Consider the following 102,049-nt stretch of genomic DNA (forward strand, 5'->3'; position numbering starts at 1 on the left):
AAGTAAACAAAAGGTAAAAAGAGTTTACCTGCATTTTCATATAATAAGTTCTAGATCTATAAAAATTTCCTGGTTTGTACACAAAGGCCAATGTTTGACCCTCATTGATCCATTTCTATGTAGTTAAAAAAATACAGTATCAAATCTTTCTCCCTCCCCCCAAAAAACTAGAATATTTTAAGTCGTGAGTATGTGAATGACACTATGCATATCGTCAAGTGTACAAAACACACAAACATCACTTTACTTGGAAAATTATTTTCATCATACTGTAAACATCTCTTCCCCTACATCTGGACATTTCAAAATAGTCTTTGGTATTATTAGTTATTGTGCTTTGAAATGGAAACAAGGGATTTCTGTAGCAATGCTACATAGATATTGTAAGATATAAATAAGAAAAATGCACTTGGAATAAGTTACAATTAGCTGCTTTTGCATAATTTTCAAAAATTACAGTGTATGCCTAGTCACAGTTTTATGAGAAGAAAATCTCCTTTTTCAACTCCTTAATTTTAAGGAACACTTAATCAGTTTGGCTAAAAATCCATTTTTGGAGTAGATCTGATGGATTGCATGACACTAAGCTTGGATGCTCTCCATTTGCTGAAAGGCACATTTTAAAGAATGGATTATATAGAAGTTGATCCTAGAATAAAAGGAAACACAACAGACATTAAGTTTCAAGACTCATAGTTAACTGATAAATACAAAAACTACTTTATGGTCTCATAGAAGCTAAAGGGAGACCTGCACACCAAAACGGCATCATTCTTAACTTGTGATCTTTCTAAGATCAACTATGTCTGATAAAATCTTGTCGGTTTCTGGTATAAACAACACTATTTATGCCACTACAGAAGGTATTAAATAAATGAACACAGGTATACAGAGCAAGATCTCAATCAAGTTTTCAAACAAGAAACATTCCGTTAACATATCCATAAGTGACAAAATCTTTAAACAAATTGTCAGCCATAGAGTGTTCTTGTATTGCACAAAAGAACTTTCAGGTAAGAATTACTAGGGTCCAGCTAAGCCCTAAAACATACTTCTAAACAGAAAACACCTTTCATGTGTTATCTCAGTTCTAGATTCACACACACACACACACACACACACACACAAATTACTAAAGTAGGGAAGGAAAGAATTAAGCACTTTAGGTAAGAAAAAAATAGTGATTTTCTTTTCTCTCTGCCAGGAAAAAAGTATGCCTATTACAGAAGCATTATAAGAAACTTTAAAAAGATAAATATGGACAACTATTATTAATAATTCACAGAAGTGCTGATCTGCATAAACCATGTTGTAAGTAAGCAATTTACAATTAATTTGTTCCTAAGAATATTTAATTCATAGTATATTATCTTTTATCACATAGGGAGACAAATATAACAAAGCTAACAAAGGCTAAGAACTTCACATGGATAACATTAATACAATATGCTTCACACATTTTCCCAAATAAGCAATCAGAGCTATTGAAAATAGTAATTACATAAAGGGGTGAATTAAGTGCACTGAGGTACCTTATGAATCTCCCATATTTGTTCTCCAGTGGCAACTGTCTTGTGACCTTTGTAGGTACACGCCTTCAGCTGAACGAGACCTTGAGCAGCATGGAGGCACAATTCCTTCTGGATGTTATGCCGAATTTCATGTTGAGCAGAGTATTCAAAGTACTGTGAAATAAAGAATGTTACTGACAAAAGCACCCTATATGCTTAGTTGCAAAATAACAGCCCAATTAAAAAAAAAAAAAAAAAGAGCAACTTAATGAACAATGAAGTCATGTCTACTTCAACAAAATAATACAGTAAAAATATGTATCAGAACATAAAGTGAGTTTTTATGATAGAAGATACTATAACTTTTCTCCAGCCTACTACTAGCAGGTAACTACTTAATTAAGAAGTTATTATATTCTTCCCCATATTAGAAATTGGAAGTTATCAGGTAGGATGGAGGCTCGGACAGGTACTCCATAAAAAAGGGCCTGGAAAGCTCTAGCAAGCACATTAACTGTCCTCTTCCTCTCCACAAATGTTCCTTCTCTCTTATTCATCTCAATTACTGGCATTTTCATTTAATTCAAACTAGGAACATTTAAAAGGGGTTTATCTCCATATCTCAGTTTCATTGCCTGTAAGATGGGTAACTGGTAAGTTAATAGCTCCTACCCCATAGTACATGCAAACCACAACAGTAACTGGTACATGGTAGGTATCCAATACATTTTAGCTATTGTTACTACGATTGATGTTTCTCCCCACATTTCTGATTAACTATTCCCTTACTCCTACTGAATTTTCTTTAAATTTTTTTACCATCCCCACTCATCCTTACTTCCATATCCTCACTTCTCTTGTTCAGGCACTCAAAATCTCCACTGCAACACCTCCAGTGATCTCCAATTTCTGCTGCTGTACTTCAATTCACTCTACTGCCTGAGTAATTGGAAACTCACTCTGCTTAAACTCACTGCTAGACTTTTATAACATGTATTTGACCTCCTACCTCCCTTGCTTAAGTGCGTCACTACTGTAGTGAAGATAAAGCCCATACTCCTTAAATGGTACATGAAATCTTCCCTGGTCAATCTTTTATCCACCATTGCCCCAATTATATAGTATGCTCCTTTCACACAATTCTACCCACACAGAACATGTATATCCATAATTCTTTGCTGTGCTCTGCCTGGAATATCTTTCATCTCTGCTTAGTTAACTCCTTTTCATCCTTCAAAGGCCAATTCACATATTACCTTCCTTTTTTAGTTCTCCCTGAATTTTTCCTACTGCACAAAATGACACCCTTTTCCAGGTTCCCATAGTCCACTGGAGATCTTTCACTGCATGCTATTGGAAGTGGGTGTGTAGCTCTCTGGCTGCACCAGAGACCAAAGGTACAGTGTATCTAGTAATAACATTCATTACAAATCAAGTATTTCATAATGTTGACATACCAAAGATAAAATAAGTGAACATAATTGATTTTCAATAAATAAATAATTAGTCTTAACACTAATATTTATTGAGACCCTGTTATGTGCTAGGCAGAGACTGTTCTATACCCTTTCTATGTATTACAGTAGACACTCTACAAACATTTGCTGAATTAATCCTGCGCTCCCCTGGTCTCAGTCTCATGCGTAATTTACTTCCTTCCACAAATATCATGTCGGTCATTTTTATAACTGATAGTTCTACAAGATAGGACTTTGAAAGAAAATGGGTTTAGAGCATGAAAACAGCACTCTGGCTATACTTCTTTAAGAAAAATAAACCTTAGGATCTCAAAGATGGTAAGAAAGGCTGCCCAGTATTTTATTTTACTCATATTATTATTTTTTTAAATCATTAAAAGGGACATGATAAGGAACGGACGATAGTTGAAGATACTTAGGCAACAAATAGCTGAGGATATTGGAGAAACGTGTAACTCAGAACCAGGACAAATAATCCGAAGGGAAAGTGGAAGAAGCAAAGCATTGTGTTAAAAAGCCATAATGACAGCCTGCATTGCACCAGTTTACCATCAATTTTGTCACATTATCAAAATACTTATTTTTACTTGGTTTACAAATACTGTCACAATGGAGTTTTATGTTCTGAAAATATCGTTATCTGTCAAAACAGTTAAAAGGAGTGTGAGGAAATGATCAAGTTAGCTACTATCTCAAAAACGTTTAGCACTCAAGGAACTAAAATCTGCAAAGTGGTTTAAGCGCAATGCTTGATTGAAAATAAAATTTAAAGGCAATAGACCAAAATAAAATGGAGGGACCTTGTCTTTTTCACTACAAGAGTGCAAGTCGCATGGCTGTGCTAGGGTGATAGAAGCCAGAGTTCTCTTCTTAAATATAAATTGGAAAATATTATTCTCTTGCCCTAAACCGTCAGATGGCTTCTGTCATATTCAAAATGAAACCCAAGTGCCTTAACGAGGCCTGCAAAGTCTATGTGACCTGCCACTAACCTGTGTCTCTGACCTCATTTCCCACTCTTCCCTTCCTAGACCACTCTGCTCGAGTCACACTGGCTTTCTGCGTGTTCCAGGTACCTGCCACGGGGCTCTGGCCTCACCTGCCCTGTGCCAGGATGCTCTCCTGCTGGAACATCCTTCCTCTCCCAACTCCTTCAGGTCTCCTCTCTAAGGGCACCTTCCCAAAGAGGGCTTCCTGAAACTTGGAAACACCTCCCACCCCCCAACACACACACGCACACCATACCCCTATCCAGTTTTATTTTTCTTCATACCCAAAATTACATGTCTATTTTTTTCCCGTCCTTCTAGAACACTAGCTCCAGAAGATCAGGGACTTTATCCTTTTCCCTACTATTAACAGTGCACGTTGCATTACAGGCTCTAAACAAATATTTGTTGAAAGGATATATTAATTCTTTCTTCACCCCCACATTTCTGAAAGACAGCTATAGTCTACTTATAACTTAAAAATTATATTAGAGACAAAACTATAAGAAACATCTTTAGGCAACGATAAGAGAAAAACAGATAAAATAATGTATAAAACATATCTTCAACTTTTATGATAAAACAAATGTAATGCTAGAGAAATCCTGAAAGAAATGTATAAGCATTTACATCTAGTGATAAGTGATATTACAAATAAGTAAATATTTCTCATTGCTCGAAATCTTAATTTTTACTTTTACTTTTTACTTAATTTTTACTGTTTCCAAAAGAACACAATTATTTATATATTTTTTTCTTCTAATATATAGAGGGAAAGGAAATGTTAAAAAATATGTATATACCATGTTTCCCCGAAAATAAGACCTAGCCGGACTATCAGTTCTAATGTGTCTTTTGGAGCAAAAGTTAATATAAGACCCAGTATTATATATTATATTATATTATTATATTACATTATATTATATTATATTATACCCGGTCTTATATTAAAATAAGACCAGGTCTTATATTAATTTTTGCCCCAAAAGACGCATTAGAGCTGATGGTCTGGCTAGGTCTTATTTTAGGGGAAACACGATATATGTACACACATGAGCGTGCATGCATGCATGCATGTATATGTGTGTGTGTGTGTGTATGTGTGTGTGTATGTGTGTGTGTATCTTCATCCCATTTCAGAATCACACCTTAACCATTCAGTGATGAATCCTGTTCAGTAGCTGTGGCTTCTGGGCACTTTTGCAATCTGCCCCAGTGAATTGGTTGATTTGAGTGAGTAAGGATTGGAATTAGATTAAACTGAGGTTAATGAGTAGGAAAAAACATAGAAGATGATGGACCAGGAGATAAGCTGACCCTTTCTTCTTAAAACAAACATCATCAAAGGGACAGCCCGGTGGCTCAGGCGGTTGGAGCTCAGTGCTCCTAACTCCGAAGGCTGCCGGTTCAATTCCCACATGGGCCAGTGGGCTCTCAACTACAAGGTTGTCAGTTCAGTTCCTCGAGTCCCGCAAGGGATGGTGGGCAGTGCCCCCTGCAACTAGCAATGGCAACTGGACCTGGAGCTGAGCTGCACCCTCTACAACTAAGACTGAAAGGACAACAACTTGAAGCTGAATGGCACCCCCCACAACTAAGATTGAAAGGACAACAACATGACTTGGAAAAAAGTCCTGGAAGTACACATTGTTCCCCAATAAAGTCCTGTTCCCCCTTCCCAATAAAATCTTTTAAAAAATAAATAAATAAAAAACAAGGAAAAAACAACAACCCTAACATCATCAATGTCCCATCCAGTTAAAATAAGACATGAGGAATATTTAATATTGTGAAAATCCTCCATATACATCTTGGACTCTGTACCCAAATACCTACAATTCCACCAAAAAAAGACATACCAGCTCCTCTCATCAGTACACCTTTCATCACACTCTTCTCATTCCAGTCTCATTCCCAGTAGTCACCTTACTAATTCAAACATGTTTTGAAATGTCATCTTTCCCAGAAAAATGTATGGGTACCTCGTCTAATTCATATTCCCTTCTCTACACCCCCAGAGCACTCTGAATGCCTTATCCCAGACCTTTTCATCCTGACTGTAACTGCTGGTTTTGAAATACAGATTTCCTGAAGGAGTTAGAATATAAGTGCTTGAACCCAGCAGAGTATCTGGCATGCAGGGGTCACTCAGTGAATTTGCTGAATGAATAAATGAGAGAAAGAGTCTTTTCATTCTTGGAATTAACTTGCAAAAGGCAAGGCAAGGAATCTAAAAACTAGAAACAATATTTTAATATGTTCTCTACCCATAGTAGGACAAATAGTAGTGACATTTGAATCTTAATTGGTAAAACAAAGAGGCATGATAAGCAGAGACATCATCAATCAAGGAGAATCAAGATCATACCTTTTTTTTTTTTTTTTTAGAACATTTACTGTGGACTACAAAAACAACTTATAATGCAGGGCAGCCAGATGGCTCAGTTGGTTAGAGTGCAAGCTCTGAGCAACAGCATTGCTGGTTCAATTCCCACATGGGCCAATGAGCTGCGCCCTCCACAACTGGATTGAAGGAAAATGACTTGGAGTTGATGGGCCCTGGAAAAACACACTGTTCCCTAATATTCCCCAATAAATTAAAAAACAGCAACAACAACAAAAAACATATAATGCTGCTCTTTTGGTGTTAACAACTGTAATTTGCTATAGAATCCAGTTAAATATACCCTTTATGTATAATTTTGCAAAATCACCATGCCAATATTGACACACATCAAAATCCGCAAAAAAGATCCCATTTTTATTTCAGATGGCATTATTCTAATATTTTCTCATTTGCCTTTCTAATGAATGGGTAAACAACTTCAAATTATTTGCAGAGCCACAGTGAAAGCAAAATAAAGTACTCTGTAACTTCAATATAAATTGCCAAACTTAATCTAAAAACATTCACACACCAGTTTACCTGACTATAACACTGATTTAGGACTTCTGAAAAACATACAACTTACTTGCATTTGTAAGTGCTAATGAGAAGGGAGGATTTCTAATGCAGTGCTTACCTGGTTTCCCCCAAGTCCATGGCACGTATACAAAATTAATGGCTTCCCTCCTTGATTATTTTCTCCAACATCCAGACATAAAGGCTGACCAAAACTTTTAATCTAAAGGAAAATTTTCAAATTACAAACTTTAAAAAAAAATAAATCTATGTGGTTTATATATTTCTTCAATCAATTTCAAGAAATAGTGTAAATAATAATAAAGTAAAATCTCAAAAGCAATAAACCAGAAAGTATTTCAGCCATTTCCCCTGAACCACATAAATGCTGGTGGCAAGGAGTATACCAAGTAAAAAGGAACAGGAAAATACTCACATATCCAGATATAACAGGATTAAGGTCTGGCACATATACTTCTGGATAAATATTGTTCAGATACCACGTAAAATTTTTACATTGAAGGCGGTGCTTTATTTCAAATCTTTTTGAAAGATCACCAAATGATTTCTGGAGAAAGATGAGAAGGAAAGGGAAGCCTTAATCAAAACAGCACTGATAAAATACTTCAAATGATACTATTTGTACTTATCTTTAGGCATTAAAAATTTTTTTCCTCAGGGAAATGCAAGGTGAAATTTAACCGCATTCACCATTCATCAAGCAACAAGTATACCTACCTGCTCATTTCTGGCTTCAAAGAGAGTCAAGTACCACTGTGGTGCTGACCTAGTGTTATTTTATCCTTCCTTTGTGCCACAAACCTGCCCCATGGGACAAAGTTCTCTAGCAAAATGGAATGGGCAAAGAAGTGGTAGTTGGGAGCATTCAAAATTGGTCCCAATTTTATACCCCAAAATGATCGGTAAAATGAGGTGTGAGAAAGAAGGTATAGAGAAACAGTGCCAACACATAATGGAATTTATATCTCTTCTTTAGTCAAGACTGCAAAAAAACAACACAGTTGGGAATAATTTTTTCTAGTCTTAGGGGTGTTGCTTACTCTAATGGTATCTTAACAATAACAATGTATTGGTAGAAAAAGGCAAGTTTTTAATGAATTGCATTTTGTTTTCCTTTATTTTAAGGGACTAAGGAAACCATTTTTTAAAAAAAGCATTATTAAACTGGAAAAGTATTTAGTCTGTAGGCAAAATGTTAAAGACAAATTATATTTGGTACCGAAATATATGAAAAGATACACACTCAAGCTTGTTAGTTCAACTGCAGAAAATATTTTCTCTGCAAACTTCAGTCTCAAACCCACGTGTCAGCAAAAAATATGCAACCTAACGGACTTCTGGTTACCTTATGCATTTTACAATATAGATCCCTTTGCCCTAGGGTAAAAATGGGGTTTGTTGGCTGACTTGCCCCCTGTGGTTGACAGGAGAGCATAAACTGTATTTAGAGATCATTTGCCGGCTTAGCCCAGTACCCTTGGGCAGCACACAATCTGCTTAATTTGTCTTGGTGGCCTTAGGCAAAAAAGATAACCTAACCCAGTAGTGCTTTGACTTTGCATCCTACTTACATGGAGACCAAAGAAAGGTGAAAAGAGGTAACCAGATCTTTATGCCAGTCAACATATTGATGTCCTTTAAATCCAATATATGCCCACTCCCCACAAATCAGCACTGTTTCTTATAAAAAGAGTTGGGTGCCATACACTGAAGCATGTTCTTAAAACTGTCGAGTTTATTTACCACATCTAATATTAAAACTATAGGAAGCCAATTCTCATGTATTAAGCATCACGATTCTGCAGAGCTTTTATCTATGACAGGTCAGTAATAACAACAGTACCAAACATTTGTTAGCACTTATTTCCTTATTTCACAGCTATTCTGGGAGATAGGCAAGTATTTGCTCTCTCTTGAGACAGCAAAGAAAGAGACTTGGTTGAGCACACGTTTCATGTCCAGTCAACATCTCAACCACCTCATGAAGCGCCATCCCTGACTGACAGTCTCAAAGGGGCTTTGCCAAAGTAGCCCTTCCAAGTGAGTAGTAGAGCCAGAACTAGGAAAAGAAAGAAAGAAGGAAGGAAGGGAGACAGGGAGGGGTGGGGGAGGGATGGGAAGGGAAAAAGGAAGAAAGGAAAGAAAAGCCTTGATACTCCTGGCTCAGTTTCCTGCTACATTCTGACATTTTATCTATCTCCAGTTCAAAAAGCCGCATAGCACCATTCTTTAGGTATTAAACACATCACGTAAGACCAGTTAAAAATGGTTCCACTTAATCTTATTGTTTTGAGAAAAATACTGAACCAAAGCAGTTACAAAAACTAAATGACTTGCATATTAAAAAAGGACAAGTAGAATGCCTAAATTTTTAAAAAGTTTAGTCAATTTTTCTTAAAAAAAAAAAAGCTGGCATCAATAAGTTATGTATTTTATGAGTTAGAAAACTCAGTTTCAAAAATAGCTTCATACTTGAGTTGACTCAAATAAGTAAAAGAACTTGTGAACTTGGCATGGGTTTTTACTGTAATTGAATTAGTTAGCTCTAACTTACTTGTTTAACAATTTTTGCTGCATCTGTGTTTCTCCTATAAAATATTTCCTTATAGTCATCCATCCAGACTTCTGCAAGGCGAACCTGGTTGCGAGCAATCACCTGAGTGCCTTTTGGAAAGGTATGAGGGCTTTTGCTGCGAAAAACATGTCCAACAACAGAGCAAGGCATAATCTCCAACTGCCCACCACATTGCCACACCTGATAATTAATGATATTTGTTTAAATTTACAGTATTTTAAAAAAATCAAAGTGTTGCTTTTAAGTTCACCTTTAAGATATTAATAAGAGCAAACTATAGAAAAGAGGTTTATCACAACTTCACAAATACTCTCTGTCCCCTGCCAGCTCAACTTAAGTTCTTAAATATAAAAACTAATTTTATTAAATGGTATAAACACGAAAGTCAACAAAAGTATATGTTCAGAAATTTAATAAAATAGTGATTCCAGATCTTTCATAAAAATGAATCCCCAAATTTCGTTTTGCAAACAATTATGCAAGCCCTCTAATATACACAGAAAACCAAAGGCTGTTCTGCATTTGACTTCCATTTTGTTACACAACTTACATGATTATTCCACTTGAACAGTCTCTTTCCCGTGGCATGAACTAGCAGTCTTGGAGTAAGTGGACCCACACTCCATTTACCCCTTTCATATTCAATATTTTAGTCAAGAAAACAATTCCAGATAGTCATTAATGCCAAAGTAAAATCTATTACATTTGTAAAGTAGTTGATCATCATAAAAAAGAAAAAAGAAAAAAAAGAACTCATACCTAGAGAGTCAAAAAAACTTACTAGCATTAACTCTAAATAAAATGGCAAATCATTACATCAATACCTACTCACTTAAATAGCTTGACAATCAGTTCGGCCATAAATAATCACTAAGCAAAAAATCTACAATTAAGTCATGTATAATACTATATGCTAGTATTAGGGCAAGTGATCATATTCTCTCTCTCTCTTCTTCTTTTTTAAACAAATGAGAAAACTGAGTAATATGTCCAATTTAACAAACTGTGCTTGAGGTCTAACATGTGCTAGGGGTTCGGGATACAGAAATGAATAAAATAAGACCCCTGCCCTTAAGCAGTTCAAACTTGGCTAAGATCATCACTGCCATTATATGTTGGAGCCAAGGCCAAAAATTTAAATCTTCTAACTCCTACTTCAGTTATTTTTCTACTGCATTCCAGCCTAAGGGATGAAAAAATGAATGACAAAGTCATTGCAGAAAATGAATTCATACAGTCAAATAAGTAAATGTGGAGACCATCCAAACCCTTTATTTCGTTTCTCATATTAACTTTTAATATGTATATGGGGAAAAAAACTCTCTTTTAATCCAAAGAGTTAAGTTCAATATCCTTTAAAATTATACATAAATGTTTTTCCATTCTGACTCCCTTGACAATGAACTTATTTCCTGAAGCACTAGATTTAATTATATTTATCTTGGCTGGAATTCAGTAGCTACAAGTGCATTAATTGGTGTTATTGCCTGGACACAGGCGTTTAACTGATTCCTCGTTACATTGGCAGCAATAAACAAATATATTAAGTTACATTTTAAAAGGAAATGTCCTTATTCCAAAATTTCTAGCAATTAAATTTTAGAAAGCACAAAAATTAAAGATTGCACACATCCTGGTAATCTGTATCAGCCAATTAGAACAAAAAATGTATTTCATTGTTTAATATGTACGCTATATTTATGAACTTACTCTGAAAGACATTTCTATATTTTCACCTCCCCAGATTTCCATTTCTTCATCGTAAGTTCCAATATATTCAAAATAGTCTTTTGATATGGAAAAAAGGCCTCCTGCAAAAGTGGGTGTCCTGAAAAATAATCCATTGTCAAACTTTTGTTAGAAAAACCAAATAAGAAAACACATATTTAAAGAGCAACTCAATCAAATTCACAAACATTAAAGAGAGATCACAATTTCAAAGGTTTTATAGAGATTAATAAAAACTGAAAATGCTATCTTCAAAGTCAAGTTGTGGGGTGAGTACTTTAAGCATCCCTTCCCCACAAAGCAAAATTATTAAGTGTCTTCTAACCAAGCTTAAAGATTCTTAAATAATGATTATGAAGACATAAGAGCTCACCTATTTCTACTTCTTAACTCAGTAACATCCTGTGTAAGTACATAAATAAATGACATCTCTACTCCCTACATATAGAATGTTTGTGTTCTTTATTTTGTTAGGGTGAATTATCTTGGAGGCAATTACCATAAAAAGCAAAGCCTGCATACATATTCAAATAATTGTACTATGTATAAGACTTTGAGAGCAATCATCTTACTTAATTGGGTAGGTTTCATCTTTCCTTCTTTGCCTCTCATGATCGGGAAGTGATTCCCAGCCAAACGAAAGGCTCCAGTCAAAATTTCCACGGTTATGGTTACTTCCGTAAGGAGAAGGTTTGTTGAATTCAAATGTGTTCATGTCTATAGATGCAATATCTGGACTCACAACGGCAGTGTAGTTCTCAGCTATTCTGGCCAACAAAGGTTCTAACCAACCATAGAAACACTCACCTGGAAGGAACACAATTTTTATTAAGTCTATGAAAACATTGAGGGTTTCTTCCATTTGTTTCTTGGAAGTGGGTTTACAGAGAAATGAGAAGAACAGTCATTTGTATTGTGAACATTTATATAGGGGAGATTTCTTAAAGGTTTCTTGTGATGAGATAAGGGTAGGATGAAAAATGTAAAGCAAGATTCAGCATTGTCAGGAAAATTTCCCTATAGATGATGGGAAATCTATCTTTTTTTGTTTGTTTTGTTTTGTTTTACCTTAGAAGGGAAGCAAAATGATACTGGTGTATTTAAGTTTTAGATGATGTGTTTTTCTTTATGGGTCATGAATCAAAGATGACGTTTTGTTGATCCATACCACCTAGCCCCCAAAGTGTTCTGATTTACTTAAACTCGGCTACCAGAGTAAGTGTAGTAATCAAAGTCTTCACTTCTCTGACTGGATCTTTGGAGAAAATAAGGAGTCAGAATATTCTGGAATGGAGAAGGACCATTCAAACCTGACCCAGTTATACTGGCAAGTGGGGCAAAGGAATGCCACTAAAGTTCGGGGCCCTGGTCACAGGCCAAGCTGTCTCACGTAACACACAGAATTCCGGAGATTCCAGTGTGTGTAGTCCTACTCAGGGCTCCCCATCAAGAGGAGTTTGGCAGTCATGGCACAGGAGGAACATCAAACACATTCGCTTAAAGGGAAAGAATGCCAAGTCCGGTAGTACTGTAATTTTGGACCACGAGAGGGAATACTGGAAAACAGATCACTTCCTTTTAAAATCACTTCTTTTGGATTACCTTCAGATCTCTCTTCAGTTTTTAAGTGCCTGATATTAACAGAATACTAGATGTGTTAGCTCTAAAAAGATTCTGACAAACCCAAAAGCCCTTCTGTGACAATTAAGGTACGCGGGTAACCATTTGCTGGGTCATACATAACCAAGGGTTGGCCAATTCAAATTAAACACTCATACAAAAAGTAAAATTTACTAAACTTAGAGCTAAAGGGACTAAGTGGCATTTTAGTAATACCTAACGTGTGTATTAAACATTGACTCTAAAAATACCTTCCAGATACTTTATTTGAAATCATTGGCATTGAAAAATAACATTAAAATACAAAAGGAAAAAACCCAGCAGAAACAAAAACTGACAGTGTTCATGGGAGAGATACCAGAAAAAGTTAGGAGGGGGAACCCCTAACTTGGCACAAGAAGGAGTGTGCGAATCTTTGAGAAAAAAGAAAAAGAAATGAAATACACAACTTAAAAGTGTCAGTACAGGGACAAAGTTTAATGATAGGGTTGATCAAATTTAAACAAACAAAACTTTCACTCATTTAAAAATGTTTTTCTTTTTGACAGAACAAGCAGCTGAAAAAAATCTCAGGCAAGGATAACTCACAGGGAAAGCTGGTCTCTGAAAGACATTAAAGCCGAGGAGCCTTAATCATAGAGTAGGTAAGAAATCTGCATAAGTGAAAGGAAGTTCCTAGCAGAAGTGTAATCTGCTTGGCCTATAATCACCAGCTGAAAATGATGTTAAAGAAAATGCAATTAGGCATTCAGAAAAGGCTTCCTTACCTTTTAAATCAGGGGGTAGGGGAAGAAAAATGTTACAACTATATCTATACATATATACTTACAGTGAGCATCTAAAAATGTGAGCGTTTCAGCTGTTGCTACTGTTGCTCCTAGCAACCGCGCAGTGATCAGACCTTTTCTTTCTCTTTGTCTGACTATTTTTACTATAGAAAATTGTTTTATATATTCCTCTAGTTTATCATGTAGGTACTCTGTAAGAAAAAAATCAGGATTAACTCAAGTTTATTTTCATGTATTTCATATAAAAGCTAATAATGAAACCACAGGGCAATAATACCTTCATATTCATAATCTCAGCAGTTACACACATTCTTTCATTAAGATCAAAATTATATCTTTAACTCATTATTGAAAAAAAAAGCTATACATGCAAATATTAACTTCTGAAATATTGTAACATATAACATCATAACACATACTTAGCCTGTACATGCCATATCAATAAATGTGACTGATTTGGGGGGAAATGAGAAATTTCAAATGGAGTGGACCCCAGGAGTTAAGATTCATTTAGAGGTCTGACAAAATTAAGGGAGTAAAAGAAACTAAATTTGGCCAAAAAGATTTGATGATTTTTAAAATTGATATTTAATTTGGAAATTTAAAGAAAACTGCTGAGTATCAAAAGGATTCTCTGTTACTTAGGCAGTGGTCAAAATAATTTGAGACCAAAATGTTGAGAAAAAAGCAAATAAGAAAGTCCAGGGCTATAGCAGTTTGGGTATATTTCTATAAAGACTCAGCAGAAAATTTTCGAAAGCTTTGGAGTCTCCTGACACAGAATTTTTTCCAATAAAAATATGAAAGAAGAAAGGAGCATATAAATCAGGAATGAAGCTAAAAACAGGCAAATTTTTAGTAATAGATGTATAATTTAAGATATTCAATATTCCATTTTGGATGAGATACATTATAAGCAAGAGTTAAGACAGTAAGTAAAAGGAAACACATTAATCAAGTCAGTCAAGTGTTGTTCACATTTTTAAACAATATCTTAATCCTACTTTTTCACCATTAAATTTTTTACTTCTTATTGAGTATATAATACAGTTCCTCCAGTGGGCTTCTTGGACCCATAACACAGCCTCAGTAAGATTTGGGAAGATGTTTGCCAGATTTCAGAAGCAAATGCAGATGGCTTTATCTGTGAATGTATGTTTTTAAAATTCTCCAGTAGTGCACATGAGAGACTTGCTTATTCAAAACCTAAATATTCATATAGGAAGTGACAGCCCAGGAAAAACTTCTGTGGAAAAACAAATCTAAACATTGTTGTCTCTGAGTAATAGGTTAACTTTTTCAAACATCTTCTATGTACCTCAGAATTAATTATCTGAAAGACAAGCAGGATTGTAATTTGTCTTAAAAATATAATTATGGATATTTCTGCTTTAATCATAGACTTGTAAAATAGAAACTTACGAAATAAAAACATTTCAAAGGTCTTAATGGGGATTTTTTTTTAATGGAGTCACTAGATCCCGTCAATAAATTGTTCCATTGTTTGAATTTAAGAAATTGTTTCCTTTACCCATACCTGAACTTCCTATAAATTCTTATCTGCCTCCTAAATTTAGTCCCCATCCACACCCCAATTTTTGTAAGGTTAAGAGCACAAAGCTATAAAATCAGACCTGGTGGGTTCAACTTATAGCACCATTATTTTTAGCTGTGTGACTTTGGGAAAGTTATTTCACCTTTTTGTAACTCAGTTTATCTATAAGATGGGGATGACAGACTTTACCCTCACAGGGAATTGTTGGGAGGATAAAATGAGAGATTACTGCACAAAGGAAGCATTTAACACAGTACCAAGCACAAGGCCTGTGCTCTGAAAATGTTGGTTACCTTTTGTTTTGGGATTTCACTATGTCTTTCTTACTTGATTATCCACATATTTATGCTGCTTTTCCCTAAGCCAGTTGAAATCAGGGACTATGGTTTTTACTTCACAAGTTATTCACAGAACTAGGGACACATTTTCCATACTGGGTATTTACTAAACAGCTTTTTACCTGACTCAATAAGGCATATTACACTCGTATGCAAAGATACCCCTCACCAAGAAAGCTGTTTCAAATCTATTGTAAATAGCTATAAAGAACTATACAAATATTCATACCCTTTGATCAAGCTGTCCTACTTCTAACTTATCCAAATTTTTAACTCAAAAGAAGGAAAATAACATATAAGCACAAGGACATTCATTGCAGTGCAATGTATAGTAACAATATGAGGTGAATAAAGGTGAATGGTTAAGTAAAATACATCTAGTCCATAATTATCATTAAAAATTAAGTTTTGAAGGTAAAAGAAATGGGGTACTCATATTTCATGAAAATGTCAGATCTTAAAACTGGATTTCTGACATGGATATATAAATTAGGTAAACATTCTATATTTATTAAGGCAGTAATTTAAAAAGCAAAAGATTAAAATGATTGAAACAGAAAGATTATGAATTGATATTTTTCATTCTGATTTCCTTTAATTTTATTAATTTTGTGCAATTAAAAAATAGAAGTTTCTTAACTGAAGGCTTACTAGAAGTAATGGTTTATTTTATAGTAGATGTTGCTTTAAATTTGATGAAAGAGTATTAACTCCATTTTACAGAGGTGTAAAAAGCTCATTAGTGCTAGAGCTGGATTTTGACCTTAAGGAGTCTGGCTCCAAACTTGGGCTCATTCAGGAATAAATTTTGTAATCACTGAAAATACCTGTTTGGTATTTAAAATGCTTGTAATGTTTGAAAATTTAGCAAATTAGAGTATTTGTCAGATTAGACTTGTGATTTCAAGGTAAAATATGTAATTTACTGACTATTGACTTATAATTTTAAGTGGCAATTAATTAAAGAATTTGGCTAACTTTGTAAACAATATTGGAAAATTTAAAAGAGCCAAATTAAAATAAGATGTGGTGACTTATTAGTGATTTTGAATGCCTCATTTATATTATTAATTAATTGTATGTCATTTACATTAACTCACTTAATCTTCAAAACAACCCTGAGAATCATGTACTATTTATGTATCTCCTCAATTCCAAGCTGCACAATTGGATACATCTTATAATCAATGGCATCTTAGTTTAATTGGCGTGAGGGTTTTATATTCTAGTGGTATATAAACTAATGACATATCATATAATAAATTTGATGAAATATGGCATTTTTCCCTTTTTACAGATAAAGAAACTGAAGCATAGGGGGTTACATAACCTGCCCCAGTTGCATAGCTGGTTAGAACCAGACCTGGGATTTAAACCAAGGCAGCCTGACTCAAGGCTCAAGTCTGTGCTCTTAACCACTAGGCCTTACAACAAAAGTCACACATGGAGGACTACAGTGTTACGAATAACAGTGTTTCATACATTTCTAAGATGTAAAATATTTGAACATAGACCCTCTTGGAATCTACTGCTATCCACTATCTATACCATCCAAGCTCTGAGATGGCATACAGAGAATACAACATAACCAAATAGACTTTGGATAACACCACAGGGATTTACCTGGGAAACAATCTAATTTGCATGTGTTTTCTTACCATCTACACTAGCATCGTCCACCAAAATGATTTCCTTCAGCAGTATGGCAGGTGAAGAATAGAGCACACTGTGGACAGTTCTAAGCAGTGTGGACCACGCTTCATTATGAAAAACTATTATGACACTGGTGGTAGGCAGAGGAGGACAGCGCTTAAATTTTTGTTCAATACATCTAGAGAAAGTCAAAGTAGAAGAACAATTAAGAATTTTATTGCTTTATGTCATGGCTGTACCATTACTAAAACTATTAATATTTATTTAACTTTTATCAATACAGAAATGTTAGTGAAGTTTTTTACTATGTAAGATGGTCTTAACACTATGTAACTATAAGTAAACCGAAACAGAATTTTTTACGAGCAGACCACTCACCTACAGATCATGTCCACTAATATGGATTACATGTCAAGGATTAAAATATGCTATTGTAAACTTTTTCAACAATATAATTTTAAATACAAATAACATTTGAAATAAGGAAAATAACCTCCAAGTGAGACAAATGCCTGTAAAAATGGCAAATACTTGCAATTGCTCAAATAAAAACTGAGTTTTTCTCCTTCCTTGTAGAAATCATACGTTTTTCTTATTTTGTACAATTTTTAAAACTACAATTTTATTAAGTGAATATTCATCTTTGTACAGATTATCTTAAATTAGATATTTTACTAAGTATGTAATATTTTCCAAGTTTATTTAACTAATTTACTTAGTCTATATTCAAACCAAAAGGGAAAACATAGTTTACTATATATAATCTTTTTTCTCACAATGTTGATCATTCAGCAAAACTTAAGTTCCTACCATATACCATATGCCATGTTGTGTTACAGAGTTTGCTCCAATAATTCAATCTATTGTTTAATTGAGATCTAGCATTTTAAATATTTCTTTTAAAAAAAATGTATTTAGAAATTACAAGTCCTATATCCCTATTAAAAGTCCCGTGTTCCTGTTGCTACATGAAACACTAATAGACACAATGAGACAGTGAGTAGTTTTTGACTGATTAGCGGTACTACCCATCAGCTATAAACATTAGTTATAAATTGATCCTGAATTCATTTTTATATGAAGTGCTGGGGTGTGGGTGGACCTGTATAGCCTCCAGCCTTTGAGACTGGAGCTGGTCACAGTCCCTTGGCCTACTGAGTTGAGGTGAGAATCAAATTAAATAACATGTAGGAGAGGGTTTCAAAACATTGTAAAACCAAACAGAGTGACCTGGAACATAAAACATGTGTGGTTTATGGTAAAGATAAATAAACAAAATAACTGTATCTTTAAGTTCACTTAAAAACCATAAATAGTTGTACAATTCTAGACAACAAAATTCTCCCACACAGTCTAAAAGCACTATAAATATAGTGCTGTTCTAACACAGATAAGGAAGCGAATCATTCACTCATTGAGATGAGAGCCCAGAACACTTCAGTTACTCTACCAGGGCCAATGGAAAACCAGAGCCTCCGGTCTGGGACTAGAGACCTGGGGCTGCCAATCCTACAAACTCTCCTAATTACTCTTATAGCCAGACCTCAATACAAATTTGTTTTAGATTCTTTTCTGAGAGGAGGTCTTCAGGGTGGAATACCTATTTGTAATGGTGGAAAAGAAGTTACATTGGGAATAAAGTATTGAGAGGATGTCAACACAACTGAGCAGGAAAAGGAGAAGGTTCTGAGTAAAAGGGATTTTGCTCTCTAGTGCCTTCAGGATTTCAAAGTGTAATATACCTGCGTAGTCAAAGCCAAATAATCACATTCACCCTCACTATTAGATGAAAGCAAATTATTTATTTTAAATTGAATTTTGGATGAACTACCAATTAAAAATAATGTCCAAACACAAACTACCTATTCATATGTGCTCTTAACTCATAATTACATAGAAACAAATGTCTAAATATAAACTTGAATTTTTAAGACAGAAAGTTTTATAAACCAACATAAACTATAAGCAAAGATTATGAAAAACTCCATATTATAATATTTTGTTTTTTAACAATAACAACAACAAAAAACTCCTTACGATTTGCTGTCTTGTAAGTATTCTGGGGAGGGAGTTTGAGGATTTAAAAGAAAATTTCTTTCCCTACATTTATTTGCCATGTGACTAACTAGTATAATATTAATCAAGAATCACAAAAAGGTTTTTTAAGATTTAAACTATCAAACTTCACAAATATTCACTCCAATAAAATATTATTTTAATCTTGCTATTCATTCCTTTGGTTTAAGGTAGGGTTTATTTGCTTGATTGATAACCACTAATATCAAGTATAAGTGTCATGTTATGTCATTAATGCAAGTGGTAATAAAATTTCATACTATGATTTCATAACCCCCCTTTTTTTAATAATGATTTTATTTATTTATTTATTTATTTTTTAAGGAGGGCGCAGCTCACAGTGGCCCATGAAGGAATTGAACCGGCAACCTTGGTGCTATTAGAACCACACTCTAACCAACTGAGCTAACCAGCCACCCCATACCCCCCTTTATTTTTAAACAATTAGCATGTCAAACTTGTGCTTTAAAAACTGTTTCACATGCATTTAAAGCAGTGAAATTAACATAACTTATCAAAGTCACTGCATATTCCCAATCAAACCATTTGAAAAATTTGGAATGTAGAAATGTGCTTAAATTAATCAGTCACATGACCATTTAGCTTTGGGAGAAACTGGATCTCTATTTCTAATGAGCATGGAAAAGATTAACAAGTCTTCAGAAAATGTTTTCCTTCTGATATAGGCTACACTTAAAAGAAAGTATTTAAAAATTAAAAACATAATAAAGAAAATATTCAATCTTCACCAACTCTTCACAGTTCTAGGTATCCATGCCTATACCAAAAAGGGTTCTTTATGTGCTTAGTTGTTTTTTGCTTAATGAATATTAACATTACTGAATATTAATGCAGCTTCTCAATGCTATATTGGGGCTGGGGGGAAGCTTATCTTCAGCTGACATTGATTGTCATGTCAAAGAATAAAAGTCTTGATTTGTGAGGTGGATTGCTTTCTGGTGAAGACCTCTTCCCAAATCAGTAAAATGCAACACTGTATTTTAACCTACTATTTTTCTATTGAAAAAAAAAAAAAGCTGTACCACGTTATTAACAGCTAGAATATTTTATAGACATTCATTTGTTTCTTCACATATTCATTTTAAAATCGATGAGCAACTTAACCCTAAATCACACAGATTAGAATAGAAAAACAGAAATCTAATCTATACAACTTTAATGCAGAGGGACTCACAGTTGGAGCAGGTATTTATGACCAGATCATAAATCTAGAAAAATATGAGTGAAACAACAGAACAAAATCTACAAAAGTCCTTTTCTTCAGGTTAATTTCTAAATATAATTATAATCAGAAAGTAAAATATGTAGTCATTGTTTGCTTCCAGTTTGTCCACCTTGCACTTTCAGCAAATCTACAGATGGTTTGAAAGTACTGGAAATTCATTTTAGCTATTTCAATTCAAACAGAGCATTTGAACACTACCTCAACGGTAACAAAATGGTTAACTGAGGACAAACAGCATAGTAGAATCTGGGGGAAATCTGAATCAAAATACTGTACACTAGAAATAAACATGTGAATAAACTGACAATAAAAAGCAACGTTGGCCTGTCAGCAGCTAAAGGGAGAGAACATATTCAACAAAACTCTAGAGAAGGCATCATAGTTGAATTAGTAATTATAACAATCTTGTCCCTTAAAAGAAAGGTTACAGAACACAGGGCTTTCTGAAATATAATTACAGCACAGAGAGTAACCACCAAGTCTGTGACTTAATTCATAAAATATTGTTATCTAACAGCTCTAAAATCTAGGCGCCTTTTTTTTTTTTTTTTTTTTTTTTAACATTTCTATTCTATAGTAATACAAAGAGGAATGGAAACAACTCCTCCACCTCCCACATTTCCCATAAATACTGCCCCATATTTCCTCCTTAATACATGAGAAGGCTAAAGCATGTCAGAATAGTGGAATTTCCTCGTGGTTCTTTAAAGGTCAGACCTAGAATTCAGTTTCTAATTTCTAAGATAAAAGCTTTTCACATCAACAATGCCTCACTAAAATTATATTTGGACATCTCGCCTCAAAAATCATAAGCAAACAAATGATTAAAACAGATTAAAAAAATGGTATTTGCTGACATTTTGCCTCAGAGTGCTAAAGAACAAGCAGCTTCCTTAGGTAATAGCCCGCCCCTGCAAACCCGGACGATAAACAGTAGACAATGAATATTCTTCAACGTACTCGGGAGGTCGAGTGTCTGGTCCAAGATCTCGGTGTAAAGAAATCCTGTCACTTGCAAAAGCATTAAAACAGTGTTTTGCTTCTCCAAGTTCTTTTTCCTTCTGCTCTTCGATACTTAAATTGGTTGTCTTGAATGCTTTCCCAGAAGCACCAGGTGCATTAGAATCCTGAGGTGGGCGGTCAAGAACGGGTTTCAATTCTGCTGCTGTGTAATATCCTTGCAAACAGGGTTTCTCACCAGCATCAATGCTTTGTCTGACAGGTGCTCCTATTTGCATTTTTGGCATTGCATCTTTAATATTGTTTACTGCTTCCAGCATTAAATCAAACACCTTGTTTTTGTTTTTCATGTTCCTTTCCATTCTTGATTCCTCTTTGGAATATTGAACACTTACTTCTCGTTGCATTAAAATCAAAAACATTACAAAGAAAAAAATTACTGCACCAAGCTTCCAGAACTTTTTATGGTAATGTCTTTTAAGATGTAATTTTACTAGTCGCTTTAGGTGAGCCATTCTGACATTAAACGTTTGTCACTTGACAAATAACAGTTATAGTTTCCTCTTTTGCTTATATTTTTTATCATAGATTTGCTGGCAAGAAGATTTCGTTAAATGGTAATATACCTATAAACAGAAATGATAGATGGCGTTAGTAGCTATTCATTCCTTTTGGCATGGTTCAATTCATTCATTCAACCAACAACTGAACATGAGCTACAAAAAACATATTCTTATGGTTAACAAGAATACAAATATATCTTAACCTTCAAGAAAATCACACTTTTGGAAGGACACCATTGCATTAATTAACTACAATCTATTTGGGCTATAAAATATCAGGGCTTTCTCTCCAACAAACAAGACATTGTGAACTCTGGCTAATAGCCATTACACAATATGCATACATTATTTTTATAAATATATTTTGAGTCCAAAATACAGGTATCTTAACTTAATAATCAAGGAGCAAAGGACTACATTAAACTGATTACAAAGAAAGGCGGAATCCATAAGAAAGCAAAGGTATACAGCTATACATAAAAAATATTGCCTTTTATTTTATGAAGTCTGCCCACAACCTATGAACCTTTATTCTAACTAAACAAATTATGATTAAAAAGCAGCATCACCAACAAATAAGCTGGTATTCTATCAGATTTGCTCACCTGACAGTACTTGTGAATTCTGACAGAACCAATGAAGACCAGAAAATTAAGAGCACTGATGATTGCTATAAAATAGCCATTTAAAAAAACCCCACACAAATGCAAAATCTAACAGCAAAAAGAAAATTACATTAAGTGTTACTTGTACTGTCTCCAAAGAGCAACAGAGATTTTTGAGTTATTAAAGCAGTATTTGGTCTGATAAAATACTGCTTGCAGTTGACCCCCAAGGACAGAGCAGCATGTTTACTAAAACCTAATATAGGCCACCAGAAGCAAAAAAAAGGAAAGGAAAAAAAGATGACGGTGATGACAGCCTGAATCACAGTGAAGGTTGATTTTCTGCATAATGCTTAAAAAAAATAACGTGAATGGGTTTTAGTGCACAATTACATACCATGCACCATTATAATCATTCAAGTAATTTGCAAGGGTAAAGGGGAAGGCCTGTCCTCCCTAAATCCTACACATATTTTAAGGAAACTGTCATTTATAAAAGTGAAAACTAACATTGACACATTATTCAGCTTCTCTTCCAAAGTTATCACTAAATTTAAAATAAGAAAACCAAGTTCTATGGTGGAACCTCTGGCCTTTAGCAAGAAAGTTTAAGCTGAATAAACAAAATGGCAGAACTTAAATACTTAATTCTATATACCATTTCTAATTGGACTGCTCTATATTTTTTTCGGTATGGGATAAACACTTTGGCTCCAGAAGATACCTTAATTATGATGTATATTGCCCATAAAAATGAGAGTCCAATATTTCTGAGCTTTGGTTGCTTTAAGAACCTCATATAAGTATCAAAATGACCCCTTTAGCTTTTTACATTGTTTGAAGACATAATATAAGGAATTTGAAAACCATAGAACCATTGTGTAATTTCTTATGTTTCAACTGTTTTGCTAAGCTGTAGCTGCAAAATTAAGACACCTCTTACCTTCAAGGAGCAAGGGCTAGTATGAAATATGGCACGTCAACAAGCAACCACAAAGCAGTGTAACATGTGCTACGATGGGAGACTATGAAAGCAAAATGGAGGATAAGGAGAAATGTTAGGGAAAATTTCCCAGAGGTGACACCGCTGGGCAGAATCTTGAAAGATACTCATAAGCAAATTTTAGGCGGGTGGACAAGAGAGAGGAAAGAGAAGGAATGACGGATGTAAAGGTATAAAAGCAAGAAAAGCTGTGGTCAATCCTGAGTAAAGCAGAAGAGGGAGGCATACGTATGAAATGGCAGGACCTGAGGCTGGGAGGTCTCAAATTTACAAAGTGAATTTGGAATCTACCAATTTTTGTCCTGAATAGATTCAATGAAAAGAATTGGATGATTTTAAGGAAGGATCATAATCATATTTGTTTTAAAAAAAATCACAGGTTCCTCAGCACCCGTAAAAGTGATGCATACAAACAAACAAAGAGAGCAGGAAGCATGGAGGACTGATTCAAGAGTCAGGGAAGTGGCATCAAACAGGACTTGGTGAGAGAAAGGGAAGAATGGGGGGGTGGATGGGTAAAGTGACAACATTAACAAATTAGGGAATATAGGAAGAAGGATAGACTTGGGGTGGGGATTAGGGAGATAATTTGTTCAACTCTGCACACGAGAAATTGGAGATGCTGGTAGGACTTCCAAGGTGAGTTCGCTTAAGCACAAAAGACATGTGGGACTGAAAATTAGGGAGAAGCTCTGTGCTAGATATGAAAATTTGAGTCAGTCTCAGGGCACAGAAGAGTTCACCTATAGTATATAAAGTAGAGGTCAGAGAAATAGCTACATTTAAGAGGTGGGGGGGAGAGTAACTGGAAAGAAAGACCAGGGGAAATAAGAAAACCAAACAATGGAGAATCAAGTGAAAATAGATTGGCAAATAAAGTGGTCTTAGATTTTACAATCTGCATCTTATCTTTGAGAGAACTGTTTGACAGTTGGTTGATCTTTAAAAGTAAACTTCACTGGACCTGGTCCAACAAGCTTTAGTGCAAAACCAGAAATAAACCATGGCAGAGAATCCAACAGACTAGTTGTAGTCATGCCCCCAAGATCCAAGGGCTTAGTATCCAGGTACTTTTAGACTAACCAGGGCAATGACCTGATCGAAGAAGTTCCAGGGAGACAAGGATGAGCAAAATGTCGGGGTGTCAGAGGACAGTGGTCCCCAACCTATGAAATACAACCTGATCACCTTTCCCTAACCACAGCTTCGCAATAGATAAATAGGAATAAATCAACCTACGTTCACCCTCCTTTCTGTTCCTGGGACAACCACTAAAAATTCCTGTCCCTAGTGATGTCTTAGTGATCCTAGATTTCTTCAGTAGCCAGAGGTAGGCTAGATTAGAAATTTGAGGAGCAATGAGAGAGATAGTCTCTTTAGGATGTTTTAACACAATACAGAACAAGAAATAGTCCAGAGGAATCACAGAAGGAGACAATAGAACTAGATACTTCCACAGTAGTGATAGTTTTCCCAAAACATTTTATGTCAGGAATCATATTTGTGGCTATGGTGGAGAACTAGAAAGAAGGAGAGAATGAATGAGGCAGTTGGAAGAGAGCTCTTTTTTTCAGAATAAATTATAAACTATAAGAGTTCATCACTAGGGCAATAATCCCTTATTGTGTGTGTGTGTGTATCTAAGGGAGTCACCCAGTTAGTAGGTTTTAGTTTAGGATGTCTCTGATGGGGGAGTTAAGGAAAGCTCGTGAAGGACATGCATAGTGTCTCCCTTATTCAGGGTTGCTTTACTGGCCCTTACACATTGATAGTGGGCACCCAGTAAATGTCTGTAGACTGAAAAAGAGAAGGAGGACCAAGATTTCATTTACTATTATAAGAAATAAAAACAATAGTTGACTTTTGTTAAATATTAATTAGGTCCCTGATACTTTAACATTTACTACATAAATCCTCATTTAGTCTTCCAAGAATCTCGCAAAGCTTTTTATTCCCATTTCACTGACAAACACTGACAGTCCAATAGAATAAGTGGCTTGGCCAAGGTCATTCAGTTTAAGTGGAAGGGCAGCATTTCCCCAACTGTGTTCAAACGCAGGTCTGATGTAAAATCCTGATTTTTTAACTAAAGTTATCTGAAATAAGGTATATCAAGAGTCAAAAACTGATAACCTAAATATAAAAGCGATAAGGGGGTAACCCAGGAGGAAAAATCTGAGTAGCCTCATATTACCTCAGGTAAGGTTTTCAGGGCAAACAAGTTTAAACAAAAACTGTTTTCAGAGCATGTTTTTGGAAATAAAGATTGAAGATGAGATTGAGATCATGACAATGGAAGATTAAAAGACCGACACCTTTTATTGGCAGAGTCTAGGAAAGTAGGAACATGATGCTTTGCTCTTTTCAGATTATTTCTGAAGAGAATAGCCTTTTTTTATTGACCGCTGATCAGTTCAAATTCCAACATAGCTTCCCCAGGGTTTTTTTGTTTTGTTTTGTTTTGGTTTTTTTTAATGACTTTTCTGTCCTTTGCTGCTAATGTGCAACAATAAGCTCTCATTAATGAAAATTACACTCAACTTTAAGTATCCCCATCAATGGGCCTTAACTCTGGATACATATTAATGGAAAGGTCTTCAAAAATGCAGTGCCTTTGGCTTCACCTCTAGAGAGTTTGATTTAATTGTTCTAGTGGCAGGGCCTAAGCCCTGCTTTTGTTATTTTAGGCTCTCCAGATAATTCTAAAGAACAGCCAGGGTTAAGAATCACTGGTCTAGGTCACAAAGCTTTGGGCAAATCAAAACTACCACCAGATAAAGAAAGGGCTGTATCCATCCCAAAGCAACCATATTATGAATTCCTAATCCTCCAAAAACAGGTTTTTCAAAATAGATTCTTGATATAAATTGAGCAACAGCTATTTTGACATGAGAGAGAAGAAATCCAAAGCAAGAATGACTCAAAGTTTCCTGAAAAGGGTCAGGAATTCATGCTGATATAAAATGAGGCATTGAAGTTTTATTGCAAATTATGATGCTGTAAAATCATTTTTAAAATATTTTGTTCCTATCATACAGAAAAATTGAAACTCTGAACAATAAAACAAACAAATAATGCAAAAGGCACGTGATAAATTCATGAGCAAAACAAAACCAGGATCCTTAATTCTTATCCCTGGGAATAATGCTATCCATTTTCCTAGACCACGATACCTGCCAAATTTGAAGACCTATGTGAAAACAGCCAATGAAACAAAGCAAATCTCTCCTAGAATCAACTTCTAACTGGACTCAAAAGTTTGAGAATTGAAAAAACAACAACAAAGCAAAACAGCAAACTGAGCATATAAGCTATATTCATACATTAGAAATGATTAGCAGATGAAGGGTATGTTCTTCTCATATTATAAAACCTTTAAACACACCTACCCATAATGGTCATCTTCTAATGATAAAAGATCAGATTCACAGAAGAAGAGAGGAGGATACCATAAAATATTTAAGCTGGAAAAAAAATTAAATAAAATTCAAAGGTCTTCTAGTTTCTAAATCCTTATAAATTTCTAAAAATTAAAATTCAGTGGCCTTCTGGCCTTAAAAAATATTAATCTATGTCCTAGTATATATGTAGATATTACAAAAAGGCTTTAAGAATAAATAAATAAAAATCTACAAAATGATACTTTGGAAGGCTAAAACAATATGCACGATTCTAACAATCTATGAGACTGGGTTAAAATCAATAGATTATTCTCAGGGGTAAAAATATGCTTTTATCTCAACAGAAAAAAACTGAACTCTCACCAACTAAAATAACCTAACTATAAAGCTGTAGCTTCCAGTTATCGAGACTATAGCTTCTCAAACTTCAATGTGACAATACCTCTACTGGGGATGTCGTTTAAATGCAGATTCAGATGGGAAAATATCAAGATAAGGTAAGATCTACCTTTATAGTCATGGTTGTCCCTCCAAGGGGAAATTGCAAGAACTGTTAGTTTAATTTAAAAATTCCAACTGAAGCAATCTTCTAAAGCAGTGAAAAGCAGAACACTTCATAACTGCATGTGAAAGTAGCATTTAATAAAATAAGAGGATAGTGTGGTTTTTTCCATTTCTTGTTTCTGTATTTGTGACGATAAAACTTTACAGCTCCGGGGACTGAAGGTCTGGTTCCAGTTGACTTTAATTGGCACAAAGCCTAATTGGTGTAAGAAACGTGCTTGATGCTGAGTTAAGGCATGCTGTAAAGAGTTAAGGGTGATCACACAAAGCCAAGAATTACAAAATTACATCCCCAAACCCTAGCATAAGTTGTAGCTTTTAAAAAGTACGCTATTGTGAATGAATACTGATTGGATCTTTGCCACACATAATCACCTGGATTTACTAACTGAATTACAAAACAAGACAACACCAACAACAAACTTTCTCTGACAGTAAACCCTTACGTGCTTGGGCAGAAATTTTATTCAGTGCCCCTCATCTGCTGGTGAAAATGTTAGGGACTGGAGGAGTGGCAGGAGGTGATTTCTGCTTGCATTTATTGGTAGAATCAAATTTCATGGTGAATTGCTACTGCAGTTTATTAGTTCTGGTTATGTTTCGGTCCATGAACAGTCACATCCTTGCCAGCAATTGTTCTGAGCAGGAAGTGACTTGTGGATGTATGACAAACAACAAACACTGATGCAAAGCAAACTGCATTGAGTCAGCCACACAGCCATCTCGTAGGAGACAGCAGCAAATGTACCTCAAAGATCCCAGCTCAAGACAAGTAAAGTTGTTCTAGGTGGCTGGAAAATGCTGCCAGCTGACAACTAACTACATGTAATTGTCATAAAGTAGGATGACTTTTGTCATAAAGTAGGACAACTTTCTGAATAAAGGTTATCTGCAGGTTATGAGAAAAAAGCCTAGTGACAGAGTTTGACCTCCAGCAACTGTGAGGCACAGGGTTTAACAACAGAGGGTAGGGTCAGACATCCAAGTTCTCAGCTACACGTGGTCAGATAAACATCTCCATTAACATTATCTCTGAAGGTGAAAGGTTAGACAGGTTCTTGATTTGTGGACCAGCCAACTCTATCTTTGCAGTTTGGAGCAAACAAGTAATTATGGAGCTATACTACCCATGGCGGAGCGGTGAGAATGGGGCTCACATACTCTCTCCTGCCACATCTGCACCTATGAATGAATTTCACGTAACACATAAAAATATATATGTTGATTGTTTATGGCATACTAGAGAGTAGAGGAATTCTGAGGAGTGATTCGAGCGGTTCCACAGATTATCCACTTAACTGATATTTCCCCCATGCAGAATCATGGCATTTTAAAAGATTTGTCCATCTAACTAGTTACCTTGTAAGCACAGTTGATGGTTTTGGGATTTATAAAGACAAAGAAATTACATAGTGATTTGAAACAGGAAAGTTTAATCTATTATTAATAAAGGACTGGAGTAATGGGATTGGCTAATGAGAGTTAAAAAAAATTCTAAAGTACACAGGATATACGGGGCAACCTCTACCCCTAAGGCTGAGATGAGGGCCCAAAAAAGAGCCTTTCCCTCATCAGGGCTGAGATCCAGAGAGCTCTACAGAGAGGGCATAGCACTGACTGCCCGACGGTGGAAAACTCACAGAGGTACCTCACTGGTGAGACTTGCCAGAAATCTGCTCTCTGGAGTCCCAGGAGGAGTCATTCACAGGGAGGTGTGAAGTCCTGGAAATTGCTAGGCAGGTGCTGAGGAAAACTGGCTACTGCTGCAGCCTGGAGCTGAGAAGCTGCCTTCTGCAAAAGTCTAGTGCGCCTGCATGTACCTCCAAACCAATACAGCTCCAGGCTGGTGCCCGGCTCCCTAGGCACCCAGTCTTGTGAGATCCCCAATGTGCACATGTGTGGGGGTAAAGAGAGAGCGTGGGAGGAGTGACCTGGGCAGGGGAGCAGGTCCATGTTGTCTGTGGTTCCAGGGTACATCACTGCTGCCCTGGTCAAGCTTTGGAGAAAGTGCAGGGGCAGGAGATGCCAGCTCTACAGAAACCTGTGCTATGTGGTGACTAGCACTGGATAAAACCGTGTGGGGAAGCCGAGCAGTAGAGAAGTGTGCCAGCAAGAGCCTGGCCAGTGAGCCACTCTGAAACCAGGAAGAGAAACGGCTTCCCATCTTCACCTAAGAGGTCAAAGGCATCGTTTGAAGGAGAGGAGGCAATACAACAGGAGTTGTTATTATAATAAAGGAGTCTGAGTCACTTGCTCACACAACTTGCACTTTACAGGTCTGCCTAAGCTCTGTCCCATACGTACAATTTCCACTTGATGATAGACTGCTGCTATGCATGGCCGACCTTAGGGCTAGGTAGGTCAGACAACACCCAGTTAATGATGAGAAGCCTGGTCCACGTGGTAACCTGACACCCATGGTCCTGCATTCAGTATCTACCTAGTAACAAGCCAAAATTTGTTTATCAAAGAGTGAACAGTTTTCTGGAGGAGTCATAGATTTCCTGCAAAACCCCTGAGTTCTGCACTGTGATCCTGCTATTGGTTTTTACCAGAGGTTCTATGCAGCATCCGTATTTGCTAGATACTTTCAGAATCATTGGATCTGCTCGCTCAGTTATGAAGCTAAAATGGTAGCACAGCATGCACTGGTCGTGGCCTTGCTGCACAGCCTTCTCTTGCTCTGATCATCATTAAAAACTAGCAGCCTTATGGTTTACTCTGTAGATACCACGTTTCCCGAAAATAAGACCTAGCTGGACCATCAGCTCTAACGTGTTTTTTGGAGAAAAATTAATATAAAACCCGGTCTTATCCGGACCATCAGCTCTAACGCGTCTTTTGGAGCAAAAATTAGTATAAGAAATTAGTATAAGTAATCTTATACTAATTTTTGCTCCAAAAGACGCGTAAGAGCTGATGGTCCAGCTAGGTCTTATTTTCAGGGAAACACGGTAGCTCCAAGTAGCATATTAAAATGTAGTGTATGTTGCCTCCAGAATCCAAAAAGGTTTATTGAGCAAAGTGACCAATGAATGCCCATAAATGTTTGACCAGAGTGCCACTGAATTTTTGTTAGGTGGAATTTTTACCCTGTGGTTCTCATATGCTTGACTAAGACATCTAATGTACTTGCTTCTTTCTGTGCCTCAGATACAACCAACATAATAATATCATCAAGGCAGTGGACCAGTGTGCTGTTTTATGGAAGATTAAGATTTCTAAGACAGGAGAACAGACCTGGCCCTGAGGCAAGACTGTGAAAATATAGTGTCAGCAGTGCTAGAAAAAAGCAAATTGCTTTTGGTGGTCCTGGTAAATTGGTATGGAGAAAAGGCAATTAACCAAGTCAATAGCTGCATAGCAAATGTCAGGGTCTTGATTTGATCAAGCAAAGATACTATATCTGGGTCACCTATTACATATTTGAATCAGCAATGATTACGTTTACAACAGTCCAGTCATTTTCTAAGATCAATCGACTTCTGCACAGGCCAAATAAGGGAATTAACTAAAGATGTGATAGATATCACAAGTCTTATTTCAGATCTTTGACAGTGGTATTAATGTGAACAATTCCCTTAGGGATATAGTATTCTGATTTGCCTAGAAGGGAGAAGTTCCCAAGTCTTCCACTTAGCTCTCATATCACAATGGTCCTCAATCCATGATTTAGACAGACAATACAAGTATTCCACCAGTTATTCAATATGTCTATACCAATTATACATTAAAGAACCGGGGAAATAAGCATAGGGTGGAGCTACTGACCACCTGGGCACTCTGTGAGTCAGACTTGAACTAAGACTCCATCTATTACCTACCTGAACACTGCAACTTCCCATTTTGACTGGTGGGCCACAATGGTATTTGGGGTCTCCAGGAATTAGCATGAAAGGTCTGAGCAATCCCTTTTCCCCGAAGCACAGTCTCTCTACTAAACGGCTACTGGTCCCTTTGGGGAAGGCTTAGTGGAAGAGTTATGGTGCATGCTTGCGGTGATGGTGTAGCATTCTACCTCGAGGGGATTAGGGCTCCACTTCAAATAAAGAAATGTGGGCTTGTGAATTGTCTTATGATTCGAAACTGGGTGAGACGCTTTGACCCTCAACTGTGTTAACTAAAGTCAAATGCTTTTGCTATCAGACCTAGAGTCTTTTCTGTCGTATTCACAAAGTGATACTGTACTATGACCCACCTATTTCATTCATTAGAAGTCTACCAAAGAAAGACATTAGTTAGCTACCAAAAGCATTTGTGGACCAATGCTTTCTGATTATATCTATGCCTCTGCTTCTATACTGTCCCATTATTGTAAATATACCTACTTCTGTTCAAGTGCTGCCATTTGCCTTCTGCTACTGTGAGATCCCATCATCTCCAATGAAATCAGGGAGTCATTTTCAGTGGCCTACGAAAGAGAGTAACCACAGATTTTTTTTCATCAATGCAAGGGTTCCCCTCACTGTTTTTCTCAATACCTTAGTGAAGGGAATGTCTACTCAGTCTTGTCATAGAATAGAGTTGGAAGTGGGATGTGCAAGTTGCACAAAATAGATCTCGTCAAACATTTATGAAGGAGTCTAAAAACTCACAAGTAGTAAGACAATTTCTGTCCATTTATTCACGCTTTGAGGCCCCAGAATATTAAGGGACAGGGGAGTGGGGAAGTAAGACTCCTTACTCAATTGCTATCATTTTGCATTCACCTGTCTACAGGTTCATCCACAACTCATTTAGTAGATATTCATCTTTCACCTCTCAATTTCCATTCCCCTCTAGAAAAAGTGTCAGCAAACTTTCTGCAAAGGGCTAAATAGTAATTTTTTTCCACTTTGTGGGCTATATTGTCTCTATTGCAACTATTCAACTCTATTTTTGTGGTGCAAAAGCAGCCGTAGACAATACATAAATGAATGGACATAGCTGTTTATAAAACCAGGTGGGAGACTGAATTTGGCCCAAGGGCTGTAGTTTGCCAACACTACATTTAAAAAGACTTCAATGTCAACCTTTATATAGTTCCCTATACTTACCTATTCTCCGTTAGCTGCCATATCCCCAGATATAAAAGAACAAAATTAATTCGCCACAAACCCATAACATCAACTTTTAAAAATTATGCATAAAAGCAATGCCTGCCTTTAAGATTAGGCTATATATGTGAATAATTTGAAGCACACAATATCTCTCCATTTATCTGGTTACCATCTGAAATTCCTGCATTACCCACTCCTCATGGTAAAATAATAAAAAGACCTTTTTAATACATGTTTCAGTTGGAAATAAAACAGTGTCAGCCTAAACTTTAATTCTTCCTTCAAAAGCTGACCTCAAATAGGGTAATTTTCCTCAGGACCATACATAAACAATTACTACACAGTGAGGTCTATGAGACACATGCTGAATGCTAAGCTCCACATTAAAAAAGGGAGGAGTACCTATTTAGTGGGATTTGTACTTAATTCTTCAGGCAAAGGACAGAGGCCTTGATGGAGCTTACGCAGGGTGATGACCTACTTAGAACTAAAATTTAGAATGATTACTCTTGAAGCTGTGCTGAATATGGGTTTTTTGAGAGAGGAGGCTGGAGGCAGTTAGGAGACTATTAAGAATAATCCAAGCAAGAGATGAGTGGAAAGGGTGTGGAGGCTTGGGAAGAGATTTGGGAGGTAGAATTAGATGAACTCAGGAAATAAATCAATGGGAGGCTGGGCAGGTTGTTAAATTGTGAAGTATGCTAAGGATGGGTTTTTGACATGTTGAAAAACACCAGCTGATGGAGTGCTCTCTGTTCTGGGTTATTTGCGGAGATAGACCCAGAGCTAAAATAATGGGCAAGAGGCCATGAGCACTAAAGGAGGTAATGACAGAGGGCAAAGGGTATAAGAAGGTGAATGAAGCAACAATAAAAACAAGTCTTATCCAGTTCAAAAAGATGGACCATATCTGAAAAAACAAAGGTCATTGTCAAAAAGACCAAAGAAAACAATAATTTAAGCCTTCTCTGCACTATTAATTGTCCCCCAGAAGGGCTCACTCTGCCATTAGGTATTTACTACCCAGTGTCCTTTGTCCTTTTACCCTTATCCCATTTGACTAGGAATTACTAAATGGGCAAGGTCTCATGTTTCCATCAATGTATTAATCAAGTGAGAGAATAACTTCTAGAGATTTATCCCACAGATACACTAGTACACAGGTGAAATGACAACATGTCAATTTGCACATTAAAGCATTGTTTTAATATCAATTAACCAATTAATTAATCAATTAATACCAGTAGGGAGCTAGATAAATAAATTATGATAGAGTCATATGGTGGAATATTATGCCAAGTTAAAAACAAAGAAACTACTTTATATGCCTTAAGTTATATAAACAATAAATTAAAGGAAAAAAGCAAGATTCATTTGCTTTTTGAAAAGAGGGAAAATATATGCATATTGTTCTTATATTTAAAAAAGATAGCACTGGTTGCCTTCTAAGAAGAAATCTGGGTGTCAGCAGACAACAATGAAAGAAAGAACTATTATACACCCCTTCTTACTTTTTAAAAAACTTTGTACCATGCGAACAGAGTAACTACTAAAAAAAATAATAATCAATCAGAAAAGAAAATGTAAAGGTAGAATAAAGATTTTTCTGACAGGCAAGATCTCAAATTTCTTAATTCCATTCAGCATTTTTCAGGAAGCTACTGGGGTATGTGTTTTACCCAAATGAGTGAGTAAATAAATAACAAAAGTCACAGTATCTATGAAATAGAGACTCCATCAAAAATATTAGTCAAGAAAAATCCTGAACAACAGCTATGCAACGGGCCTAGAAAGCAATAGTCTAAATTGGAATAAGAAGACAGCTTCTGAAAGGGACCAATATACCTGATAGGTTTGATTATGCATAAAAATCATACTGAGAAGATGCTGGAATATGTAGAAATACAAATTAACAGACGGAAAAATGAAGCAAATGTTTTTTTTCTTAAATGAGTTAATTATTAACTTCAGTATAAAAAATATGTATCTATAAGTAAGGAATCATACTCATAATACACTTGCTTGACTCAGTAGTGAACAGCATTTACATAATACATAATACTAAAATGTAAACAAAAAATGTGAGAATTGTATTGGAAAGTCAAGGAAAGAAGAGCAGGGGCTATGTATGTGCAAGAACTAAATATTTATTTACCGTAATGGGAAGTTAGTAGATAATGTCAAATACCGATACAGTAAGAAGTAGCAATATAGGCATATTATTTCAAAAGGTAAATAGAAGAAACATCTCAAAGAGGTGAAAGTGGTTGTCTTTAGGCATCAGGACTGGGGGAGATGAACAAGGACTGGATTTTTGTTGCTGCGGCTGTTACATAAGTCTTCCAATAATCCTATTTAATTTTATTTATACATAAGTAGTACTTGGAATCAGACCACTTAGATGTGAATCGTGGCTCTGACATTTCACTAGCCTTATAACAGAGGCAAATTACTTAACCTCTCAATGTCCCTGTCTCTAAAACAGGGAGAATAGCATGTGCCTCGTAGGGTTGCTTTGAAGACTAAATGATTAATTCATGTAAGTTGCTTAAATACACCTGGCATATAATTGCTCAGTAGTAAATATGGAGAAATATTTATTCTGATAATAAATGTTAATTACTGTTACTTGATAAAAATATAAAGGCATTAATAACTACAATCTAATTTTTAAAATATGAGCCGCATATTAAAGTCTGCTCCCTTTGTGAATTTTAATTTTCTTAAAGTTAATACTCTCACATACTAAGTAGGGCTTTCTTTAGGCTACAATCTTCACGCTAACCCATAGTTAGGGGGGACGGAAAAAAGAAGACTAGTGAAATATTGCAGTTAAATTAAATGCTGAAAAGGGGGGGGGGACGCTCAAACTGGAATCTGAAAGATGAGTTTTAGCCAGACAGGCCAAAAGAGGAAGGAAAAGACACTTGCAAAACCCTAGAGGCAGGAAGTGTGCAGCAATAAAAAAAGACTAGTAGAGCCCGAGTAGAGAGTAAAGATGAGAGGAGTGCGTGCGGGGCAGGAGCTCAATTGTGCCAGGACTTTAGGTCGTTCTAAGGAATCTGACCTTAAACTAAGGCAATGGAGCGAGGGCTTTAAACAGGGGGAAAGAAGACCTGATGTTTTGAAAAGATCACAATGAGTGCAGTGTGGGGAACCAACTAGAAAGCATCCAAGGATTCAGACACATAGGAAGGCCATGGCAAAGGTCCAGGCAAGAGGTGATGATAGTAATATAAACAGAGAAAAGTACGTGGATCTGAGAAATATTTCTTTAAGAAGTAAAACTGACAGAACTTGGAGATGGAAGACTCCTAGGTACCTTCTGGACCCCCCCATTTTGGTCTAATCTAAACAAATTATATTCTTTATGTGAAAGCTGCCCACTGCCCAAACCTCTCACTATCAGTAATGCACTCAATTGTAAAATAGTTATAAACTAAAGCTTCAAGCCATTTTGATCACAAAATTAGCTTTTCACTTCTAAATGGCAAAACCCAGGTCTTGGAATAGAATCAAAAGGCACAAAAATAACATGGAATTGAAAGGAATGAGATGGAAATAACAGCAATCTAAATTAAATGGGCTAATTAAGTACAGTGAAACAAGTTTCCTACTCCTCAATTTCTGCAGTCGCTGCCATTAAAAAAGCACATATCTGCCTGCCCAGTGCCTCTCCTTTCCTGTGCCTCTTTTACATCAACGTTTTACTCCACAAGAGGCTTAGAGGAAAGAGAAATTTTACATACTTTGCAAATAATCTAAAAAGAGGGTGTGTGTGTGGTGGGGGGGCGAGTTGTGTGTATACAGACAGGTGCAAAAGCAGACTACAAGATATCACATATGTAAAGCACATAGTAGACGTATGCATAGGACATATCACCCAGCTCAGGTGTATGTGGATGTGTATAGAGGGTGCAGTTTCCTAAATGAGGCAAGATCTCAGTTGAGTCTTAAGAACCAGTAAGAGTTACAGAGCTAAAAATAAAGGGAAGGTACTCTCAGCAGTGGGGCATAACAAAACAATAGGACACAGGGAAACAAAACCAATGAAATCTGTTGCTGGAATATAAGATTTGGTTTACGGAGTATAGATCCATGGTTAAGCAAGGGTCAGATCCTGTGGGACTATTTTAAGGACCGTAGGTCCTATCCTGGAAGCTATGGAAAGCTTTTAAAAGATTTTAAGCAGAGTAAAGAGATGATCAGGTTTATACTTTTAAAGAGGTCATCAACTTAGGGTTTCTGCTAAGGGTGACAACACCATCCATTGAAGACATCAGGTAGCAGGTGGCTCTGGTACCCCAGTCAAGAGCTGATGAGACCCTGAACTAGGGCAGAAGTGGGAGAAGAATTTGTGGGGGAAAAAAAAGGTGGAAAACATTAAGTGCATTCAGTGATCTGACAGGTGTGAAGGCTATGAAAAAAAAGACTAAAAAATCACCTCTAGATTTCTGGTCTAACACCTGAGTGATGGATACTGGTACAGATCCATAACCCATTCTCCAAAATCCCTGGAGCCAAATGTGTTTCAAAATTCAGAATATTTTTGATGGTAGAAGGATGATAAAGTTTCCATACCCAATATAAGCGATTAACCCCCGCAGGGCCTGGGACGGTACCATGTACTCAAACACAGTAATATTTCTGCAGCAGCACACATCCCACCAAGCAGGACAGACCACAAATAGCTTCCTGACAGTTCCCTCAGGTTTTGCAGCAAATGAGTTCAAGTTTTGCTGACAAACATGTTATCAAAAAAAGTTTTTTGGTTTCAAGATATGTTTTGCTTTTGGAATTGTGAATAAGAGATGATAAATTGTACTGATACCTACAAGTAGAATACATACAGTGGAACAAGTTGTCTTTGTGTGGGTTTTTTTTGTTTTTTTTTTGTTTTTTTTTGCTTGTTTGTCCTGTTTTTTTATGGGAAGAAGGCTCTGGTTTACACATGCTATTTTCTCGGGTCATTGTGACATCCTGAAGATGTCCAGCAGACAATGGGATAGATGAACAAACTAGTCTGGACAGTTTGAAACTGAAACAATTACAGGGAAAATGTGTACTCAGGGAAATGTTCTCTATTTAGTACCAAAAATATGAGCCCAACTCAGAGAACGATTCAAGGAGATTTCATCTAATTGTCAATAGTCACCAATGACCTAGACTTCAGAGTCCTACTTGGCTTTGTTTCGCCCTAAGTTTGGTCTCTTGCCATGGTTGGCATTGATTCGAATTCAATGTTGCTATTGGCAGTACATTAACTGTGTTAAAATAATCCAAATAATGTAAAACTAATCATTCTGATACTAACTATATGCATAATTAGATAGGTGATTGAAAATATTTCCATCTGTTTATGGTAGTTACCAGAGGGAAAAGGGTGGGAGTGGAGGTAAAGGGGTAAAGGGGGTCAAATATATGATGACAGGAGATTTTACTTTGGGTGGCAAACACGCAATGCAATACACAGATGATGTGTTATAGAATTGTACACTTGAAAACTACATAATTTTATTAACCAATGTCACCCCAATAAGTTTAATAAAATTTAAAAAAATAACTTCAGGGGAAAAGAAAAGATATTTCCTTCTCAGATTTTATACCCACAGAAGATCTGTGATATCAAATGCATTTTTACACGTTATGGACCAGAGAACTGAATATGCCTGAAAACGATTTGGGCACTGATCATTTCCAAAATATTAACTACACAAATATTTCCTTTGGAAGAAAAATTCCTTCTACCAGGAATGTGAAGGCAGGTTAAAATTAAAAGCTTCTATGAAAGGTTTAATCATTTCATCCAAGCCTGCATCCCTACAGGCTACTGAGGGATCTAATGTAATCTTCTTGGAAGAAAGGAGTATGATACCTACAATTTTTCTCTCATATCTGTTTTATAGTAAAAAAAAAAAAAAAAAAAAAAGAAGACATCAATTAATAGACTACCAAACAAATAATAAACTGGCCTATGTTTACTCTAATTTTCTTCAGACTCCAACAAGCATTATAACTCAGCCATACAATTTAGAACTTAGAATTGAACTGGACAGAATTAATTTTGTATCTCAAATCTTCATGTGATAACTGTTACCATCAAAACCCCATCAGAGTAACACATTTAAAACACAATAATGTACAATGAAGTTTTATGCAGTTCCTAATGTTTGAGAGATTTAGTCTAGCACCAGGTCCCTAAGTCTCAAATCGTCCAATAAATGTTTAGTAAGGATTACAGTATAATTTTATATGTTTAAAGAGTACAGTTTTTGATTTTTTTTTTTCCCCTCTTGGGAGTGTGTGGGGCAGGGAGAGGGAGGAAGAGAGAAAGAGACAGAGACAGAGAGACAGAGATAGTAAACTGGTAGAAAAATAAGCTTTAAAAAATGTAAATTCAATAGGATGCCACTATTTTCATTGTAGGTTCCAGCCTATTTGTGATCATAAAATCAATCCAGTGTGTTGAGACCAGTATGTTTAAAATAAGAGAACATCCATGTTGTAAAGTATTGTTTTGTGACCCTTGTTTCATTTATATATACACATACTAGAGTGCACTGCATTTATATATACACACACTAGAGGCACAGAATGCATTTCTTACTGAGGATCGCAGTCCAAGAAAGTTTAAAAAACACTGGTGTTGACAAAGTAGGCTTGCCAACCAAAAATCTGAAGTGTTGCAAAAGGAGGGGGACCCTGGATTGTTGCCTCATAAAACATATTTTAAGCCAATACAATAAAAGATCAGAAGACTAAATTATGTTGTCTATGTTGACTCAAAAAATTAACTGTGGCTCTGAAATACCAAAGAAGGATTAAAAATCTCAATCCACATGGCATCTTCAAAACACCTGTGATTCACAGGGAAAGAAAAAGAATGATGGCCTCACTCAGTCTCCATGGAGTCAGGTATCATCTGGACAAGCAGAAATTAGGGTAAATCAGATCTGGACAAAGAACAATTGACAATTATGTCATTACAAAGTCCTTACAAACTATATGAAAGACAAAAGGATAAACATCTTATAAGTGAGAATGTGGGTGGCAAAAAGTGAGGATAAAATGAGCCTTGAGTCAAGCCACTGGAATCATAATGCCGTGTGTACCACTAACTTGCTGCGTGAACTTAAAAATTAGAATACCTCTCTCGGCACTGGTTTTTCACAAACTGGATGGGTTAACCGGATCTCCAAGTGACAAGGAGATCCAAGGAGAGGAGCTTCCTGATTTGCTTTACAGCTTCATTATCTGACTCCAAGGAAGTATTATGGTTACAACTTTACAGATAGTTTAACTAGGTACACTGTTACTGTAGCTAATGCAAACATGTTACATTTCTCCCTAGAGTTAAAAGATACTCTAACATCTGCCCCAATAATCAATGAGGATTATATTAACACTCTAAATTCAGGGAGCAACACCTAAAACTAATTTTTAAATAGTATGTAGCACATTTGTTTCTCTGTATGATGACAAGATTAAGAGGGCGGCAAGACTAAAGAAAAGCAGAAAGCACTGGTTGAAAACATCATTAATAATTATGTCCTGTTATGCTGTGGTTGACTTTTTAGCTTTAAACTGCTCCCTTTTAAAAAACAATGCATGCTGCCTAAGGCATTTTTGTTAAACATGCAATTTTAAATATATTTTAAAAAACTAGTAAAGATAAAACTAAAACAAATCTAGGCAGTGGAACTGCCATTAAATATTAGAAATTTCTACATAAAAATGCTTGTTAAAGCAATATAAAAAGATGCATAGTACTAAATTAATCAGAAAGTTTAAACTAATATGTATACTAAACTTCAGATATTGCAAGTTAAATTTAAAGAAATCTAATTGTAGGGTATGAATTTAACCTCATATATTAGGTTGGTGCAAAAGGAACTGTGGTTTAAAAGGTTAAAAATAATTGCAAAAACCGCAATTCCTTTTGCACCAACCTGATATTTTAGCCACAAACTCAAAGAAAAATTTATACAGTAAAAGAAGCAACAGATTTTCCCACAATTCGAAATTCTCAAATTAAAATACAGCAACTTTCTGATTTTTTTAACAATAGAATTTGAGTTTAATGTCTTTGTTATGAAATATAAGCGCTATAGAAAATTATGTTAGCTTAACGTTTTCTAATAATCAGAAAAATTGGTAACTCGATGGGGGTTCTAAAAACAGAAATAGTTATTTGATGAGTTTGAAGTGAACTGTTTTGATGAATTTTGAGAGAAGGAAGTGCTTTGATGAGTTTGAGAGAGAAGGAAATAAAAGTCTAACGTAAGCACCGGTTTCATCCTCAATTTTTAGGCTTCAGGAAAGCCTAATTAGGCAAGGAAAGGAATTTGGGTCCGGCACACCCAGGTTCAGACGTGGCAGGTCCTGAAACAAAGTGGTTTTTTTTGTTGTTGTTTGAACTTTTGAGTCATATGCCACAGCAAACCATAGCCGCGATATACAGGTCATTAAGTCAACAGGTTCTTTAACGAGATGGTGTGCGGTTGGTGAGTGGCAGTTGGGTTTCCTCCCGCCGCGAAGAAAATAACTCTTCTTGATCAAACCGGAAAGTGGGCGCAGCTCTGGCTTAGGGAGTGCACCCGGAAAAATGCAGAGAAGAAACAGAGAGAGAGAGAGAGAGGGATGTCCGTGTCCCGACCACAGAGCTCTTTCCAAACCACCCGGAAACCATTTAAATGACTCGGGCGGCCGCGGTTTCCAGGCCAGGGCTGTCTGGGGTCCGGCTGGGAAAGTTGCCTGGCAAAGTCATGCCCTTCTGCGTTGCAGGCTTGGCCTCCTCCGGCACAGGGGCGGGAGGAGACTGGCAACCTGTTAGCCCGAGTGGAAACTCGGCCGCCTCGCGCCTGGCCCACCCTCCGAACCCCCACTCTGCGACCCTGCCCAGGGGCAAGCTCCGGGCCACCAGGACCTCGGCCCAAGTCCGGCTCTTCTGGAACTGATAGGGGTCACCGCGGGTGACAGGGCTAACCCCGGGGCGCCACCTCCCCCCGGCCTCTGGCGCCCCTTTCGGCCTCTCCCGAGAGGGCAACTGACATGCTGCTCTCGAGACCATCTCCAACCGGCCAGCGAGGCCGTACCCCTCTGCCCACCACGTGAACCTCCGCGCCGATCACCCCCTCCGACTCCACCCGGAGTCTCCAGACCCCGGGGCCGAGCGCCGGCCCGCCGCCTTACCTGGCGGGTGGGCAGGGCAGGGTGGCGGGAAGCGGCGGCCGGGCGGGCGCTGGACGTGCGCCGGGCGCCAGGTGCAGGTGGTGACGGCGGCGGCTCCGGTTGCTGTCGCTACAGTTGCCGCTCAGTCCAGCTCCTCCTCCGCCGCCGCCTCCTGCCTTCCCGCTGGGCCTCCTGTGTTGCCAGGAGAGGCCGAACCAAGGCTCCGCTTCCTCTCGAAGTCTCCCAGGTGAGCTCCAGCCTGCGACGTCGGCAGGGGCGAGGCCCCCGTCCCGCGCCTGCGCGCCAGCCTCCTGCCCCGCCCCAGCCCTACCTGAGCGCTCCAGGTGAGGACCCGGGACCGCGCGCGGGGCGGGGGCACCGTCTTGGCAGAGGGCGGCCGCCGAGAGGCTCCTCTCCCCGTGGTCCGAGAGGCTAGTTTTCCGTGCGAGGCGTGCCTCAACCCGTCTGCATCTGAGGAGTCCTGCACTGACCTGGTGGCAGTGGTCACCTCGTAAGCAGCGCACAGTCTGGGTCCTTGGGAAATCAGAAGGTCTAGATTTCCCCCCCACACTTCTTTCCTTCTTCTTCGGTTCCCCAAAATGAAGGGGTGCGCTGCCCGGAGGCTGGGGAGTCCAGTGCCTCCGAGGACCACCTCATGACGGCAGCAACTGTTGGCTCGTATGGTTTCCTCGAGCAGGGCTCAGCAGCTTCTGTCACCAGTTAGGTTAGCGAGCTGTTGTGGGAGCTTCCTTCCAATGCAGTCTTGATTTCATCACTTGACTCACTTCAGCGCAGCTAGTGGTTTCCGTTTCTGTAAGTGCGCGCTCTGGTAGGGGCGCCTCTTGTCCAAAGGAGGAGCCTCCCTCTTTCAAAGAAGAACCTCTGGCATTTGGCAGAGCCTCGCTAACTTGGGGAGCATCACCACTCCCTGGGTTGCTATCGAAGGGCAAACCAATTCCCAGATGAGAGGGAAAGCAGCGACAATAGAAAACCGCTGTCCCTGTTTGGAAAGAGACTGGTTTCCTGGAGAGGACTTGCTTCTACTGTAGGTTTGCTTAAAAGCTCAGCATCTACTAGGAAGGTGAGAATATAGATTCTAGGGAAATAATGGGCTTTGCTGTTGTTTTTACGAAAAAAAAATAATTTTTTTCATGGTATTTTTTTGCTTTTATGATTTTTACTACTTTCTGTTTCAGCCTTCCTTTGCTGTTATGACAAACATTGGCATACCTGAAACCAGGATTTAGAATGATCTTTACACCTTCCTATGAACTCATTCATTTATTTGGCTCTATCTTCAATATACATAGAAATATAAATAGAAAATAGCTGTAAACGTTTTAGTGACATGCTTAGATATAAGGTAACAGGTTTTTCTATAGTTTAGCTGTGGCCTTCCTCCTGCATTTTGACACATACTCTTATGGTTCTTATTTATTGGTATATTAGTATTATGCATAACCTAAAAAATATGGTGTGGAAATACTGGTTAGTACAGTATCAACAGGTATATTTTAGAACTTGCCTAGCCTGACATTGTTTTATCATCCATAGTACTATTTTATACCACACCTATGAATTGGATTTAAATTTTTAGTGTTTTGCTTGTTTTGTATATTGTGGTTATTTTGTAAGCATTTTACGTGTGTGACATTTTAATAGCAGTGTCTCCAAGCAATGTTTAAGCTCCACCTCTATCCCCCATAAAAGTTCAGGAGCTAAAAAAAAAAAAAAGTTCAGGAGCTATTTATGTATATGATCATACTAACTTGATAATATTCAGTAATATTTGTCCTTAGGTCCACAGCGGGAAACACTAATTACCCAAATCCACCCCTCCCCCCAGCCTTTTTATTTATTATTTCTTTGTTTGTTTATTTATTTAGGTTCTGCAACTTATTTTGCTGTTTGCCTCTAACTGGAGATTAGAGTGTTAGTCTTTGGGAAATTTGGGAGGTCCTCAATGTACAACCAAAAATTCTGTATCACTTGTCTTGCACCACCCATTCCTGAATGAGACAGGAGTCAAAGATTATCAGAGTTTTGGTGTCCCACCAGGCAAAGATAAACAATTTTCCCTGACAGAGCAGGACAGAGCAGATGGATATAGAATAACAATCTGGAATCTAAGGACTGAGATGCATTGACAGCAAGACTAGTAAAGTCAAATAACAACGGAAAAGAGAAGCTCGGGCAGAGCTATAAAAAGAAGGAGCAAGCAAATATGACCAAAATGCTGCATGAGGAGTGAAAAAAAAATAAAAATCAGGAGTTACTAAAAATTGCCAGTTTTATAACAGAGACAGATAATTTAAACAAAGAAAGCAGTATTTCTGGGTCTGGCATACCTGCCAGCATTACACATACTATTTCATTTTGTTTTGAAAGCCGTCTTAAAATTAATGAAAATTTTTAACTTAACAATAAAATGAAAATGTTGCAGGCCCAAGGAAAAAAAAAAGTATTATGCTGAAATGTTTAATGCCCTAAATCTAATCAGGTGAACAGTTTCCGAAAATATTATCCTATTCAAAATTATGAAATAAAGAATTTGCTTTTTAAAGGGGAAATTAGCATTTCATCATAAAATAAAATCCAGGAGCCTTACTGTAGACATGCCTCTCAGAAACAAGCTTATTTTAATAGTATATGTTTGGCATATAATGGCAATTAAAAGAGAAAATTGAGCAGATTTTTACACAGGAAAGAAGAGAGACAAACATTTCTCCCTCTCTCTCCTCCCACCCCACAATGCACATGCACACACACCAAGACAAGCCACAAATATGCCCATTTATATGGATTTGAAATAATACTGTTTAATAATTCCTGTTAACATTTAAATCAATGCCAAGACCAGTATCTGGCACTTAGTAGGCACTCAATAAGTATTCGTTAATTGAATAAATTGATCCGTTGAATACCGCTTAAAAAAAACAGTCTGCATAATATCTTCAGCAGAGTACAAATCCAAAGAATGGTTTAACCAAACATTATTGAGAAATAATCTGGGGCAAGTAAGCAAAATGGACTAAGAATCTGAAGGACAAGCTTCTCATAACAATAGCTACCAGTTATCATGTGCCTGTTTCATGAAGTTCTATGCAAAGCACCTTATACTCCTACAAGTTACTTTACTTCTGGGCTTAAATTTTCTCTTCCACAAAATAAAATAATGGTACAAGGCGATCTCCGTGTTTCTTTATACTCTGATTCATGTAAACTCCATGATAAAAGAATGTTCACGCAGAAAACAAAACAAAACACAAAAAAGCCTCTTCTGAATATAGGAATCATATTTACTAGAAAACAAAGAAGATATGTATATGATTTGAAAAAGATAGACATTTTAATTCATAAAAATTAATCATAACATATAACGAGTGAAATTGCCCGTATTCACAAAGTCCAACTTTAAATATTTTTAGCTTTTTAACAGCTTAATTGTTGGTTGCCCCTGGCTTAGCAACCTTAGTTTGAAATATGTTGCCTGATTTAGACTTTAAAAACAATTTTGCCTCATGTGGGAATTGGAGTCTCTAGTCACGATCTCAAAGTCAAACTGAGATACTTGGCTCAAAAACTAAACAGATTGCAATAATTTCTACTAAAAGAGCTAAAAGGCTATTGATTCAAAAGCAGAATAGTACTGGTATCATAGTGAAGAGCCAAAAATATGTGGGTTTTTTTTTTTTACTACAATTCAGTATAATTGTACATTGTGTTTAAAATATTACAAGAGTTAAAACAGTGAAAACAAGAATAGATTATTTTTAGTATGAACTTACTTCGCCACTGTTTTCTATGAGGATTGCTTATGACTTTTTTTTCCTCTAAAAAATATCAGAACAACCATCTGGGACTTTCAAAGAAGTACAAATTTCTATGAGGGCTCTTATTGATTTAAATTGCAATAGAACTATGTCTTGTTAATCTTGTATCCTTAATGCTTGGCACATAGTAGGTGCTTAATAAATATTTGATGAAATGGATTGAATAGAGTGCAGAGTTTCAAGCTTTTAAGCACTAGCATAAGAGCAAAAACAAATGCCATGCTGAGTCAGGCTAATATTCAATCTAGCTAGCTTTAAATCTGACAGTGGCATCGAAGTATATTTTGTGGGAAAAGATGGTGACAGTCTTGCATGATGTTGACTTCAGAAATGTACTCCAGGTATCCTTGACTCACTCTTTCCTAAATTGATTTATATTTTTCTGTAAAATGATGTCTTAAATTGTAAAGCAATTCATGTTCATCATAGGAAAATAGGAAATACAGATAAGCTAAAAAAAAAAATTTTGAAACATCAAAAATACCCTATATGAAGATGAATCAGTGATAACTACCAGACCCTTTTCTATTATATATCGTTCTAGATACTTTCATATTGAAAAAGTTGGAGTGGAATGGGAGATATGGAGGGAGACAGAGACATGTTTTAAAATAAAAACTTGCTTTTATAGCCAGAGTGTTCTATTTAACATATCTTTCCATGCTAATAAATCATTTTCTAACAGCATTATTTTTAATTACTGTGTGGTTTCTTTTTGTATGGAAAATCAGTCCTATGAAGCCCTAGAGTACATTTGCATCTAATATGAGGAAGGGGTCATCCACTTGCCAAGCCATGTTCTGTGAATTCTCTCTGCCGACTGGTGACATTTTCTAATTCAGATTTCCAATCTTATTGGACAAGAAGATTATTTCCAAATTCTGCTATTGCAAACAGTGATGTGATGATTACACTCTCATTTAGTGATCACTATTTCATCTGTTGAAATATTTATAATAATTTTCTTCTGACTTTTAATAAGCTGCTTTGTATCAGTCATCCAAAATCCTAAACAACGGTGATATCATTAGAGGCATCATATCACAAAGACAAATTGTAGAAAAATACATTAGCAATTTATCATTTTCTATTCATAAGAGTATTAATACTAGTTTCCAAAGCTTTATGTAAAGGATGCTTATTATAAGGAAAGCCTTATCACTTGGGTAATATGGATGTACCGTATCCCACTTATTTCAAAAAGTCAGGTCTCTTACCTTCTCCTGATCATAACACACTCAAATTCCCACCTCTGAAAATCTGTGTATCTTTTGATCTGATATTCTTTCCCCTTTTCAACTTTCTAACCCCCCTCCAGCCAGCTGAAGGCCCTAGTGTCCCATGGAGCCTTCTGGATCAGCCCAAATCACCCTGATATTTCTTAATTTCGTGCAGTGACATAAAGTCAACTTCCCATCTCCCTTGGCCTGCACCATATCCCTGTTACTCCAATACCATGAAGAGAGAATTGTGGAAAGACTACCTCAGTGCAGTGTCATTTGCTGCCAGATCAGTTACAATATATATATATTTTTAAATAAAGTCATTAGAAGACAGGGATGCTCTTTCATCATAGTACATCTGGCACGTCTGGGTATAATACATCTGGGTATTAGACCAAAAGAAATAGCATCATTGTAATTAAGTTAAAGAGAGAAATATTGTTTTTTTCATGCATCTTAGCAGGGGAATTTTGAAGGAAATTATCATTTTTCAACGTCTTTGATTTTTAATTTATTAACAGAAAAGTCATTTGATGCCCAAGATAGAATCTCATCATTATACCTCCTCCCCCACATTTAATCACAGAACCAGAATGGACCTAATCTTTATTCCCAAGGGACTCAGCAGATACGAAGACCACAGCCTACTCCTCCCTTCTGCCAAGCTTCATGGACAGGAGTCCCTGACATGCAACTGGCACTGGGGGCTACACACACACACAAAAGAAAATCACTGCTAGGAAAGAGAATTTGTTTATTTCTATTGGAAGGATTGGTGGATACCAGGAAAAGAGGAGTAGCGATGGCGATTTTGTAGAATGCATTCACAGGGCTTAGGAAATGATAAAGAAGGAGTAGAATAGAGGATTAAGAAATCATTCAAGGATTTATTCATGTGGGACAGTCTCTGAAAGCTTAAGGAGAATCTTTGGGGACACACGTCCCACCCCCAACCCCACCTCACGGCCTGGTAATGTGGCTTCACTCCTGGGAGCAAATATGGAGCAGAGCAGGTAAACTAGGAGCCACATCCAATTTCATTCCTGCTCCCCTTCTCCCCCTACGACAAACTCTGTGCAACTTTAGAATAACTACCTAAATTCTGTAGTAAAGATCTTAGCTTTCACCAAGATCCAGTGTGTACTGAGTCACAGTAAGATGGTATCCAGTAGGGCCTCTAGTAGCCCAAACAGTGTTCTGTGTGAATTAGAAAACGTCACCAGTGGGCAGAGAGAATCCACAGCACATGGTTTGGCAAGTGGATGACCCCTTCCTCATACCAGATGCAAATTTACTCTAGGGCTTCCAGCTGGCTGAAAGGAACGAGGCTGCACTTCCACTTATCCTTTGGCCGGACACCTTTATTCAGGGCACAACATCCACAGCCTGGTGTCCAATCAGGTGAAATCTGTTTCCTTACCCTTCGAATCTGTGCACTCACACTGACCAATAGAATATGATGGAAGTGATGTTATGCAAATTCCAAGGCTAGGCCCTAAGAGCTTTTTCACTTTCCGCTTTCCCTCTCTTGGAATGTTGCTTTGCCATGAAGAAGCCTGGAATGAAGGACCATGGAGACAGAGGGGCCCAGCTGTCCCAGATGTTCCAGCTGTGCTCAGACAACAGCCAACCACCAGCTAAATGCAACAGTATGACGAAGCCTAGGCCACCACCAGCAGACGAACCACCTCGTCACTCCACAAAATAAAAATATACGAATTTGGGCCGGCCCTGTGGCTCAGGCAGTTGGAGTTCCATGCTCCTAACTCCAAACGCTGCCGGTTCAATTCCCACATGGGCCAGTGGGCTCTCAACCACAAGGTTGCCGGTTCAACTCCTCGAGTCCCGCAAGGGATGGTGGGCTGCGCCTGCGCCCCCTGCAACTAAGATTGAACAAGCACCTTGAGCTGAGCTGCTGCTGAGCTCCCAGATGGCTCAGTTGGTTGGAGCGCAACCTCTCAACCACAAGGTTGTCAGTTTGACTCCCGCAAGGGATGGTGGGCTGCACCCCCTGCAACTAGCACCAGCAACTGGACCTGGAGCTGAGCTGCGCCCTCCACAACTAAGACTGAAAGGACAACAACTTGAAGCTGAATGGCACCCTCCACAACTAAGATTGAAAGGACAACAACTTGACTTGGAAAAAAGTCCTGGAAGTACACACTGTTCCCCAATAAAGTCCTGTTCCCCTTCTCCAATAAAATCTTTTTTTAAAAAAAATACGAATTTGTTGTTTTAAGCCACTAAGTTTGGATGGAGTTTTTGTTTGTTTGTTTTTTAACTATTTCATCAAATTTGGTCTTTTTTTAAACTTTTTTATTTATTTTAAGTGTGGTTTTCCAGGACCCATCAACCCCAAGTCAAGTAGTTGTTTCAATCTAATTGTGGAGGGCACAGCTCACACTGGTCAATGCAGAGATCAAAACGGCCACCCTGGTGTTATGACCATGGTGCTCTAACCAACTGAGCTAACTGACCGCCCCAAAATTTGGTCTTTCAATGAGAACATAAACACTTTTTACATTTGGACATCCTTTGTGCTCTCCTTATTCATATAGAGACAACTTCTGAGATTCAAAAGCTTGGATTTATTGGAATTTTTAAAGTCTAAGCTTTGATTGACTCTACACAAAACATAGGCCACAAACCATATATTTTAAAGAATATGTGCTCAGCCTGAGTCAGTTTTCTATCCCCACCCCAAAGATGATCAGATTTGTACAGAATGGGGAGAGAGTAGAGAATCAGGACCAGGCAGGGTTGGGGCAGCTCTGGCAGCATGCCTGAGAGGGAGTCCTGTAACCTCATCATGCACAACTCCGTGGGCCACCACACACACAGAATAAGAAGTGCAGTAATGCAACATGCACCCTAAAAGCCACACTGGTGAGGGGCCTCTGAGAGCAAAAGGGAAGCTGGGCTTATAGGCCCTGCCTTGGAGAGCAGCGAGATCCCTTGGGTTATCCCTTGCCCAATGTTGGGTGAGAACAAAAAACATTTATAAATGTGGTCTTGAGGCAGACCTGACTTAGATAGCCCCATAGCCTTCTGTGCCCCAGGAAGATTCAGAGAATCCCCAAAATGTTTTCCAATGTAGTGACTAGGATTGCGATCTGCTTGTTCTGGTTAATTAAATGATAATGGAAGAGAGGCATGCCCATTCCTTTACCAATTGTCTACTACCTTTGACACGACCAAGGACAGAGTCAAATCCTTGTGACTGAAACTGTATGGTCTGCAAAGCCTAAGATATTGACTATCTAGCGTTTCATAGAAAAAAATGTTGGCAAATACTTGTTTTAGATGAAGTACAGAGAACCGGGAAAACCTAAACCTTGTGTGATAACACAATACAAAAATAAACTGTGCAGACCATGACCAAAAGACACGCTGGGACCAGGATAGAGTATCAGCACCTGACAGCCTGGATACCTGTGACAGCCTAATGCTGATTATTCCCCACTCCCATCCCATACCTTGCACGAGGGAACACCTATGGAATGTAGCTGAGTCCTTTGTGAAATAGGGCATGTCCCTGACTTTACTGAGTACACCACCTGGTACAATAGGAATTTGAGAGAGAAATTAACCTTATGGACATAGAAAAATAATTTTAAGTTTCTATGTCTGATTTTTGTCTTCAGAAACTAGCACCCTACAAATCCTTCCATAGTGATAAGCACAAAAGCGATGCAAAAGAGGTCTATGTTGAGTGCTCCGCCTGAGTGGGTTTTGCTTTGGTTTCTTACTTTACAACACTTCATGTTGGCATTGCTATTTTATATAGTTGTTATTCACAGCTCTGTCTCATACAATCTTTCTCTGATAATGATGATTATGACGATGATGATGATGCACAGTCCTTATTATTTCCGTTTCCTCCCTCCACTGTAAGGTTTTCCCCGAGAAAACCATTTCTCTCTCTTGTCCCAAACCCCCAAAATAAAAGAGAATGATGGATACGAAAACATCAATGAAGTGAGTGGAAGGAAACAGCAGGTCAGGGATTCTGAGGACTGTGGTTTATGTCACAAAAACGTTGGTAAATGCTTTGGATGATAAGGAAGTTGCTTATAATCCGTTGCAAAGACTGGTGTTCTTGTACTGAGAAAATTTTACTTCCTACTTTGAGCTGGAATGGTGGAGGCAGAGAGAACATTTACTGAGTACTAACTTTGTGCCAGGAATTATTCGAATTACTCCTACATAGCTCATTGAGCCTCCACCAAACCCCTGTGTAATCTTCCACGTGAGGAGACCTCACTAAGAAGTTCCAGGGTGCACAGCTAATAGAGCTAGAGTGTGAAAGCAGGTCTGTCAGAGCCCAAACCCATGCTCTATTAACTGCATCATATCATAGAAGTTATAAAATCATTTTTCTTTGAATCCAAGGGTGAATGATTTGGCATCTTTAGCTTGTCTTTCTTTAGGCATTCATTGACAATTTTTATTTTCACAGTTTCAGTTCATTCATATAATGATAACATATGGAAAGTTAAACAACATAAGGTTTTTTTCACATATAAATTTTACAATATCTCAAACATACTAAGACCAAAATTATTAATTTTGTTTCATATAAAGATTTCTTTAAATATAAGATGCTATGAAACAATGTCATACAAAAAAGCAAGCACACTGATTTCTACAGTCAAAACACAGAAGATCACAGATCTCTAGATAACTCAAGAGGATAAAAGAGTCCACAAAACCATTTCAATACAGTGCTCCATTTCACAACAGGAGCATAAGTTGGCTCATTTGGGTACTTTAGGTACAACTTTAAGTATAAGAATTCAAAAAAATGGATTGTTAAAATACTGGTATGATTGTATAGTAACTGGATGTGAGGTATTTAAAAACATAAGACTAAATCCTCCAATGCAAAGCTTTATATAATTATTATTATTTATTAAATATATATCATATTTTTTTCCATTTAGTTACGACTAGAAAAATATAAATAAAATACCTCCAAATTGATATTCTGACATAAAGAGTCTGTTACTTTTAAGTAATACATAAACTTTAGTTGAAAGTGAAATACTTCGAATAATTTCTGAAAAAGAAACTGAAAGACTTTTGGACCAGTTATTTGTAACTAAACCAATCTCTTGACAGAAGCAAAAGTGTTAATTGAAAAGATACAATAAAGTAAAATAATTCGAATAACTCCTGAAAGAGAAACTGAAAGACTTTTGGGACCAGTTATTTGTAACTAAACCAATCTCTTGACAGAAGCAAAGCTGTGAATTGAAAAGATACAATAAAGTTTATTAATATCAAAAATGGAATTATGAGTTTTGTAATTTAATTGTATTGGAGTACACAAAAACACACTATATGGAATTGCAGTGTCTGCATTGTACTTAGGGATTCCTTCTAGAAGTGTATAATGTAACCTATTCCGTGAAAAGGTAGACCAAATTAAGAATCCTCATGTATAAATATATTTTACAATATCTCAGTAAGTTTTCAAAATAACGTTTTGTTTCTCAAGATCCTCAGATGCAAAAGATGTGGGACAACCTGTCAATTTGTTTTATGGAATTTGACCTTTTGTAGCATCAGAGACATAGTTAACTGGACTGACTAGTTCTGCCATGTTTTTAAGTAGCAGTTAAACATTGCCATAATCTCATAGAAATCAGGAAATAATGTCCCAGATCACACACAAGTAGATGAGATATAAAGGAATAAATTATATTTTAAAATATTTTGCTTACATAAAATAATGGCAATGATTGTGTAGCACCCTTGCTTTTTATTGTCTTTACCAAATATTGAGCAGTTTCAAAATAGTATTTATTAAATACATGCAGCATATAAAGAATCATGATGCAATGAACAATTGCATACTTACAACCTACTTAAAGAGAGAATATTACTCTAAAAGCCCCTGTGGTATTCTCTCTATTCCTACCACTTTCCAACTTTGAATTTTTGTTAATTATTCCCTTGCTTTTCTTTAGTGTATCGCCACATAAGTTTGTATGCCTAAACAAAATACTGGTTAATTTTGTACATTTTTGAATTATATATATTATGGAAATGTATGTGTGATGTTTTGCTATTTGATGTTTTTTTGCTCACTATGTACACAAAATCTATACATGTTTTTACATATGGCTGTAACTAATTTTCACACTGTATTGGGTTTATCCATCCATTGGTGAACATTTAAAAAATGTTCAGGTGTGTGTATGGGAGAGAAAGAAATTACAAACAGTGCTGATAAGAACATTGTTATACTTACCTTCTGGTGTGTGTGAAAGAGCTTCTCTTGAATAAATACCTAGGAGTGAAATTGCTGGGTTATAACACATTCACCAGAAAATGCCCAATTGTATTCCAAAGCGTTTATATAACACACCCTTATAGTTTGATGATATGCTCCTTTGCTGAATTATATATGTTCTATCTGTCTCTATCATCTATCTATCTATCTATCTATCTATCTATCTATCTATCTATCTATCTATACACATATCATTATATATTATTTTTTTAATGTATATGTTACTTTTTTTTCCCCTGAAAGTATTTTTTATTCTAGAAATCTAAATAACAGTATTAGCACTGCTTCCTCAAAGAACCAAGAATTGTGAAAGATGTGGTTGATTGGGAATTTTTGTTATTTGTTGCCAGGAAACAAAATATTAAGGAAAAAAATGAGAAGAATGTTTTAGTTATGTCTTAACAGATGGAAAAACAAATGTATTTATCTTTCACTTGTCCTCTATTACACTACCGATGTCTTCATTTCTAGGATTGTAATAGGTATTGACTCCGTTCTCCATCTTGGTCTTTGGTCTTCTAAAGAAGTCCAAGGTGACATTCAAAATAATGTGTTAGACAATAAACCAATTTCAGGGATGGAGGGAAAGCTGTATTTCTTTAACTATAACTCCTAAAAATCATTAGAATAGGAACACTGGAAAAGATTTAAATATCTGTCGCCTCCATCATTTTTTTTTTTGTACATTTTTTTTCATCTTGTAACAATTCTCCAATTTAAGTTTCAGAGGGCTCATTAACTGCCCAACTGGGGGTATATTTCAAATACTCTAAAAGTTTAGGCTTACTTAACTAAAATCCTCTGAGTACAATACTACCAGAAGCACATGCTTCTCATTTATATCTAATAAGGTTCCTTTAATCAGTGCAGACCTATAAAAATGTGTTGTTCTTTAGAAGGAACATTTTGAAAAATACCAAAAATAAAACATTTCTTTTTTATTCCCTTTGTGTAAACGCCCCACTTTTCAAAAGTTCCTAATGTTATAGGAACTGCAAATTATTTAAATTCGAATCAAGCAAATGATAATATTATCTTGAAAATTCCTTGAGGGGTACCCTGCCAGCTCTTGTGCTCAACTGATTAATGTATGTGCCCCCAGGACCACCAGGAACAGAAAGCTGTATAACCCTATCTTGCAGTTAAGGTACAGTGGCCTAGCTATTTCATGATGTGTTCATTTCAGTCGGGCCGTGCATTCACTGATCTGCTTTATAAATACTAAATGAGTAACCAGAGTTATTTATAAGAAATCCTTAGCATTAACCTAATAAGGAATTATTATTAGACATTAAATACTATAAGACACATGTCATACGCGTAGGCTTCTACTACAAATTAAATGGAAAATTGCAGAAATTTTCTGAGATTTCCAAGTAAAAGATATATGGACTCTAAATTATTTGGTCATTGTTATTGCTTTGTTGATGGAGGGCTACTCAGTGCAGAGATGCTTTCTAGTCTACGATTCAATATTGCAAAGCAAGCATATCAGCCATTAAAAAATCAAACATCTTAAGCTCAAATAATAATGACGGTCAGTGAATATTAACAATGCTTATTATGTGTACTAAGCATTTTACATATCTGATTTCATTTAATTTGCACAAAAGCCCTATGAGGTAGGTAATACATTATCATGTTGCAGATGAGGAAACAAGCTTAGAAGATTATATAAATTACCCAAGGCTACAAAGCTACTGAGCATCAGACTAAGGACTCAGCCCCTTCAGGCTGATACAGAAGCTTGTGTCCTTCATCACATTGTGCAATATAAAATTGCTGATGGTCCAAACACTAGGTATATACATACACTTACTTCTGAATGAAATGAGAACTATGTACACTATGCTGTGGGGAGTAATATGAAAGCTCATTCACTACCCCTCTCCCTTCAAGGAGTTAAGAATGTAGATGGTGGGGGGTATAAAACATGAATACAAATATGTATACGCAAAAGAAAAAATATAACCAGTGCCATATATGAGATATATTGTGGCAATGCACAAAGGGAAGAAATTCTGTTGGCGAGAGGGACAAGAAGAGTCTTTGTAAAGCAGGTCATATGAATCTTTGGAGGAGAGGTAAAGTGGAAAGTCAGGATTTTGCACTAAGCATGTAGTGCAGCCAAAAACTTAAGGTATGTTGTAGGAACAACCTGTTCTGTTTCAACCTGGTTGGGCTAGACAGGTTACGCACAAAGAAGACCTAGTTGCCAGGAGGAAGAATTTGTGCTAAGTTATTAGACAAAGGGGAGTACTGGAGGCTCTGAAGCAGGAAGTGATATCCTTTATTTAACATTTATGGGGTGTTAGTATGTCCCAAGCATTGTGCTAGATGTTGGAATGGAGCAGATCAGTCAACTCCCTGCCCTCAAAGCTCTTACAGGCTGAGGGGCAGAAAGAGGCTTATTTTCACCATCACTGAGAAAACAATGACTGTGTACAAAATGGGACAAAGACTGAGTAGGAAAGAATTTTGATGCTTTGGTTTATATTTTCTCTATTATCTCTTTTTTAAAAAAATAAAGATTTGTTTGAGGATAATTTTGGACTCTTCTTAAATTTATTTAAAAATAGTATCATATAGGGATCTTTTTCTATTTACAAAAAACACTTACATAAAGAATCTCAACTTCACTGAGTATGTTCACAGATCTGCAAAACATTTTCTCGATAATATTATCCTAGTAAAGGTAATTTACAAAGTTTATGTCAATCATTATTAAAATTGCTCTTTTATCATTTAAGGAATATTATTCCATGTCAGAACTATGTGGGACAAATTTCAGAAAGACAAGGCTATTTTTTACAGATTGGTTAGTTGCCTAATATAAACTGCTACTGCAACTAAATAGATACACATGTTGAAGGGGTGTCTTTGGAACATCTGAATCTGGCTGTGATCCCTCTGAATGTAGTAAAAGCACAAGGTTCCATTACAGTTGGAAATTTTTGTAATGACCAAGTAAGTATTACAAATATAGGAAAGCCAATTTAAAAAAAAAAAGAGGTCAACAGGAAAGGTATATAAACTGACTATCCAACTATGATCAAACACCTTCAGGAAAAAACATTTTGCATTAAGTCCTACTTGTACTAAAAGTTTTTTAAAAGCTCAGAAATGTAAAACTTAGATTTTTGAAGCTGAAAAGTAAAAATCACTGAATTTATCCTGAGGTAATATCTCAGAAAATAGCAGTAAGGTTAGTACTCCAAAACAACCAAATTAACATGAGGACACCAACAGATATATGGTGGTGTTGGTGAGGGGGGATTAATTAGGAATAAGAAATCCGATTGCAGCCAAGCTTTAAAAAATTTAAATAGAATATACTAATGCTTAGTTTTTTTAAACATCTCAACATATGATATTGACAAATGTGGAGACAGCTGGTATAACTGTATGTGTTAATGGCCAACATAACTAACATTTACTATAAAAATTTTTCCCAAATAATTTTTCTATCATCAGATAGCCATATATATCTAGCATTCTTTGGTTATTATATTTTTCTTTCTTCTTTCAAGATTAAAATATAAGCTTTTATGAGGCCTGACAATTAAGTTCCCAAACTTGTTGCAACAATGTTGCTAACCTTTTTTGATATCAGAGGGATTTTTCATTATGAATTTGTACCAACTGGACAAACAGTTAACCAAGTTCACTATTTGGAAGTGCTAAAAGGCTGCGTGAAAAAGTGAGACGACCTGAACTTTTCCCCAACAATTCATGGCTCTTGCATCACAACAATGCACCAGCTCACAAAGCACTGTCTGTGAGGGAGTTTTTAGCCAGTAAACAAATAACTGTATTGGAACACCCTCTCTACTCACCTGATCTGGCCCCCAATGACTTCTTTATTTACCCTAAGATAAAGGAAATATTGAAAGGAAGACATTTTGATGACACTCAGGACATCAAGGGTAATACGACAGATCTGATGGCCATTCCAGAAAAAGAGTTCCAAAATTGCTTTGAAGGGTGGACTAGGTGCTGGATCAGTGCATAGCTTCCCAAGGGGAGTACTTCGAAGGTGACTGTAGCGATATTCAGCAATGAGGGATGTAGCACTTTTTCTAGGGTGAGTTAGTGAACTTGTCAGAACTCATATGTTCCCTTACTACATCTACTTTAAGACTATTCTAAATATTGAAAACAAACTGTTTTTTTTAAATAAAATTCCATTGGAGCTGTTCTCTGCTCATCATATCTTAGCAATATAAAGATTTTTTTTTGCTCAATAAATTGTATTCTTTATGAGAGAAATTGTTCCTTAGAAAAACTTTCGCTTTCTCATTGTTTCCTTACCAATGATATTTCACCCCACTGTTTACATGTCTTGAAATTTCACAACAGCAAAAATTCTACATATGTAAATTCTACACAAAAATTCTACTACATATTGTACCATTCTCTGGTACCTATTAAGCATGTCTTTGGCTGCAATTTAGAAAAAAAAATCTAATAGAGATTTAACAAATAGAGGTTTATTTTGTCATGTAGTAAGTCTAGAAGTAGGTGGTTGCTGCCTTTGGCTTATTCAGCAATATAATCAATAACTTACTTCTATTTTTCTACTCCATTGTCTTTAGCATGTTGGTTTTCCTTCAGTTTTGTCACTCCTATCAGAGTAACAAAAATGACTGCCGCTGGCAAGCACTTCATGCGTCCTCAAGCTGGGACAGAATGGTGGGAAGTGCTGCCAACTACTTCTGTCTTTTTTTGTCAGAAAGGCAAAAGCTTTCCTAGTACCGTGTTTCCCCGAAAATAAGACCTGGCCAGATAATCAGCTCTAACGTGTCTTTTGGAGCAAAAATTAATATAAGACTAGTATTATATTATATTATATTATATTATATTATATTATATTATATTATATTATATTAGACCTGATCTTATGTTATAGTAAAATAAGACCAGGTCTTATATTAAGTTTTGCTCCAAAAGACACATTAGAGCTGATTGTCCAGCTAGGTCTTATTTTTGGGGAAACACAGTAGCACTTTTAGCATCATCTCCTTACATTTCAAGGCCACCACAAGTTTCAAAGGACGCTGTAAAAGGAGGAAACAAGATTCTCAAGATTGACTCAGACCATTATGAGACATTGCCCAGGGATATGTACATTGACATTTCAAACAAAATAATAAATTCTGTCAGCAAAGAAGATGGGGGAAATGGATATTTGGTAGGGAGTAAAAGCCCTAAATGTTTGTCATTTAGAATGTAAAATTCTTAAAGACTGGGATTGTGTCTCTTCTATTTCCTGTCTTATGTATAGGACTTAGGTCATAACAAAAATTGTTGACACTGCAAATCCTGTATTAATTATAGACAGAGTATATCCTATATACTAAGGCAATACCCCCAAATTTCACTCAGTAGTATACTGATATAAGAAGTACTATACAAAACTAGAGGTATATATATATATATATATATAATATATATATATATATATATATATATATATATATATATATATATATAGTCTTAGTCTTATATATATATAGTCTTAGCTCAGGCTGCTATAACAAAATACCATCAACTGAATGGCTTAAGCAACAGATATTAATTTCTTACAGTTCAGGAAGTGGGAAGTCCAAGATCAAAGTGCCACCAGATGCAGTCTCTGTTGAGAGTGCATTTCCTGGCTTGCAAACAGCCTGCTACCTTCTCACTGTGTCACATGATGGAGAGAAAGTTCTGTAGTCTATCTTTTCTTCTTATAAGGACACTAACCCAACATGAAGACCCCATTTCATGACCTCATCTAAACCCAATTACTTCCCAAAGACCCTACTCCCAAATCTATCACATTAGAAGTTAGGGCTCATTATATGAGTCTGGGGGGACTCAATTCATAACATACATTATACACTTATATATGTAATACACAATATAACATTATATATTACACATATTTGGGGAGGGGGGGTTCCAAGTCTTTGAGTACTTATTGTACATTTTTGTGACCAATAAAATTGTAAACATTGAAAAATACCAACAGAAAAGCATTCCAGCTTTTGAGACATTTAAGCTGAGATTTTAAAAAAGCTAAGAATACAGATCCACATTGAACTAACATGTTGTGTTATCTATATAATAATATTGGCCTTTTACCTGGTATCTATTATGTATTAGCCATATAACATATTTTACTTTAATCTTCCTAACAACACTGCTGTGTAGTTATTGACCTCAATTTAAGGATGAGAAAACTGAGAACACTGAGAATTTAAGTAACTTGTTCAAGTTCACCCAAGTCATAAGCAATGGAGGTGACATTGGGACTATGTCTCTTCCCCCCTTCCCCCATACCACGCTGGCACATAGTACACACACCACCATGTGCAGCTGACTTCATTTTGTGAATGAAAGCTTGCCTCATTTTATAAAATTGCTTTGTTTTACCCTTTTTTATTCCCAGTTCTCTCACTGGCAATTTAGGGAAATGGGTAGATGGAAACAAGATCAGATTATTGAGAGATGACAAAATAATGAGAGATGAGATTATTAAGACAGACAATGTGAAGAGTGAGAAGTGAATGAAAAAGTAGAAGAAGAGCAAAGAGAAAAATTGGGGATGATGAAGGGAGCAAACAGGAAGAAGGGAATGAATACTGACTGGGTATTTCTCTGGGCCTGTGGATTGAGGGAATGGCAGTATCCCACTCCACGTCCCTGCTTTCTCAGATCTCTGGCCAAGCGTGTGGCTTGGCACTGTGCATCTAACATTTAGCAGGGTTCTGGGAGAGGCTCATGGTAGTGACTGAATTACCCTTTTTCTAGCTATTCTTGTGTTCTAATCCTTCCCTAAAGTTCTTTTGTGATTAATCTCAAACCACATAAACATTCAACTCTCCTTTTAGATACATTCCAGAAGCCTGTTCTCAAACAAGCATAAGTTAATACTCTAAATTTCAGTAACCACAAACTAAGATTAATCTACCCTCATGTCACTGTGTTCTTCCTCTTCAACTGAGTTAAAAGCGTGATGTGCAAAGGACCTCATTACCCATTCGCACCTACTTTTACCTCATTAGTAACATAGCACAGAATCTCAGATATGGAAGGGAGCTTAAGCTCCTAACCACACAGCCAATATCTTAATCCATCTCTATTCGTGAACACCCCCTCCCAACTTTTTTTTTTTTTTTTAGCAATATTCAAAGTTCTTGGGTTGTTTTTGTTTTTTGGCTATATTTGAATATTTCCAATCCAGGGAACTCACCTCTTCTGCAGCTAGTCCTTTCCATCTTTGGATAACTTTGACTTTTAGGGAGAGCTTTCTTATTTTGCCAGTCAGCATAACTGATGAAGTCCACAGTAGTAAAAAGCCTGAAAATGTCAGTGACTTTTTAACAACAGAGGCTTATTTCTTGCTCACATTATGTGCCTATCACAGGTCAGTGGGGCTCTGCCCCACATGGATTTCCCCCTGAGACCCTGGCTGACAGAGAAGCCCTTTTCTGGGTCATTGCAGATCTCTGGCAGAGTAAAAGAGATGGTGGCAAATCACGTGCTGTCCCTAACAGTTTCCACTTTTCATTAGCAACACAAGTCACATGGAATCCTCCCCCAGGGAGGGGAAGGGCAGGGAGAGAGACGTCCCAGAGAAAGGCAGCAAATATTTTGAATAATAATATACCACTTATTTCTTCAATCAAGATCCTTTTCCAACAACCCAGCAACCTGTGGTCTTTGCTCATTGCTTTTTCTTTCCACCAGTGTTACAAATGTTAGAACACTGCAGCCATATTTTATTTGAGCTGTCTCCTTTCTAGTCAAATCGCCTCCAATTTCTTCATCAAACTATTCCCTATATTTATTTAATGGTCTCAGCTAATGTTCTCTTCAGAGCTTATTCAGCTGTCTCAGGTCACCTGGTGAGAAAATTATTGATTTATTCTCCAAAGAAGGACTGTATTCCCTGACACAGTCCCCTTTGGGATGATGGGGTTTGGCTGGCACTGAACCTTTTAGACAAAAATAAAAACATAAAATAAAATAAAGGCTTTTGTTAAGCTATACCTTATGTAATAGCTCTCCATATTTTTCATCAGCTCAGATCCTTAAGCTTTTGCAAACTTCCAAGTCCTTTGGCTATTATATCTCAGAATGTGAAGGTCTTTGAGCACTTCTAGAGAGCAGATGTACTTAGTTAACTTATTAATTTCAAGAAGGTTATGAATTAAAACAAAACAAAACAAAAAAAAACTTGTATTGGCAAAATTGCCCAAACCTCCTATTGTTGCATAGGATGGTTCAAATGTGGACTTTGGAAACAATTGGTCTTAGATCAAACCCCATCCCACTAAATACTACCTATGTGACCTTGGGCAAGTTACTTAACCCTAAGCTTCTATTTCCTCATCTAATGAGATGGAGATAATAACAGTTATCTTCTTCTTGTGGTTGTTGAGGAGATTAAATTACACAACAGTGGGCTCAATGAATGTCTTCTCTGGTTACCACACTGGGCTTCTATCACTCGGACTTATCTCTCCTGCCACTCAAGGAGCAGGTCCCTTAGAGCAGCTTCTAGGCTCACCAGAGCTATGCACACCTCCCTCCTCTCCCCAGGATGTTTCCTGGCAGCCTGAACGCTCTCGTTCCCAAATTGGCACTATCCAAGCTTAACCAGCATCTCTCAAAGTGTTGGCTAAGAGCAAGCTGTACTGGAATCACCTGGAGGGTCACGTGGTCCCATTTCAGACTCTCGGACAGAATATGGACTTGGTGAGTCTGAATTTTAACAAGCTCCGGGTAGGGTTACCAAATAAAATACAGGATTTGTGAATAAATCTGAATTCCAGATAAACCACAAATAAATTTTGTTTTAGTATAAGTATGTGCCATACAATATTTGGGACACACTTATACTAAAAATTACTAGTTATTTATCTGAAATTTAAAACTAACTGCATGTCCTGTATTTTTAATTGCTAAATCTGGCAAACCTATCCCAGGGATCTGATGCGTACTAAATTTGAGAATCACTGGTTTAGGAAATCTGACAAAAATGTCAAATTCAAATTTGTGAGTCCCCTCACCTACAAAGGAAATAAAAAACAAAACAAAAAAACAAGCCCACAGAAATAACCTAGATATCCCATGAATCCCCAAAACAAATATGCAGAACAGCAAGGGTACAGTTTTCTCTTCTTCAAAATAGGTTAACTTTTGTTAGCAGCTACAATAGCAAAATTAGACAATCCAGCAGCCAGGGAAGAATCCATGCCCCAATTTCTCTCGTACTATTTTCTATGTACCATGTTTCCCCGAAAATAAGACCGAGTTTTATATTAATTTTTGCTCCAAAAGATGCATTAGGTTTTATATTCAGGGGATGTCATTGTGAAAAATCATGCTAGGACTTATTTTTCAGGTAGGTCTTAGTTTCGGGGAACACAGTAGCTTTGGTTTGGCTTTTAATTTTCTCTCTCTCTCTCTCTCTCTCTCTCTGTCTCCTCTACCACCCCCATTCTGTTGGCCATCACCGTTTTATGTTCCATTTGGCACTACCTCTCATTCTTCCAGAAGGTATCTTGGTTACATCTTCCTCTGTCTGCCCAACTTCCTAAATATCACAATACTTCACCACATAGCCATCTTTTCTCTTCTGATATTCAGTCTGTTCTTTTTCAATTTTAGTTCTCTGATGGGAACTTCCTAACTCATAACCCATTCTCCTTTATGGGCATTAATATAGTAATGCACAGTGTTTGCATGATTTTTGTGCATTTACAGAGTCCTTAAAGTAAACATCATCTTAGTTGATTTTCACAATAACCCCACAACCTAGGCAAATGAATCACTGACACTCAGAATATTAAAGAGAAGCTGTGGCATCAGCCCGTTTTTTTTTTGTTGTTGTTTTTGTTTTTTATTTATTTATTTATTTATTTATTTAATTAGTTTCAGGTGCACAAGACAAAGCAAAACTTAGACGTTTATCATTTATATCCCTCACACTGTGTGAACCCCCCTCCCCCCATCCACTATCCCTCTGTACGTTCCCAAACAGCCCGTTTTTTTTATTCCTAGACTAAGACCCTTTTCACTCAGCCATTGCCTCATCTCAATTTATTACACATAAACGTTGCTCATTTGTCATTTTAGGATAGTGATTAAAATACAGTTGTGTGACCTTGGCCAGGTATTCTTGAAACTTTCTAAGCCTTCATTTTCTCATTTGTAAACTTAGGCTAACAATAGTACCTACACTGCATTTAATGAGATGATCTGAGTCTTAGCACAGGGACAGCATGTAGTAAGCACTTAGGAAATATTAGCCATTATTAAAACTATCCTTTAGGCCATTCACTCTCCAGGCCCAACCCTTCTCAATAATGTCTTCCAGTAAGTAGAGACAGAAAAATGAGAAAATTAGATCAAAAACGAGCAAAAAGAGAGTTATCAATTGCTGTGCAAAGAGTTAATGATGATCTACACCACACTTCCTCTTTCATACTAACTCCTCTTCCTCAATTCCCACATTTTACATCTGTGTACAGTGAAAAAATTAGCCCCCCTGAACTAGAGTTGGCAGTCTGGAGAGTAACTGATTGAAATATTAGGGTCTTTAGTCTAAAGCAGGAACTAGAGTATAGTACCAAGAAAATTAATTTCCATTATTGGCATCTTGTCTAACTTCCTTGTTTATACTAGCCTCCTTCACTTTTCTTTGGTTCCATAGTAACTATGGTATCCAAATGACAGCTGTTTATATCCTCAATATTATCTATATTTATTGTCTTTTCCAGTTAAGATCTTTAGATGAAAATAGGCAGTGTAGTATCTTGAGCTTCCCAGTGAATGAGATAGAGTGCCCATACACGGGTGACTTCAAAGCACTTTTTTGATTGCATCTATCAGAACTATGTTCTTTAGAAAATACTCAGGAAAATGATGCTGTGGGTAATGGGAAATTAATATGAAACTGTTGAATAAGAAAAAGAGAAGCTATCTAGACAAAGTTAGGGTTACTGTAGAGTACAAGAAGAGATGTAAGCAAAGCAGTTCTCTTTTTTATGATTGGGTCAGCACTTGCATCACTGTTGTGTCTCTTCCAGGCAGCACACAGCAGCTATTCCAAAGAACAACCAAGGCCATGCTTGGGCACAGTAGAGCAAGCTCCTTCAAAAATGTTTTTTGAAGAAATTTGGTAGTTGATTTCTTTTGAAAAGACTAAAACTGATCATCAGTGGGGGGAAAAAATGGAATTTTACAGGACTTTATTATGTTTATTTTTAGTTTCAAGTCCGTGAGGGGTTTTTGTTGTTGTTTTGAACATATTTTTTGAAAGGTGGAGGATGGGTGGACATCATAATCTTTGGTGTTGTTTAGAAACTCTAAATGTCTTCATCAAATTTAGACTAATACTGACAGAGATTACTCACCGTTAGCCAGTGACATAGGTATGATAGCCCCTTTACTTCTCTATCCGGGGAATGTTGAGTTTTTTCCTCTGAGATGTGGAATTTGTTAGCATTATTGCTCTTTACTATCTAACAGATTGGATTATGCCCAAGTATTCTACGTGGGCCCTCCCATGAAAACTGCCTCAGATGCCTTCAGTGGCTAAAATACTCTGTCTTTGAATAATACAAGAAAGTAGAGTATACCTGGACCATATACACTTGACTTTTCTCTGCCTACTGAGATTCTAACACTTTGGTGAAGCCATTTTATTTGTTACCATATTCAACGAACAGTTCAATTTCACAAATACTGAGTGAGCAAGCACCATGTGCAAGACATTCATTCAACAAATATTTTTCAGCTTCTTCTATATGTATCATGCATGAAAGATTTATCTACAAGGAAAAGAGAAAGAGATGAAGAAGAAAAGGAAGAGAAAGTGGAAGAGAGACAAGAAGACAAAACTATCCCTGCTGTCAAGAAACTTTAAATCTCCCTGGGGAGAATACATAATGGTATTAAAATTCATGTGTTGTCTCCACAGACTGAGAGTGGGAGGGAGTATATCCTTGAGGAAATAACAGTGTGCTACCAGAAAAAGGGGAAGTGGATTCTGAGCAGGCAAAAATTACTGCTGAAAAATACAAACTGAAACTTGAGTAATGTCCTAGGGAGAGGTAGGACTTTCATTTGAGTTGAAGCATAGGCATTGGAAAATATATGTGGTTTGGGTTAAATATAATTTTGAACCTGTCTTTACCAATGAGCTGTGTGACCTTGAATACGTTTTTTTGCCTATCTGAGCCCATTCCTAAAAAAGGAATTCTGACACCTACACCTAAGTATTAATGTAAACATCTGCCCAAGCCTCTTGTCAGCCTCACATAATGATCCAAGTGTCTGGTGCCAACACTTAGCTATTAAATTTGAGCAAGTTACTGAACCTATTAGTGCCTCAGTTTCCACATCTAAAAATGAAAGTGCTAATAATAGCAAATGTACCTCCCATGGTTGTCAGAATTAAATAAGTTGATTATATAAAGTACTTAAAAGAGTGCCTACACATGGTGAGACCTATAATTATTTGCTATTGTTGCCAAGTGTTTCAGGATGCAATATAAGCCATTAAATTAGCATACTGCCGGGATAGCAGATACCCAGTAAGGTTTTTTGTTTGTTTGGTTTTTAAATTAAATACAGTGCACTGTGCTAAATGTAGTGATAAGTGTAAATCTGTATTTTAAAAGACAACAATGAAAGAAATTGTAACCTAGTCATAAATAATTTTTAAAAGCAACTGTAATAAAGCATGTGATAAATATTACAAGAAAGAACAGATATATCCTATATTGATAGTTCAGAAATATAAGAGGTCAGAAAGAAAAAAATAAAAACTATAATGAAGATATGCCCTATAGGTATGAGAGTCTAGGGAGAGAAGCGGGTGTATCTTCCTGGGTGGAAGTAGAAAGGGTGATCCTTGAGTCAGCAATGCAAGGATAAGTAGGCTGTTGCTGGGTGGACTAATATAAGACATTCCTTGCAAAATCAACAACGTGATGTGTTCAAAGACATAGAAGATTGAGTGGGCTATGTGTGTTACAGAGAAAAGCAAATCATTCAAGGTAGATGGATCACAAGGTACAAACTTGGGACCATCGTGCGACTGATGGAGGTACAAAGATGAGTAAGAAATGTAAAAAATATTTTTGGATAATGCATGCTGGAAATTATTTTTGTTCTTCACATCCTTACTTCCTTGTCTCCCTCCCTTCGGATTACTTGTTACATGACATAACTTTGATATAATAAAAGATTTTTCTAAGTTATAATGAGGCCCCAAATAGGGCTCTTTCATTAAATATCTGATTTATGCAGTTGTCTTCTTTCACTCCCATGGCCCTGGAGGGCATGGACAGAATAAAATTGTTTTACAGTCCATGTGGGCTTCGTACAGAGTAGGCAGTCAATACTAACTGCAGAATTAAACTGAATGCTTTGACACTTTAAAGGCTCTAGAAGGTATCCTCTTCACAACTTGGTGGCAAATTCTTTCAGGAACTGAAAGTTAGCTGTTTCTTGAGGGAGTATAAGCTTGTGAAGATCCTTTTTCTCTGGTTTAACAGCATCTCCATGCTCATTTTTTTAGGCATTAAACATTTGAAAAAACAGTGCTTTTTTTTGTTTGTTTTTAACCTTAAATCAATGTACATCACTGTTTCTGTTTTACACAGTGAATTCTTTTCCTATTTTCATTGTGAAATTATTCAGGTGAAAAGACAAAATTTTGTGAAATCTAATAAACAGGGAGATTTTAAAATGAGGTAGAGAAGTTGATCTAGCAATTATACTTCCAGAACTTTATCCTACTTGCACATGTGTTCAAAGACTATATATATATATATATATAAATGTTTATTGTTTACTGAAACACCATTTGTAGGAAAAAAAGCAGGTAACAACCTGGTGATCCCTCAATAGAAAACTTATTAAATTACAGTACATTTGTATAATTAAATAGTATGTGGTCATTCAAAAGAATAATGTAGACATATATAGGTTTATTTGAAACAATTTCCAGGGCAATTTTTAAATTATAAATAAATAAATAAATAAATAAATAAATAAATAAATAAAGCTACAGAATAGGTATAAGGAAGAAATTCCCATTTGTGAGACATAAGAAAGATTTACCTCTGTGTGTTTTATACAGTCATTTATTATATTATATACGAATGCTTGTTGAAGGGGTTCAGAATAAATCTCCCAAAATGTGCCACTTTGGCCTGTGAATTATTTTTAGTTGCAGGTATTCAAGACCCAGCATACTCAAGAAAAACTTTTACCTCTTAATTACCAAAAAAAATTTAGATACGAGCATGACCCAGTAAAAGAGCTATTTACCAGAATTAATGTCTTACCTGAATGACCTATCTGTATGGCAGGACAAACATCTAATTACCAAACATCTGCTGTTCTTATTGTGCTGTGAATTACCCTCTTCCTCTTTGGAGCCCCAGGCCTCTATCCCATTCCTTAGCTCAGGACAGGGTATGAGCCTACACTGCACACTCATCTGTGGGTCTGTTTGTCTCTGTGGGGCCCTGTATCTAATTACATTTGTTTTTCTCCTGTTAATCTGTTAATCTGTTTTATGTTAATTTGATTATTAGACCAGCCAAAGAACCTAGAAGGGTAGAAGGAAAATATTTCCTCCCCTACACTGTATATACACAGAAAAACTTCTGAAAAGATAAGCAAGAAAGTACAAATAGTGATTACTTCTGGATGGGATAGACAGCAGCCACACTTTTCATTGTATATCCTTTGTAACCTGTATTTTTTTATCATCCTAATGTATTATACTTATTATTATTATTATTTTAATTGAAGAGGGTAAACTAATGGAGAGAAGCCATTTTTGGTCAATTCTATACTGGCTTACTGGAGACTAAGTAATATACAATCTGGACATAAATGCCCATACTCATAAACCAATAATTCCCAGCCCTGCTTTTATTACAAGGACAAAATAAAAATAAATGGCAATTTATTTTAGTTTTAAAAGGAAATGTATTTTATACATTTTGAGAAAGAAAAGGAGGTGGTGTTTTCAAAAAGGAAGCAGTGTCCTAATGAACAATCCATTTGCATTCCTGTGTATATTTAAACTGAGTATAAACTAAGAAAAATTGTTCTTGTGGACTCCACAGTAAAATTGCCTTAATTTTCCTATATTCAAAGGCCAAAAACACCAGAGATCCTATCGTTCTTAACTTTAGCTCATTTGAGTAATATTTCTCTTTGCTCTGGAACACAGTTAGCTCTTAGGGAAAGAGGCCAACTTTTCAGTTTCTGCTTTTCATGGTTTTTATCTTCCCCTCGGCTTCAGTGCAGGTCAGTCACACAGATAAGCATTATGCCCAGAATAAAACTAGCTTTGTTTATCTGGACTAATAAATGAATGGAACCAGTTATTTTCATTGGCTTGGTCTGGAAGGAAACCAAACTAATTTCCACAGACCTTAAATTGGACCTACACCAAGCTCCTTGTCCTCATTAGTAATAAGAGCAATAATGATGAACCCAAGTATAAAAGTAAAAATTTTTATAAAAGGAATACGTATATACTGCTGGGAAAATTTTGGCTGAAACTATGAACTGACCTTGGGGGCTCTGTAAGCTCTAAGAAGATCTGCTTCATTTCCATTTCAATGGGTTTGAGGTTTGCAGGTCAATGGAACCTTTCTTTATGTTCTAGAGGCTCCAGTTTCTCTGTGGTCAATTATCCTAATCAAGTTATTCTGCTTTATGCTGATGAGCAGAATATTGGTATAGGATCATCAAAACTTTTGCACAAATCTCTGTTTTACTTTGGAAAATTTTACATCTCACAATTGTATTTCTGGGGGGGGGGGGAGAGAGAGAGAGAGAGAGAGAGAGAGAGAGAGAGAGAGAGAGAGAGAGAGATCCATCCACATTTCTAACTACCTAAAGAAAACCACTATATTAACATTTTCATGTACATCCTTCCACATAGTTATATAGATAGACATTAGGTACACACACATTTTTTAGGTAAAAAATGGGGTCATATCATACTCTTTCAATTAACTATACCCCTAAGCCCTTTAAAATACGCAAAGATATATGGATGATTAGATAGGAATATAGATAGAGCAATCTCCACCTCACCGTTTATAATGCTGTAGGGCTTCTATGTATGTATTTCACCAATCTACTCTTAATGAACATAAGCAATTTCAATTAAATTTTAAATAATGCAAATATCCATGTGCATTTGTTTGATTCTCTCTTTAGGTTATATTCCTAAAACTTACTGACTACGGATATTTAAAATGTTTGAATATTTTAAATTCTCAACTTACCCTCCAAAATGTTAAAACCCAGAGCATGGTTTTAAAATCTTTAAAAGGTAGTTTCTACTTCACAGGAAAGTTATTTGGAAAGAGCCTTTGGGTGAAAGGAAGTGGTGAGGAGGGATGAAGGACTAAGAGATGAAGATGATAATAGATGCATTTCTTAAAAAAAAAAAAAATAGTGAGAAGGTAGAAAAATGAGTACAGCTAGGAGATTTAAAAAAACAATATTAATAACGAAAAAGGTGTGTGTTACAGGAAGTCAGACACCAATTCAACCATGTTGCTGAGAGAACACTTGTGAGTCAACAAGTTACCCAAAAGTTTTAGCTTGAATGTTACTGTTTTGGTAAGAAGACAAAGATAGCAAGAGGTCTTGCCTAAGTCTATTTTCACATATAGATTCCAAGTTTTTCAATGGGCTGTGAAAAGAAACCCTTCTTTTCCCACTACACTTAAAAAATTCATTGTCGTTTCCCTCATACATCTTTAGTTTGGACCAGAACCTACTGGGTTAGATCTAGTTAACAAATGCCCTCCAGGAGAAAATACATTGAAAAAATATATTTAGAAAATAGCAGTTATCATTTTGAAATTTTTCCAAAGTGAATTAAGATACTTCTTACACTTCTACAAATACTGAAATCCAGGTGTGTTTATTAAATGGCTAAAACCACAGAGGTTATTAGTTTTACAAAACAAACTTCATTTAAATAGAAAAATGTATCCTTCTGGATATGATTTCTCTACTTCCTCACCCTTTCTCAGGTGCCTAACATCATCAATTGACACATCTTCACCCCTACAATCCTCTCTTCTTCCAGTGCAGCTCTGTCCATTCAGGACAGGACATTCAGGTAGGGCCCCAAAGATCATTATTTACCTCAGTCTCCACATCGTTCACTGACAGCTTCAGCCTTTGACTTTGTTTCCTCAGGGCACTCCTAAATGGCGCTCATTTATCTGATGAACTCCTTTGAAAATTAATGACTGATGGCAGTTCAGTGTGTCAGATAACAAGAGCAATTTAAAAGTGGCTTTTAATGCCTCAGTGGAAAGAAATCTATTATCTAAAGGGAATTTAGGCTTTTTACCCTGTTTCCCTGAAAATATAAGAGCTTATATTGTATTGTATTATATTATATTATATTATATTATATTATATTATATTATATTATATTATATTATATTATTATATTATACTATACTACATTACATTACATTTCATTATATTTCATTATATTTTATTATATTATATTATATTATATTATATTATATTATATTATATTATATGACCCGGTCTTATATTTATTTATTTATTCTCTCATTGCGAAGAAGCAAATGGTTTAGTGGCCTATTAAGAAAGGGGATATAGGAGGGGATTTCAAGGTGAGTGGGTAAAAAAAAAAAAATGAAAGGGATTAAAGAGTACAGATTGCCGGTTATAAAAGTAGTCACGGGAAGTAAAGTACAGCATAAAGAATATAGTCAAAAATATTGTAATAACTATGTATGATGTCAGATGGGTATTAGATTTATTGAGGTGATCACTTTGTAAGGTATGTAAATGTCTAATCACTACGTTGTACACCTGAAACTAATATAATATTGTATGTCAAACGTAATTGGAGAAGAAATTTTTAAAATACCAATAATAAAGCATCCTCAAAAAAAAAAAAAGATTGGGGACTTGAGATGCAAACATATTGAGCTATTGCAAGTCAGAAAATATCTTTAGTGTATCCTCGGGTTTGATTGTGGTTTGGCACAGTACAGAATTCAAGGTTGGAAATCATTTCCCTCAGAATGTTGAAGGCAGTGCGCCAATTGGAACACGGCCCATGTTGCTATTGAAAAGTTCTGCTCTCGATTTTAAATCCTTGTCATGAGAGATGATTTTTCTCTCTGGAAATTTTTAAGATCTTTTTTTTTTAATTTCTGGATTTCTGATGATGAACCTTGATGTGGGTCTTTCTTCATTCTTTCCACTAGATCCTTGATGGGTCCCTTTAATCTGAAAATGTGTTCTTCAGCTCCAAATATTTTAATTCTATTATTTTTTTATAATGTTGTCACCTCTAATTTTGTCTCTTCCTTGGAACTCATTAATTGGATATGAAGCCTCTGCTTTTCTTGTCTTCTCTGTCCTATTTTCTATCTCTTTGCTTTTTATTCTAGTTTCTGAATGATTTCTTTAAAATTTGTGTTTCAATCCCTCTGGTTTTTTTTTTTTTTTTTTGGTACTGTTATATCTTTTGGGTAATTTTAACAACTCTATTTTTCCTGACTATTCCTTTTAAATAGCATTCTTTTGTTGTTTTATCAGTGCAAAATCTACTTTTGTCTTTGAAGATATTACACACAGAGACTACTTCCCATAGCTCCATGAATGGTTTCTAATGTATGGTATAATAGTTAGGACTTTAGTTTCTGCAGTCAGTTCAAATGCCAGTATTGCTACTGACTAAGACAAATGACATTGGCAAGTTATTCGACCTCTGTTTATCAGTTTTCTCAGTAAAATAGAAATAATGAGAATACCCATACATAGAATTGTTGGGAGGTACACATGAGATTAATATGTACCAAGCACTTAGAACATGAATACTGGAAAATAGAAAGCCTATGTAATATGTCAGTACATCCATTTCCTCTGGGTTCTTTTTTTTTCTATTTTGCTTTGTTTTAGCCTCCTCTTTTGTGTTAGATATTTCTCCAATGCTTGGTGATTGTTGGCTGTGTGTTCATATTTAAGCATGACGAACTAAAGAGCTGATTGTACACTCTTTTTGTGCCTTTGCACTGCTGAACTGCCATGTTGGATACCTAATTCCCTGATGCCATCATGCTGCAGAGACCACATGATAGAGAGTCGTGCTTAAGGATTGCCAGCTATCGGAATCACCACTTGCAACTGCATGAGACATCCCAAGTGACAACCTCCTCACTGAGTCCAGTCTCCCTCCAAAACCATGAGAAGTCAGAATAATAAATGATTGCTGTTGTTTTATGCCACTAAATTATATAAAAACTGATAAATAATATATAGGAGGAAAACAGGCTCCAGAATGAGCAAAAGCCTTACCTAGTATCAGATCTTGTGACTTGAAAGTTTCAATTACTAGCACTGCCGAAACAGCCTCCCAACCTCTGTTCCTTTAGGGTCTACTAGACAACATCCTTGTGTGATTCTCTATAGACATTAAAAATGTTTCTCTTTTCATTACAAAATAAATCATAGAATCACAGCTGGGGGATTATGAGAGGAGATGCCCCATCTAAGACATGGTAATCACTTGTTTTCTAAGTATTAAGATAAGGCATAATGATAAACCATCTAGAACAAACACAGTGTAATTTTTACCTGGATTAGTAACTGTTTTTCTCTTTTATCAGTTCTCTCACTCACCTACCGTGCTTCCCCCAAAATAAGACTGGATTTTATATTGATTTTTGCCCCAAAAGATGCATTAGGCCGTATTCTCAGGGGATGTTTTATTTTTTCTTACTTTTTCACAACAATCTACATTTATTCAAATACAGTCATGTCATCTTCTTCTGGAACATAGTCATAATGTACTAAATGCGTCTATCTGGTTGATGATCTTAACTGGGGTTTATTTTCAGGGTAGGTCTTATTTTCAGGGAAACACGGTAAATTCATCTATGTTTATTCATATGCCAGAAACAGGATTTCAGGAAAGAGATTCCTCTGCAAACTCAAGAGTGCTTCAAATTAAGGGGGAAAAAAGCGAGATGAGAGTGCCAGAGAAACCATCTCAGGCACAATCATTTGAAAAGAGAAGCCCACAAAAATTAAGTCTTTACTTTTTCAGCATTAAATGATGTGCAACATAATTGCTAAGAGTATATTTGTTTAAACTGTAGAGCAGCTATTACACTGTGAAGAGGGATTTTGGACTTTGAACATCTCGACAGAGATGTTGTGTTTAAACATATTTATTTCAAGTCAATAGACACTGCTTACATTTCACTGCTCATTTTATTTCCACCATAGAGAATGAGATTAGACTTCCCCTAAAATAGTTATTGCTACAAGGAGGGGTAAAAGCAGAGAGTAGTCAAGGAGATCTCACAGGGGAAAAGGTAACTAAGCATCCAAATCGAAACAGCTGTAAACCATGAAATCAGCCGTTCAAAATGTAACTGTCAAACTCAGCCACACTTTTTGAAAATTTTACTCTGCATTTATTTGAAATGCTTCAAAACTCTAAGCTGAATCTCATATTAGGTTAGCAGTGGAAATTTTACCTATTCTAATATTATTCAATTACAGTAAACTATGGGGAGCTAGTGTAAGTGGCCAGGAATATAGTTACTGAAATCATTGTCATCATCATTCACAGGTTGAACCTTAACCCTTAGCAGTTAAATGCTATGTGTAACAATATGCAGAGGATAAATATTTATCCCGTAAGTGATTTATATTGAAAGAAAAAAAGATGGATACTTTTCCAAATCTTACCTGCCTCAAAAATAATTCAGCCACTGTATTAATAGAGCAACTCCTTGTGAAGTGGCCTCACGCAGGGTTGTGGTCGAGGCAGTTGGAAACTGTGGAACAGAGGAGTGGTTTCAAACTCGAACTTGTGTTACAATCACTTAGAGGGCTGGATGAGCCACAGCTTTCTGGGCCCCATTCCCACAGCTTTTGATTCAGTAAGTCTGGAGTGGAGCCTGAGAATTTACATTTCAAACAAGATCCCAGGTGATGCTGCTGCTGCTGGTTCAGGACTACAGTTTGAGAACCACTGAAATAGAGCAATCCAAATCATTGTGATGAGGACCCCTCAATGCACTGTGTGTGTGTGTGTGTGTGTGTGTGTGTGTGTGTGTGTGTTATTAAATACAGACACACAAACAGCAACACCAGCCATTTTAGGAGGAACCACTTGCATTCTCTGAGAGTTTACATTTGTTCCCATGAAAAGTAAGAGAAAGCAAAATAAAATTAAAGTTACCATAAACTCATCCAGAGTTATCATAAACTCATAAAACCAAAAACTGAATTGGTGGTCTAGAAACATGGTGATAATCACCTTCATAGTGAAGGCACTGTTGGTAACCATTCTATTTACATCACCTCGTTTAGGCCTTGTAATGATGTTATGATGAATGTGTCTATGTCCACCTTTTATATATGAAGAAACTGATGCATAAAGAGGCTAAGAAATAGGATAAGCCACCACCCCGAGGTGTTCCCCAGGTTGTGGGATGTTCACCAGGAGCATCCCTGGCAAACCAGAATGTGGGTTGCCCTACACAGCAGGTGAACTAGTTGCTAAGTGGCTACGAAAGGACATGGCCAGGCATACTGCACTGACAGCTTGGGAACACTCCATGGCAGCAAGCATTTCTTTGTTATACGGTGTTTTTTGAGTGCTGACTGAGATTGCTCTACCCTTAGACTTGAGAGATGTTCTTTCTGTATGATCTGTAAACCATTAACATCTGAACATGCTTTCATGTTCCCATGAGGCTCAAAGGGCAGCATTCACAGTATCTGATATAATGTCCTAATTTTATTACAGAGGAAACTGAAGCCCAGAGAGCGTAACTTGTTTGACCAAGGTGCCATTTAACTTCCGTAAACCACCTTGAGAGTAAAAGGAATAGATTGTTTATCCTCTAAATCAAAAATCCTTAGTACCTGAACCAGGTTCAAAGAGAAAACTGTCAAGTATATAAGATTACAGGTCATTTTCAAGGAGAACAAAATAATATTTCAAACTGGTGGTATTAAATGAAGAAATAATCTATAATGTGTGTTTTCCATCTTGTCAATTAGACTATAAAAGACAAGAACACAAGTGGGATAGGTGAAACTCAGAAGATGTATTAAGCATAGATTAAGTAAATAGTAACCTATGAAACATGTTCAATATAGATAGGAAAAGTAGAGCATATGTGTGTGAATGTAGATAGAAAGGGATGGAAGGACCAAGTGACATTAACTATTCATCACAAACTAAATAAATATGCATCAGTTGTATAAGACAACAAATAGTCATGTTACACAAAGTATGTGATGTAATGTGGTAAAAGCACCTAGAAGCGGAGCTCTTAAACCAGATGTGAAAGGGAGGGTTCCCAGAAAGGGTGATACATAAACTGAACTCTAAAGGCTCAGAGGAAGTAAGATTGGGGTAAGGAGGAACATTTAGATGGAGACAAACAAGTAGGTGGTTGTGTATACAGACCCAGGGCAAAGAATCCTTCTTAGTTGATTCTATGAAAATGGTCAATGTCAAAAAGAACCCAGGGTGGAACTCAAGGGGCTCACAAATTTTCTGAGAAAATAAATAAGACAATATATCACCTATGACTTGCTTATGTTGAAAAGAGCTCAAAGCATGTATGAATGTCATCAGTAATATTACATACAGCTTGGGCCTTGTGAAGATGTATAGATTTAGACTTATCAAATCAAGTCAAAAGAAATTAAAGTTCAAAAATTTTATTAACATAATGTCATAAATGTCTTTACTGAGGGATCTAGTTTTTGTTTTTGTTTTTTTCTTGTTTAATACAAATAGAGTAACTGAAAAGGGTGAAATCTGGACTAGTATTTGTTAAATAGAAAATAAGTATTGTCACCACAGTCATTATCACTAGCTTTATTATTTAAATGACTCTGCATCCGTGACAAATAATTAGCATACATTATCTTAATATGTGCAATTGTAAAATAGGTACACTTAAATCCACTTTAACTGAAAATAAGGCTCTGAGAGTTGAGGTTTATAGAGCTTAGTGACAAAGTTGGTATATGAACCTTAATGTTTCTGATTCCAAAACCTTTCTATGAAATGCATTCTGATAACAGATGTTTAAGTAGACTTTAATTCCTATAACTCAAATCAGTAAAAAATTCAACAGTTTGATAGTACCAGATGTTATTCCAAGTGCTTTTTATGATTATATAACACTTCTATATTTCTCACTAGCTATATGCAAGAGTCAAAAAATAAAGTCCTGAGCTGGCCTGGTGGCTCAGGTGGTTAGAACTCCATGCTCCTAACTCCGAAGGCTGCTGTTTCGGTTCCCACATGGGCCAGTGGGCTCTCAACCACAAAGTTGCCGGTTCAATTCCTCGAGTCCCACAAGAGATGGTGGGCTCCACCCCCTGCAACTAAGATTGAACATGGCACCTTGAACTGAGCTGCCTCCTGGATGGCTCAGTTCGTTGGAGTGCATCCTCTCAACCACAAGGTTGCCAGTTCCATTCCTCGAGTCCCACAAGGGATGGTGGGCTCCACCCCCTGCAACTAAGATTGAACATGGCACCTTGAGCTGAGCTGCCTCCTGGATGGCTCAGTTCGTTGGAGTGCATCCTCTCAACCACAAGGTTGCCAGTTCGATTCCTCGAGTCCCACAAGGGATGGTGGGCAGTGCCCCCTGCAACTAGCAACGGCAACTGGACCTGGAGCTGAGCTGCGCCCTCCACAACTAAGACTGAAAGGACAACAACTTGACTTGGAAAAAAGTTCTGGAAGTACACACTGTTCCCCAGTAAAGTCCTGTTCCCCTTCCCCAATAAAATCTTTAAAAAAAACAGAAAAAAAGAAATAAAGTCCTGGTGCCAAACCTGCCCACAATGTTCAGTAGGCAAAGGTTTTTCCTTGATAATCCAAATTGCCTATTTCCACCTTATCTACCACCAATACGACTGTAAGGATTTATTTAGCTTCTTCATGGTCTTTGCATTCTTCCCTATCTATATAAAGGAGAAGATGAGGGCCAGCCCGGTCGCTCAGGTGGCTGGAGCTTCGTGCTCCTAACTCCGTAAGGCTGCCGGTTCGATTCCCACATGGGCCAGTGGGCTCTCAACCACAAGGTTGCCAGTTCAATTCCTCGAGTCCTACAAGGGATGGTGGGCAGTACCCCCTGCAACTAAGATTGAACAGGGCACCTTGAGCTGAGCTGCCTCCTGGATGGCTCAGTTGGTTGGAGCTCGTGCTCCCACATGGGCCAGTGGGCTCTTAACCACAAGGTTGCCAGTTTGATTCCTCGAGTCCCACAAGGGATGGGGGGCAGCGCCCCCTGCAACTAAGACTGAACACGGCACCTTGAGCTGAGCTGCTGCTGAGCTCCCGGATGGCTCAGTTGGTTGGAGCGCGTCCTTTCAACCACAAGGTTGCCGCTGGTTTGACTCCCACAAGGGATGGTGGGCTGTGCCTCCTGCAACTAGCAACGGCAACTGGACCGGGAGCTGAACGGCGCCCTCCACAACTAAGATTGAAGGGACAACAACTTGACTTGGAAAAAAGTCCTGGAAGTACACACTGTTCCCCAATAAAGTCCTGTTCCTCTTCCCCAATAAAAGCTTAAAAATAAATAAATAGATAAATAAATAGATAAATAAATAAATAAATAAAGGCGAAGATGATAAGGTCAAACCTGCAACTTCTCTCTAGGGTAGTCTATGTATCGTTAGGAGATAACACATTATATCAAAGGACTATATGCTTCTGAAGGTGGAATTTTAATCACTGACAAGTATCCTTAGGAGATAGCTTTTGTTTTTTTCTCCTTTTAAGAGCTGGGAAAGGATCCAGGCATAGGATGGCAGGATGTGCAATAATTTGGGGGAAAGGAAATCGTCTCTTGCCATAGGTCCCTCACTTTATTTATAATGACTCTATTTCTGGATCAAGAGTATTGTGGAAAAATTGTTAATGAGTATAGATTTTTGTTAAGTGATAAAATACAAAGTTGTTAATATTAGTCTTTATGTATCTATCACATATATGTACGTGTGTGTTATAAATTCACCACTGTAAACATTGTGTGTGTGTTATAAATTCACCACTAAAAACATTAAACATCAGTGGGGACAGTTATCCGTATCACTGGGTAAGATGGATCTGTCCCAGCAAAGGGCCTAGAGTGCTGGGAATTGGAGCGGGGTGGTTTCATAGCATACCAGAAGGCAGAAACCCTCATGATTGATGAAGAGTCTTAAGCTGAGTCACTTCCCATAACACAACATCATTTAACTTGAAGGTTGAAGCCTTCAAATATGCCACCCGAGATTCAGTAGCTTCAAGGGTCAATTCCCCTTAGAATGCCAAGAAGAATGCCTCTATAGCTCCCGCACCTGCATAGAGCCCAAGGTGCTGCTCTAAATCAAAAGAAACACCTTCTTTCCAACCTGAAGAGAGACAACTAAGAGTGAGTCATCCTCACTACTTCCTGTTTTCTTTCTTATTTGCTGGTCAAAGGTAGTGGGAAAATCAAGAAGCGCTGAATACATTTTATTTTCTCCTAGTGTTGGGAAAAAATTATCTGCTATGGAGGAATGGCAATGAAACTTTAAAAGGGCTTTAGAATGAAAATATGTGAAAGCTCTTGAGCACCCTTATCTCACACCAATTGGTTATTCTTTTTAGATTGGCCTGAAATTAAACCAACCTTTGAAGACAAAACTTCACAGCAATCTCCAGGATGAGAAATTATGGGCTCATTCATTCATTGATTCTTTCAAAATATTTACTGACTGATTTAACACTTCCATGTCTTCTTGTTGAACATTAAAGCAGAAATGAGAACCTAACTCTGACAATCCGATGCCTGACACTGAGAAATTAGAAGATTAAAATGAAGATGAGACTTGGTCTTGGTTTCCTCCTAATGTTTTTAGAAGTCCCTGTCCCTCATCTCAACTGAATTTTCTGCTGATGGTATAAAAGGTTTCTTGTGCAATGACCAGGGAATTCCTGAGTCCCTGAGGATCATTTAGAAGAAGGGATCAGGGCCATCTGTGAATCACGGTGGTTCCCAAATCATTTGGTTCTCAAATGCTTATAGTAAAGAGCTTGTGATAACAGGTTAGGGAGCTATTCACTTTCTGAGCTTCAGTTTTCTCAGGTTTTCAAATGGGCCTTAAAAGAAAACAAAACCTACTTCACAAAGAATTGGAGATAATTTCCACAAAGAACCTGCTCATGGCATGTGAGATAACACCTTCAAATTTGCTAGGTCAGGCCCTTTGAAACCAAGGTCTGTCAAATTCAATTTGCAAGGGATCTAAAGTTCCATATGAGAGAGTCAGACAAAATGCTTCACCAGTTCAAAGTAGGGAACAATTTGTTTCTCCCTGGAGCCCCCCCACCACTCATGGGCTATGGGATGTGTTTTGAGAAATGGTGCCATGGCAGTAAAATCAGGAGGCATCCAGGCTTAGCCTTGCCTTCTTCCTACAGTCACAACCCAGAGAGCTCCCTTAGTGTTTTTGCTGGACAGAAAGAAAAACTGAAGTTCACAGAAAATTAAAGCCTTACTCTCTTTGTTTGATAAAGCTGTTTGGAAGGATTACTATATAGTTTTACATGCAGTAGCTATTGAGGGATCTAAATCACTGAAGAACGGGAAAATCTGTTGATACAAGTTTCTCATCAGGATGACTGTGACTAACCAGGCTGGCTATCAAAGATGTACACTTTTAGAGGAGTTTAGGTCATGGGTAGATTTATGTATATTAAAACAAAACGAAACAAAACCCTACCATTTTGACAAACTTGAGGCTATGATATGTGTGCATTTGTCTATTTTGTCTCATAGGAGAGAGACAGAAAGCTCCAGAAGATTATGAGCTGTGTTGTGCCTGGCGCACTGTAGGTGCTCAATAAATGAATAAATAAATGAATGTCAGCAAAACCATGTGAAAAGATTTATGTGATGAACAATACGGTAAGAATTAAACAGAATACTAAGAAGAAACAAAGTCACTAATTTATTGTTATTAAATAGAATTTGAAGGAAAAGCCAACACACCTAGGAAGGCAGAGCCTAAAAAACCTGAAGAGAAATGGAACAGAAACCTGATCACCCAGAACCTGCCTTATCTCTGGCCTTAGTGTTAAAACAATATTTCCTTATTGCTCAAACCAGTACTTTTATTATTTGCAGTTAAAAGCATCATATTGATCCAACATCAATGTATTTACTTCCACTGAAGCATATTTTTCCAATAACCAGAAATGCATTTATTTCCTGCTCCAGACACTCCTTCCCTTATTGGAAGATCTAGGAAGCCAAATGAGTTATCATTTCTCTCTCTCTCTCTCTCTCTCTCTCTCTCTCTCTCTCTCTCTCCCCCCCCCCCTCTCCCTCTCCCTCTCCCTCTCCCTCTCCCTCTCCCTCTCCCTCTCCCTCTCCATCTCCATCTCCATCTCCATCTCCATCTCCATCTCCATCTCCATCTCCATCTCCATCTCTTTCTCTCTCTTTTTCTACTCCCTGAGGTTGGAGTCCTTTAAAAGGGTATCTGATAATTAGGGTGTAGTTTTCCAAAGGATTTAACTATCTTTAGAAATCCTGCTGAAATACTGCCACCCAGAAACAGTGCCCCTCTCTAGTCACTAGGAAATTCAACACACCCCAGAGCAAGACATTTTTTTCCTCTGGGACAATGATAGAGATCGTCTGTCCTTGTCTTCTTTGCTTCTGTTTGTATAAACCATCACTGTCTAAAAGAATTATAACATAAGCTTCAAATGTAAGCAGGGAAATTTTACAGTAACCATATTTTAAAAAGGAAAAACAGGTGAAATTAAATTAATGATATATTGTATTTAATCCAAATACTTAAAATATCACGTAGTCAATATAAAATTATTAATGAGTTATTTTGTATTCTTATATTTGTACTAAGCCTTCAAAATTCTGTGTGTATTTTATACTTACAGCACTTCTTAATTTGTTCTAGCCACATATCAAGTGCTTAATAGACACTGTAGTTTTAGCTGGGCACAAATCTATATTTCTGTAACAGTCTAAGACATTATAACATTTGATTAGGTAACTGCATTACCTTTTATTGCAATCATCAGAAAACTAGTGTCATTCCATCCTTTTATCGGATTTAACGCAATCTTATATATGTCACAGTTTCTAATATTAAGATACAATATTAATATTCTTGTATTCTTGATAGGTATGAGGCAGCCATTTCTCTTTACCCAAAGATTTCCTTCTTATTCTTTACAGAATGCCATTTTTACAACTATTAGATGGAAACATTATCATTAATTCTAGGAACACTTACTTTTAAACTATGGATTGACTAAAGGTAAACATAGAGTGTCGGTTTATTACTGGTAAGCAGAGTAACTAATGCAGCAAACAGATACTAAGGCAAAAGCAAAACTTTGCTAGTTGGTCTTTTGGTTAAATACGTGTTTTTTTAATCTGACTAGTTGAATTCTATCTTGAGAAATATATGAACTGAATACAAGAGACAGTGTAGCATGGTGGAAAGAGTATTGTCATCAGAGTCAAACTTGGCTCTATTTCTTACTAGCTGTGTGACATTGGACATATTTATTAACTTTTCTGCACTTTAGTTTCCTCACTTGTAGAATGAGAATGAAAACGTACTATGACTGAGACTGTTAGGTTTCTCCCAATATCCATTCTTCCCTTCTTTATCATTAATGACCCTCCAAAAATGACCAGATACCAGGATGCCCAAGAGAAAGTCCATGTTTCCAGCCTCCCTTGCAGCTAAGTATTTATGTGATTAATTTCTGGCCAAAAGAGTAAAAATAGAAGTAGTGTCTGCAACTTCCAAAAAGTTTTCTTAAAAGAAGAAGGAAGATGTTCTTTTTAATTCCCCTTTTTTCCCTTCCTGCTGGCTGGGATTCAGACACGATGGGTGGAGTTGGAGCAGTCATCTTAAATAATGAGAGGATGGCAGAGCAAGAGCAGGGACCTGGGTCCCGTATGATCATGAAATCAGCACAAATGCCCTAGATCATTTACCTAGGCTTTTAGAGAAGAAAGTAAAGCATTTCTATTTTGTTTGAGCTATTGTTCTTATTTATTTCCTGTAACTTATTGCTGAACCTAATACACACCTAATCCCTAGGGCTGTTTTGAGGATTAAATGGGACAGCATATGTCAAGCAGTTTGTACAGTTCCTGGTACAGAAGCACGGCAGTAGCACTCAATGTATGACTGCTATTATTGTTAGAATAAAATAGCTTCATACAAGAGTCACTCTACGGGTCAAATGAAAACGTATAAGTGAATATGCTTTTAAAACTATAAATCTAAAAAATTCACTGAATAAATGTTGGTCACAATTATCATTGTGATTATTAAATTATTGCAAGAAATTACCTGTCAGTAAATGCTACTTGAATTAATCTATTTAGGCCAATTAAAAAAATAGATGCAGACTGCTTTTGCTAGGTTTACTTAGATTTAGTCAATTGCGAATGTCTATAGGCTTGTCATTACATTGATGCTTTAAAACTTAGATGAAATATTCATTTGGGCAAAACCTATTTAGAGTATGACATCTATTGTTTCATTTTACTTAAAAAGTTCTCTATTACAAATTCAATGTAGTTCGTAGTTAAAATAAATTACAATTATAAAGACTTAAGTAAAATAGAAGAGTCCATCCCTTTCTTTTTCTCTCCCATTCCTTCTTTATAATTAACTAAATTAATTTAATTAGCAATTCCCTGTGAGTAAATAACTACTGTTTAGTACAATGATATACATATAGATTTTCTTTTTACAAAAAAGATGGGATCATTTTTTTCAGGAAGTTCAAAATTACAGAAAAGAAACTCTTGCAACAGCTGTTGGTTTTGTTTTGTTTTGTTTTCCAGTTTAAAATATCTCTTGAACACCTTTCATGTCAACACATATCCATCTACCTCATTTTTAAACACGTTCTAGGACGTCATTTAAACATTTAACTAATTAATTCTTGTAAAATTATTTGTGAAACAAAGGAAACTAAAATATAGTAATACCATATTGCCCCAAAAATAAGACCTAGCTGGACCATCAGCTCTAATGCATCTTTTGGAGCAAAAATTAATATAAGACCCAGTATCATATCATATCATATCATATCATATCATATCATATCATATCATACCATACCATACCATACCATAGCATATCATTTTGAAGACCAGGTCTTATATTATAGTAAAATAAGACCGGGTCTTATATTAATTTTTGCTCCAAAATATGCATTAGAGCTGATGGTTTGGCTAAGACTTATTCGGGGAAACACGGTAGTAGGTAGCAACTTCTTAGTGTTGTAAGAATTTCACTAGATAGTTCAAGAAAGTGCTTAGCAAAAAGTCTGGCACATAGTGAATTACTAGTAAGTAGAAATATTAGCTATTATTATATTACTAATAATAGTAATTAAAGTCAACCATCTCTTTGAGCTCAGTCTCAGTAAATTACTATTGTCAAATAAAGTGGTTTCTTGTCATATACACATGTATAAATGTATCATTATGTATGATATGCATACATACTATATACATATATATGAAACAGTACTCAAAACACATAGTATTCCTAATTTTATATTTTCATTTTAAAGACCCTACTTAGGCTCTGTTGAATGGTGGATGTGGGTGTCATGTTACGGGAGAACTGTCAGACTAGGTAGGTTCTCTTCAGGATCCTGTGACTACCGAGCTTAGTACCTAAAATGAACAACAAATACAGTCTATCCCTCTGCCAGCTCATGAAGTGTGAAGAAGGCATTTAGCTTCTAGGGCATTTTGATGAACACTTGTTGGAAGGACAGAAGCCTGCTAGGTGGGGTCCAGTAGCCTTTGAGATAAGTGTGAATTGAAATGCACCTAATGTCTCCTGAATAGCTACCAGGTAACCACTGAGGCAGTCTGCACGGGGAGATGAATCACAGGGTGCAGTGTGGGTAGTAAGTCCCTGGGAGGAGCCAGTGGGTGTCAGAGGAATCAAGACTGCGCACTGACTGATGCTGACTAATGGCTCTGGGGCAGAGGAGGGGCTGTGACAGGACCTCGCACTCAGAGGGGGCAAATGGCAAATCTACCTTGATAGATGGTGGCCTTCACCTTGTAAATCTGAGGATTTTGTTGTTTCTCAAATGTCTTAAGTGTCATTATAGCCTGAAAAAGACTGGGTAAGGGAAAAAATGAAATACACACACACACACATATATATATACATATACACATATACATATATATGTGTATATATATATGTGTGTATATATATATTTATATATATATATACACACAAACACATAACTCTGCCTTCAAAGATGTTTGGTGAGCAGGTAAATAATGTTAAAAGTAATCCAGGAGCACTTCATTTCTTAAATGGAGTGTTCAGGAATTTACATGTATCTGAGGTCAGCAGTAAGGAACAGTGGACAAATCACTGCTAATCCTCTTCCTGAACATTTCTGATTTCTTGTGAAGCTAGAGTCTTACTTGGTCATAACTGGATCAGAAAGAACACTGGGCTCAGTACCACCATATACCTTTTTTCTCTGTACAAGAGCATTTGAGGCCCTGGAATCCCTCCTTCACTCTTCTTGAAAAGCTCTGTGCATTGAAGGGACATCTTTCTATAATGTGTCCGCCAGGAGGGGGAGCCTTTTGATAATTCACACAAAGATCTTGCCTTCTCTGGGTGACAGACCTAGGTTTGGATCTTAGCTGACGGGTCTGTCAGCACCATTATTCCTATTTACAGCCTCAATCCTAGAGACTCATAGACTCATGGAACTTAGAGCCAGTTAAATACCTCAAAAATGATCAATTTCAACTCGTTTTGCAGATGAGACAACTGAGCCATAGAGAAATAGTTTTGCCCAAGTTTAGATAGCTAATGATAACTTTTATTCAATGACATTAGAATACAATCTTTGATGAGTTTGTTCATAGACCCATTTTTACTAAGGCAGCATTAAAACTGTCTCTATTATGTAGTTATTGATTGAGGTTTAAGCTATAATTTCAAGCAGACAGGTGAAAATAAAGGCAATTGTGCTTCATGTTTACATCATAAAAAAATATCTGGTTCTCAGTATAGATTTCCACATTCTAATATTTTACTACCATTCTAGGTTTATAACTGAAATGCTGTAGTCACTTCCTCTGATAAGTCTTTCCTTTCCTCTCCAGAATGGGTTGGGTATCCCTCCCATGTGCTTGTCCATCACACTGGGCATTATCTCTGATAACATTTATGACATTATATTGTAGTTTTTATTTATAATTTTGGTTCCCTATAACCTATAAGCTCTATGAAGGTGAAAACTTAGTGGGTATTTCTTTGCACCATTGCATCCCCAGTACTTAAAATATTGTTCAGACCTATAAAATGGGGTAAATATACATTTACATTAGAAGACAAACAAAAACAGAGAGAGGGGCTCATGTAGAAATAGGGATGAAAAAATGGAATGAAAAATGTTTTAAAGAATGAGTTAGAGGTAGAAATAAATGAAAATAATGAATTAGTTCCCTAATTTACAAAGTTTTAAGATTTCTAAGTGTATAAATATGACAAAGCATAATAACAACATTACATCTTTGCTTTTTGTGTCTATTTACACAAAATTGTGTAAATTGTGGGGGTGTTTGAGGTGTGTGGCTGACATACTCTATGGTGGTCCCCCATGATTTCTGTCCCGTAGGATTCACACCTTTGTGTAATCCATGCCCTCCCCCACACCTGTTACCAGCACCTGCTTCTCACCAATGAGTATGGCAAAGGTAATGAAGTGTCACTCTTATGATATTACCTTTGTATAAGATTGTGTCTTGCTGGCAGACTACTGTAGAGACTCTCCATGCTGGCTTGATGAAATAAGCCCAGGGAAAGCCCATGTGTCAAGGAACTGGGGGTGGCCTGTAGGAACTGCAGGTGGCCGCTAGGAGCTGATAGCAACTTCCCCACCACCACTGCCCCCGCTGACATCCAACTAGGGCCCTCAGTCCCACAACTACAAGAAAGTGATTGTGCCACCAACCTGAATGAACACAAAAGCAGATTCTTCCCCAGTTCATCCCCCAAACGAGAACAAAGCTCAATTGACACCTTGCTTGCAGCCTTGTGAGAGACCCTAAGGAACGGACCCAACTAAGCCATGCCCAGACTCCATACTCACAGAAACTGTGGGAAAATAAACATGTGCTGTTTTAAGCCACCAAGGTTGTGGTAATTCATTGCACAGCAAGAGATAACTTATATAAGGTGTTAGGTTATAAAGAGGCTATAAAGATAACTAGCCCCCACAGGAAGGAAGGAAGGAAGGAAGGAAGGAAGGAAGGAAGGGAGGGAGGGAGGGAGGGAGGGAGGGAGGGAGGGAGGGAGGGAGGGAGGGAGGAAGGAAGGAAGGAAAGAAGGAAAGGAGTTATAGCCACAGAGTTAAAGTTTCTTGATTTTATTTTAGGCTTACTTTGGTGATTTTAAAATCAGTATAGAAAACACCCAAAGAAATTATAACAATTTGTTTTTTATATATCAAACATCAAATAAATAGCAAATAGCAGATCTTTATCTCACCTGGGAAAGAATGTAAGAAATTTAGGCAAATTTATAGCGGTGAATTCCATGAACACATAAGACTAGAAAAGTTTTTAAGAACTTTTCTATACTCATAAGAAAAAGTATACTCATAAGAACTTATAAGAACTTTTTTCTTATGAGTATAGAAAAGTTCTTATCTATACTCATCTTCAAGGAAGGCTTTACCTAAACCCTCTCAAACATATGACAGTGATGATGACGACATGAATATTATGAGCTTCTACTTATTGTCAGACAGAATAGGAAGAAACTGATTTTTATGGAGCACCTACAATTGTCCATATATTGTACTGCAAACTAAAATAAAATTATATTAAATAATAAGCCTTTCACAAGAAGCCACAAATATTATTTTCTCCCATTTACATACACGCACCCATGCACATATAGAGACACATGGAGAGAAAGTACCTGTCAAAGTCAACCAGCAAATAAGTTGTGAACTTGTGATTCAAACCCTTATTTAACAGTTCTCATTATCTGGAAATTCCCCCAAATAATCCGATTTCCAACTATCATGCCATATTTTAAGTCCAAGGATGCTACATCCTGATTTACTCCAATTATTTTATACTACAAAAACAGTAAATACGCTATTGGGAAAAGATGTAAAAAGGCAATTCACAGAAAAGAACTCCAAAAGGTTAATAGTTATATAGTAGAGTGAAATGCAAATCAAAATGAGATATCCCTTTATACTCATCGGATTGGTAAAAATTAGAACTTCCAAAAATGTGAAGTGCTGTTAAGACTTCGAAACCTTTGTATGAGGTTAATGGCCATTTAGAACTGATGAGATTAGTTTGTAACATTTGAAGAAATTTTGCATGTTTATACCCAAGGCCCAGCACTAGACTCTGCTACTTAGTTTGTAGAAGCTAGCAGCTGGTGTCCACTTAGATTTTTATTAGGGGAATAAATAAGCGAAATGTGTCTGGTGCATACTGTGGAATAACAGGCAGTGGCTAGAAGCAATGAATTAGTACGTATAGCACCATCTTAAATATACAGTTAAGTGAATAAAATGTACAGCAGAGAATAAGATCCATACAGTACCACTTATATACATCAAAACATATACAAAACAAGTTCATATATTTTTCAAAGATATTTACATATTCAACAAGATACATTAAACTCATTAAAATGGGTTGCCTGTAGGGGAGGGAAAAAATGGAATGAGGGTTGTGGGGGGTAATTAAGAACAAATTAAAAAATAAAAATAAAAAACATATGAAGGAAATCAAAAGAGGGACCTTGACCAGACTGATGATTGCTCATTATGAACTGAAAGGTATGATTAACTTATATCTCAGGTCTCTCAAAAGACAACTAAAAATGCTATGGAATAAAGCTCTGTTATCATTGGCTTAAAGAGCGACGATGACCTGGGCTATCTGAATTAGAAAATATGGGTGCGCAACCTTTTATTTGGAAGAGGAGCGGCATCAGGATACAGCCCTCTCAAGGGCTGAGGGAAATAGAGGAAATTTTTTCCAAAAATAGAATGGGTAATTTCTTAGAATTGTACTTGGAGAAAACATGATGATGAATGTTTTGGCAAGGTGTTAGAACTTGTGCATCAGTCTTGTCTTAATGGAAAATAATCTGTTTGACAAAATCATTCTATTTGAGCAGAGCAATCTTGTGGTAGATCATTACTCTGTATAAACAGCCAAGAGAGCCTTTTAGCCTGGATTTCATGGCACATGCCACTCATGTGCTGTCCAACAAGGGCTATGGACCTGCACTCTCTGGTCCGTGTGGATACCCAACTCAACAGGCAGGGCACACCAATGGAGTTTTTTCTTTTTTTAAAATCCTGGTCAATGTGATTTCACAAGGAAGAAATTACTAGGCATAGCTGATATATTCCTTCCCAAGCAATCACACAATTGTGACATTCCTTAGACATCAGGTTCAGAACATATTTTCAGTCTAGTATTTTAGAACTCACTTAGGAAGTTAGAAATTATAAATGAGTGAATAAATAAATAAAGTCAAACCAAACAAACAAAATAGAAAATACAGGATACATGTCCCTGTCTTAAATATAATTATCACCCTTAGCTACAAATATGAGGAAGTATGTCCCACAATAAATGTTAATACTTAGCTGAAAATGATTTTTGCTCATTTTGGTAGCAGATAGATGGAGGAAAAAGAAAAACATGGTGAATAATGAAGTACTTCATTTATTCATCCTCTGGGGACTGTCAATAGTACTGAACTTCAACACATTTGCAAACTCAATCTGCCTTTTATCGGTATCTTTCTCCCCAGTCTTTTGTCACTTCTTTCTGCCCTGATTTTTTTTTTTAACCTGTTCTACCCTTCCTTGACCTATCCCCCTGCCTACCACAGTCATGTCATCTCCTGAGGGGTAACGTGGGGGTCCATGGGCTTTATGACAACCACATAACAGAAGTTATTTTCTCCTTACTTCTGGGTGTGTGTACCCAACTCAAATACGCAAGAGAAAATCTAAAAGCTTAGTGGCATCCAAAATAGGGAATTCATTCTGTTCAAAATTATTTTAAATCAAATTATCATGCTTTTATTAGGATTTTTCTGTCTACTAATAGGTAGATATGCCCCATTTGGAGTTCATAGTTCCATTTCATTCTATGAGGTGGTCAACCAAAATACCAGATAGAATTTTAGTAGTACCTATTTCATGGTGCAGCTCTTGTATTTTACTACAGAATTCAAAATGTTTTTTTTTTCTTTTCTCTCTTTACTTACTCCAAAATTTTCATAGGCTAATAAAATTTGAATCGTATTTTGTTCTAGTTATGTCAACAGCAAAGTTTAGCATTGGAAGGAACAAATGTTACTTAATCTGAAGGGAAATGAATAAAACTTCTCAGTTTTTTTTCTTTTAGAATGCCACACTCCAGATATATACTTGTAGAGTAAGCCTCATGAATGAGGCTATGTCTACACACTTAGCAGCCAGCTGAATTGTAACAAAATAACAGTGACCAACTTTGGACTGGAAGTCCTCTGAAGTTGAACTATCAGTATGGCCAACAGTACCTAAACTTTGACTTGCAACCATAAGCCTTTCAAAACACCAAATAGAGTGCGCTATTCTTAGCAGGTACTCTATAAATAGCAGTGCACTGTTTCCATTCCTTTAATCCTCAAAATAGTCTTAACTCATAGATATTTCTATCTCACATTTAAGAATAAAAGAAAACTAATAAGAATTACTTGGTCCCACTTGGTCACTGTGAGAAATGTATCTGTCTACCCAGGCCGGTTACAGAAGCTCAGTGATACCTGAATGGGTCTGCATTCTCCCAACCTAGAGGCTCCTTTAAGCACCAGCCACCATCCCTCTTTTCAGAAGTGCAGGTGTTAGAGTTTAGGAAGGATTGGGTGGGATGGGCTCTGCACTAGTCATGCACTGCCAATTCAATCACATGACGATCAGAGGACAGCCTGAGGACAACTGAATGCCTACAGGAGTAACTCTCAGTATGTACGCACGGTTAGAGAGCACACAAGGAGAGCAACACTTAAAGGTCTGAAAAGCATAAACTCTAGTATGCCTGGATCTGGCAATCACAATCACACACTAATCCAACAATGTTTTACATCAGTATTAATGGAAGCTCCTTTTTCAAGTGTGCACAGGTTATTTTCCTGAAAGGAATGAAAATTGCTAGAAGATTGTCTTCTAATTCCTATCTTAATTTCTCTAATATTATTAAATAATAATCTACAGTCAATCCTGATGTCACAGTGAGACAATATTTCAGTGTAAATCTAACATTTCATTACACCCTGAAACCACAGATATATCACACATTTCATGTAATGGATAGTCCCCAGAGAAAGAACCCCATTCCTTAAAAAGTGACAAAGCATTTAAGCATAGCTCTAAGCAGTAACATTCAGACTAGGCTCACCAACAAGTGATAGGTGACAATTTTCAATGAAGAAAACTATCAAATATAATGTAATCAGTTCACCATTTGGGGCAGAAATAAAATAAACCATATTTGATACATTCTGTGATACTATAAAAACTTTTAAATATAGCAAATGCAAAAAGAAATGTATGTATATCTACATTTTTTTTCCTGATAATACATGTACATACAAATTAGGAGACATATACTGGCAATTAAAATTTAAAGTAATTTTAAGATTTAAGAGTGCCCAGTAGAAAGCCAATTTTAAAGTATAATATGGCAAAAATTAAAACATCTATAGCTCATTAAATTCAAGAAGAACATCATCGTTACATTTTCCTCCTTAAAGGTCAACAATTAATCCATGTTATCGTAATTCATTTTGTAATTCATCTCAATTTCATACTTGCAAGATTAACTTGTCTGCAACTTCCCTTTGATACTCTAGAACTCCAAATTCTTCCCAGGCTTCTGAAAATATTGCTATTTTCTCCTCCTTGATGTATAGGAGAAGTTGCTTTTAAAAATAAACACATGTGAAACATGAGTTTGCATTCAGTTATACACTATCTTGGTTCAAACTGGGAGCAGATGGAGGGTAGTATACTCACAAAAAGGTAACTGTCATGCAGAGTCTTCAATTAGTTCATTTTATATTTTCTTTCCTTTTTTCTCCTTAATGAATGAGAGGAAAATAAATCTTTGGCATTCCAAGGGAGTGATTCTGAAGGGTAACCTCCATGAGATCACCTAGGTGAACAGCTGTCCGACAGCATTGCAATAAAGTAAGCAATGAGGTTATTCCAAAGACCAGCTGAAAAGCCCCAGGTTCCATCAGTGGCCATGATTGAGGCTCGCCATGACTTGGACGCTGCAGCTGAAACCTCAAAGACTTATGCACCGAGCAACAATGAAGATACTGTATAATCAAGTAGGATTACAGCAAAAAAACAAAACAAAAAACAAAACAACAACGCAAAGTGCTTTCAGGTCATAAGGGATGATTATCACAAGGAAAAAGAAGTAACTGTTGGATCTAAAAGACAACCAGAGAAAAAATTTTAAAAGTAAATAAATATATCACCACCCTACCCCAGAAGACATTAAAATCACAAAGGAAAAATTCCAGAGGAAATTTAATAAGCTCACAGAAGAAAAGGCATTTATAAAATCCACTGTAGGATGTACACTTTGGTAGGTGATCTGCAAATTTAGAAAAAGAGACTGACTCATTGTAGAGGTGCATTATTGAAGAGTACACAGTGTCCAGGAATTCTGTTGCTTCTTTCATCAGAATCAACGTGACGTTTGCATTAGTAAGGACGGTTGAGTTATTAAAAGAAAAGAAAAGAAAAGGACAAGGAGCAGAAGGGGAAGAAGAAGGGGGAGGAGGAGGAAGAGGATGCGAGGGAACTATTAATAGTATCAAGCCAAGAAGCAAAAGGGAGTGTCAACAATGTTTATTTCCCAATGTGGAGAGGGCTCTATTGAGATATAATAAAGTACCTTCTTTTTCCTTCAGCTAATACATAAAGTTAAAACTCTCCAGTACTCCTGAGAAAAGATTGCTTCTACAAATTATGTACTCTTTAAATACTATTCAATACGTGTTGTTGAAATTTGGCTCCTGAACAAGGGACAATTGTATTTTTCATGTGGCAAAAATGCCACTGTGTATTTCAGTTAGTTGTGCAATGCCTTGCCACTGTTTTGTCTCATGGGTATGTGCGTCAATAATGTCATCTGATAACAGTGTTTCTTGTCCTCTTAGGTCTCAATATGCCTCATGTAAATTTTATTCTCCCATCACCAACAGTGATACCCTACTTAATCAGGAAATCTTTCGTAGGAGACTATTGTTAAATGCTAAAACTTCTCTCCACAGGAAGTTGAGAAGGAACCGCAGAGTTTAATACTTTCCTCAGGAGATTCTGATGCGACCCTCAAGTGTTGTAAAGCCCTTTCCCTTTTGAGAATCACAAATCTTCCCTGTGGCTGTAAATGCTCTCTTTTTGAGAATCACTGATCTTTGAATGAAGACAAAGAAGTTATACTTTTCTTTCTATGCCAGGTTCTAGAAAATGGTGTATGTATCCACTAGAATCACCAAGGACATTCATTCACTAACCCGTATTTGGTGGGGCTTGCTCTTTGATATATATATTTTTTTCTTGCAGCAATGACAAATTTATGCCTGTCCACCACTTGGCTGTTTGTGATCACCAGCAGAAGACGTTTATCTGGGGTTAGGTGTCTAGACAAGCCATGGGACAGAATGAAGTTTCACTTTGGCTTATTTACTCAGTAATTCTAACCAAAGCTAAGAAACCATAGATCAAAGCCATATGTTCACAGTAATGTTAATGGCAGCCTCAGGTCTAAGTAAATTATCCCGGCCTTTTGCTCAGATGTTTGACTGTTAGGAAGTCAAAAGGAAGAGGTCAGGCCACAGTTTGGCTGTCACTACGTTCACTAGCACCTAGAACAATTAGCTTTAGTAGCCACAGAAGTCTTGAAGTGCTTCATGACTATCTTTCTATCCCAGTGAATAAAAAAGTATATGGCTAAAAAATCTCCCTGTAAGTCTGCCGGCCGGTGGATGCTGTGCTCAGTCCTGTTCCCCTATTCAGGATCAAGGTGTTCCTTGCCCATGATGCCAGGTGTGCTGGCTGCTGAAAGCTCACAGCTAAGCCCTCTCTAAGAATTATCCTGGGCCTAAGATTACATGCCTTTCTGGGGAGAGAGGAGCCCGCATACAATGCAGGGCCAGGAAGAGGGTAAGAGCAGTGAGCAAATGATCTTGGGTGACAAAAAAAAACCTCACTAGTCAAGTTAAATAATATTTTATGGCTTTTTAAAAATAAAAAAATGAAAGAATCGAGTTGACTAAAATGTCACAATTTTAAATAAAGAGAGCGTGGGTAATGACCGACTTCTCCTTTTGCCTGAAGCTTCAATGTGGTTCTGCACAGCACTTACTGATCCCATCTTTATTTATAATGTTCAATACTTTGTTCATTGTAGATGTGTGCATTCATTTATATCTTTTAAAACCGTGCATTAACATGTTATATATCTCGGTTACTGAGTTTACTGGCACCTCTATATTTTGTCTGTGAGGTGGGTACTTTCCTTACTTCACACGAGTCTTAGCCCTGGCAGGTGGTAGCAATGCCTGGCTCGTTTGCCGTATGGGTTGACAAAGCTGAAGGGTCATCACAGCAACAGAGTCCTTGTGGGATCAGCTAAAGACTTTCCTGGGACTTCATCACAGTTCAGGCCTTCTTCCCTCACTCCCTTACCAGTGTTATTCCCAAGAGCACACGTGCAGGCAAGTTTCTGTCTCTGAGTCTGTTTCCTCTACAATATACCCATATGAGGGAGGTGGAAATTGAATCTCAGACAGGTTGAGTGACATGCCCAAGTTCTCAGAGTTCCTAGTGACAGAGATGAGAACCCAGGTTCGTCTAATTTAAAGCCAGTTCTCCTCATCATAACACCCTGCAGACTAATGCCAGAATTTGGGACTATAGTCAAGTAAGCCAAAGGTCAAACCCAGATACCAACAATCCTCATGTACTCTCCTGATTGAAATTCCTAATTGGTGACTGGAAATTGAGCTTTCCGATTTCCAGGAAGTAAGCCTCTGATTATGTCAGACCCTGTGCAGACAGAATAATGCCACCCCACCCCAAGATATCTACATCCTAATTTCCTGAACCTATGAATCTGTTAAGTTACAAGGCAAAAAAGGATATTGTAGTGTTACTAAGATTATAACGCACTTCCCAATATAATCACAAGTGTACTTAGTGTAGGGAAGGAGGGAGACAGAAAAGTCAGGAAGCAGAGGTGATGACAGAAGCAGAGGGCAGAGGCATCCGACCATGAGCCAGAGTGAGGTGGCCTCTAGAAGCTGGAAAAGTCAAGGAACAGATTCTTCCCTAGAGTCTTCAGAAGGAATGCACCTCTGCTGCCACCTTGCTTTTAGCCCTGTAAGACCTGTTTTGGACTTAGGAACTGAAAGAAAATAAATTTGTGTTGTTTTAAGCCACTCAGTTTGTGGTCATTTGTTATCTCGGCAATAGGAAACTACTTCGGACCCCTAAAGCAGAGTTTTTGTCCTGGCATCATGGCACCACTCACATCACTCTAAGTTGTAATGGATCCCTAGTGGAATTCCGACACAACCATCAGAAGAATTTAACAATGACTTCTCAATTGTATTATATTAATTTTCTTTTTAACAACTTGGATATGTAGAAGGGTTGATGATCTATTTTGACCCCAGACAGTGTTCTCCTGATGACAGACGGAAATCCAGGATGGGCAGGATCAATCTACATAAAAGGGGGAGAAATGATTGATATAGAAAGGCCAGCAAGAACCAGGGACTCTTCAAAGCAAACTTTTTACTTTTCTGATTTTTCAGTAATATCTTTTGAATTATGGATATTATATTCCTATTATTTTCATGTGGAACCAACCGTTCTGTTTTTCTTCTCTTTCTTTGTTGCACTCAAAGAGTTTGTAGCTTAAGTTCCTCCTGCATTTGAGCAAATATAGACATTTTTTTTTTTGTCCTTGTCGACTAGACATTTGGATCTAATGGGCCATCAAGGTTTACTATAAAAAAAACTGAATATTAAAATTTTTCTTTTGATTAGTTATAAGAAAGAGAACAAAATACTTTGACTGGAAGCCAGAACAAGAGAATTTGGAGCGTCAAGAAAATATCTTGAACAGAAACAGAAGAGTAGAACTTCATTCCAAGCAAGGAAGGAGTTCTGTCACGGGGACAGACAAGAAAAGGAAAGTACCAGGTGTACGAGAGTCGGGGGTGGGAGGTGAGGGAGAAGGGGCAAGAGGTTATAGCTAAGCAGATAGGACCTTGAGCAACCTTGCAATAATATTCTTGCCCCAAGTCTACAACAGCAAGATATGGTTCTATCACCAGTGACCTCATAGGACCAGAGTCATCACTAGGAAGCCTAAGCTTTTACCCAAAAGAACATCTCCTGCCTCTTGGGGCTCATTTAGCTGTACTTGCCTTCAGCTTCTCCTGAAGATTTCATTCCATCAGTTAACATCTTATTTGGAGCCTCCCTGAAGAAATTATTCCTCAAAATTTGCTTAGTTCCTGTCTGATTTACTGTCACCTAGCAATGCTCCAAGACATATGTGAGCTCCAGAAAAGGGGGCAGGAGTCCTGGACACTTAATGGGATGGTATAACGAGGAATTATTTAGAGCGAGATGGAACCAGCCTGAAAGCTTCCCTTCCCAGCATCTCCCAGTCTTTCCCATGGCTTTCTTTTACACGATAAAATAATGTGAAATATGAGAGCCACCTTGCACCGAGGAAGGAATATGAAGGTCAAAGATCTTATCAACCATCAACATACTCTTTGAAATCAATATGGAGAAGCACTGGTCTTTATGGAGGCCTCTTCCCTGATTTGGAAAAGCACAGCCCGACAGTTATCAGTCCGTTGAAACTCTCAGTAATACAGGCCCCAGTAAATCCTAGTTAACACTAAAGTAGGGCAACCCCTGTTATGTCCTGGTTTGGGTTTTTCAGACAACTGATAGAAAGAAAACAGAAGAATTATGATTTTGAACAAATAATTTACCATGTTGAAAATGACTTTATCAATGAAAGCTGAGTAATTTTCTCCATTATTTAACTGAAATTTGTTCTTTGTAAACTGTAGTTGGTCCGCTATGCCAGTGTCTAAGTGCCTTCTTCTTTTTTTTCCCTTAAGTACTGGATTAAGTCCTGTGGAGGGAGACAAGCAAAAGGATCAGATGGCATGCTTGTAGTGGAGCCTTCAGCACTATCTGCCCAGCAGCCTTCTGATCCATAGAGGTAGACCTGGGTAACCTCTTTCACTGGGTGGCCTCCCGCCTTGCCAGAGTTGGGGGGAGTCAGGACTATGGGCTCCACATCAGTCTCTGCATGTGGCTAAATGTGTAACATACGGTGTTTCCCCGAAAATAAGACCTACCCCGAAAAGCCTCAGTTAAGATCTCAGCCAAATGGATGCATTTAGTACGTTACGACGATGTTCCAGAAGAAGATGACATGACTGTATTTGAATAAATAGATTGTTGCACATTAAAAAATTGTTGCACATGAAAAAATAAGATATCCCCTGCAAATAAGGCCTAATGCATCTTTTGGAGCAAAAATAAATATAAGACCTGTTCTTATTTTGGGGGAAATACGGTATAAGACCCAGTCTTATTTTTGGGGAAACACAGCAGGAGAAGTGAAATGTCTGTGAGGGCTGAGGAATAACGTCTTTGCCCAGTGTGAGGGTTCTACCTTTGCCTGCGCAATGCCAGCTAGGCACAGACTATTTCAGTGAGAATTTGTTGAAAAACTTGAATTAGTAAATGGATGGACAGATGAATACAGACATGCAGAAAGCAGCCGGGAAGAGTAGTAGAGTCCTGTCTACATTTCAGTCCCTGGTTCCAGTTGCTTCCCTACATTGCTGACCTTTGTAGGCCCCACGAGATCCTTGGAACCTTACATGTGACTTAGGCCATCCTATGTTGATTTTGTTTACTTCCAAATTATAATCACTAATAATAATGGGGAACTAGGAGTCTTCTTCGAGGCAAATATGAAAAAAATCTACAGCACTTATTTTCTTTTTTATATGCGTGTATTTACATGAGTGTATGTGTATGTATGTGTGTGTATAGTGTCATGTATAAATATATAAGTGCATATATCCAAAATAACTGGATAGATTAATCAATATCTCTGAGCTCCTTTCCTTATACTCTAATGAAGGGGTTAGACAAAATGATCTGAATGTAATGGGTAATGCTTTCTAGGAATTGTCAATGGTTTGTTAGTAAATCACCAGAAGGTATACTCTTGCTAGAAAAGAGAGCCCAAGATAGGCACTTTGGGAATTCATACACTTTCCATGTTGTATCGTTGCTGAACAGTTTGACAGCTCTTTCGGAAAATGCATTCACAGGTAGTCGTACATTATTTTAACTCCTCTCATGCAGGCAGCTCTCCAGACTGAGGAAAATGGTGACAAAGGGTGCTGGTAAGACCAGTTTGGTTAGAAAAATAAAATTTAGCTGTAAAATAGCAGTGAGACTTTTCCCCGTGAATTGGCCCTGGAGGCAGACCCACACGGAGTGCCATGTCAGTATGGACAAAATAATGGTGAGAACCACATAGCAAAATGAAGTGTCCAAAAGACGAATAACCTGCAGTAGGCATCCCCAAACTTGGCTGCCATTTTTGTGGATGGGACCTTAGTATCCTTCCCTCATCAAGTAAAATACCGCGCATGTCCCAGATAGTCAATAAGCACGGGGTGATTGATGAAACCAAATTAGTAATAACAGCTATCAGTGTTTGAACCCTTGTTAGTGTCAGGTGCCTTACATATATTTTCTTATTTCTCAATGTCAACAGTCCTCCTTTTAGTCCCATTTTAAATGTTAGGAAACTGGGACTTAGAGAGCTTAAGGAACTTGCCCCAAATCACACTGCTAATGAGTGGCAGAAGATGTAAGTCAGGTTGTCTGACCCCAAAGCCTATGTTATACTGCCACTTTCTTCTCGGTCATAAATGGAGGCCAGTGAGAACGACGCAAAACATTTTACCTTATACCTGATTTAACTATCAATTATAAAGACTCTCCATAAAGTAATATTGATCTGTTCTCCCGAATAGCATCGGCTGCCTAGAAAATAAGGGTAGGGGCTCATAAATCGTTCAAAAAATTATATGTAAGTATTTTTACAATGTGGAAACATAGATTTCGAGCTGTCACTTTCATTGTGTATTTTCACAACGTCTGAAAGGGCAGCATATCTTCTATAGCACTCGTCTCTCTATCTCTCAGCTGTTCATGTGGGTTTTACTGGCATGTATCATTGTTCTCCCTTCTCCGTATGCCCTAAGGTAGGGCACTTCTGCCACCCACTGAAATTCACTTCTAAAAATCTAATAGCTTTGGGGGAAGAGCAGAGTGGTTATTTTTTCAAGCTAGTGAAAAAGGAACAGAGCTGGTTCTTCCCAGATGCCTGATTTCTAGTCAGCATGCTGCTCGAGTGCCTGGTTGAACACATTTCAGACATCCTGTGCCTAAGGAGAAAAACACCACTCCTGCCTCATGTTGCTATGGTAACTGATGCTCAGCAGGCAGTTGCAGTTTCATTTAACATAACTGGCTTTTAGAACTTGAGGGGGACGTATGCTTTCATGTAAGAGAAAGGGAAATACGAGTGGTTTAATCAATGTGTCTCAATTTAACACAAAGATACAGGTCCTTTCCACTGTCTGACCATAGCGTGTGCAGCTCCATTTATATCTGTATCAGATCTAAGGCATCAAAGGGTGAAATATTTCTCTCATCATGTATGAAGTGCACAAAGTGGGCCGAAAAGGAGAGACGGGTTGTGCTGGACCCTTTGCGAAAGGTTTTTCACTTTATAAAACCATCTCGGCTTGAGAGTGCATAGAAGAATTGCTTCCTCTTCTATCCACAAAGGAGGCCTGAGAGATGTTGCTAGGCAACCTCCCACCGAAGACTGGGGCGCTTAGAAATTAACATAGCTGACCTCCCCATCATCTCTGCAGTTCTGCTCTTCAAAACCATTTTGTGAGGCCACAGGACTCGAGAAAATAGATATAAAAATAAAGAACTGGGGAAATAACTCTAACTTTTTCAAGCAAAGACCAGTATTCACGCAATGGAAAAAGGCAGCAGTTTAAAAAGCAGGTTGAGGGGAAAATGGTGTTAGTTGCTAGAGACAAGAAACTTGTATTTTAAATAATCTAGGAAATTGTCCTCAGTATGCTTTTAGAAATGTTTATAGCTGCCATGTAAACTATCACAGCAAAGGGTCTGAAAACACGTAAGGGCAAACAAACAATAAATTAGTTTATGGTAATATAGATCTAGCACATATTTTTAACAAAAAGCTCAATTCTCAATCCTCAGCAAATGTTTTTCTTAAGCTCCCGTCTCCTACTCTCTTTCCTGCCACTACATCATTAATATGACACTGGTTGGTGTAGGAAGAGATGGCATTAATTTTGCAAGTAGGTGAATATTTGGAAGGAAACTATAAAGCTGGTCTATGAAGCAGAGTGTATGCTCCTGTCTGCAATAAATTATTTAGTTGGATTTTTAAAATACCTCATACCACTGGAAAATGCTTATAGAAACATTTTAAGATAGGTTGTTAAATTTATAAACATTAAAATCAGTCGAAATTGGTGGTGCTAGGGGAGGTGGGGAACAGCAAAGAAATACTGAGCTCTTTTCAGTAGATTTGTTTTTGTTATGGGTGTTTGGGTAAAACAATTCTGAAACTATTTTAGATGGATTCAAGGATTGAAGAACTGAATAAGTATGTTGAGATTGTTGGGACTCAGGGTCTCACTGTGGAAGAGGGGACAAATGAAAACTGGGGGGAAGCAGGAAAGAATCCTATGGAGATAAACTGGAATTGGAGGAATTGGTGTAATTTCGTGATTTCTAAAATGTGTCAGTATGTGTGTATGTGTATGTATACATGTGCATGCATGTACGAGTCTGTGCACACATATGTATGTGTATATATGTGAATGTATGTGTAAAAATACATGCATTTTTCTATTTGCTGAAAGGGTTAGAAGCAATTCACCCTGGAAACAGTGAGCATACTTGGCGCTTAAGATCTTGGTCTATAATGCCATTCCCCCAATAAAGGGAGCCAGGGCTCCTCAGAGAAATGGCTGATTCTAGGGCTGGAGCAGGTTAATTAGAAGTTGAGCCTGGGACACTTTGTTATGCTTGAAGGTAGAAAAGTGCTAAAAAAAAAAAATGATGAGGGCAGTCATAAGGACCCAGGAGCCAGCCTGAATCAGCTTCTGCTGGCCAAACCTGAAACAATTTGAGCACCAAAATAATTAAGAATGTTAATGAATTATGAACCATTAAAAAAAAAAAAAAGGAATTCATGAACCCGTATGATATTAAATGATAAATAAATGACATAAAAAGTAAAAAATAATAAATAAGCAAGGGAGGGGCTCTTGCTTACAGTAAAATGCTAAAGCCTGGTTGGTTAGTACATGTGGAGAAAATGCTGATGTTAGAATATCCTTTATAACTATCATGGTAAAGATTAGATCAGGCAAGGAGCATGTTAATCTAGCATAAATTTCTGAAGAGGAGCAGAATATTTTTATGATGTAAAAGTATCTCCTCACAGATTGATTATCACTTGCAAGGGAAAAAATACCAACTGTATAGTGGGAAAATCTGAGTTCTCAGAATTAATATAACCCATAGGGCAGAAGGACATGGTGTTCTTCCACATGTGAGACCATGAGGACACATCACTTATACAGTATTATGGCCAGGAATGCTGAACTGAAATTGAATCATGAGGAAACAGACAAACCAAAATGGAGAAATATCCTACAAAAAAACAAACAGACAAAAAGGTAGGGATAGAGGACTGAATTCTTGAAATGATTGTGTTATGAAAGACAGAGAAAGGCTGTGGAAACACTCTAGATTAAATGAGACTCCAGACACGACAAGTAAATGCAGTACCGGATCCCACAGTGGAAACTGAAGGAAAAAAAAATGCTATAAAGGACATTTTTGGATCAATTGGTAGTAAAGAGTGAGAGATCACAAGTACTGTAATCTAAGTTAAGTTTACTGAAGTTCATTACTATGATTATATTGGAGAACAACCTCATTCTCAGGAAATACACAGTGAAGTATTCAGGAGTACAGAGGCATGTGTGATGCATGCAACTGATTCTCAAAATGTGTATATATATGTGTGTGGGCATAAATGCATATACAAAAATGTACATACACAGAGAAGGCACAAATGATAAAGCAAATGAGGTAAAATACTGGCAATATTTTAGCATCTATCTGGGTAAATGGCATGTGGGTACTCTTTGTACTTTTCCTCTTCACGCAACTTCTGTTAGGTTCTAAATGATTTCCAAATGGAAGTTTTTAAAAATCAACCAAAAAAGAAAATTTGTGTCTCTTTTTGTAGGAAAAAAAAAATGTTGGAACTAGAATAATGAATGTTTACATTTTAAGAAATCTATGAAAACAATAACCCAACACATACAGATAGATATTACACTTCATAAGGGACAGTCATGTGTTAGCACAGAGAAGTGATGTCAGGATCCAGACACATCCCATTTCTTCCCCTTGCCTATGGGTGTGGTATGTGTTCAATCATTTAAATTTTGCTCTTGGGTGTTCTCAATATCCTGAATTTTCCACTATCCCCA

The 102,049-nt window shown here is 37.0% G+C and overlaps 1 protein-coding gene across 5 annotated transcripts; it reads right to left on the reverse strand.

Annotated features, from left to right (window-relative positions):
- Positions 1 to 219: 219 nt before the first annotated feature.
- On the reverse strand, positions 220 to 91,529 carry GALNT3 (polypeptide N-acetylgalactosaminyltransferase 3). Of its 5 annotated transcripts, none has more exons than XM_074337283.1 (12): positions 42,278 to 42,610; positions 31,905 to 31,987; positions 21,441 to 22,066; positions 17,164 to 17,336; positions 13,654 to 13,803; positions 11,777 to 12,011; positions 11,187 to 11,304; positions 9,456 to 9,656; positions 7,317 to 7,448; positions 7,002 to 7,103; positions 1,533 to 1,685; positions 220 to 649 (listed from the first exon to the last, which is right to left on the reverse strand). In XM_074337283.1, the coding sequence occupies exons 3-12, from the start codon at positions 21,953 to 21,955 to the stop codon at positions 527 to 529; spliced, it is 1,902 nt and encodes a 633-aa protein (XP_074193384.1). In that variant the 5' UTR covers positions 21,956 to 22,066; positions 31,905 to 31,987; positions 42,278 to 42,610; the 3' UTR covers positions 220 to 526. The 5 variants fall into 5 exon arrangements, with proteins under 5 accessions (XP_074193384.1, XP_019582894.1, XP_074193400.1 ...); XM_019727335.2 differs by having other exon boundaries at positions 41,808 to 42,610; XM_074337299.1 differs by lacking the exons at positions 31,905 to 31,987; positions 42,278 to 42,610 and adding an exon at positions 91,359 to 91,529.
- Between the last annotated feature and the right edge of the window lie 10,520 nt (positions 91,530 to 102,049).

The sequence above is a fragment of the Rhinolophus sinicus genome, linkage group LG01 (assembly GCF_036562045.2).
Source record: "Rhinolophus sinicus isolate RSC01 linkage group LG01, ASM3656204v1, whole genome shotgun sequence".
Lineage (NCBI taxonomy): Eukaryota > Metazoa > Chordata > Mammalia > Chiroptera > Rhinolophidae > Rhinolophus > Rhinolophus sinicus.

What these genes read in the sequence shown, in the direction of transcription:
- GALNT3 (XM_074337299.1), bottom strand. Translation starts at nt 21,955, where the DNA reads ATGGCTCACCTAAAGCGACTAGTAAAATTACATCTTAAAAGACATTAC. An exon ending in CCAGACACTCGACCTCCCGA is followed by an intron (nt 17,337 to 21,440) that starts GTACGTTGAAGA and finishes GACTTTCTCTAG; the next exon opens with ATGTATTGAACAAAAATTTA. An exon ending in CAGCAAAAATTGTTAAACAA is followed by an intron (nt 7,449 to 9,455) that starts GTAAGTTAGAGC and finishes ATCTTTCTCCAG; the next exon opens with AAATCATTTGGTGATCTTTC.